The sequence below is a fragment of the Schistocerca gregaria genome, chromosome 2 (assembly GCF_023897955.1).
Source record: "Schistocerca gregaria isolate iqSchGreg1 chromosome 2, iqSchGreg1.2, whole genome shotgun sequence".
In the NCBI taxonomy this organism is placed as follows: domain Eukaryota; kingdom Metazoa; phylum Arthropoda; class Insecta; order Orthoptera; family Acrididae; genus Schistocerca; species Schistocerca gregaria.
The window spans coordinates 709,990,741-710,126,053 of NC_064921.1; the positions used below are offsets into that span (position 1 = coordinate 709,990,741).

Below are 135,313 nucleotides of genomic sequence, written 5' to 3' on the forward strand. Positions count from 1 at the left end.
TGGTCCGCCTCTACCAATCCTTCAGTCACCGAATCTGTTGTTGAGAAGCGTACGAACACTTCGACTGAAATGTGCAGGAGCTCCATCGTGCATGAACCACAGGTTGTGTCGTACTTGTAAAGGCACATGTTCTAGCAGCACAGGTAGAGTATCCCGTATGAAATCATGATAACGTGCTCCATTGAGCGTAGGTGGAAGAACATGGGGCCCAATCAAGACATCACCAACAATGCCTGCCCAAACATTCACAGAAAATCTGTGTTGATGACGTGATTGCACAACTGCGTGCAGATTCTCGTTAGCCCACACATGTTGATTGTGAAAATTTACAATTTGATCACTATATAATGAAGCTTCATCCGTAAAGAGAACATTTGCACTGAAATGAGGATTGACACATTGTTCGATGAACCACTCGCAGAAGTGTACCCTTGGAGGCCAATCAGCTGCAGTTTGTGCCTGCACACGCTGTACATGGCACGGAAACAACTGGTTCTCCCGTAGTACTCTCCATACAGTGACGTGGTCAACGTCACCTTGTACAGCAGCAACTTCTCTGACGCTGACATTAAGGTTATCGTCAACTGCACGAAGAATTGCCTCGTCCGTTGCAGGTGTCCTCGTCGTTCTAGTTCTTCCCCAGTCGCGAGTCATAGGCTGGAAAGTTCCGTGCTCCCTAAGACGCCGATCAATTGCTTCGAACGTCTTCCTGTTGAGACTCCTTCGTTCTGGAAATCTGTCTCGATACTAACGTACCGCGGGGACGGTATTGCCCCGTGCTAATCCATACATCAAATGGGCATCTGCCAACTCCGCATTTGTAAAGATTGCACTGACTGCAAAACCACGTTCGTGATGAACACTAACCTGTTGATGCTACGTACTTATGTGCTTGATGCTAGTACTGTGGAGCAATGAGTCACATGTCAACAGAAGCACCGAAGTCAACATTACCTTCCTTCAATTGGGCCAACTGGCGGTGAATCGAGTACATACTGACGAAACTAAAATGAGCTCTAACATGGAAATTAAGCTTTTACGGACACATGTCCGCATAACATCTTTTCTTTATTTTTGTGTGAGGAATGTTTCCTGAAAGTTTGGCAGTAACTTTTTGTAACATACTGTATATACAGGGTGTCCCAGCTATCTTGTCCACCATAAAAAATATCTCTGGAACAATAACAGCTATTGCAAAACGACTTTCACCGGTATCAATGTAGGGCTGGGGCCCATGAATGTAAATATTTGGAAACATTCTAAAACGAAAGCATATGTGTCTTTTAACACAAACTTATGTTTTTTAAATGGACCTCCTATATGTTTTCTTCAGCAATCCATAGCATAACAAAGCACATACACAATGGCGTTGATTGAATCGCAATATTCCCATTACATCCCGAGATATTGAGACGCGAAGTTGACGCTTGAAACACCCGACATGCGCCGCTAGCGCACGTCCTGAGGCTCAGGCGTGAACGCCATGCTGCCCGTAATCGCGATGCGATTGACATGTGCAATCACACCTCCATACTTATCAAGAGGTCCGAAACGAATAATATGGTCTGTTTCCATCAACTCTCATTAGCACATAATGGTTTTTCCCTCTTGCACGTTTTACGTATCTAAGTACACAATATGAACCATTACCGATCGGTGTACACCCGCCAGGTTGTCTTATTTATCCTGCACATCCAAAATAAGGTTTATCTAATGCGTTATATGACCCATTGTGCCTGTCGCGCAGGGCCTGGCTCTACCTAGTCAAGTGTCGCCGTAGTTCCCACTACTGCCACAGTTACCACTTCGCCTTGTTTATGATTTGCGACCCATGCAAACTACTGTATTTCACCACCCTCCGAGCATCCCATTTGTTGTTGCTTTGGCGTGCAGTACACCGCTTGCCAGTGTAGTCGTGCATCAGAGTAATCTAGTGACGGCACGGAGGTAGTACACATTGTGAATAAACGTTGTGGTGTGGAACTTATACTATACAGTATAATGTACACACATGAAGATATGGTAGAAATGCTGCTGATCTATGGAGAATGTACGTTGACGGGAAATACGTTATGAGATTGCTTGTTTGTTTATAGTACTGTAGCGAACATTATGATTATTAAGTTAATATGTCTGTTTTCTACCCTACTCTACATACCTGTACTGTACCCTGTTGTAGGTGAACGAAATACTGTTCAGGCAGAACGACTGTACAGAAGACGATTCCCTGACAAGCCATCGCCTTCGCGCCGGATGTTTGGTCGTCTCACATCTCGTCTACGTGAAACGGGAAGCTTAAATCCAAGACCTCGACATCTTCCTAGAACACGCACAGATGAACGTGCTGAAGTTGCTGTGCTCGCTACCATAGCACACTTCAAATTGAACATGAAGTTGGTGTTTCGAAATCAAGTGCACAGCTTATTATTAAACGTCATAAATTTCATCCTTACCATGTTCATTTACACCAAGATCTTCATGGAAATGACTTCCGCAATAGGGTAACATTTTGTCGGTAGGCCCAGCAAAAACTTCTGACTAATCCAAATTTTTTTGCAGATGTTCTCTTTACCGACGAGGCATCATTCTCCAACAAAGGAATTGTCAATATGAGGAATATGCATTATTGGTCCGCAGACAATCCAAAATGGCCCCGACAGGTAGAGCATCAACGTCCGTGGAAAGGTAATGTTTGGTGTGGGATCATTGGAGATACCATTATCGGACCTTTCTTTATAAATGGCATCCAAAATGGCAGACAATACTCCAGATTTATACGACACAATCTTCCTGTTCTCTTGGACACCGTACCTCTGAACCGGAGAATGGTCATGTGGTATCAGCATGACGGATGCCCTGCACATAACGCCTTACGAGCACGACGACTTCTGAACCGTAAGTTCCCTGGTAGGTGAATTGGACGAGGTGGCCCAGTTAGGTGGCCTGCCCGATCTCCGGAACTTACGCCGCTGGATTATTTTCTTTGGGGAGCAGTGAAGAATGCTGTTTACCAACATGAAGCAAAAACACCATAGGACATGAAGCAACGCATTATTGATGCTTGTACAGCCATCAAAGAGGAAACAGTAACACGAAGTAGAGCATCTTTCATCCGCAGAGTGACCCTATGTATGCAAGCCAATGGGCATCACTTTGAGCATGAGATGTGAACGCTATGTTTAGTATGTAGTGCTGGTATCACAGTGGAAGTTTCTACAAGGGGCCATTTTACTCTGTGATGTTAAGAAACATTTGTTTGCAACAATTTGTCATTTAATGCATTAGATAAACGTAACATTGATAATTATGTGATAATAAAACTAATTGGTTAAATATGTTTTCATTCATCTTCTATGTCCTACCTGAACTTCCAAAATCAAAACATTTTTACCTAAACAACGGTAAAACTTTTAGTCCACTTGCTCGTTTCACTAAAACCATCAACATGAATTTTACTATTACCTGTGAATGATTAAATGTCACTTGCGCTAGATCTACAGTAAAGTAAAGTTTTAACGTTGAACGGCATTACCTTTATAGTAACGGATTAACGATAATCGAAGTTAACTTTGTGACTAACGTTGCGGTGCACAGATATGATACAGAACCGCATCACCCCTAGCCTATGGGATAAATACCTGCTGGAATGTACGACGTTAACGCGGGATGGCAGCAGACCGTATTATTCGTTTCGGAGCTCTCGATAAGTATCGAAGTGTGATTACGCATGTCAATCACGTCACGATTACGGGCAGCATGGGGTTCACGCCTGAGCCTCAGGACGTGCGCTATCAGCGCATGTCCGGGTGTTTCAAGCGTCAGCATCGCGTCTTAATATCTCGGGATGTAATGGGAATATTGCGATACAATCAACGCTATTGTGTATGTGCTTTGTCATGCTATGGATTGCTGAAGAAAACATATAGGAGGTCCATTTAAAAAAAACATAAGTTTGTGTTAAAAGACACATATGCTTTCGTTTTAGAATGTTTCCAAATATTTACATTCATGGGCCCCAGCCCTAGATTGATACCGGTGAAAGTCGTTTTGCAATAGCTGTTATTGTTCCAGAGATATTTTGGGTGGACAAGATACACTCCTGGAAATTGAAATAAGAACACCGTGAATTCATTGTCCCAGGAAGGGGAAACTTTATTGACACATTCCTGGGGTCAGATACATCACATGATCACACTGACAGAACCACAGGCACATAGACACAGGCAACAGAGCATGCACAATGTCGGCACTAGTACAGTGTATATCCACCTTTCGCAGCAATGCAGGCTGCTATTCTCCCATGGAGACGATCGTAGAGATGCTGGATGTAGTCCTGTGGAACGGCTTGCCATGCCATTTCCACCTGGCGCCTCAGTTGGACCAGCGTTCGTGCTGGACGTGCAGACCGCGTGAGACGACGCTTCATCCAGTCCCAAACATGCTCAATGGGGGACAGATCCGGAGATCTTGCTGGTAGTTGACTTACACCTTCTAGAGCACGTTGGGTGGCACGGGATACATGTGGACGTGCATTGTCCTGTTGGAACAGCAAGTTCCCTCGCCGGTCTAGGAATGGTAGAACGATTGGTTCGATGACGGTTTGGATGTACCGTGCACTATTCAGTGTCCCATCGACGATCACCAGGGGTGTACGGCCAGTGTAGGAGATCGCTCCCTACACCATGATGCCGGGTGTTAGCCCTGTGTGCCTCGGTCGTATGCAGTCCTGATTGTGGTGCTCACCTGCACGGCGCCAAACACGCATACGACCATCATTGGCACCAAGGCAGAAGCGACTCTCATCGCTGAAGACGACACGTCTCCATTCGTCCCTCCATTCACGCCTGTCGCGACACTACTCGAGGCGGGCTGCACGATGTTGGGGCGTGAGCGGAAGACGGCCTAACGGTGTGCGGGACCGTAGCCCAGCTTCATGCAGACGGTTGCGAATGGTCCTCGGCGATACCCCAGGAGCAACAATGTCCCTAATTTGCTGGGAAGTGGCGGTGCGGTCCCCTACGGCACTGCGTAGGATCCTACGGTCTTGGCGTGCATCCGTGCGTTGCTGCGGTCCGGTCCCAGGTCGAAGGGCACGTGCACCTTCCGCCGACCACTGGCGACAACATCGATGTACTGTGGAGACCTCACGCCCCACGTGTTGAGCAATTCGGCGGTACGTCCACCCGGCCTCCCGCATGCCCACTATACGCCCTCGCTCAAAGTCCGTCAACTGCACATACGGTTCACGTCCACGCTGTCGCGGCATGCTACCAGTGTTAAAGACTGCGATGGAGCTCCGTATGCCACGGCAAACTGGCTGACACTGACGGCGGCGGTGCACAAATGCTGCGCAGCTAGCGCCATTCGACGGCCAACACCGCGGTTCCTGGTATGTCCGCTGTGCCGTGCGTGTGATCATTGCTTGTACAGCCCTCTCGCAGTGTCCGGAGCAAGTATGGTGGGTCTGACACACCGGTGTCAATGTGATCTTTTTTCCATTTCCAGTGTAGCTGGAACACCCTGTATATATTGCTGGGGTACATCTCTTATCATGGGTAAAACTACTTACTTCATACGATCCTCCATTTCTAAGAGATTTTTGTACGTCAAGCAGATTGCAGGCTATTCGTTCCTCTGTAGAGACAATACATACAGCTTATCTCTAAACCGACACTCGCCAGGAAGATCAACACCTGGAAGAGTGTCACCCAAATGAGATCTGCCTAGAGCAAACTAGGTGCTGTACGAACGTTAGGCAGTGCTAAACAACAAGACGGCTTCCAGCAGATAGCGAGAAACTTGCCGAAAACAGTTCATTGCATCAGTGTCACGTCCTTGCTGAAACTGTCCGGTTTGCCAAGAGAGCTGCCTTCTCTACCGTATATCAGTAAATGTTAATCGACAATTAGAGACAAGTGTGTGATACTCCAAGACCAACTCAGTGGCAAAGTTTATACCATTTTCTATTATTATAGAACAGTGAAATGACCTAGACAATTGTAAACTTCACTATTACACTGCTGGCCATTAAAATCGCAGCCCCATAAAGACAGCACGCAACAAAGGTCAAACTGACATGAATAGTACGGCAGGCTTGGATATGTAAATTACTAGCATTTAAGCAGACATGTCCAAAGTAGAAGTAACGACCTCTACATTTTCTATCTAAGAAAATATTACAGCGTGGGTATATAACGCACAAATTGTATCTGAATGTTGGCTGTGTGTGAGAGGACCGTGTTACGCATCCTGTAAGAGGAAGAAACGTTTAGCTGCAAGTGTTGGAATTCAACAGTGGCCGAATCTGTGCCTATGGAGACTGCAGATTAGCTTTCCACAATATCATAGTTTGTATTGGTCGGGATTCCACGACTTTCATGCAACTGTGGGATCGATGGTTTCAGAATGGCCATACTCAACGAAATGCGGAATCTCAATGTCCCTGTACACCTCATGTCTGAGAGGACAGACAAGTTGCTCTCTTGATTATGCATGGTTGTACATGCGGGTATTGTCCTCGAATGAGGAAACAGGCTTGTGTGCAGCAAGACAAGTATCCACGAGGAAAGTGCGACGATGACCAGACCAGCACGGACTGTCAACATGGCGGCGATTGTTGCAGCTTCCCTGGGTGCGACAGCAGAGAGAAGGGCGCTGAAAGTGGCATGTCCGGCAACAACACTGAAGTGGCCCACGCCGCGTTCGTCTTAGATAAGCCGAAGTCCTGATCGACAGTGAAAAGTAAGTCTATTTAAATGAACATGAAACTTCAATTCTCCATTTTCAGAGCGAAATTACACAAGAAATAGTTCACGGTTCGCTCTCGGTCCCTGATATGGGTGAGATGCATATCGATTGACAGCCACTGAAAACTGAATCACTGTTACCAAAGTGCTGCTTCCAGTGGCGTAGCTATGTAACCAGGGACACCAGACCAAAAATGAAATTGGGCCCTATTTAACCTAAGCTAAGTACTTTACAGATGCAAAACTACTTCATTATCAGCTCCTTACCACCCACTGTATCGCATAAGATGGCAAACCTACGTACTACAAAGTTAATTATTATGTGTAATGTAGCACATAATATTTAATCGTACTTCCTAATAATACCATAAATGTGAAAGTTTGTTTGTTACACTTTCACGCAAAACTGCTGACTGGATTTGGATGAAATACTGCACATGGATAGTGTTCGGCCGGCCGGGCTGACCGAGCGGTTCTAGGCGCTTCAGTCCGGAACCGCGCGACTGCTTATATCGCAGGTTTGAATCCTGTCTCGGGCGTGGATGTGTGTGATGTCCTTAGGTTGGTTAGGTTTAAGTAGTTCTAAGGTCTAGTGGACTGATGACCTCAGATGTTAAGCCCCATAGTGCTCAGAGCAATTTTCGATAGTGTTCGACATGGATAGAACATGGGGTACTTTCGTACCGATAAAATGATCCCGTGGGATAATTTTCAATGTTGGTCCATACTAGGTGAATGAAGTTGCGGGCAGAGGCTGGTAAAAAATAAACCATGAAGAAGTATTCAAAATGGCTCTGAGCACTATGGGACTCAACTGCTGTGGTCATTAGTCCCCTAGAACTTAGAACTACTTAAACCTAACTAACCTAAGGACATCACACACATCCATGCCCGAGGCAGGATTCGAACCTGCGACCGTAGCAGTCGCACGGTTCCGGACTGCGCGCCTAGTGAAGAAGTATTGCTCAGCTACGAAAACGTGGCGCCTTGACGCGAAGCGCACTGGGAACAGCGAAGTCAGGACTTGAGCGTCCGCCAGGGCTCAGTGGTGCTGCGAGGTGGGCTAACGTCAGTGCCGGAAACTCACTCTCGCTAACTAGTGCGCTGAGAGCTCATTGCGCCCTACCGGTCAGACTGATTTCGTTTAGAGCTACGATATCCGATCAGAAATTTTCGGTAAGTGTCGGAGGGTGGGGCCATGTTTTCGTGGCTATAGTAGATTACAGTTAATAATATAGGAAAACAATAAAACGACGTAGACAATTTCATTTTAACAACTTATTTTACAATCTTTTCCTGTCTTTAGTTTTGCAAAATCATCAATAAGTACCGTTAACTCTGGACTTGATGTAGCCTTGTTTTGGATTGCCATGAGTGCCAATTGCCGGAATCGACCTTGTCCCATGCTGTTCCTTAAGTAAGTTATGATTATTTTTAATTTGCTGAATGAACTTTCGGCTGTTGCAGAAGTGACAGGTATTGTATAAAATAATAGAATTGCTGTAAGCTTTATAGCTTTGCATACTTAGTTATAATTTCCTTACCTAACTGGTAAACAGTCCATGTCAGTTAATATAGGTTGAACAGGGTGATAAGTATTAATAAAATGAAGTGAAAAAATAGGGCCCATTATATCAAAATATTTACTTTGGAACTGATTACATTTTTGTAATAAAGTTGCTTCATCTACAATGAGCAAAAATGGTGATGTTAGAAAACTAAATATTTGACAGACCGCAAAAAAATGTTCAAATGGGTGTGAATTCCTAAGGGACCAAACTGCTGAGGTCATCGGTCCCTAGACTTACACACTACTTAAACTAACTTAAACTGAACAACACACGCATCCTTGCCCAAGGGAGGACTCGAACCTCTGGCGGGAGGGGCAACGCAATCCGTGACATGGCGCCTCAAACCGTGCGGCTCAGACTGCACTCATATCAGTAATACATGTATTTAACTGAGCTATTATTGTGTCTAGTACATTTCTGAAAATAGTAACTTTAAATATTTCTTCCCTATTTCGAAATTTGTGCTCACAACCAAGTTCATTAAAATGTTCTTTAACTTTGTTTTCCCATTTTTCGTGGATATTGGGATCTATGTCATAACTTTCTCCAGTTTCACTGGCTTTGTACTTGAATGATTCGAAATCATTTCTATAGAATATCAGTTTTGTTTTAACATCTAAAGCTCTACTTGCCTTGTCCAAATCGAGATCGCGTTTTTGTAAAATTTTGGATGCTAAATGGATGTCATTTAATACTTGTTTCATGAATGCACAAAGGAATACGAAGTCGAAATTAAGCATTTTTATTTTAATACATGCTGCTTCGCTATGTTCATCTTAAGGTGGAATTCTTCAGTACTACTCGTATTTCTGATAATGCTTGGACTATATAAGGAAGTTTTATTGATGATATCGTATTAACTCTACTAAACCATCTAGTTGAATTGGCGGCCGCGGTGGTCTAGCGGTTCTAGGCGCTCAGTCCGGAACCGAGCGACTGCTACGGTCGCAGGTTCGAATCCTGCCTCAGGCATGGATGTGTGTGATGTCCTTAGGTTAGCCAGGTTTAAGTAGTTCTAGGTGACTGATGACCACAGATGTTAAGTCCCATAGTGCTCAGAGCCATTTGAACCATCTAGTTGAATTCAATTTTTTTTTAGAGTATTACCGATTCGCCAGTGAATTTCGACAGTAGATTCCAACGCTTAATGCTATTTCGGGAGAAATTATATGTCTTGTATTGCTGTCAAAAATAACTGCACTTCCACACAACTGCTAACGGCATAATTTATCACTAAATTCAAATTATGACTGTCGCAATGTACATACTCCGCATTTGGCTGAACATTCTTAATCTGTTTTTGTACACCATTATAAACACCACTCATCGCACCAACCCCATCATAACTCTGACCCACACACCTTTTTAAATCAATATTTCTGTTAAAAAATAATTTAGTCACCTGATTGACTAAATCTGCTGCGCCATGTTTGGTGACTGCATAAAAGCCGAGGAATAATTCTTTTACTTCTATATCGATTGGCTGTCCATTTTCCGATCAGGTTATTACAGCATAGCTCAAAACAATGCTAAGCTGCTCTACCTTCGATATATCCGGCGCAGTATCCATTACGATATCGAAAAACGGTTCCTTTAATTTATTCCAGAAGCTGAATTTCAAGTTTTTTTCCTAAGCATTCAATCAGCTTTAATTGAAGTGATGGACTCAGATACCTTCTAGATCCTAAAAACAAACGGCGTGATTTTAAAAATTGTTTTGGAATGTAAGCAATTGAAAAAATGAACAAAAAATAAAATACTGAAATAATTTCTGAGAAGTGAAAATGATTACCTTTGAGCATATCCAGAACTCCCCGCAAAATGTGATAATACTGGGCGCCAAGCTCTATAATGGACAGAAAGTTGCCGTGGCGTTCTTTCTTCTGACTTAAGGTCTCTAGATGTCCTCTGAAAGACAATGAAATTTTTGTTAGTGTAAGTACGAAATGGAATAACCTTGTAAAAACCATTTTCCGAAATTATACTTCTTTACGAATTTCATTTTCAGCTTCCTTGTCGATAGTATAATTCTTTTTCCAAAGTTTGTACAAAACACATGCATCCGTATGGTCATTAGAGAAACGGTGTTCTTTCATTGTTTCTGATAAGTGCTTCCAGTCCCAGTTACCCTTACGCTATACGTCAGTCCTTTGCGAAGCGAACAACCAGCAAGGTGGACAATAGGCACCACCTAGAAGTTTGGGTTACCACAACCAAAAAAGATTAACTAGTGTATACTTAGATACTGAAAAACGGTACGATGTTGAAAAACAACTGTTCTTATGGCGAGGATATTCAGGAAATGGCCCTGAAGGCTTAGCCGCCACAACTCAAGATTTAGACGTTTTTCCTTATCACTCACTGTCTTGTTCGTGAAGTTTCCCAAGTCATAGGAAGTTTTATTTACCTTGTCGAAGAGGATGTAGGCCAATTGTTATTTGCCTGTTTCTTATGTCATGCAGATATCGTGGTCATGATCGGTGGAGTCGTCGTGGCCGGCGAAGCGTCTTCTGTAGGCTTTCCAACAGAGACCGCATTATCTGAGCCATAATCAACAAAAATGTTTGGGCCCGAAGTACTTGCAGAAAGCTGAGTAAATAGGCTATCAATTTTTGTCAGTTTCTGGTTGAGCTCTTGTTTTTCCTGACGTTGTTTTCGCGTAAACGCACCACTGGGTTTCTTTTTTTATATCCAGGATTTTAGTTCACTTCAACAAAAACTTTGTGAACTAAAAAGACAGTCCTAATGTTTGGTTACCCGTATGTTCCCCAAGTTCAAGGGCCCCTTCGGCCTTCACGACTTCACTGACTTTATATTGTATGTTGTTAAGAATAAATCTGATGTAAACATTGCGCTGCATATACTTCCGCGTTTGCTGTTACCTCGTTGGCCTGTAGTTAAAGTGGAGCTCGAAGCACTCCCTCTCGAGTGCACTCAAGTTCAAAATGGTTCAAATGGCTCTGAGTACTATGGGACTCAACAGCTGTGGTCATCAGTCCCCTAGAACTTAGAACTACTTAAACCTGACTAACCTAAGGACATCACACACTTCCATGCCCGAGGCAGGATTCGAACCTGCGACCGTAGCAGTCGCACGGTTCCGGACTGCGCGCCTAGAACCGCGAGACCACCGCGGCCGGCCACACTCAAGTAATCATAAGACAAATTGTGCTGTAATGTCGCCGATTAGACCGAAAAAATCTCACAACCGCACAAATATAACCGGCACATTGCGCTGACTGGCCAGCCGTTCCAGCTAACTCATAGTTATGTGAACACCTGCAGATAATTTGTAGAAACGACGACCAACAGAGAAAGAACAAAGCAGCATAATCTTTTTTAACTTCCCCGATGGAGAATTCTGGGACCGTGCAGATAAAGGCCTTGACAGACGCGAGGAGGAAAGGTGGGTGCTTTGAAGGCCATGCAAGTTGGCGCGCAATACGTATCGTTTTCGACGTTAGAAATGACGCGTGGCACCAACAATGTTCCGTAATAATACATTATATATACTTCATATTCAAATGTGATCATGCACTGTATATTCAAACACACTGCTAGTAATTCAGCGCCACTCACTGTTAGTTCGCAAAGACTGGCAGCCATGGCAACTTAGACCGACAACACCCGCACGGTGACAGGGTCCACGTCTTAGCGGACCCTGTTATGTTTATGTTCTGGCGGTGGGGGAAATTTTTGTGATTTCAGTTCACGTCGTTCGAGGTTTTTGGTCAGGGTCCAAAAATTGAAAAGTCGAAAGTTCTTGATTCAGCTAAGATATAATTTTGTCAAACGTTGTTCATGGAAGCAGAGGGGCCTCTTGAGCTTGGGGCCCCGAGGCACAGACTAGCTAAGCCCTCTGGTAGCTATGCTCCTCGCCGCTTCACAAGGAAATGACTGTCTCTAGTTACACAAACACTGCGTTGACACAAAATATCAAAGTCATGGAGGTGTGTGCTACGGAGTCCAAGTTTTGGCGAAGCCTAAGGATGACTCCTGGCAACTGCAGGAAGTGTCGGAAATGAAGAATCCAAGCAGAGAGATTGGTGTCGGACGACAGGTTACCTAAGGATTCCAGGAATGCTTCTCATTCAGGAACCGTGGCAACAGTCGGCATAAAGCCCAGAGAGCTTGTCCATGGGGAACTGACTATTTGTAGCTATGCACAAGCCTAAATACTGTTCAGGTGCTAGAATATGGTGGGACCTATTTTAGAGCACATGATCCTGAGGAAGTTAGTAGGTGTGTACTGACTGAGCCCTGTTGGAACGATGCCGTTGCCACCTGTCGGCGAGGCATGAATTCGAAACTGCAGTGGCAATGTTCGCCGTTGTAGCCGCTGCGGCTTTTGGCATAGGCTACCCGTCGTGCAGCAGAGTTATACAGGATGGCTATGAGTTCTGACTAGCATGACGACACGGTGTCCCAGGATATACTACTGCCAGTGTCCTGGGGAAGTGGAGAACACGGGGATTGCTGTCAACACTCATGAGATTGGGCGCCTGGTTGATAGACTTTCTGCAGTGGGAGCCATCAGGCAGTTTTACTTCGATCATCATCCTGCCCAAAAGGTGTGAGATGTGAGCGGTACCTAATGTTAGCGACCCTGGTAAAAACTAATGTTCAAAATGCATCCCGAAGAATATAGTGGTGATGGCAAAGACATCAGGTGGGGAGTGGGAGGGTGGTAAGGTGGATGGGAGACAAATAATCGATGCATGACCATGGAGTTTTTCATCCAGTCTTGATCAGTCCTGTGGAGAGGAGCAGTAACAGTCAAGAAACAAACTGAACACTCTATTGAGATCATGATGTCAGTGCAGTTTTGTCAATTGACTTTTAGAAATGTGGATGACCCTCTCCGCCAATCCATAGGAAGCAGGGTGAAATGGTGCCCTATGTGCCAAATCTATGTTATTCTTCACAAAACAACTGCAAAATTCTGCTGATGTGAACTGAGGGCCATTATCTGCCACAATGATTTCTGAGAACCCTTTGTTTGAGGAGACATGAGATACGGGCCTGGATGGTTTTTGTTCATGATACTGAGTGCATCCATGAAAAGTATGGAAACTGCTCCCGGTATCTATCACAACTAACCAAGACTAGCCCAGAAATGGTCCTGTAAAGTCTACATGATTACGAGACCACAGGGACGTTGTGTCAGTCCAAGGAAAATACTGAGAGGCTGGTGCCAACTGCTTGTTTGAACCTGTTATGCACATCGCAACCATGTATTCTGTCTCTTTATCGCTGTCTCTCCAGGAGACATGTTGACAGACCAACGTTTTGGTGAGGACCAGATCTGGGTTCTCCATCAACCAATGAGCAGTGATTGCAGCATGAGTGAGTAAGCTTCCCACCACTGTCTCAACTTCTGCATCAATATGAAAGCAGACTTAGGAGGTGCAACAAATTCAGTGTCTTGTCCCACTAGGAGATGTGATAGGATGTCCGAGGTGGCACAGCGGACTGATAACGAATGTAATAGTGACATCACAAGAGGAGCAGTGTCCACCTATGCAGGCAACAGATGGCCCTGGAGCAGTGGTAACAGAAGCTTACGATCCATGAATTGTATAAATCGCTGCCCGTATATGTAATCAGGGAATTTCTTCAATGCAAAAATTATACGAGTAGCTACGGCCTTCTTTCGATTTGACTGATATTTCGCTGTGCTTCCATTAATATTCAACTCGTCGAGTTTGCGAGAAAAAGGGCGCCAAACCATAATCGGATGCATCTGCCATCACTACTGGGGACTTGGAAAGGTCGTATGTCATGAGGGACACCGGACAGAGTAGAGCCTACCCAGTCTCAAAAAACCTTATTGTATGTGGAGAACCATTGCCACTTAAAATTCTTGTGGAGGAGCTTATGTAGCGGTTTAGCACTAGCTACTGTATGACGAATAAGTTTTACGTAGTAGTTCTGTTGACCTAACATGGATTTGGGTTGTTTGGCATATCTCTGAGCTGGTAGGTTTTGTATAGCCTCAGTTTGATGTGTAGTGTGGTGTACCCTGATGTGGTGAAAACATGTCTCAGGTATTCCGCTTGTGGCACGAAGAACAGCGTTATTTCCATTTTAAATTCACCTATTGGAACCAGCCGAACAAGGAGTCTACATTAATTTCTAGATCCTGTATATTTTTCCTAGTAACAATGATAGCGTTTAAATAATTCGAAATCCCCAGTACGTATGACATGAGGTCTATGAAATAGCTTTGGAATGTGGCTATTTCTGGTGCGCTGACGATGCTGAAGGCCAGGCAATTACACCGAAAAGACCAAATGATGTATTGAGGCTTCGTCTAAGGAGAGTTGCAAGTAAGTATCCTCCAGGAGAATTTTTGAAAAAAACTTTGCATCCGACAAGGCGCTCCATGATATCCTCCATTACAGGACTATGGTATGCATAAACGACGGCCTGGGAATTGATAGTTCACTTAATATAATCACAAATCCTCAACGATCCATTCGGATTTTCACTTCTTCTTGTAGGCGTTGCAGCTTGTGACGAAGCTTGTCGTGCAGACCAAAAGGGACTTTCGTGTCTTAAACAACCTGGACGTCATCGAAGGCAGGAAAGAGAAGTGTGGTTCAAAGTTGGTGTATGTGAGAGAACAGAGGCATATTTTGAAGAATAGTTGGAAGCAAGTCATTGAATCGTGAACTTTTAATAAAGGACACTGAACATATTACGACTCAAAATTTCGTGACCTCCGTCACGCTGACGACGAGAATGCAGGCTGATAGGGACGCTGATTGGTACTGAACCCAAGCACTGAAATGTCTCTTTACCTCAATGGTGATGTTACTGCAGCTTTTCAACTTCTTAGAAGAAGGTTGTACTGTGGTTGAAGTACCAGTAATAATATTAAAAATAACTGGATGGCATTGATGGCCACTTCCATTACTAACCTATCGGAGATGCACTATGTGATAAAAAAAATCCGGACACCTAGCTGAAAATGACTTACAAGTTCGTGGCGCCCTCCATTGGTAAAGCTGGAATTCAATATGGTGTTGGCCCACCCTTAGCCTTGAAGTCAGCTTCCACTCTTGCAGGCATACGTTCAGTCAAGTGGTGGAAGGTTTCTTGGGGAATGGCAGCTCATTCTTCACGCAGTGCAGCGCTAAGGAGAGGTATCGATGTCGGTCTTTGAGAACTGGCACGAAGTCGGCGTTCCAGAACAGGTCAGGACTCTGTGCAGGCCAGTCCATTACAGGGATGTTATTGACATGTAACCATTCCGCCACAGGCCGTGCTTTATGAACAGATGCTCGACAGTGTTGAAAGATGAAGATGCAATCGCCATCCCCGAATTGCATTTCAACAGTGGGAAGCAAGAAGGTGCTTAAAACATCAGTGGAGGCCTGTGCTGTGATAGTGCCACGCAAAACAACAAGGTGTGCAAGACCCTTCCATGAAACACGATGACACAATAACACCACCACCTCTGAATTTCACTGCTGGCGATACACACGCTGGCAGATAATGTTCACCCGGAATTAGCCGTACCCACACCCTGCCATCGGATCGCCATATTGTGTACCGTGTACTCCACACAACGTTTTTCCACCGTTCAATCGTCCAATGTTTATGCTCCTTACACTATGCGAGGCGTCGTTTGGCATTTACAAGCGTGATGTGTGTTTTATGAGCAGCCGCTCGAACATGAAATTCAAGTTTTATCACTTCCAGCCTAACTGTCGTAGTACTTGCAATATATCCTGATCCAGTTTGGAATTCCTGTGTGGTGGTCTGGATAGGTGTCTGCCTATTACACATTACGACTCTCTTCAACTGTCGGCTGTCGGCAGTCTCTGTGAGTCAACAGACGTGGTCGGACTGTACGCTTTTGTGCTGTACGTGTCCTTCACGTTTCCACTTCACTATCACATAGGAAACAGTGGACCTAGGGATGTTTAGGTATGTGGAAATCTTGCATACAGACGTATGACGCAAGTGACACTCAATCACCCGACCACGTTGGACGTCCGTGAGTTCCGCTGAGCGCCGCATGCTACTCTCTTACGATGACTGATGACTACTGAGGTTGCTGATATGAAGTACCTGGCAGTAGGTGGCAGCACAATGCACCTAATATGAGAAACATATGTTTTTGGAGGTGTCCAGATATTTTTGATCACATAGTGTAGAAAGGATGGACTGAACGTGGAGGAAGCAGGTACCATTAATGAAAACGTCATCCAAACCAGAATCCAGAGAGCCCAGTCGGGCACAATCAACTTTCACTTCATGGACGACCGGCATACTTCAGCTTCGTGTTTTTTCCAAAGGCTGTGGATTTGGCCCTACGAAAGTAGCACTGCTGGAGCCGATATGCTAGAAAACGATTACCGTATGAAGGTAATTGATGGGGGCACCATATGACCACAGAATCTCTGCAAGAGAAGGGCTTTCCATCAAAGCAGGCTGGCTTGGAGGACGGAGCTCAGTATTGGTCCAGCGAGTTGGCTGGGCAGCAAAGAGCTGCGAGGGGTTCCACAGAACTCCTTAGGACCTGGTAGATTGTTCAGAATCCCAGATGAGGGGAAGGTGTGTACGTAAAGATGGAACATCCAGCTTGAAGAGGTCATTCTAGAGTCCTTCGTCTGGATCATATCTCTAACTAGCGATTCCAGCAAGAATGTTTGCGTGGAGGATTAGAATACAGAAAACGAAAAAACGTAGAAAGGGCCTTCCACTCCGTGTACAACGGTCGCCTTTTTATGGTAGCTAAAAACCTGAAGGCAGGAGGCTGCCGTGTGCACTTGGGCATCAAAATACTCCAATAAACAGGAATTTAACAATTCATAAAGCAAAGCATGAGGTTCGACCTCAGGACCGAGATACTGCGAGAGGTGGTCGATTTCTGCTCCTTCGAAGGCAAAAAAAGAAAATAGATGCTGCTGGTCATCACCTGACATACAATGGGTGATGAAGTGCTGCACAAAGCGCGCAACATAGCTGTTCCATGGCTCTGACTTTTTGTCATACTCTTGGAACTGTGCGGGCTCCATCTGGGACCCCTTTACTAACGAGTCGATGTGAGACAACGGCTTGGAGATTTCTGGTGGTATGGTGGTGATGGCAGCTAACTTCTCTAACATCAGCTCCTGAGACTTTTGGCGTAGACCACTTGTGGTGCAGCACTGTTGAGCTGGAGGACTAACAGTCCCCATATAACAAACAATGTACAGCATCAAGAAGGACGCCCCTGTATGTGTAGTTCGTTAACGTTCATAAATTGTAAAAAATGGTTCAAATGGCTCTGAGCACTATGGGACTCAACATCTGAGGTCATAAGTCCCCTAGAACTTAGAACTACTTAAACCTAACTAACCTAAGGACATCACACACATCCATGCCCGAGGCAGGATTCGAACCTGCGACCGTAGCAGTCGCGCGGTTCCAGACTGAAGCGCCTAGAACCACTCGGCCACACCGGCCGGTTCATAAATTGTACTCATCATCGTCATATCAGCCCAGTACCTGGGGTGCCATTAGATACACAACATAGTTACCTCTGGTTGACATAGCCAATAATTTTGAAATAGGGCGTTACTTTTCCGACGTGTTAAGGCCAGTGATTGTGCCTTGTTTTAAAGATCTCTGTTACATTATATTTCAACAAGACAACAGAATACCACACGTTGTCCTCGTTGTCATTACCCACGTACCTCAATAAAGAGGGTGTATCACTGTTGGCGTGACCAACAGGTTTTGTAGGCCTCTTATCCCTTGAAAACAGTTGGTCGTGGTTTGTCAGGAGACTGGAATGCCACTACTCGTCAGTCGCTACAATTCATGAACTTTGCATATAGTAGCATGGAAGGACATATCCATAACTGAAATCAAAGCTCAGTTGGACAAGATGCTCAACTGGGTTAGAGCCATTGTCGGCGTCAGAGGTGGCAGATCTGTCTACTAGATTTCGCATATTGTGTATCACCAAACCACCAACAAACTAACTACGTACTCTCTCTGTTATACTGCTTAGGAACCGTAAGTAAAATTCGTTTTATGATACGTCTCATGGTGATGCAATTTTAATGATTAGCAGTGTATTATCAAAGTTCTTTGGAACCTTATTGGCCACTCAGATCAGATCTCAGTTGCGATTTAAAAATCGAACCACCCTGTTCTTTGGCTTCAGAATACCCTTTCTCGATGAAAAATATTATTAATATAATTATTTTGTAGATCTGATAAGAAATACAGAATAATGAATTTATGTTTTCTGTTGTTGTTGATAGGGTTGAACAAAGCATCACACAGAATGTAATTGCACTTCGGTCACTAAGCTTAAGAAAACATAACGTTTTTTTCATTTATCGAGACTTGCTCTTCTAGGCGAAGACATATTGTCAATGTCTATTAAGTGTGCAGCGCAGGATTAGCAGAGCGGTCTCAGGCGCTGCAGTCATGGGCTGGGCGGCTGATCCCGGCGGAGGTTCGAGTGCTCCCTCGGGCATGGGTGTGTGTGTTTGTCCTTAGGGTAATTTAGCTTCAGTAATGTGTAAGCTTAAGGACTGATGACCTTAGCAGTTAAGTCCCATAAGATTTCACACACATTTGAACATTTTGAACATCTGTTAAGTGTCTAGGGTAATAATAAACTGAAATTAAATCATTTCTTGACTAAAAAGATCAGCTCAGGGAACAAGTCCCGCGAAGTGACGACCATTGTGTTTTCCTCAACTTGTAACGGAAGCGTTATTCAATCCGCTGAAGAACAACAGAAAATGTAAATATTTATACATTTTAATTTTGTGCTTCTTAGAAAACTTACAAAATGATTATACCAATGATGTATCACGAAGCACCAGTCCGATATTCACCGAACATTTTTAATGTGTTCATCAAATAACATGTATCAAATGATTAAACTTCTCATTCTGTTCGGAACTAGTGTCCATTATTAACATCAACGTGCAGTGTGGCCCCGAGATCGCGAATAAATTCTTGTAGTCGTTTTCCTGTGTAAGCAAACAGCCTCCGATGTAATCTTGTGGAATTTCTTAACGAAAGTGAAACACAGTATGATGTTTTAGTTCATGAAAACTGGTGGCTGCAGGCTCGCATAAAACTATGCGTTTACCCGCCACATCTACAACTACATCTGTACTCTAGAAACCACTATGAAGTGCATGGTAAAGGTTATGTCCCATAGTATCAGTTATTAGAGTTACTTCACGGTCCATTTACGCATGGAGCCCGCTGTAATTAATCTAATGTTGTTCTCACGATCCCTAAGAGAGCGGTACATTGGGACATAGTACATTCTTAGAGTCATTATTTACAGCCGGTGCTAGGAACATTGTATCTGCCAGTTTAGTTTATTGAGCAACTCCATGACACTCTCCAACGGGTCAAACAAACCCGTGACAATTAGTGCTGCCATTCTCTGTATATGTTAAATGTCTCCTGTTAGTCCTATTTTGTACAGGTCCCGCACACTTGAGCAATATTGTAGAATGGGCCCCACGAGTGATTTGTAAACAGTCTCCTTTGTAGCCTGATGGCATTTTCCCAGTATTCTGTCAATAAAACCGAAATCTACCACCTGCTTTACCCACGACTGAGTCTATGTGATCATTCCATTACCCACCACTACGAAGTGTTAACTCCCAGATATTTGTTTGAATCGGTCGATTCCAAACTCTGACTCCTTAATATAGTCTTAGGTAATATATTTTTTAGTTTTGTGGAGTGCACAATTTTACATTTCCGAATATTTTAATGTAAGACGCCAGTCTTTGCACCACTTCGAAGTCTTATCAAGATCTGAGTGAGCTTTTATGTAGCTCCTTTCAAACAGTACTTCATTACAGATAACTGCAAAAAGACTGAAACTACTATTAGTATTGTCTACAATGTCATTAATATACACTATGCCACACTTCTCTGGGACATAACCGAAGTTATTTCTACATCTGTCGATCACTCTCCATCCAAGATGACAAGCTGCGTCCTCCCTACCAAATAAATCCTCAGTCCACTCCAAAATTTATCTTCATACCCGATATTATAGTACTTTTGACAATAAACGTGTATGTGGTACTGAGACAACGCTTTCCGAACTTCAAGAACTACTGCTTGTACCTACCTGTCTTGAGCCAATGCTTTCAGTATGTCACGTGAGAGAACTGAGAGTTGGGTTTGGCATGATCGATGTTTTCGGAATGGATGCTTGTTAACGCTTGCGCTCAGAAATGTTCTAAGATTGCAAAACAAATTTACGTCAAGGATATAGGATGGTAGTTTAGTGAATCACTTCTGCCATCCTTCTTGTAAACGGGAGTGACCTGTTCTTTCTTTCAAACACTGGACAAGATTCTCTGTTCGAAGGATCTACAGCAGATTAAAGTTAGAAGAGGGCATAACTCAGCTGCCAATTCAGTACAGAATCTGACAGGAATTTACAACGAACTCTGAATCTTTGTCCGATATTAACGATTTCAACTGTTTCTCAACACCACTGACACTAACACATATTTCTCTCATCTTTTCAGTGATACGAGCATTAAATTTTCTTCGTAGGTGAACGTTTGAAAATGGAGTTAAGCATTTCTTCTTTTACCTTGCTACCCTGTTTCAGATCCAGTCTCATCCATGAGTGACTAGACACCAACCTTGGCAGCCTTTACATACAACCAAAATTTCTGTTGTTCTATCAACAATCAAACACGTTTCATTCAGTATATCTCTGTCTATTGCTCTACGCTTTGTTTTTAACTTGTTTTGCAGTACTCTCTATTTCTTTAGCAATTTATTTACAGTGACTGCTTACCATCGAGGTTCCCTCCAGTTATGAGCTGTTCTTCTGAGTACACATCTATCCAGTGTGAGGTCAACTATTCTTTTAAGATTGAGCCATAATTCCTCTACATATTCCTGCTCTGTGCTGGAAGTCTCAAGTTGCTCATTGAGACATGACACCATTGCATTTTTTAGTTGTCCTTTGAACTTTGATAATCATTGTTGCCAAAACCGCGTCGTGGTCACTAATACTTAAACCTAACTAACCTAAGGACATAACACACATCCATGCCCGAGGCAGGATTCGAACCTGCGACCGTAGCGGTCGCGCAGTAACAGACTGTAGCACCTAGAACCGCTCGGCTACCCCGTCGGCATCATGAATGGGATTCTGAATTATGTGTTCTACGTAGTTTTCAGAGAAGGCATTTGAGAATGTTTCACAAGATGCCTTGCCATGGCCACGACTAACAAAACTGTAATTTTCCCAATGGCTTGATAGATGGTTAAAGACTACACATCTCAAAAATCCTTGTGTGTATTCCAGGGTAGCAGCCTCTGATGTGTACTGCACACATGACTCGTTTAGGGGGACCATATACTTCTGGCCTCTGTGGCCTAGCTTGTCTCATGTTCAGTCATTCCACTCGACTCAGATCCAAGGGCCACGATCAGTTCTGGGCTAGCTAAGAAATCTGGCAACCATAGATGTCAGTCAAGTATCCGTTCCGTACATGCCTTGAGGCACTCTTGGTGTGAACTGCAGTATGAATATCACATTACTACAGGAATATGACATTTAGTATCCTGGTTTGCCATTTTGTCCCAAACTGGTGAACTTTCAGCCTTCTTTCAGCAATCACCGAATCAGTCTCGCTGCCATATCAAATTGTTCTCAACACCAGGAGTTGGACAGGTATGAGACTTTAGAATCACTGTTTGCTATGATCTTTCGCCAGACTGTCTGTGAACACGCTGGCGTGGATCAGACCGCCAGAAACAGAAGCGAGACACTCTCTCAGTGGCTCTACAACTTGCAAGAATCTGAGGTCCATGGTATGATGTGAACTGAAAACGAAGCGTGGCAACTCGAGATCTCGACTCAACTTCAAGTAATCTGCTTCTGACAGTTTGTGGTGACTCCCTGTCTGTAACCTCTGCCTAGATTTCGACTGTTGCCATACACGTATTCGTCAAAGACAATCAAACAATCTGTTCATTACGTAGTCCTTCTGAGAGGACTAGTGTCACGCAGATATCCCGAGCCTATCTCGTCACCATTCGTTCTGCACTTACTGCTCTGCGGCCAACCGCAGTAGCAACAATATAGTAACAGGAGACAAACGCTCGGAAGAAATCCGCGATTCCAACGAAGTGGACAATTGCTGTCACATTCCCAAGGAGTGTGCAGGTGTAAGTCGCCTTTAATCCGACTCTGGTCACTACTAAATCTCACTGAAGACATTATAAGTCCCAGAAAGGCTGGGTAGATTTCACCTTAGGTGGTTCGACATTAAACTGGGTTTCATGAAGCACTTGCTTAATATGCCCAATTGCTATGCAAATAAAGATAGAGAAGTGTCCAATTAATGAAAAATGCAAGTGAACTTCAAATGAGAAAAAAAGCATAACCTAAAAGACGGGACAATCCTGCAACTCTAGTCAAGAGTCCGAAGGGAACGCGATTGTAATCAAATAGGTTCCAGTCAGTTACAAAGGTGGCTATTGGTTTTGACTCTTCTACTGACGGTATTTGGTAACAACCCTAGTTAAAATCAGAAGTGGTGAACATCTTAGCCCTTTGAAAGCACGAAGATCAGAACTGAAAATCTGTTAATGGTATAGACTGCAAGACTATTTTTTGTTGACTGTGTGTCAATCTGCCTCAGTCCAAGCCTCACTCTGAGGTCGCAGAACCAGAAAAGTGGGAGACGAGTATGGAGACTTTGATAGTCTAATTACTCTTTTCTTCGGCAGTTCATCCATAGCGACCTTTCATTGGTTCATGCGCGGTGGAGATAGACGATACGGGATGTCTAACTGGAACAGTTCTATTTTATACTCCCTGCACTTTACCAGCCCTAGCCGTTTGGTGAGAATATCCTTAAATTCTTCGGACAAGGCCTCCAACTGTTACCGCTGTTCGGGGCTCAAGCCACTCACTTCGTAATCATATAGGGTTCTAGCATCACTGCAACTAAGCACCTCGTGCACACCGACTTGTGCAACGTGCTTACAAAATTCAGTGCCGGCATGAGGCTTTATAGCTTTGTGAAAGAGGAGTATATTAGCTGAAGGTTTATTCTTCAGTGATGAGAAAAGCTTTTGTAAGAAAAATCAATAACAACAATTTTGCTACACAGGATATAAGTACTGGTTCTTGTGTTTACCACTGCCTCTGTGTCCGACACGTACCTCGTGAGAGCATTTTAATTATTTATGTCTCAGGAAGAGAAAGCTGTACAGAAATCCATCAAACAACAACTGTTCTCTCCCTGTGTCCCCGATTAGATTTCTCCAACGACTGCAGAGCACACTTCCAGGAAGGTGCAGCAGTAGCGCTACTCACCCGTGCGACCACAGTATTTAACATCCTGACATTTATTTTGCGGAAACTAATCAAGAATGCTAAATGAATCGGTTCCCTTTCTCACAGCAACCGAACTTATTGAACTAATGTGTTTGTACTGAACTTATATCCAGAATACCTAGAGAGGCGACATAAGAAGGAACAGATTACCGTTTCGATATCTCGTAAATTGCCTGTGTACTTCCGACCAGTACTTTCAATGAAGAAGTGATTACAGGTGCTTGTTTACGGCTATTCAGTAAGGAATCAACGGACTTAATTATTCTATAGATTATTCTATAGTGTTCTTGAATGATAGTATAGTATTCAAATGTGTCGATGATCTTAAAATTTCCTTGAAGTTGATAACTCAACATCGTACCATCAACTAACACATCTCTCGTCACGGATATGTATTACCACGAATACTAAAGAATGTTACTAATCACGCAGGAAGATTGCTTTGATACACATTCATCAAAAGAAATTTCGAATCTCCCGTTTCCCAGAACTCCTGAAGATGGACGTTGACTGTGGGTATTGTATCACAGAAACAGTTCCTTTGTTCAGAGATGTCACTAAACCCGTCCAAAGATGTAAATAACTACGCATGAGCAGCGCCTATTAGACGGAGAAGGTCCGACAGCCGATTAGCTCAGTCATTCCAGGAGGAAGGAGGTACACGGCTCGTGTTGTCTATAGTTCAACTATGCCTAGACGGTCAAACGGCGGTTCGATCGCGACCGCATTGTTACTTTGTGCCAGGAAGGGCTCTCAACAAGGGAAGTGTCCAGGCGTCTCAAGTGAACCAAAGCAATGTTGTTCGGACATGGAGGAGATACAGAGAAACAGGAACTATGACATGCCTCGCTCAGGCCGCCCAAGGGCTACTACTGCAGTGGATGACCACTATCTACGGATTAGGGCTCGGAGGAACCCTGACAGCAGCGCCACCATGTTGAATAACGTTTTTCGTGCAGCCACAGGACGTCGTGTTACGTCTCAAACTGTGCTTAATAGGCTGCATGATGTGCAACTTCACTCCCGACGTCCACGGCGAGGTCCATATTTTCAACCACGAGACCATGCAGCGCGGTACAGAATGGCCCAACAACTTGCCGAATGGACAGCTCACGATTCGCATCACGTTATCTTCACCGAATAGTGTTGCATATGCCTTCAACCAGACATTCGTCGGAGACATGTTTGGAGGCAACGTGGTCAGTTTGAACGCCTTAGACGCACTGTCCACCGAGTGCAGCGAGGTGGAGGTTCCCTGATGTTTTGGGGTGGCATTATGTGGGGCCGACGTATGTCGCTGGTAGTCATGGGAGGCTCCATAACGGCTGTGCGATACGTGAATGCCATCCTCTGACCGATAGTGCAACCATATCGGTAGCATATTGGCGAGGCATTCTTCTTCATGGACGACAATTCACGCCCCCATCGTGTACATCTTGTGAATGACTTTCTTCTGGATAACGACATTGCTCGCCTTAAGTGGCCAGCATGTTCTCCAGACATGAACCCTATCGAACATGCCTGGTATAGACTGAAAAGGGCTGTTTATTGACGACGTGACTCACCAACCACTCTGAGGAATCTACGCCGAATTGCCGTTGAGGAATGGGACACTCGGGATCAACAGTGCCTTTGCGGATAGTATGCCACGACGAATACAGGCATGCATCAATGCAAGAGGACGTGATACTGGGTATTAGAGGTACCGGTGCGCCGGCCGCTGTGACCGAGCGGTTCTAGGCGCTTCAGTCCGGAACCACGTGGCTACTACGGTCGCAGGTTCGAATCCTGCCTCGGGCATGGATGAGTGTGATGTCCTTAGGTTAGTTAGGTTTAAGTAGTTCTTAGTCTAGGAGTCTGATGACCTCAGATGTTAAGTCCCATAGTGCTTAGAGGCATTTGAACCAGTTTTTGAGGTACCGGTGTGTACAGCAATCTAGGCCACCATCTCTGAAGGTCTCGCTGTATGGTGGTATAACATGCAACGCGTGGTTTTCATGAGCAATAAAAAGAGCGGAAATGTTGCTTATGTTGATCTCTATTCCAATTTTCTGTACAGGTTCCGAACTCTCGGAACCGAAGTGATGCAAAACTTTTTTCGATATGTGTAGTAGTGCCAGGAATTCTGTGGGAGCTCCGCCTTTTTGTACTGACAAGCAGATAAGTGCATTTTCCGATGATAAAGTACAGTACGTAGATCCAAGTATTACGACAAACTTTTGCAAAATTCCACAGCAAACCGCTGGTTACGTCGAGGACTTCTGGTAACTGCAGCTCATTAGAAACAATAACAATGACTGCCTACGAATTAATCTGAATGTTTCTGTTATCGATACAGTTAAACTGGAAACGCGAGTAGCCCAAGATAATATCCTTGGCTACACAAAAACATATGATAACTATAACGGAGGCTATCATGTAAGATAGTGGGACTGGGATTCGTCGAACGAATCGTCAGTGATAAGTGTCAATGCTGTTTACAGTGATTATGAAAATACCGCGAAACATATGTACTGTGAGTCATCATGCAGCAGGCATAAGGAAGTCTGTGGTGTGAGGAAAAGCAACAATGAAGAAAAAGACGAGTTCAACCTTACAGTTTACGGTTATTTTATTCTAGGATAGAATTATATCTTTTGTGTGTGTGTTTCGCTTACAATCCTTTCTGTTCACTTTATGATCTTTGAGATGAACAAACCGTCCGTCAATGAAGTCTTCGCCAGACACGTTGTGAGAATACAACACTGCTACTATGCACGACGATGACGCGAATATGGAGAGCGATGCCAGCGGTTACGTCGGTGTATCCTTTACAATGACTCTGAAAGTTCTTGTTGGTTTTGGTTTAGATACATTTAGGCCAGCTGTATGCTCAACTTTGTTTGAACTGCTCCGTGTATTTGTGTTCTCAGTAATAAATTTATTTGTTTCTTAGAAATTAACAATTCATAACAACTGCATTCAACAACAATGACCTCGCACTCAGCAACTCATTTTTTACGTGTGCTGAAGGATACTTACTTACATTCAATTGCACGTACGAAATGTGAAGTGGTTCAACTTCATTACTTACGTAAGGAACTTTTTTCACTGCAGCTGTATCCATCCAGGAACGATTCCCTGTGCTTAATGACATTTCAGTGTACTCTTTTAAATTCGCTCAGTTGATAATCGCTGGATATGCAGTTCCAAAGCCAGGAAGCTCTGTTAATGGGAAACCAATACCAAGGAACCAAATGTTTGGGGATAGCTAAATAAGTGAATAAAAGATATTCCTTCAGTAATCCATCTCTTTATTATTCATTACAACAGTCAGTTTGTCCAATATCCAATGTAATGCTCTACTATTTACCTGGCTGCTGAAGTATAGTCTCAGCAGAAATGAAAGGCTGCAACATAATCTTGAGCGACACTGGGCAAATTGATAGTGAAAATGAGGTACAACTCGTCATTACACAGCAGCACCACTAATAAATAGCATCAACTTAACCGAAATTCCCGGAATGTAAGATGTGTCCTACATTTTTTTTTATGTTGTTCCATAATTTGTCGTACATCACACAGTGTACGCAGCTCAACAATCCATTTGCGCACTGCTTCTTGGAATTTACGTTATGTGAAAAAGTAATGAACGCATGAGTACAGAACTCGACAGCGAGAGTTGATAAATTTAACAAGTGAGTAAAAACTGTGGGAACAGTTACTCTCGACACGCCATAGCATAGATACTTCCTTAAAATATTTTAGTTGTAATGAGGTCCACAGCCAACACAGATTTTCTGAATTAGAAAAACCTGTTGCACTGGCGGTTATAAGCTGAATTAAAATATCCTCTTCTTTTTAATTCACTTCTATTGCGCAGTTTCGTCTTTGTAGCTTATTTCAAAAGGTTGTATTGTATGAACCACAAAGTGGATGTACTTATTTCAGAGTAAAAGTGTTCGTTAAGTCATAAAATGGTAAAAACGTAGAGGGTTTGTCAGAATTTACAATGATAGAGGTGACACCAAATTGATCAGCTGTAACACAGTATACAATTTAGAAGCGTAAGAGAGTATTAGAATATATACATGGATTGTACTGTACTACTACTTGAAAATGAGTACATATCCAAAACTGCTCAATAGCGGTGAATACAAAATAAAACGATGTATTAATCCACTTAACTATAGCCAGTGGGACGGACTGCTGTCATGTGGGGAAAAACAACTTTTATTCTGTGACACGCCGAACCGAGCTTATTACGCTCGCAGTTTAAGGTTATATTAAGAATTACTTCATTCTGAATGAGTGCAGTCGCTATAGTACCGTGCCAAATTTTGGTGCATTAAGTATAAAAGCTATTGTGCTATATCAATCGTACTGTGGTATCGCGCCATATAGTCGCCATTACTCACAGGAGCCCCTTACTCTCGAAGTGGCGGATGATGTACTGTATGTAGGCCCGGCAGTGTTCGTTGTCATAGATACCGTACAATGTGTCCGGTTGGAAATTGAATTCCCGCAAAGCTCGCTGGTATTTCTCTCCGATGTGCTCGGAGGAGACAACGACACCGCAGAATGTGGAAGTGTACAGGGCAAAGGGATTCAGGTCCTCCATGTCCTTGAGCAGTTCGTCCAGTGGGTAAGCGTCCGCCGCAGCTGCCATCCCAAGCGCGCGCAGCGACGACTGCAGCTGTGAGTGGTAGGTCTCCAGCAGCGAAGGCAGGCGCTCGTGCACGTCCACACCAGCGTTTGCGGACAGGAAGTACACCAGGTCGCGTGCAGGGCTGGACACGTGCACCAGCTGTGGATGTCGAAGAGCAACACAACAAAGTGAATCCCACTACATAGTGGAGTGATGGCTTAAAACGCCCTAGCTGCTACTCAGCTGTATAGCTGACTAAAATAAGACACCAGCTCACCAGAAAGAGTACACAGGTCGTTTTGGGTAGTTGTAGATAGTGCAGAACCGGTACCTTTTAACGTCGGAAGTGCATATCCTATTTCCATCTATTTTACTATAATTTTTTTCCTTATTTTGTTACCTGAAGATATGACATTTCTGTGTCTTTATGTATTGTAATTGTTTTACAATATTTATGTCGATGTATAATTGGTTTGTTTTGTAAATATTATTTGCATTTTTACGCTGGGTCTTGCCTAGGGAAAACTATGCCATCGAACGATTACATCAATAGATCGTGTGGAGAACCAAAGTGTTTAGGATCTTTGGGAGTGTTAACTCTGCCGCGTGGAGCGCGGGCAGAGCAGAGGCTGGCTGGAGTAGGTGTGTTGAGTGACGCTCCCGCGAGTTGCTGCGCTTTCGGGGGTTTGGCAGCATGTCATTGCGCTCGACTTGCTATGATAATTTCTGGCACGGTGTTGCGGACGGGAAACATTAGCTGGTACACATCAAGAGCCCGTTTCACCTGGTGACCGTGTCGAGAAGAAGGCGCGCCAACATCCAGCTTCTGCAACAGCGACGGCCGGCAATAAGTGATTGTCGCCACCTCCTCGATCGATGACTTCTAGCCTTCAATCAACCAACAAGGAAGACTGAAAGTACGTAAAGTTTTAGAACTGTATGGCAGACCTCAGCTTTTCAAACTGTTCCATTTGCATCACTAAAATATAGAAACTTAGCATGAGCCTTTGCTACTCATTGTTCCAATTGCATTACCAAGCAGGATCCCTTCCTTTTCCGAAATGAACCCGAGTGTCGTTGAAATTCAAACGCCAGCATTAAAGTAATATCATTCCATTTCACTGCTTTAATTTCAAAGTTCAGTTAAAGTATTCATAGCTGGCTACAATAAACAAACAGAACTGTATTTAGATTACACAAGCACAAATTAAGAGTGCGAGTTTTATTACCATATTTTAGCTTACCTGTGACTGCAGCTCAGCTTGGTACGTACTAAATTTTACTATTGTTAATTGTTCAAAATCATTTAATTCAAGTTCAAATTAAATCTCTTAGTTCTAAATTGCGTATATTCAAGTTGCTTTTGAGATGATTGTTGAGGTAGCCCAAGACTAACCTTATTTTATTTAATTCCGTAGTGCTTCAGAAACAAAGTTCACTATTAATTTCAGTCACTAAATTGACTTTCAGTTTTCTGGTTTTATTAATTCTTTTGCTTAATTAAGTCAGAGTGTAGCGAAATTTATTATTTCTGACAAACATTCAGTTTTCACACAAGACGTGTCAACCTTCAGTTGCCACGCTTTTAGTGCTAATTATATGTCCATTAAACTTTCTTTTTCAGTTATTATAATAGTTGTCCATAGAACTGGCGACCGTAATTTTTCCCATATCTCAAATATCTAATTAACGCCAGTTTAATGTTAACGTAACGACCGCACATATACTTTCTTTATTAACTTTACCCTTTTTCAAAATTAATTTCCACCAATTTCATTTGCATTTTGCTTTCATTTAGATGTAACCCTTCCTCCCTCTTTACCGACAGATTAACTTAGGTGACAATTGCTTTTCCCAAATTTCCATTAGGTACATGCGGTTTAATTTTTCACTGTCATTAAGGTCGATAACTGATCGGTAGCTTACAACCTGCACGTCTAACGCCAGTCATGGCACTGAAGCGCTGCACATGTTTAATCTGTTGGATGGTATCAGTGAAGTAAGATGAAAGGATGTGGAAACGTGACAGAATGGTAGAAAGAAGCTTACGTTTTTGGATGTGCCGATGATCACAGTGTGAATCAAATGTCCCAATTTATTGCTGTATTTATTGTATGTCCAATTTGGCTATAAGGAATCGTATGTCATTTATGGTGATGCCAAATGGTGGATGAACAGTGGTCGTAAAATAGATCCTGACAGTCAGGAACCAGAGGGTGTTGTAACGCCTTGTCGTTTGTTGTCAGTTTCGTACCTGACAGGAATTACTGCCGCGAATGACTGCAGGTTGATCCCTGCCAGTTTCTGAACGAACGTTGTGAAGGTAACTCCATTCAATGGACATCTAAAGTCAGGAACCTCGCAAAAGCCCATTGCTCACATCACCACATAAAGCTGCACGAGTTCAGTTGGTCAAACAACACAGAAACTGGACAGTATTGGACTGGAAATGTGTATGTGGACCGACGAACCTCGATTTTGTCTCTTTTCAAATGATGCGAGGCGTTAGTGAACTAACGAGCCAGTAAAGGGCTTAAGCTCGAGTGTGTGGAACGTTCTATTCAGGCTGGAGGTGGTTCTATGATCTTTCGAGGGTGGTTTAAGAACAGTGACTTGGCTAGTCCACTCAGGTTATCTGAATTTTAGCCAGGATCTTTATTCTAACACTCTTAGAGAAGAAGTGTCCCTCTGCCTTCGACAGATTCATGATGAGTTTGCTGTGTACACTTCCGTCCTCCAAGATTAGAACAACTATGTTCACTGGGCTACAGACATACGATTTTGGCTCAATAAACTCTCCAGCATCCTATCAAATCTCGGCTGGAACGCTAACTCACCCGGTGTTAATCCCATTCATATTACTGAGATTATCTGGATCAGCAGATGAAATATAGCAATCAACGCCCCCACAGCTTAGCAGGTATATGGGATTAAATCACCAATGAGTGGCCTCAGCTGGATATGGCATACATGAAGAACCTTGTGGACTCTCTTACTGCCAAACCATGACCGTCATCAAACCTAGAAGCCTTGTTACACAACATGTGCGTGCTATCTCCTCGGGGGGTGCAACCTGATGTCGGGTATATTTACTTGTTTCACAGGAAGTTCATAGCAAATCACTCATTTCATATCTTGCTGATCCTGAAAGCTCCATTTGACTGTTATACTCCATCTTTGGGAATTTAATTTGAGCTTTTAAAACTTCACCTTCCTCCAGCAAAAACTTACAAGAGAGGAGAATTCCTACACTCTGAACTACTAAACAAGGAAAGGAAGTTAGCAGAAATACATAACGCTACGTAATAAAAAACTCTCTGCAATGCTTAATTAATTATACAAAGGCACTTCCTCAAAGAAAACAGGTATTGCCATCCACAAACCTTGCTTCTCAGCTCCCGCCCCTCTTTCCGTCACACACACACACACACACACAAACACACACAAACACACACACAACACAGTAATCAAATAACGGCGACACTAACATTGCATTTTTCAGTGAGTGATTTTTCTAAATCTCTTTTCTGTGTGTGACAGCGTTTGATACCAAGTCAGAGTGAATCGAAAAAGGTAGGAAAAACAATGTGTATAATTATAAAAAACAAAGAAAACGCCATGATTTCCGTTTTCCATCGTTCCCTAGATCTTTCAAAATTCATTAAGGTAGGTAGTATCTTTGCAACTAAATGTAAAGCAGCTTGTTTTTTGGCAATCGCATTTCGATTCTTGTATTTATGATGTATCTTGAGTAGCCTGAAAATATATAAATGGCTTATATAGTGCAGGGTGTCCCACGAAAAACGCCCGGGAGGGTTGAGGGGTCATGTGGGGCGCTTGCCGGCTGTTTCCGCTGCCTCTGTCGGTTGTCGCTATGCGTAGTTCTCCAACACCAATAATTGGCGCATGCTCCCTAAACTTTGCGACTGAGAGTACCACTTTTTGCTTTTGAGTTTTTTGGCAGGTTTAGTCGCTTCAGATATTGTTGCTAGACGTCATTATCGTAACTGCACCCAGGGCTTTCACTGCCCTTATGTCGCTGCGCCTGGTCCTTAGACAGAAACACCGTGCACATGTGTTCTACACTGTACGACTGAGTGTTCGGGTGTTTTGTTTTGAGCTTCCTGTCGAGTTTCCTTTCAGTATGGTATACACGAAGGATCAACGAGTGTTTCTTGTGGTGAACTATACAAAAACAGAATCTATATCTACATCTACATCCATACTCCGCAAGCCACCTGACGGCGTGTGGCGGAGGGTAGCCTGAGTACCTCTATCGGTTCTACCTTCTATTCCAGTCTCGTAATGTACGTGGAAAGAAGGATTGTCGGTATGCTTCTGTGTGGGCTCTAATCTCTCTGATTTTATCCTCATGGTCTCTTCGCGAGATATACGTAGGAGGGAGCAACATACTGCTTGACTCTTCGGTGAAGGTATGTTCTCGAAACTTTAACAAAAGCCCGTACCGGGCTACTGAGCGTCTCTCCTGCAGAGTCTTCCACTGGAGTTTATCTATCATCTCCGTAACGCTTTCGCGATTACTAAATGATCCTGTAACGAAGCGCGGTGCTCTCCATTGTATCTTCTCTATCTCTTCTATCAACCCTATCTGGTGCGGATCCCACACTGCTGAGCAATATTCAAGCAGTGGGCGAACAAGCGTACTGTAACCTACTTCCTTTGTTGTCGGATTGCATTTTCTTAGGATTCTTCCAATGAATCTCAGTCTGGCATGTGCTTTACCGACGATCAACTTTATATGATCATTCCATTTTAAATCACTCCTAATGCCTACTCCCAGATAATTTATGGAATTAACTGCTTCCAGTTGCTGACCTGCTATTTTGTAGCTAAATGATAAGGGACCTATCTTTCTATGCATTCGCATCACATTACACTTGTCTACATTGAGATTCAATTGCCATTCCGTGCACCATGCGTCAATTCGCTGCAGATCCTCCTGCATTTCAGTACAATTTTCCATTGTTGCAACCTCTCGATACACCACAGCATCATCTGCAAAAAGCCTCAGTGAACCTCCGATGTCATCCACCAGGTCATTTATATATATTGTGAATAGCAACGGTCCTATGACACTCCCCTGCGGCACACCTGAAATCACTCTTACTTCAGAAGACTTCTCTCCATTGAGAATGACATGCTGCGTTCTGTTATCTAGGAACTCCTCCATCCAATCACACAATTGACCTGATAGTCCGTATGCTCTTACTTTGTTCATTAAACGACTGTGGGGAACTGTGTCAAACGCCTTGCGGAAGTCAAGAAACACGGCATCTACCTGTGAACCCGTGTCTAAGGCCCTCTGAGTCTCGTGGACGAATATTGCGAGCTGGGTTTCACACGACCGTCTTTTTCGAAACCCATGCTGATTCCTACAGAGTAGATTTATAGTCTCCAGAAAAGACATTATACTCGAACATAATACGTGTTCCAAAATTCTACAACTTATCGACGTTAGAGATATAGGTCTATTGTTCTGCACATCTGTTCGACGTCCCTTCTTGAAAACGTGGATGACCTGTGCCCTTTTCCAATCCTTTGGAACGCTTCGCTCTTCTAGAGACCTACGGTACACCGCTGCAAGAGGGGTGGCAAGTTCCTTCGCGTACTCTGTGTAAAATCGAAGTGGTATCCCATCAGGACCAACGGCCTTTCCTCTTTTGAGCGATTTTAATTGTTTCTCTATCTCTCTGTCGTCTATTTCGATATTTACCATTTTGTCAACTGTCCGACAATCTAGAGAAGGAAGCACAGTGCAGTCTTCCTCTGTGAAACAGCTCTGGAAGAAGACATTTAGTATTTCGGCCTTTAGTCTGTCATCCTCTGTTTCAGTACCATTTTGGCCACAGAGTGTCTGGACATTTTGTTTTGATCCACCTAACGCTTTGACATAGGACCAAACTTTCTTAGTATTTTCTGCCAAGTCACTATATAGAACTTTACTTTCGAATTCATTGAAAGCCTCTCGCATAGCCCTCCTCACACTACATTTCGCTTCGCGTAATTTTTGTTTCTCTGGAAGGCTTTGGCGATGTTTATGTTTGCTGTGAAGTTCCCTTTGCTTCCGCAGCAGTTTTCTAACTCGGTTGTTGTACCATGGTGGCTCTTTCCCATCTCTTACGATCTTGCTTGGCACATACTCATCTAACGCATAATGTACGGTGGTTTTGAACTTTGTCCACTGATCCTCAACACTATCTGTACTTGAGACAAAACTTTTATGTTGAGCCGTCAGGTACTCTGTAATCTGCTTTTTGTCACTTTTGCTAAACAGAAAAATCTTCCTACCTTTTTTAATGTTTCTATTTACGGCTGAAATCATCGATGCAGTAACCGCTTTATGATAGCTGATTCCCTGTTCTGCATTAACTAATTCAAATAGTTCGGGACTGTTTGTCACCAGAAGGTCTAATATGTTATCGCCACGAGTCGGTTCTCTTTTTAACTGCTCAAGGTAGTTTTCAGATAAAGCACTTAAAAATATTTCACTGGATTCTTTGTCCCTGCCACCCGTTATGAACGTTTGAGTCTGCCAGTCTACATCCGGCAAATTAAAATCTCCACGCAGAACTATAACATGGTGGGGAAATCTACTCCAAATATTTTCCAAATTATTCTTCAAGTGCTGAGCCACAACAGCTGCTGAGCCCGGGGGCCTATAGAGACATCCAATTACCATGTCTGAGCCTGCTTTAACCGTGACCTTCACCCAAATCATTTCACAATTCGAATCTCCGTCAATTCCCTTCGATACTATTGCACTTATTATCGCTACAAACACGCCTCCCCCTTCATTGTCCAGCCTGTCTCTGCGGTATACATTCCAATCTGAGTTTAGGATTTCATTACTGTTTACATGTGGTTTCAGCCAACTTTATGTCCCTAGTACTATATGGGCGTTGTGACCGTTTATTAATGAGAGCAGTTCTGGCACCTTTCTATAGACGCTTCTGCAGTTTACTATTAGCACATTAATATTGTTATTCCCTGTTGCATTTTGCCTACCTCTGCCTTGCCGCGTCTCAGGATGCGTCTTGTCGGGCCTAGGGAGGGAATTCTCTAACCTAAAAAAACCCCATGTGCACTCCACACGTACTCCGCTACCCTCGTAGCCGCTTCCGGCGTGTAGTGCACGCCTGACCTATTCAGGGGGATCCTACATTTCTCCACTCGATAGCGGAGGTCGAGAAATTTGCACCCCAGCTCTCTTCAGAATCGTCTGAGCCTCTGGTTTAAGCCTTCCACTCGGCTCCAAACCAGAGGACCGCGATCGCTTCTGGGAACGATACTACAAATAGTTAGCTCTGATTCCACCCCGCGAGCGAGGCTTTCCGCCTTCACCAACTCCGCCAACCGCCTGTACGAACTGAGAATGACCTCTGAACCCAGACGGCAGGAGTCATTGGTGCCGACATGAGCAACAATTTGCAGCCGGGTGCACCCAGTGCTCTCTATCGCCGCCGGTAGGGCCTCCTCCACATCTCGGATGAGACCCTCCGGCAAGCAGACAGAGTGAACACTGGCCTTCTTCCCCAACCTTTCCGCTATTTCCCTAAGGGGATCCATCACCCGCCTAACGTTGGAGCTCCCAATAACTAATATCGAAGAAAACACACCAATTATATACAGTATGTGTGCTGCATCACCTCCCTTATTTTTAATACGTTATTTTACAAATGAAACTAAAGAAAAAAGATCAAATAAACATAGGTCCGCAAGTGTTTAGTTATGGAGTTATGGCTAATAAAAGATTTTACCTGAAATTTAGCAACTTCGCTAATACGAAGCCATCGCAAAAGTGTACGAGGTTGCAGTAAACCACAATTACTATTTATTTTGTTGTTCTTGATGTGGTGACTCTAATAAAACATGTCTCAGTTGTGTATCTGAAATAGTTTTCCAGAACATCCAGATAAACAGAGACTTAATTTGGTAAAATTTTTAATTTATTTTTAAATTCCAGACAACTGCACAAAGTTTTCAACAGAAGTTGTAGAGAATTTAATTTTAAAAAAAGATGGTAATAACGTTAACTGAAACTGTATGAGTGTGTCAGATAATCTGCTTTTATTAATATCATAGCACACGTGAATTCATGTTAAACTGTAAAAAATAAAGCTTAATGTTAAAGAAGATGTACCGTGTACATACAATTTCACAATACATTCACAATAAATGTTCAAAAATGTATCCATCGAGTTTAATGCATTTAGCTACAAGTGTATGGACAGATTTTGTTGCTCGTTTCAGTTTCACAAGGTTGTTCTTAATTTCGTCTGTTGAACTCATAATGCGAGAAAGTAATGCCTCACGTGTATTGACTTTGTTCTCATAAACTACGTTTTTATCCATCCCCGTACACAAAAATGCATTGGTGTTAAATCTGGCGATCTGGGTGGCCACAGACATGTACTGCCGGACCAATCAATTTCTACCTAAAGTGTTCACTTAATCGTGTAGTAACGGCGTTGGTGAATTGTGGAGGCGCACCGTCATGTTGAAAATACATTTGCAATCGCATAGCAAATGGAACATCTTCGAGCAAGCGGTGCATTTCTTCTTGAAGGAATTGTAAGAACGTCTCTCCAGTTAGACATCCTGGGAAAATGAATGGTCCAGTAAAGTGTCTGTTGATTATACCACACCACACGTTTATGCTAAATCGTTGCTGGAAATTGCGTTGCACTGTTGAATGTGGATTTGCTTCAGACCATAAGTGCTCGTTATGTAAACTGTTTATACCATCTCGAGTAAACCGTGCCTCATCAGTAAATAAAATGTACTGCCTAATAGTATTTAACCAGTGGCACAACTCCAAGCGAAGGGCAGGATCTCCTGCATGTAAATGATGCACTTTTTGTTTGTGGTAAGGATACAGCTTACTGTACTTCAGTGTACGCCATACCTTAGATTGTGAAAGCCTAATCGCTGACAGGTACGTCGTGTACTGGTACCCTGGCTACGTTGAACAGCATCCATAGTATTCTCATCATAGTCTTCACGTATCGAGCGCTTGTGCTGATTATGAACGCCAGGGAAGAACCTGTACCCCATAACACTAGAAATACTCCGCTAATGGTTCGTGCACTCGGAATTCTCCGAGTTGGGTAACGTTTGCGATGTTCTTTAGCTGCAGCCATAGCATTACCATCACATTTGCCCTAAATAAACACCATGTCGGCGTATTCCTCTGTCTTGAATTTGAAAGGCATCTGTATTTAATACATAATCTACTAGCTACAACAGTTACTATGCGGTTTCACTTAAATACACTTTTGTTATTATGTTCGTTCACTGAATGATGCAGAAAACTAACTCGTTTCAAGGTTAGGAAACGACTGAAACAACTCACTAACGGTTGATAGCAATGACATAAACATTTCTACATTCTTAATGGAAAGTAAACAAATTTACCTGTATAATAATCTTTGCTTCTCTGGATGTTCTGGAAAACTACTGCAGATATTAGATTCACCAGACCAATAATAACAAAATAAATGGAAATCGTGTTTTACTTTAACCCCATACAGTTTTGCGAAGGCTTCATATTAACGAAGTTGCTAAATTTCAGGCAAAATCTTTTATTAGCCGTAGCTCAGTAAGTAAACATTTGCACACCTATGTTTATACGAACTTCTTTCTTTAGTTTTACTTGTAGAACAACATATTAAAATATTTGCATATCTTCATGGACCACCCTGATTATATTTTTTAAAATTTTGTACTTATTACACTTTTGCAACGCTGTTTCTATCAGATGTTGCATATGACATGTTGCGGCCTGCTATATATATATGATGGCATTATATAGTAAAAGATGTCCCACGAAAGACGCCCGGGAGGGGTCTGCAGGTCGTGTGGCGCGTTTGCCGGCTGTTGCCGCTGTCCGCCAGTTGTCGTTATGCATAGTTCTCCTACACTAGTACTTTCGCATGCCCCCTAAGCTGTGCGACTCAGGGTACTGTTGCTTTCTTTTGAGTTTTTTTGTCAAGTTTAATAGCTTCTAATATTGCTGTTAGACGTCATTATTGTAATTGCGCCCAGTCCAGAGCTTTCCCTGCCCGTATATCGCTAGGCCGGTGATCAGACAGAAATACAATGCACGTTCTTCTATACTGTGCGACTGAGTGTTCGGGTGTTTTGTTTTGAGCTTCCTGTCGAATTTCCATTCAGTATGGTGCACACGAAGGCTCAACGAGTGTCTCTTGTGCTGAACTATGCAAAAACAGACTCGTATATCGAATGTCGACTTGAATTCCCCGGTGTGCATGTCCCCAATGATTCGACGATACGCAGATTAGTGAAGAAGTTTCAAGAGTCTGGATATGTGTTATACAAACGAAGGCCTAGAGAACCTAGTGTTTTAACCGAAAATAAATTAGACGAGAAAGGGGAGGCCTTGGAAAGAATTCCGAGAAAATATCGGCACCGTTTGGCACTTCAGATTGATGAGTCAATAGCATCTGCTCACCGAGCTGTCCACAAAATGAAATTGAAACGTTATAAAATAACGGTAGTGCGTCAACTGAGGAACTCGCATAGTGTTGCTCGATGTCGTTATTTCAACCGGCTGTTACAGTCTGTGCACGTTGGGGAAATTGATCTGAGATGCTTTTTTTCTGATGAAGCACGGCTGCATTTGTCATGATACGTAAATTCTAAGAACAATCTACGTTAGAGCTCTGAAAATCCTCATGAATTACATCAACAACCTCTGCATGATGTGAAAACAAGAGTGTGGTTTGCAATTAGAGCAAGACGAATAATTGGACCTATCTTTTTCCATGAATCACAACGCTAGCCCGACTGAGCTGCCACCACCTGGGAAAGACAATCCTGTATTTCTGATTAATAAATGTTTCATTGTGAATAATGTTTTCTTGATGCTCTCGAGCGTGGACATATCTTCCCCATCACACCCTGTTCAGCAAAATCCTACGACTACTGGGGTCTTGGACTGGACGCCTCTATCTTTCATTTCTCGTTGTGTAAGTTATGTCAAAACTATATTCTTCGTAACTGCTCAGAAATAAGGGAGGAGATGCACCACACATTTTGTGACTTCTTGTAAGTGGACCATGGCAGATAAATATTTTTCTAAATTTTATTTACATATATATTTTTTTAAATTGTACTTATAACACTTTTGCAAAACTGTTTCTATCAGGTGTTGCAATTGATTTGTTGCCCCTTAAAGGACATAAAGGAGCATAGAAATACAGGACCAGCCACTTAACATTTGCATCACAACGCTGACAACAATACCAACCGCAATAAGAACAGATTAATGAGACTGAACAACAAAAAACATCTTCTAACACTGCAAGGAAATGAAAGCTTTCATGACCGGATGAGATAGCTGCTGGTAAACCTTTCGGGATGTAAAGTCGCGGTCCAAGACACTCTTCTGCTCCTGACGTTTCGTCCACGTCTGCCCCTGACATCCTCAGAGACGCTTCACCACTGACCGGTCGGACGTCCGAGAGCCACATAAATACTGTAGGAAAAGGGGTGCGGTCAAAGTAACACGTGATGAGCGGAGACAATCCTTGTCAAAGATAAAACTTTACTATTAATTGTCGTCTTATCAAAAAATAAAAACTGTCTAGCGATTCTGCAGAGCTACTGTCCATATGTCGCTAAGTTTTATTGTCTCCTCTTTCCTATTAAAAATATCCTGATTCTTATAAATTTCAGTGGTTTCTCTACATAGTCGTGGATAATAAGTTGACGTAGATGAAATTTCTGTTTCAGAGAACTTCACTTCGTGGTTTCCTGACTGAAGAGCATACTCTGCTACAGCTGATTTCTCTATCTTTCCTAGTCGGCAAAGACTAGCCGTGTATTTACGGTCCTCTTGGTAGTTCCAATATAAAATTTACCACACGTACACGGAATAGCTTTGTTGAAGAGTGAAGCTATGTGTCCTAGACTGTATGGTGCACCCAAAATTCATAAAACAGATTTTCCTTTGAGACCGATAGTTAATGCCATCAATGCTCCTAGGAGTGAAATAGTAAGATATCTGGCAACTAGTTTAAAACCATGTACTGGAAAAACTGACTCATATATAAAAGACTCGCGTCATTTTATTGAGAAACCTGAAGAGTTAATTCTGGATCATGAAAATATTATTGTAATTTAGACGTAGTGCCCTTATTCGCTATGATTCCAGGTAACGAAGTTGATTTGACTACTCTTTTTAGACATTGCCTTACTTCGAGTCAGTTCCAGTGGGACAGTGAATTTTATGAGCTGCTTTATGCTGTAGCAATGGGTAACCCATTAGGTCTTGCGATCGCTGATTTCTTTGTGGAGAAATTCGAACAGTCGGCTCTGGGTAAAGCAAATAATAAACCATCACGCTGGTACCGATTTGTAGATGACACAATTATGGTTTGGTCCCATGGCAGAAAGGCTTTTGTCGAATTCTTTGATCATAAATAAAATCAATCAAAAAATACAGTTCACCATGGAAACAAAAAATGATAACAGAATATCTTTCTTGAATGTTTTAGTAATGAGACTGTCCGATGGAAGTTTGGAACATTAAGTTATTTGGGATGTAACACATGCGGACAGATATTTACACAAAAACTCCAATCACCATCCACAACAAGAGAGGTGTCATTAAAAGTCTTGTCGATAGAGCCGAACGGATATGCACGTCGAAACACCTGGACGCTGAAATAAAACATCTAAAGCAGGATTTCGAGAAAAATGGTTACTGAGGGAAAAGAGAATCTTGGGACCAAGCAACAGACAAGACGACAATAGATAGTTAAGTTTTATCTCTGACCAGGATTATCTTTGCTCATCAAGTGTTATTTTAACCACGCCCCGTTTCCTATAGTATTTATGTCGCTTTCGGACGTCCGACCTGACAATCGGAAAGACTCAGTGGAGAAGCGTCTCTGAGGACGTCCAGCGCAAACGCGGAACAGAAGAGTTTCTTGGACCGTGACTTTACATCCCGAAAGGTTTACCAGCAACTAGTGCAACGAAACTTCAAAATTCAGCTGGCAGTCACAGAAAAGAAAGACAGAATAAAAAAACCAAACGAACCACAGCAACCAAACTTTATTTAAATTATTAAAACATATAGTAGCTACATGCCCAGTCACCAGAAAAGTTGTATCATAAAAGACTGCCACGGCAGTGACATGGTATGTTTAGAGTGATATATTGTGGACATTATGGGAGCACAATATGATGTAATTAATCTGTTTACATCAATTGAAATACTCTACGTGAAGCACGGGATTGCATATACATCTTAGTTTGTAGCATCTCATGCATCGAATGTTGGCTGAGGATCATGCCTGAAGGCCTTTGGGACGACTTGAACTCTGCCGGGGCATTTTCAGCGAGATGTCTGAATGTCTATGGAGGAATAGCAACCACACTCAAAGAAAATTTGTAGCGTGTGTCGTCACTCCTGTTCTAAAACTTAGTATGCTCTGATTCACTGTTGAGACCCAGTGTCACGTTTGTGTCTGTCTGGGTCATGGAAAGCAGAAAGTTGAATCTTGAATCATCTGATCTTCAGAAAAAAATTCTGTATGTAAACGAAGCAAAGCTGAATCTCATGCTGAAGTGTTCTTTTGTCTGTGCAGCAGATGTGTTTTCCTCTACAGGCTATGTGCTTCCGTTTTCCCTTTAGTTTTCTGCTTATTTTTATCACTAACTACGTCGTTGTGGTTATTTTTGGTTTGGGATGGACACGCTTCTGTTTACGCACAAGCACTGGTTTCTTTGTTTTGTTTATAGAGAGTTAGTAATATAGAGAGTTAGTACTCGAAACTGTATTTGCTCTGTTTTGGCTATTTCCTGTGGCACATGGAGTGTCAAATTGGCCTTTGCCTGCTGTAGTTCAAGAGCTGCCTCTACATTGGTCGGTGCGATGTCCTGCGCTGCTAACGTGACTGTTTCTGCTGATTATGTTTAAGGTGTCGAGTGAGTATTCATACTGCATTGCAGTGGTACTTTGTACTGTATCAAAATACATACTTAGAAATTACTGCCTATTAGATGTACCAAAGCTAAGAGGTTAAGTGTCAGTATTTAACCGAGAAACTCACTTCCTGACCTCAAAAAGATGGTGTCCCTGACTTCAATCGATGGCTGTGCTCGACATAAGAAGTGAAATATCTACCTTCTCTAACCTCCTTGGGCAGTACAGTGTGCATGAATTATATCTGTGGCTTCTCAGTCGATCCGCGCTGGGATGTCGATGTATCCACTCTGAACGGCACTGTCGCGGCGTCTTTGTAAGTTTATTACAGAGAGCGTCGGATTCCATGTGCAGCTCAGAATAATACATCGACATCCCAGTATTCAGTCTCTGGCGTCTCTACAGCTCTGGCCGCAAATGCAGTGACGCGATCCGCTGAGTTTAAAACGGTGGAGCGAGCGCTGCAGCGTCAGTCTTTGGGCAGCGTTATTAGAAGAAGAAACTCAACTTACGCGACTTCACACCCGAATTTCTGACTTCTTATTAGTCAGCTGATCAAAAGGAATGGTAGCTTCCTAAACTTACTTGTGTATGAAGTGGTGCATAACTTTTCTATCATTTGTGAGCATTGTCTCTAACACATCTCGAGTTTCAGAGCACAGACTACACTAAAATCATAAAGTTAAAATTAGAGCAATTTGAAATTTTTACCTACAATCGTCTTCTATGCACAGCATCTCTGAATGGAGTCGAGAAGACATAACAAAATGATCAGCTTACATGAAGATGTACACTGAAGCGCCAAAGAAACTGCTATAGACATGCGTATTGAAGCACAGAGAAATGTAAACGGGCAGAATATGGCCCTGCGGTCGGCAACGTCTACATAAGACAACAAGTGTCTGGTGCAGTTGTTAGGTCGGCTACTACTGCTAAAATGGCAGGTTATTAAGATTTAAATGAGTTTGAGCGGTGTGTTCTGGTCGGCGCATGAGCTATGGGACACAGAATCTCCGAGGTAGCAATGAAGTGGAGATTTTCCCCTACAACCATTTCACGAGTGTACCTTGAATATCAGGAATCCTGTAAAATGTCAAATCCCCGACACCGCTGCGGCCGGAAGAAGATCCTGCAAGAACGGCACAACAACGACAGAAGAGAATCGTTCAACGTGACAGAAGTGCAACCCTTCCGAAAATTGCTGCAGATTTCAATGCTGGGCCATCAACAATTATCAGTGTGTGAACCGTTCAACGAAACATCATCGATATGGACTTTCGAAAATGAAGGCCATTCGTATACCCTTGATGACTGCACGACATGAAGCTTTACGCCTCGCGTGGGCCCATCAACACCGACAATGGACTGCTGATGACTGGAAACATGTCGCCTGGTCGAACGACCCTCGTTTCAAATTGTATCGAGTGGATGGACGTGTACGAGTATGGAGACAACCTCATGCTTTCATGGACCCTGCATGTCAGCACGGGAATGTTCAAGCTGGTGGAGGCTCTGTAATGGTGTGCGGCGTGTGCCATTGGAGTGATATGGGACCTCTGATACGTCTAGATACGACTCTGACAGGCGACACGTACGTGAGCATCCTGTCTGATCACCTGCATCCGTTCATGTCCATAGTGTACTCCGACGGACTTGGGCAGGACAATGCGACACCCTACACGTCCAGAATTGCTGCAGAGTGACTCCAGGAACACACTTCTGAGTTTTAAACACTTCCTCTGGCCACCAAACTTCCTACACATGAACAGTATTGAGCTTATCTGAGATGCCTTGGAAAGTGCTGTTCAGAAGAGACCTACATCTACATCTACATTTATACTCCGCAAGCCACCCAACGGTGTGTGGCGGAGGGCACTTAACGTGCCACTGTCATTACCTGCTATTCATGTTCCAGTCGCGTATGGTTCGCGGGAAGAACGACTGCCGGAAAGCCTCCGTGCGCGCTCGAATCTCTCTAATTTTACATTCGTGACCTCCTCGGGAGGTATAAGTAGGGGGAAGCAATATATTCGATACCTCATCCAGAAACGCACCCTCTCGAAACTTGTACAGCAAACTACACCGCGATGCAGATCGCCTCTCTTGCAGAGTCTGCCACTTGAGTTTGCTAAACATCTCTGTAGCGCTATCACGCTTACCAAATAACCCTGTGACGAAACGCGCCGCTCTTCTTTAGATCTTCTCTATCTCCTCTGTCAACCCGACCTGGTACGGATCACACACTGAGGAGCAATACTCAAATATAGGTCGAACGAGTGTTTTGTAAGATACCTCCTTTGTTGAAGGACTACATTTTCTAAGGACTCTCTCAATGAATCTCAACCTGGCACCCGCCTTACCAACAATTAATTTTATGTGATCATTCCACTTCAAATCGTTCCGTACACTTACTCCCAGATATTAAACAGAAGTAACTGCTACCAGTCTTTGTTCCTCTATCATATAATCATACAATAAAGCACCCTTATTTCTATGTATTCGCAATACATTAGATTTGTCTATGCTAAGGGTCAGTTGCCACTCCCTGCACCAAGTGCCGACCCGCTGCAGATCTTCCTGCATTTCACTGCAATTTTCTAATGCTGCAACTTCTCTGTATGCTACAGAATCATCCGCGAAAAGCCACATGGAACTTCCGACACTATCTACTAGGTCATTTATATATATTGTGAAAAGCAGTGGTCCCGTAACACTCCCCAGTGGTACGCCAGAGGTTAATTTAACGTCTGTAGGCGTCTCTCCATTGAGAACAACATGCTGCGTTCTGTTTGCTAAAAACTCTTCAATTCAGCCACACGGGTGGTCTGATACTCTGTAGGGTCTTACTTTGTTTATCAGGCGACAGTGCGGAACTGCATCGAACGCCTTCCGGAAGTCAAAGAAAATGGCATCTACCTGGGAGCCTGTATCTAATATTTTCTGGATCTCATGAACAAATAAAGCGAGTTGGGTCCCCCACTATCGCTGTTTCCGGAATCCATGTTGATTCCTACAGAGTAGATTCTGGGTTTCCAGAAATGACATGATACGCGAGCAAAAAACATGTTCTAAAATTCTACAACAGATCGACCTTCACTCCATCGTACTCTTTCGGATTTATGGACAGCCCTGCAGGATCCATGGTGTCAGTTCCCTCCAGAACTATTGCAGACATCTGTCATGTCCATCTCACATCGAGTTGCGGGGACCCTAAACGATATTAGGCAGGTGTACCAGTTTCTTTGGCTCTTGAGTGTAAATTCCATATGAAACATACCTATGTCACATGAGTTATTGTTAAATGCAGTAAGGAAAATTGCTTTTATATCTGGTAATTTAACATCTGCATAGGTGAAGAACATATAAAGTAGGCAAGAAGACACATAGAACAAACATGTTACTGAATAGTCAACACACATACCTGAAAATCTACTAACCGTACATCAGCAGCCTCCCCTGCTGAGTACTTGAACATCATGTTGTTCTTCCAGCAGTCACCATGAACGAGCACCTTAAGCTTAGTATCTTGCACTTTTTTCTTCAACGCCTCGGCCATCAAAGGCAACAATTTATCTGCGAGTCCCGCAAACTTGTCCGCGTAGTGCTCATAGCCGGGAACCCTTTTCACGAAATCGGCGACAGCAGAAAAATTACATTGCATCATTGGCCGCAATACAATCTGCATGTCGTCGCTAGAAAAGAAATCTATATCGAGTTGAGCGCCGTAGTCGGGGCGCTTGCTGAGCACGTGGGCCGTGCCGGCGTGGAGGCGCGCGTAGGCTCGCATCGCTATCTCGCAGTGCTGGTAGTCGAGAAGTCGACCATCGTCCGCCAGTCGATAGCCGGCCGCCACCAGGTCGTCGAGCACGAGGAAACCCCTGGGTTTGGCTCCGTGGTGCAGACACGTGGCCGCCAGCGGCCGGAAAGACGCGCCCTCCACCCGTCGCAGAGCCTCGTGCGCTGTGGGTATCACCTCCGCCAGCACCAGCGCCTCCAACTTGAATATATCCCACTGTGCAAAAGATAGAGTAGGCCTTACCTAATGTTTTTCTACACTTAGTCTGGACAGTACGAGGTGTCATACGCAAAGCATATTGAATTTGAGAAGAGTCTGCAAAGTACTGTAGTAATTACATTATAGCTACCTCCTAGGCTATGATAAGGTTTCACAGGGGCCGATAACACTGACTGACTGTGGAGATCCTGCTCAGCGCTACGTACTCATTTTTTAAATCTATTATTTTACAGGCCGTATAGTATAAGTGTTCTTTCATTTTTTTATTTTAGTTCCAGTTTTTCACTTGTGTGTTGTGCAATATACAAGTAAAATTAATTGTGGCGTACGTGTCAGGTAGAATTATCCCTTCAACAAAGGTGATTTGTTCATGTGAAACCTGCTGACAAACAAGCCAGTATGCAACGCTGCGACTAGCCAGAAGAGAGAGCGAGGGGGAACTCACATGTTGGCTGCTGGCTGTCGCCTACAGCCAAGAGTATTTCTGGCGCCGACTTTCAGCTGTCAATGATGTGAAATCTCTCATGTTCTCTTTCTTTGTCGTACTTTGGTTGGTTGGTTGTTTTGGGGAAGGAGACCAGGCAGCGAGGTCATCTGTCTCATCGGATTAGGGAAGGACAGGGAAGGAAGTAGCGATTTAGGGAAATCACGGAAAACCTAAATCAGGATGGCCGGACGCGGGATTGAACCGTCGTCCTCCGGAATGCGAGTCCAGTGTCTAACTGTCGTACTTTGTTCCAATACTAAAAGTAACATTTCTTCATCACCATGTTGACTGGCTAATGGCCTCACAGGTTGACCTGGGTGCACTGAAATGTATTCCATGAAAAGAATATTCTGAGTTGAATTTTAATTAACTCTTTTGCTCAGGCAATTCCCTTCAGATACTCACATCCTTGGCTATCCTGGCCAGAAGTCACATAGCTCTTATACTTCATTTCACTCCCTTGTAAGATATGAAGGTATTATAATAACATTTTATTTCACCGGTTTAAGCACTAACAGAGCCTACATATCTTCAGTTTTGAGCTTTTACGTGAGCAACATATTGAACATTAATCAAAGCACTAAAACTAATTGCCAAAGTTGATTTCTCGTTAGCTCCACTGACATAACAAAGGAAACCACGATAGGAAACTGACATAACAAAGGAAACCACTGTTTATGAATAATAAGACACTCAGTCACAAAAGTAAAATAAAATTTTGGTTTCAGCAACTGCTTTGGTCTGTGTATACATTGGAATTGACCAACTACCCAGGGTCTTTTACTCTTCTTTGCACTAAGTGGGAAAAGAAAGATATTCACTGTTACAGATTTTTACTATCGCAAGCGCATTGCTTTACTGGTGCTAAAATAGCTGCCATGTCTGTTTTCCCGCCCCACCTACACTACTGGCCATTAAAATTGCTACACCAAGAAGAAATGCAGATGATAAACTGATATTCATTGGACAAATATATTATACTAGAACTGACATTTTCACGCAATTTGGGTGAAGATCATGAGAAATCAGTACCCAGAACAACCACCTCTGGACGTAATAACGGCCTTGATACGCCTGGCCATTGAGTCAAACAGAACTTGGATGGCGTGAGTAGTGACTGGCGTATTGTTACGAGTCAGTTGCTCGGCCACCATTGACCAGACGTTTTGAATTGGTGAGAGATCTGGAGAATGTGCTGGCCATGGCAGCAGTCGAACATTTTCTGTATCCAGAAAGCCCCGTTCAGGACCTGCAACATGTGGTCGTGCATTATCCTGCTGAAATGTAGGGTGTCGCAGGGATCAAATAAAGAGTAGAGCCACGGGTCGTAACACATCTGAAATGTAACGTCCACTATTCAAAGTGCTGTCCATGCGAACAAGAAGTGACGGAGACGTGTAACTATACCATCACGTAGGGTGATACGTCAGTATGGCGATGACGAATACACGCTTCCAATGTGCGTTCACCGCGATGTCGCCAAACACGGATGCGACGATCATGATGCTGTAAACAGAACCTGGATTCATCCGAAAAAATGACGTTTTGCCATTCGTGCACCCAGGTTCGTCGTTGAGTACACCATCGCAGGCGCTCCTGTCTGTGATGCAGCGTCAAGGGTAACCGCAGCCATGGTCTCCGAGCTGATTGTCCATGCTATTGCAAACATCGTCGAACTGTTATTGTCTTGCAAACGTCCCCATCTGTTGACTCAAGGATCGAGACGTGGCTGCACGATCCGTTACAGCCACGCGGATAAGATGCCTGTCATCTCGACTGCTAGTGATACGAGGCCTTTGGGATCCAGCACGGCGTTCCATATTACCCTCCTGATCCCACCGATTCCATATTCTGCTAACAGTCATTGGATCTCGACCAACGCGAGCAGCAATGTCGTGATACGATAAACCGCAATCGCGATAGGCTACAATCCGACATTTATCAAAGTCGGAAACGTGATGGGACGCATTTCTCCTCCTTACACGAGGCATCAGAACAACGTTTAACCAGGCTACGCCTGTCAACTGCTGCTTGTGTATGAGAAATCGGTTGGAAACTTTCCTCATGTCAGCACGTTTTAGGTGTCGCCACCGGCGGCAACCTTGTGTGAATGCTCTGAAAAGCTAATCATTTGCATATCACAGCATCTTCTTCCTGTCTGTTAAATTTAGCGTTTGTAGCACGTCATCTTCGTGGTGCAGGAATTTTAATGGCAAGTAGAGTAGCTATCAGTATGGGCCGCCTCTCGCGTTTTTGGCCATAGCTTTTCGTTGTTGTATCACTGAGGCGTGAAGTCATGCATTCAAAGGTTGTTGTAACAGGCTTTCCGTCGTGTTGTCATGGGCAGTATATACTGCTTCAGGTTTTTACTATCGCCAGAATTACTGGTAACAAGAATTGACAGTTACCCGCAGTTGCAGGTCCTGACTTGCTCAAATTGTAGTGATATTAATTATTACCGAGTTTTGGAAATTTCTGGTTGTCGATCTGTTTTCTTAAGCGTTGCGAGAGAATATCAGAGTTATACACTGTTTAGCATTCTTCTATGTAACTGAAGTGCTTCAAGTTTTTGGTCCAGTTGTTTGATCGTTGTTACTCATTCTCATGAAATTGTTTTGATCGTTTTACGAGGTTTCCAGAGTGAGATGCCGTTCCAATTGGGATTTTGATGTTTGACATACGAGGGTTGCTCAGAAAGTAAAGCACCGCATTTTTTCTTCAACAATTCTTGATTGAACATGATGAGAATTACACACACGAAAGAATAGTGTTTTATCTACACAGCCTATTTTTCCACGCAATATCCATCCCGTTCCATGGCCTTCTTCCAGCGCGAAACAAGGGCGTGTATGCCCTGTGGATATCAATTCTTTTTCTCATGAAGGAGCCAGTGCTTTACTACGTGAATCATCTCCTCGTCGTCCTCAAAATGTCTTCCAAGACTGGCATCCTTTAATGGCCCAAACAAGTGGAAGTCCGAGGGGACCAGGTCAGAGCTGTGGGGTGGATGGGGTAACACTGTCCAACCCTGTTTTGCGATTTGTTGAGCAGTTCTCAGACTTGTCTGCGGCCGAGCGTTATTGTGTTGCAGCAAAACATCTCGTGGGTTGCTGTGGCGCCGAAGTCGGCAGAAGCGCTTCTTGAGTTTTGTTAATGTGGTGACATATGCTTCTGGATTAATGGTACCGGCTCTTGGCATCAAATCAATGAGAACCACACCTTCGCAATGCCAGAACACAGTGATCATGACCTTACCGGCGGATGCAGTTGCTTTGAATTTTTTCTCTTGTAAGGAGTGGGGATGGCGCCATTCAATCGACTGTCGTTTTGTTTCGCGCTCATAATGGTGAACCCAGCTTTCATCACCTATCACAATCCGCGACAAGAAGGCCACCCCCCCCCCCCCCCCCCCCCCCCCGCCCCGGCTTCAAAACGTTGCAGCAAATCAAGACAAATGTTCTTACTGTACGGTTTGTGATCCACCGTTAGACTCCGCAGGACCCATCTTGCACACACTTTTGAATATCCAAGAGGCTGCATAATAGAATCCACACTTCCTTTGCTAATTGACAGATGCCGCGCCAACTGCTGAGTCGCAATGCGTCTGTTCAGGCGAACAACATCAGATCGCTGCAACATGTCAGGTGTGACAGCCGTGGATGGTCTCCCCGCTGCAAATCGTGGAGCTCCGCCGAACTGTCTTCTGATGACCTCACCCTCCGTGCCCAGCGACTAACTGTACTTCTGTCGACAGCAGATGCACCATAAACTTTGCACATGCGTTTGTCAATATACCCCGCAGTTTCTTTCTCTCCAGTGAGAAATTCAATTACGGCACGTTGCTTGTAACGTACATCACCTACAGACGCCATTTTGGAACTATCTTGCAGCCACGCTATCTGTCGGAAGGGGCGGAAACTTGGCGCGCTCATTCAGGAGACGTCAAATAATGTATACGTAACGTTTCGCATTCGTCCTCGACTGAGAAAAAAATGCAGTGCTTTCTGGACAACCCTCGTACATGCGACACTTTTAGAAGCTTACCTCAAGGAAGTTTAATCTCAGTGATTAGTACTGTCATCAGGTGTTCCCTGAGACAGTCTCAGGGAACACCTGATGAAGACGCCGAGTTACGACGTCGAAATATCGTGTTGCGAAGACGCGGAACACCGGCAGTAAATCCGATTTTACAAGATGTCCACAAATCGCCGGGAAAGTCTTAGAAATTACATTGAGATCTGAGTTGCGGAAAGCAATTTGAAATCTTGTATTCGATTTCCGTAATTGCGGTTTCAGCATTTGCGTAGAGCATTCGGTCACGTGCAACGAAATCTTCACGGTTTTAGATCCTACGTAGTAAGCGCCTGGAAGTGTACGTGGTTTAGAATTGTTTCTCTCCACTGTCACAATGATTGGTAATTTATTTTGAAACACGAACGTACATTCTAGCCCCGGACGTGTTCTCTTAGCTCCAGATCAGAGTTTGTTTTCTACGGCAGGCACCGACAAGCTGTTGTCAGTGTGGACTTGAAGTGAGCTTGTTTGGAGTATGTGTTCGTGGCATTTTGTGTATCGCGTGTTCGCGAGTTTGTTCTAGCTCCTTTGTGAGAGATTGCAGTGTATAGTGTGATCAGTGATATGCACATGAAAGATAAGTTTGTCTGTCTGGTGTCTTGTATTAGCTGATGTGTTTTGAGATCCTTGTGGCATCTCATTCTGAATCTCAGTGGAATGATATCAGTAATAAATTTATTGGCGGAGAAAAAGTTTAGCATGTCATCTGAGAGGAACGACCAGACAGCCTCGCGTATTTACTGCGTGGAATCTTGAACAACTAAATTGAGACTTTTTGGTAGTACTGGTCGTCAGGGGGTTAGGAAATTTGTGGTAAGGTCTTATGGGACCGAATTGCTGAGGCCATCGGTCCCTAAGCGCACATACTACTTAATCTAACTCAAACCAACTTACGCTAAGGACAAGATACACACTCATGCCCTGGGAAAGACTCGAACTTCCGACGGGGGTAGCCGCTCGGACCGTGACAAGGCGCCTGAGGCAGCTCGGCTACTTCAGGGGGTTACTCTGTGGTGTTGTTAGACGATATGTTATTTGTGAGAGACGTTTCACACACGCTAATAAATTTAACTGGTTACGTTTTATTAATTAGTCTAGATCTTGTTAATCGATCGGTTGTTCAATGAACGTGGGTATTCTTAGTCACGTCGTTGCCTTAAGTAGCTCTATATTTGCTTTGAGTGTTGTCGTGATTTTGATTTTAGATATGTGTTGAACACACTTCCGCGCATTCATGACGTGTGATGATCAGCGTGTGGATTGAGGATTGACGTTGTGTGTTTTGGCTTGTTCTAAGGAACGGGGTCCTTGTTGGCTTTGTTATGTTAACATTTGGTATGCTTGTCCGTGCTGCTTAATTTATAGACGTGTCCATATTTTTTTTAGTGGTGCCCTTGTGTTAGGTAAGGAACAACGGACGTGTCTTCGTTCTCGTGGTGATTCACTTTCTACACTGGCTCTCTTGAGCTCTCATCTGCAAAGTCCTACGCCGGCTGGGTGGCCGAGCGGTTCTAGGCTCTACAGTCTGGAACCGCGAGACCGCTACGGTCGCAGGTTCGAATCCTGCCTCGGGCGTGGATGTGTGTGATGCCCTTAGGTTAGTTAGGTTTAAGCAGTTCTAAGCTCTAGGGGACCGGTGATCTCAGAAGTTAAGTCCCATAGTGCTCAGAGCTATTTGAACCATTTTTTTGTTTACTGAATGCCATTCTGATTAAGCTTTAGGACAATGCTCATCTGAATGTTTCGGCGTGAATTTAAGTGTCGTCAGGCAGTGACGTAGTTGCATGAAGTGAGATGAGATTGCTTCACAGTAAGAGTACTTCCAGTTATCTTACACTCTCAGCAGCCGAGTGGTGCGCGCCAGTGTTGCTACCGGCACGTACTGGTCCAGATGGTTGGGTTCTCACATCTGGCGCCACCCCACTCCAGTTTGACACTGGATTTGAAGATTCTGTTTTTAATTAAATCTCAGTTGGAAAAATTAAATATAAGATGGCAAAATCAACGTGTATCAGCCCAATCAGACTTAGACCGTGTCCTGCGTGAGCGACAGAAGCGAATGACTTCTGGATACGCGACACTCCAGCGACAAGCAGCAACATCGGGCGACAAACCTCGGGTGTCCTGCGTGCGAGCGACCATGACGCGCTACAAGATGGCTGCTTAGAACCAACCAGCTGTTTCTATAAAACGGCGTCCCTAACCTATAGAATACTGTAGCTGGAGAGTAGGGCTGCAGAATTAGGTTCACTTGAGAAAACAAAGCGAAAGGGAATGCTGTGCTTGAAATTTACAAAGGGAGGAGTCTCCATGGAGAATTTCGTATCGTTAACTACGAAGATCACCAGACAAGTTCTTCGAATACACGCGAATGGGCAGAGGAGCATTCGACTATCTCATCAATAAATTAAATACGAATTTTTTTTACATGATCAAGAACTTTTAACAGCCAATAAATGCAGAGGAATGACTATTACATGACTAACTACGCTAAATACAAACATAAGCACACAGAATGATAGGTGTGAACAGTAGGGATCTGTAGTGAAGAGACGTATGGAATCTCTTCAGGTAAAAAATAGCACATGTTCTCCGCACGTCACCTAACACGCTTACACCAACACACGTCCTTCTGCCTGATGACGTGCCATATCCTAACTCTAAAAGAGGGTCAGCCAACTGGCTCAAAGGGCTGACAGTCCATTACATCTCAACGGCCACGTTAAAGAGTAAAACAGATTATTTTATGTACCTGATGACAGAACATCAAAAGCTCGAACGACAAAAGAAATATAAAGAAAATTACGCAAATTTCTTGAAACGAACATTGTCATAGCGACTGAGCTGAAGAACGATCGAACTATTTTTGTTCAATCCAAGGATTACTTGTTTTCTTTATGAAATTTTTTATTAAGTTTCTCATTCATTTTACGCCAACAAGGTGGCTATTTCGTTTCCCTTTTCCCCTATGTAGAAGCACAATTAGGTTGCTGACGCAAACATGAAACGCCAGCAGGCTGAAGTACGCCTGGCTCTCCTATAAGAATCGCTGCCGCACAATGACGGAAGAATGTAGTGGATCTATTTTCTTTCCACCACCCCAAAAGAAGGGATTTTGTTTACTTTTATACATTTACTTCGTCAGTCAACTATTTCTTATCGACCAAACATAGCACAGAAGCTAGCCGAAGAAGGCACAGTTGGCCAGCGGGAGGACGGGCTGTAGGGGAGGAAGGAGGCCCCAAAAAAAAAGTTGTGTAGGGGTAGCGTTTACAGTACATAATTATGTGTGAGGGAAAGTGCCTGGGTTCGATTGCCCACCATTCTTACATTTACACTGAGTCAGTTACGATTCTGTATACAAGTTTTATGCATACTGTGTACACTGCATCGCTAAGTATCTTTTTAAGGTCTTGCCAAGGAACTTGATCTTCACACCTATCCCAGTATATTACACACATTTAATTCCTAATAAATTACAATGAACCGTGAAATTTTACAGATATTTCATGTTGCGAACGTAAATGTCAAGGCCAAGCGTTTCCATTCCTCTAAATAGTCTGTAAAGTAAAGCTTACAAAATTTTTGAAAAGAAAGTCAAACTTTTGTGTAATGATTTGTCTAAAAGTATGAAATAAAAAATATTAAGGAAACGTTTGGTGCAGCTCATTTTCTGCTCATGATTTAGAGTATCCTTCAAAGGCACGTAGAACGTTTCACTGATCTGCTTATTTCTTTTACACAAATCATTTAATAAAATATTTGACTGATTTATTCCATTTTTTAATTTCAACTTTTATTCAGAAAGCATGATCTTACTGACTCCTCGTTTGCCTTCCTGACGAACTAGATTTGAAGGACGCCTTTTTGACATTTAAATAACGCACCAATGTATATTTTTATGTGCAAAATAGCTAGGTCTTGAACAGATGACATTTTTGACACTTCATTTACAGCAGCTCTTCGTGAAATATTTCAGTTTTTCTTCAGCTTATTAATTAAGTTTTCGTTCATTACCCTGATTACTTTCAAGCAGTCAATTATTTTCATGCCAAACTAGACCTCGTGCTGGTCACTTTGAAACCCCTTTTGCCTGTTTCTCTCCCTTTGTTTGGCTATGAAAATTTGGTCAAAACTTCATAGTGTAAGTTATAGGGAGTCTTGTTTTCGCTCTGCTTACCCGTTTACAAAAACGGATCGAGTGTTAATCATATAATAAAATAGTCCTGTCTGCGTGCTCTCATTTCCAAAATACGTCGTTTCGATATTTTGAACCTTTTATGAGATACGACGATTTTTAAGACCACTTGATTCCTGAAGCGCACGAAAGGTTCGGACTCGCAGCGAGCGACCCGTCCGCGGATATAACAAACAATACCTCAAGAATGGAGAGAGATACCATTGCGGTCTCAACTTTAAATATAGTTTAAATATATTGGTTATATTTCATACGCAATAATGTATGGCCTTAAATGAACTATACGGAAAGCCTACACAATGTGATTTTACCTCTGCAAATTCTTAAAAATTTCGTGGAGCCACGTACTCAATTTCGTGTAGCACAGTAACTATGACGAATAACGAAAATAAATTCTGACCTTTATCGTTTAAGCATATCAAGCTATAGGTTGCGGAAGAATCAATTTTTTTTTACCGAATAGTTTTCTTAAAATCGAATGTTAAATAATTCAAGGCTGCCGTCGCGTCCGCTCCATTGCTTTGCCAAGAAAACACGTGGCTGTCGCTGTGTGTCACACGTGCTGCAGCGACAAGATTCAAACACGTTTGAATTCAAACGTCGCCAGTTGCAGCGGGAGACAGGCAGCAACACCGATGTCGCTCACGATGGACACTTCCGTATCTACACCTGCGGTTGTGTTTTGTCGCCTGAAGCTATCGCGCGCTGTCGCTCGCTTCTGTCGGTCACGTAGGACGGAGCCTTAGTCGCGGACAACCCAGTGCTCCACTCCCCAACCACATTTCTGGCCAAATGTCAAGAAAGACTGTAAATATTGGACGCATGATATCTGCTGGCGTTCCAAAATAGGATGGCATGCACTACCGCAACTCATCCGTTATTTTTTTCCCTAAGGGCCGTTTTCAGCACGTCCATTTAGATCCCAATGGGCCCTTTTCCCGATTCAAATGGATATCGACATATCCTTTTTGTTATTGACAGAGTAACACAGCTGGTCGAGATCACACCAATTCTGTCAATGGATTTCTCGTTTCCGTTGCCCTGTCCCAACAATAACAAGGCAGGCAATTCAAATCAGCACTTTTTTACTGAACTCTGTCACGTGTGCGGTGATCAGCACTTTCGAACGATAACTTACCATGAACAAAGTAATGGTCTCTTTGAACGCTGTCACTACACTCTAAAAAGTGTTCTCATGGCGGGGAATGAACAGCCGCCGTTTCATGTCTTCTTCTAGATCGTGTATGGCTTCTGAACATCTCCGTGCATCTCTCGCTGAACACCTTTACAGACAAACTTTCTCTCTTCCGGCGGCTTTCAAGAACCAATCACAATTACCTAAAGACAAAGAACTGCCTCAGCTTGTCTGCTAAATCACACAGCATAACATACTATCACCGCAAGCGCATGGACAGCAGGAAACCTTCGTTTATAAAGATCTGGGGGCCTCAGACCACGCAATATTGCGCGTGATACTGTTCGACCGGCATTATACCCGTCTTACTCAGGACCTCACAGAGTAATTAGATGGGGCGACAATACCTTTGACATTTTGATGCTCCCCCAGCCTCAGGTTCCGTCATCAGAACAAGACACATCCACTGCATCGTATCCACCGCGCCCCTTCTTTCAACCTCCATTAGTTGCCACTGTTGTTTACGACGACCTCATCGGCTATCAGATAATGTCTCACAGTAGCACCTCTTTTGACTGATACCGGCCACCTCCACTCCACCCACTTATTACAGCAGGAAAATATCTGTGAAGTGTTTACAAGAATCTGTGTGCAAATGTGCCTCCTGAGAGATGTCATATACATGAACAGGATGGAGAAATTTCGTAAATAGATCTCGCCGCGACGAAAAACGTCTTTGCTTTAACGACTTCCATCCCAACTCGCGTATCATATCTGCCACACTCTCTCCCATATTACATGATAATACAAAACGAGCTGCCCTTCTTTGCACCCTTTCGATGTCCTCTTTCAATCCCACCTGGTAAGGATCCCACAGCGCGCAGCAATATTCTAACAGAGGACGAACGAGTGTAGTGTAAGCTGTCTCTTTAGTGTACTTGTTGCATCTTCTAAGTGTCCTGCCAATGAAACGCAACCTTTGGCTCGCCTTCCCCACAATATTATCTATGTGGTCTTTCCAACTGAAGTTGTTCGTAATTTTAACACCCAGGTACTTAGTTGAATTGACAGCCTTGAGAATTGTACTATTTATCGAGTAATCGAATTCCAACGGATTTCTTTTGGAACTCATGTGGATCACCTCACGCTTTTCGTTATTTAGCGTCAACTTAAACCTGCCACACTATACAGCAGTGTTTTCTAAATCGCTTTGCAACTGATACTGTTTGTTCTTCGGATGACCTTACTAGGCGGTAAATTACAGCGTCATCTGCGAACAACCTAAGAGAACTGCTCAGATTTTCTGTGGACGGCGCTCCAACTCCGCTGTAGCAACAGTAACTAGCTCAGTCAGCTCGAGACTTGTGTTTTGTATGTGCCTACATCTGTTAATAAAGTGCAGATATTTGATATTTACGGTCTCCTTCACTCCATCTGCAGTATCCCTACCCACGTCTACTCTAAAAATTAAAAGAAAATGTGATTGGTAAAAGTAAGCTTTGAGTTTCAGTTTGTAGAAGAAAGGTGCAAAGTGTTTCGAAACTGGTTACGTGTGATGATGAATAACTCAACTGGTAAGAGATATCCAGTGAAATCCATAGCTCTGAATTAGAGTCTTGGTTCAGGATACTTTGTTTATCTGGCAGGAATTTTCATTTAAATTTACCTGTTCTTATGCTACTTGATTGCAAGAACAAAGACTGTCTGCTACGTATGTCACACTTGTTTACATACAGTGAGACTTCCGAATACTCTGCTCAGGCACAATGAGCTCGTTTGCGTTACTTTCTTCAGAAGAGGTATGAAATACGTGTCTGAGGAAGCCTAAAAATTAGTCGCTCTTAAGGTGTACACGGTGTTTCCACAATGATGACTCTAATTCTGTAGAATGATGAAGAAGGGCAAATGCGCCAGTCTGACTTGGGAGCTCTCAACCGAAGACGACTGGGGCGAAATTCATCAGGAACAACAAGAACATTTCACATTTACCGTGGGTGTACATTATTTTATCTAAGGTAATGGTGGGTGAATTGCGTGTTCCTAGATTAAATTGGCTGAAGAAATGCAACAGGCAGCCAACTTTTTTGTTGTCTCTGTATTTCCTCAAGTAAAGACTACGATAAAAATCAAAGGGGTCACCGTCGTCGTCGTCTTACGTGCAGGAATTAGACATGAGCATTTTCTTTTTTCACAGAGTTAACGTTAACTGTAGCCTTGGTCGACCAATGTGTTTTCTTATTTCGGGTTGCAGTTCCGAAATATATTTGGTAGTATTTCAGCTCTTATTCTACTCATATGTTGTTTCCATCCAGCTCTGTGTGTTCAGTTATTTCCTCATTGATGATATGTGCATTGCCCAGCTTTATTAAATCTCTGTTGGCCTTTCGCCCTCCTCAAGAATCTCATCTCGGCTGCTTGTATTTTGCTGCCATCTCTCTTTTCATTTATCCAACTCTCGCTTACGGAACATAGTAATGGAGTCGCCATAGTTTAATACATTTTAATTTTTGTGTGTTGTCGGTGTCTGTAGTTATGTGTTGTATATATTACTCCACATGCTCCATGAAACATAGATACAGCATTTCATCTATGTTATTATCGTAACCCTAAATCCTTTTGCAGCCCAGATATTTAAAATGTGACAGCTGCTTACTTACTTAGTAGTTAATTATTATTTTCGACTTTATTACCTTACGTTTTATGTAGTGAACATTTAAGATTGTATTTTATACACATTTGAAACAGTCGATGTACTCCTAATTGGAAGTCGTCTTTTCTTTCTTGGGTTATTACTTTATCATCTACAAATATTAATATACTTATATTAGATTATTTATCTAATTTAAACACTAGATAATTATCTTATCTACAGGTTTTAAGGACATTGTCAACACAAAAGTTAAAAAGTCTATCTGAAACAGGACACTGCTGTCTCAGTCTTTACTAATTTTTATCTCATTTGTCCTTTTCTCTTCTTCGTTTGTTACTATTTATGTATTAAGTCATATTTTTAATATACAGTATTTTATGAATTTAGGTAGGTGGCCACTGTTATTAATTGATGTACATAATTACCAGATGGATCTATATATTTCTGTAACCATTCTATTTATCTCTGCAATACGTAAAAGGTAGTTCAAAGTGGCATCCTACAGCTTCTATGACATCATGACATTGTCACTTGCATTTCTGTTGCATCTGTTAGTGGAATTCCCTATCCCCATACTTAAAACTGTTCACTGATACTACATGCACCATGCATGTGTCTGACCAGCGGTTATTCCTCGCCAGGTGATGCTGATATCGCCTGGAAGGCTTTATATCGATAGTATGTCGGTGGTGATAATGTTCTGTCTGATCAGAGTAGTTCCTGCCGTACAGCAATTGAAAGGATGTTCTGCCCGACTAACATATATCTTAATTTTACTCAGCCGTCAATTGGTGCTATCATATTTCTATAGGCTAGCTGTTTACTCAAAATATAAAACAATATATTTACATTTAGAAGTTTATATTGTTTAGTTATAAATTTTTAGCTGTCACCTAGAAGAAATTACGATACGTAATTAATTTGTCAATTATTTGCAGGTACCTGACTGCAGTCTGAAACGTTCTTACTCGTCCGTCGTCTCGGAACTTTCGTAGCGTCTGGTAAAGTCCTGTCACGGCGGCGGCCAGAGTTGACGAACTACACTCATGCTCATAAATTTAGGATAATTGAAGGATGTGGTGTCACACAAGGTGGCACTACACAAAACTGGCGCTAATAGCATAGGCACATAGGGGACACACACGACACAGACATGTAAGTCCATAGTATTGGTGATAAGTTTAGAAAACCGTGCCGAAACACACGTGCTACAAAACGCCACTGTTTTCTGCGCATGTACCCCGATATCAATATGGGATATGATCACCATGCACACGTACACAGGCCGCACAACGGGTTGGCATACTCTGGATCAGGTGGTCGAGCTGCTGCTGGGGTATAGCCTCCCATTCTTGCACCAGTGCCTGTCGGAGCTCCTGAAGTGTCGTAGGGGTTTGAAGACGTGCAGCGATACGTCGACCGAGAGCATCCCAGACGTGCTCGATGGGGTTTAGGTCTGGAGAACAGGCAGGACGCTCCATTCGCCTGATATTTTGTGTTTCAAGGTACATCTCCACGATGACAGTTCATTGGAGACGTGCGTTATCATCCGTCAGGAGAAAGGTGGGACCCACTGCACCCCTGAAAAGGCGGACATGCTGGTGCAAAATGACGTCCCGATACACCTGACCTGTTACAGTTCCTCTGTCAAAGACATGCAGGGGTGTACGTGCACCAATCATAATCCCACCTGACACCATCAAACCAAGACCCCCATACAGGTCCCTTTCAAGAACATTCAGGGCTTGGCATCTGTTTCCTGGTTCACACCAGATGAAAACCTGGCGAGAATCACTGTTCAGACTATACCTGGACTCGTCCGTGAACATAAGTGGGCCAGGCTTTACGGGCTCTCCTGTTACCAGGGGTCAGTAGAATGCACCTTGCAGGTCTCCGGGAGAATAAATCATGTCTGTACAATTGTCTATAGACTGTGTGTCTGGAGACAACTGTTCCAGTGGCTGTGGCAAGGTCCCGAGCAAGGCTACCTGCAGTACTCCGTGGCCGTCTGCGGGCACTGGTGGTGAGATATCGTCTTTTTGTGGTGTTTTACACTGTGGACGTCCCGTAGTGTATCGCCTGGACACGTTTCCTGTCTGCTGGGATCGTTGCCATAATCTTGAGATCACACTTTGTGGGACACGGAGGGCCCGTGCTATGACCTGCTGTGTTTGACCAGTCTCCAGTCGCCCTTGTATTCTACCCCTCATAACGTCATCAATATGTGTTATTGGAGCCATTTTCAACACACAGTCACCATTATCACGTCTGAAAACATCTGCCCACTTACTCGCCGCACCGTACTCTGACATGCACTGACACACATATGCGTATGTGGACTGCTGCCAGCGCCACCATGCGACGACCGCAGGTCAAATGCACCGCACGGTCATACCCTGAGGTGATTTAAACCCGCAAACCGGCCACCTGAGCGTTGTTTCACCATGTATCAGCATTACCCTTAATTTAAGAGCAAGAGTGCAGTAGCGCCATTCGGAGCGAGAGCCAACTCTCGCAATGTATAACTCCGTAGACTTCCTCTCAAACGTTTGTTGGTGGAGCTGGATAATTCTAGATACTGATACATCCACGCTATAAAGCCAAATAATGGCCGCCAGCCTGCTTCGACACGCGAGTCATTTCCACTATACCACTATTCAGTGTCCTGACGCCATCTCATTACCTTCAAAAGCTCCCAAGTCCGCCCACTAGATTAGGCAACAAGCACCGCAATCAGTCACTACGCCATTACCAGCCGGTATCTCCCATCTCTTGTGTAAACATCGTAAGAAAAGTCTGAAGTCGAACAGGCTAAGGACATAGATGAGAATTCCGCACTTCAAGTCTCTATTGAAGCAAAACTCAGTTTGTTATCTTCTAATAACACTCTCCAAGTCCCCTTCATCCATTAGATAACACCACCATCTAGCCAGTTGCTCCATGCTCTGTCAGGTAACCTCTCCTTAAACAGTCAGTGTACGCTAAACAGCAGTATCCATCGCGACGACAGGCAACAGACTGAGACGTTCCCAAGCGCGTGAAAGAGAACGCACATCCAATAACTTTCCAAATCCAAATCTTCTATACACGTAAAAACGTTTCTGGCCGCTCCCTACGAACTTCCGAAATACGCCTCCTCATCACCTCCGCCCACTCGGCCAAAATCGTTTCCTGCACTCTACCCGGACAACCGCCGGACTCCTCGATTTCGCTGGCTGTCCACTGTTCCACAGCATTCTTTTCACATGCACACGTTTTTGGAAAATAAGCCTCCAGAACAGGAAGTGGACACTACGGTTAACCATTCCTTGCTAACGTTCTAATCCTCTTTTAAGGTGCTGTTGCCTGCTGACACTCTCAAGAGTTCGTTTCTCATAAGGTACCAGGAAATACCAGCCATTCTGTGGGAAACACATTCGCCACTGAGGACCACCCAGCCGGCACTGAACATCACCCGTTAGCTAGATTAGAAAAACCCATGGCCTTTATCTCCAAGCAGGAGAATAGAGCTGCAGTACGGCAGACACTCGGAAGCCGGCACTGCCGTTCACAATAGCGACCACCACTCGCCGACAATCGTAGAACGATCCGTTACTAGTTCTCGCACAGATTGGAGCGTCTTAATACGTCGCTACACATCGCGCAGCCCCTTGATAAATTGGAGTTGTGGTCTTCAATCCAGAGACTGGTTTGATGTAGCTCTCCATGCTACTCTATCCTGTGCAAGCTTCTTCATCTCCTAGTACCTACTGCACCCTACAACCTTCTGAATCTGTTTAGTGTATTCATCTCTTGGTCTCCCTCTACGACTTCTACCCTCCACGCTGTCCTCCAATACTAAATTGGTGATCCGTTGATGCCTCAGAATATGTCCAACCAAGCGATCCCTTCTTCTAGTCAAGTTGTGCCACAAATTTCTCTTCTCCCCAATTCTATTCAATACGTTCTCATTAGTTATGTGATGTACCCATCTAATCTTCAACATTCTTCTGAAGCAGATAAACTGGAGTATTATGCACTAACTCGTTTACTACGTTTGAAGAGGATCAACGTATAACAATCCACGTTAGTGTACGGCAAGAGTACAGCATCATATGACACAGTGGTTAGGTGGCTTACAGGCTTACAGTGTGGTTAAACAAATCTGTATGACGAAGAACAAAATAATAAGCCATCTCTCTGCGAAGAAACGGGAATCGTAAGAGTAGTGGCGGCCATGGTCATCCCAACATCGGCGTATCACAATCGAAGAGATGTGGAGACCGCTAAAATCAGTCGTAGATCAGTTTTCAACATCTTGCACGTTAGGTTGGAAATGATAAGGTCGCTGCCTGCTGGGTTCCGAGACCGTTCACACCCATGGGAAAAGTCTCCAAACCGAGGCAGCAGCAAAAATGTTACAGACATGTTTGGTCAGTCCAGATGACCTCTTTGACCACCTGGTCACCATGGACGAGGCCCCCAAATAAAGGCGTAAAGTAAACAGTGGAAACATGTTGAGTCACCAAAACCAAAAAAGACAGAGCGACAACCATCATCAGGCAATGTGCTTCTGAATTTATTTAGGACTGCTGTGGTGTGGCGCTAACAGGTTATTCTCGTAAAGGGAAAACCGTCACTGGAGAATTCTATCAAAATACACTGCTGGCCATTAAAATTGCTGTACCACGAAGATGACGTGCTACCGACGCGAAATTTAACCGACAGGAAGAAGATGATTAGCTTTTCAGAGCATTCACACAAGGTTGCCGCCGGTGGTGACACCTACAACGTGCTCACATGAGGAAAGTTTCCAACCGGTTTCTCATACACAAACAGCAGTTGACCGGCGTTGCCTGGGGAAACGTTGTTCTGATGCCTCGTGTAAGGAGGAGAAATGCGTCCCATCACGTTTCCGACTTTGATAAATGTCGGATTGTAGCCTATCGCGATTGCGGTTTATCGTATCACGACATTGCTGCTCGCGTTGGTCGAGATCCAATGACTGTTAGCAGAATATGGAATCGGTGGGTTCAGGAGGGTAATATGGAACGCCGTGCTGGATCCCAACAGCCTCGTATCACTAGCAGTCAAGATGACAGGCATCTTATCCGCATGACTGTAACGGATCGTGCAGCCACGTCTCGATCCCTGAGCCAACAGATGGGGACGTTTGTAAGACAACAAACATCTGCACGAACAGTTCGACGACGTTTGTAGCAGCATGGACTATCAACTCGGAGACCATGGCTGCGGTTACCTTTGACGCTGCATCACAGACAGGAGCGCTTGCGATGGTGTACTCAACGACGAACCTGGGTGCACGAATAGCAAAACATCGTTTTTTCGGATGCATCCACGTTTTGTTTACAGAATCATTATGGTCGCATCCGTGTTTGGCGACATCGCGGTGAACGCACGTTGGAAGCGTGTATTCGTCATTGCGATACTGGCGCATCAGCCGGCGTGATGGTATGGTTACACGTCTCTGTCACCTCTTGTTCGTATTGACAGCACTTTGAATAGTGGACGTTACATTTCAGATGTGTTACGACCCGTGGCTCTATTCTTCATTCGATCCCTGCGAAACCCTACATTTCAGCAGAATAATGCACGACCGCATGTTGCAGGTCCTGTACGGACCTTTCTGGATACAGAAAATGTTCGACTGCTGCCCTGACCAGCACTTTCTCCAGATCTCTCACCAATTGGAAACGTCTGGTCAATGGTGGCTGAGCAACTGGCTCGTCACAATACACCAGTCACTACTCTTGATGAACTGTGGTATCGTGTCGGAGTTGCATGGACAGCTGTACCTGTACACGCCATCCAAGCTCTGTTTGACTCAATGGCCAGGCGTATCAAGGCCGTTATTACGGACAGAGGTGGTTGTTGTGGGTACTGATTTCTCAGGATGTATGCACCCAAATTGCGTGAGAATGTAATCACATGTCAGTTCTAGTATAATATATTTGTCCAATGAATACCCGTTTATCATCTGCACTTCTTCTTGGTGTAGCAATTTTAATGGCCAGTAGTGTACGTTGGTGAGATAATTGGAGACTGACAAAATGAAAATCGTCGGAGGGAGTGTTTAAGGTGCATAAAAAGTCACAGCTCATTTTGCACAGGACATATTGCTTCTTTGGGCTGTCCGATTTTGCCTCACCCCCCCCCCCCCCCTCTCCCAATATTCTCCAGACATGGCACCCAGTGACTTTTTCTTCTTTTCTGAGATGAAGAAACTGTTGCTTGTGAGGCTTTTGCAGGAGGACAGCCAGGTGAATATCCTGAACTGCCAAAACGTAGACTTCAAGAAAAATGTCGCTACTACATCATTCATAGTAGGTAAAAATATGTCAAGCTGTAGGTAGAATATGTTGAAAAAGACTAACATCATCGCAAAATTTTAAGGTCGTGGCTGGTATCATTCAAGGTGATAAATGAAACTTTATGTGTAGCCTTCCAAGAAGATTTAGTCATTGACCACCACCAGCTTGGCGCTGCATCTCACCTTCACCTGCCCCTTCTGCCTCTCCTCCGCCGTGATAACGTCGGCCTTCACGACCAACGGCAGCTGCTGAGTCGCCTCTTCCTCGCCCTTCCTGAAGGCGACCCTCACCCTCGACATCTGGCTGCCGTAGCCGGCGCCAGCCTTGTTCGCCGGCTCCACCGCGATGGACTCCACGGTGACGGTTCCACAGGACAAATGTCTCTTCAGGGCCGCCTCCATCATGGCGTGGTCGATATAATCTGTCACTTCCGGACCATTGCTTCCTGGCGCATCCATAGTCCTGTTAACAAATGAAGAAGTTCTGTTTGTGGGAGGGTCACTATGTCTAGAAACACAGAAAGGAAAGGGTATAATAGATTTGTATCTCTACAGTTTCTCAGAGCACACGGCATGGAACTCTATTCAGCTTTTCTCTCTTGAAAACCATTTTAAAGAAAGTTTTTACACACGTTTGCTTCACATGTGATTACGTTACTTACGTGGGCATTAAGATATTCGTCACACTTAGTGAATGCCCTTTGAGAGAAGCGAGTTTTAGTTGCAGACAATAATAAATAACAACAGGCGGCCTCGTCAGGACTGTGAGCTGGATGAGTTTCAAGTTTGACTTATATGGAGGCTGACTTTCTGTCTGTATGCACTACGACAGTACAAGACGATCTCCAGTGCTTCTTCCTGTGTGCGTCTTTCTAGAAATTACCTTTAAGTTTTTGGCAGGACTATCATTGTGCACCACAAATCTGTGAATGTCATTTGTTGGTCCATACACACAGGTTCATTATGAAAAATTTTTGAGGAGAAAGTTGCCACCAACTTATTTTCCGATTTTCATGAAGCATTTCATTTTTGTTCGTGTATATTCATTGGGAGACAGCCACATGGTCAACTAACACTTTTTCTAGATCTAACCCGTCATTTCAAAAAAATTAAAAAAATTGCGCATTAAAAACTTAAAAAAGAGCGGGGTTTTTGTGAATTTTTAATTTACAAAGTAAAACGTTATCTTGCCTAAGTATGACAATAACAATATTAATGAAATTATGCTCGATATTGAGTTGGTAATTTACGAGAATCATTTTAACTTAGAACTTAATCTGATTTCAACTAAATGTTACCTAACACACTGAGCATATTTCTTGCAAAGGACTGTACTCTAATAGGAGCATGAGTTTACTGACTGAAGATTTGAAAGATAATTATACGCAGCAGATATTTTATGCATCTGTCGCCTATCTTGTGGACTTCTACAGTCACAAACTTTGCGCTGAAAGAAAATATATTTCAATTGCTGATTGCAGTTCAAAATGGTTCAAATGGCTCTGAGCACTATCCGACTTAACTTCTGAGATCATCAGTCGCCTAGAACTTAGAACTAATTAAACCTAAGGACATCACACACATCCATGCCCGAGACAGGATTCGAACCTGCGACCGGAGCGGTTGCTCGGCTCCAGACTGTAGCGCCTAGAACCGCACGGCCACTCTGGCCAGCGCTGAGTGCGGAATATCTGTCCCAAACATGTAATTTGGTGATCTATGGACGCAACGATGAGGAAAATTATTGGTTGGGGTTGAAGAAATCGCTAAACAATCTCGAATGAAATACTATATTGAAAGTAATGTTACCAAAATCAGTGGGATCTCCAGTTATAAATATTAATGTAAATGCATATGGCCAATGGTTGAAGGGATGCTATGTGTGAGTACATATTACCGCAGTACAAAAACATAAGATAATACATCAGCCGTAGCTACAAAACGCTGTGAGAAGTCACATGGAAGGAAACTATAAGATGTTATAAAGACAGAACACGAGAAACAACGTTGTCCACACGGGTTTCAAGAAACATTGAATTATTAGCCGATTGTGAAACCAGCTACAATTCAAATATAGGACTTGCAAACGCCGAGTAATTGCATTTTCGCAGCCACAATATGGCAAAATTGTATCTTTAGCTTTAACCAGTAACTTGCACAAGGAATATAAGTGGCTAAGAAAGATCACAGGCTCACGAAACGAACGTTGGCTCAAAAATGATTCAAATGGCTCTGAGCACTTTGGGACTTAACATCTATGGTCATCAGTTCCCTAGAGCTTAGAACTACTTAAACCTAACTAACCTAAAGACATCACACAACACCCAGTCATCACGAGGCACAGAAAACCCCTGACCGGCCGGGAATCGAACCCGGGAACCCGGGCGTGGGAAGCGAGAACGCTACCGCACGACCACGAGCTGCGGACAAACAACCGTTGGGTCCGCGATATAGCCTCACGTCGTTTCCGTGAGGCCACTAGTGTGTCTTTAGCAACGGCGTATACGTATCGTAAGAACATACAACATTTACTTCCTTCTCTTAAACGAGAGGGGGGAGGAAGGGGGAGGATTGAAGGCCATACGTGAAATACTCCAGAGCTCGCATCGCAGCCTATCTAACGCACTCCAATCGTTCTCTCTAGCGCGGCCACCAAAAGAGTGAGTGCCTGTTCACACAAAGCGTTTACCTGAACAAATTCACGGAGTAAGCTTCAAGTTCAAACGCCAATTCACACTAGACGTCAAGGCAACATTACCGTCTAACGGTGGTTTCACACTAGACGTCAGTTCGCTTAGTCCAGTACTGAACGGTGAAAGTGAGATACGACACATCATTTGTGACACAAAACGTCGGAGTACAAAACCACAGCTAAGTAACTGCCGATAACGAAGTTTATTTATGGTCAAAGAAAACTTCATAGCGGAGGTCCTCGATCAATTACTTGTGTGGTAAATTGCTGAGAAGTGAAACATCATTTCGAAACATCGATATTTATTTGGTATAATGTACTCATAAATAGGAATAAACAATTTTTATAAGGGAAAACGTAGACTGCTATCTTATTCACTACATGATTTTTTTCCTACGTAGCGGATAATGTATTTTTCTCCTTCAACAGAGTTGACTTTTCCATTTAATAAACGTTTATTTTATTAACTTGTTTATGCACAGCGATGACAGCAGGCAACAGCACAGTCCAGAAATTTGGACGAGTTGAAGAATGCAATCATTCAAGAAATTACTGCCATCCCTGCAGAGATTTTAGTCCATGTGATGGAGGATTTTGAGAAGAGACTTGAGTCCTGCATTCGAAATGATGGACATCACATTGACGACATTATTTCTCACAAATAACTTTGTTAACTAAAATGGCAAATAATCAGCTTTGATTTTGTGTAAATAAACATGCATTAATTTTAAAGTTGGCTAAGTATTATTTCATTAAAAACCGTCCGCCTCCCGTGTGTCACACTGTATTTAAACTTCTTGACTCTTTGTATTACAGACCCTTGAAATCGTAGATTTGTATCTTTAAATGAGTCGGACTCTCTTGTGACAGTCATGAAATTAGTCTTTTTGATGTTAATATTCAGACCTAGAGTATTACTGTAATCCCCTAATACCTTGACGAGTTGTTGAAGGTCGTCTAAATTATCAGCTGTCAATACCGTGTCATCAGCATAGTGAATGTTGTTGGTATACACTCTGTTAACGTTTATGCCTTTTACTACATCATCAAGTGTCTCCTGAAAAATACTCTCAGAGTATAAGTTAAATAACAGGGGTGACAGTATGCATCCTTGTCGGACTCCTCTCCATGTATTGGCCAAAGCTGTGACCTCATTATCAAATTTAACCTGCGCTGTCTGATTCCATTATAAATTGTCTATACAGCGGATATCTTTCTCATCTATATCAATTCTTTTGAGAATTTCCATCAGTTTATGATGTTGTACTCTATCGAATGCTTTTTCATAGTCAGTAAAACAGAGGCCTACAGTTTTACCCTGATCATAGCAGTTTTGTACTAGAACTTGTAGGTAGTGCGACTATCGCTTCTCTTGAAGCTAAACCTTTCCTAAATCCAAACTGTGTCTCACTTATGAATTTCTCACATTTTTCGTATAGCCTTTGACAGATGACTCTCAGAAATATTTTCAGAGAATGGCTCATAAGACTAATGAGTTAACACTAAAGCTGCAAAATCATCTCAATTGTGCTATTTCATCACATAATAGTTGATTTGTACCATATTTCATTAATTCGCTCTGTGTCGTAGACAGCTAAACATAAATGTCACGACGACATGTCCCAATCGAGTACCGTTCCAATGATATAAAAAAAATTCGTTGCCAGCTCTGGCCCAACAAAGAAGCAACTGTGGCAAGGTTCAGATCCTCGTCGCAGAACAGATTCCTGCTTGACATCCCAAGTGTCTAAGGAATGGAGAGCATGAGATCCTCTTGCCTGATGGCGTCGTCAGAACCGCTAGTTCACTCCGTGCTATTTGAGAAACCTTTGCTTATGCACAATCATGTCCAAGGTCGCACCGAAAAAGATAAACACTAACTTACATTCTAAAAACTTTCGGCATCCCACTGAACACTTCCGCTACGTCACACTCATCAAAGTTAGGCAATGGAACGTCAGGTTTGTCGAAGGAATGTCTGGTAGTCTACGTTTCATATTGTGTCGTCACAACATAATAATCGCATAATTGTGTATCGATTTTCATTCACCGGGTCGATGAATATAGTTGAACTATAATCAATATCACATCAGGTTTGTAGAGACTGGACTGGAAATCAATCACAATCAAATCAAAAATCCAAATTCGCCATAAGCTGTTCACTGTCACTAGGATTACAACCTAAAAAATACCAACGAGCACAGCAGAGTCGTAATCGTAGAGAACTGGATGGTGCGTTGCAAATTGCGCCATAGATGCTACATACTGTGAAGGGGTGGTGCATATCGCAACAGAGGGACCGTGCAGTTGGACCACTGTTCCGTCTTGTGGAAGCCTCTGCAAGCCCGGCTGCCAGATAGCATAATAATCCCCGCACAAGGAGCAGTCGCAGCAGATTGTGAACACGTCAGCAGGACCGGTACAAGAAGATTTTTCCTCACAAGCAACGTATCATCTGAGTCTCCTTTCTCCTTTCCCTCAGACATTAGTTGCGTTTTCTTGGGCTTCTGGTGATACCTTTAAAAATAAATCTAAAATTTAGTGGTTTTTATAATTTTTTGTTTTGTTTTATAAGAGGCAGTCAAATGGAAACGAGAGAGATGGAAAAAATAAGTAAACTGTTTATTGTTTTGAAAGTAGCCGCCGTATCTGTTAATACATTTACCCCACTGTGAGAGAAGGCATTCAGTGCTTTCGTGGAAAAATGTTTGCGGCTGCCTATGGAACCATCATTATACCCAGGCGTGCTCATCTTCGTCCAAGGCAATCACCGGCCACGAATGTCTTCCGGCTGGACTGCAAAAATATGGAAATCGCAGGGGGAGAGATCCGGACGATGTGGAGGATGAGTAACCGCTTTCCACCGAAACTTCTGCAACGTACTCGAAACAACCTTGGCAACATCTGGGCAAGTATATTCTTGCAGCTGAATGATGCCGTTTCGACTAAATCGCGGAAGTTTCGTTGAGTAGCCCTTACACATACTCTACTCAGTCCCGATCTCTCCCTCCGCGATTTCAATACGTTGGAGCTCTCCAGAAAGTCGTTCGTCGCCATCGATTTGCTTCGGTGCAGAGGAGCACGTCTGGGTACAAACGTGGTTCCGCCAAACGTGGGTATAAGCGTATACACTTCTCCAGTCAAGAGAGCATCACAAAATATCAATAGTATGGGCAGTACCCCAAGACGGCATCAGGGCTTAGCCATCGCCAAGAAGAGCTAGAATTTTCTACAAGTGATCGATGCTTTCATTTACTGGATTCAGGAACGGACCAGAGTTACAAGGCAGATTTGTGCAAGTTAATACTTAACTGTTGCCATGCGTTATCCTCAGACTACGGTTAAAAATTATGAGGTAACCTCCGCAGATAGTTGTACATGTTAAGGTGCCTCTTCCAGGACCGAGTTGTGCGCCGGTCCTAGATCGAATCCGCCTGGAGACTGACGACGAGAGTCGGTGTGCCTGCCAGCCTTGTTATGATTTTTAGGCGGTTTCCCACATCTCACTGTGTAAGTAGCCTGTTTAGGTTCTTATATTGGTAACGCCACCGCCACGTAGCGCTCTGTATGAAAATCACTGGCTGTGCTGTGTGCAGTCTGTGGCTGGGTGGCATTGTTGGAATTTGCTATTGTAGTGTTGGGCAGTTGGCTGTTAGCAGCGCGTAGCGTTGCGCCGTTAGAGGTGAGCCGTCAGCAGTGGTGGATGTGGGGGAGTGAGGTGGCGGAGTTTTGAGAGCGGATGATCTGGACGTGTGTCCGCCAGGAAGAGTTAATTTGTAAGACTGGATGTCATGAACTTATATGTATAATTACTTTTGAACACTATTAAGGTAAATACATTGTTCTCTTTCAAAATCTTTCATTTGCTAACTATGCCTATCAGTAGTTAGTAGCTTGAATCTTTTATTTAGCTAGCAGTAGTGGCGCTCGCTGTATTGCAGATTTTTGTGAGGTAAGTGATTTGTGAAAGGTATAGGTTAATGTTAGTCAGGGCCATTCTTTTGTAGGGATTATTGAAAGTCAGATTGCGTTGCGCTAAAAAAAATATTGTGTGTCAGTTTAAGCACAGTCATGTACAATTTTTCTAAGGGAGCGTTTCAACTGGTGAATACCAAGCACGTACCCCAGTTCCGCCTCAGTTTCACGTTTCGCAAACATTTAGAAAATCTTTCGATCATTTTCACGCGCATAAGATCACACACAGACAGATGGGGTACACATATTACATCCTGGGGAGCAATTTGGAGACGACAGGAAGGGCATCTAGCAACTCCTTAAATAACCATGCCAAATCCTTAAATAACCGCACCGGCCTTCCACCTATGTGGGACGAACGAGCAAGAAAATGAAATAGACATTTAAGTATTATGAAGTTACTGTTAATAAAATATTGTCTATCGTTGCCAAATTATGTTGTTTTCAGAGTATCTGTAGTTTCCCTAGCCCTGTTTGGCCCTGTGTACACATGCTACATGCAAGGAAGTCACTTAATGGCAACAACTAATTTTGGTGGTAGGGGGTTCTCTTCCTGCCACCTATTGATGTTTCGCGCCAAGTATATTTGATTAACAGAACAAGACCACATTTTCATTCCGCTGTAACAGTTGCGGTGCGTCCATAGTCACCGCCAGCACGACCGTAGTATCTGTATTCGGCGCCACCAGAACGGTGGCGAAATGAGGGCGCCATCTTCGATCGCTGCCAGCAACACATCTGAACGACTGCTCTCAGCTGCACGCAGACAGTGTGGTCACACCTTGTCTCGCTTCAACCGTGCTCAGCGAAGGTTCCGCTTACAGCAGGGGTCGCCTACAGCTCGACTCGCGTGCCTTGCCATGGCCTTCAGTTTGGTCGCACATTTTCCTCACCGCCACGACACGATGTCTGGGTGTGAGGAGAGGTAAGAGGTGGAACGCGCCGCATTTAAATATCAGTCGTATTGCATGCTGCTTGGTTTCATATTCAGCATTTTTCAATAACATAAATCACAAACAAAAGAAATTTTCAGAATGATTTAATTATTTCTGGTGCACTGAAGACGTAATATAATTTTTATCTCATACAAAGTGTCAAAAATGGCTCTGAGAACTATGGGACTTAACATCTGAGGTCGTCAGTCCCCTAGAACGTAGAACTACTTGAACCTAACTAACCTAAGGACATCACACACATCCATGCCCGAGGCAAGATTCGAACCTGCGACCGTATCAGTATCGTTGTTCCGGACTGAAGCGCCTAGAACCGCTCGGCCACACTGGCCGGCATACAAAGTGTCAGCATACGGATAGTCACAGACATTTTCACAGATTTTCGAACTCAGGTTGCGACGTAATTACGATTTATTTAGTTTCACAATCGAAGAAAGGTCTTTCAGGCACATTTGTTGATCGGAATATTGTAGCACTTTTGCAACCTTATTATGGAGATGTGGAAACTCTACCTGCCAGCCGCGGTGGTCTAGCGGTTCTAGGTGCTCAGTCCGGAACCGTGCGACTGCTACTGTCGCAGGTTCGAATTCTGCATCGGGCATGGATGCGTGTGACGTCCTTAGGTTAAAGTAGTTCTAATTTCTAGGGGACTGATGACCTCAGATGTTAAGTCCCATAGTGCTCAGAGCCATTTTTGAAACTCTACCCCAGGAAAACAATGTAGATATCCTGCACTATTTTAACATAAAAAGATTTGTGTTTTAAATGGAATTTACACTGCAGATCAGTCAGTTCACTATATACATGCACAGGGCGCTTTCACCTCAAATGGCAAATTGTCTCGTAAACGGTTCGAAGACAGACGAAACAATACGTTTTCTTTAACGCCAATGAGCTCAGGGAACTAGACTGTGATTTTCAGAATATGTCCCTTCTACGACGCATTTTTTTTAAAATGTATCCCCATGACATCAGGAATAAGTTGCTTTCCACCTTGCAATGTCTTATTGTGTGGAGTCTGCAGTCGAGTCTACTTACAATTCGAGGTATGCAATCCATTCTGTACCATCTAATTCCCATGCCTAAATATTTTTCTCCTTTATAAGTTCAACAATAGGGCGTTCAAAATCGAAAAATTGTTCCAAGAATGCCCCCTTGACTTAACCAATCACCTTTGCAATAATCTATAAGGTCTCCATTTCCTCGAACAGTTCCGTCGAAAATTGTTGCAACTTACTGTCGAGTAATGCATGCGGCTTCAGAAATTGAATACTGCTCAGCAGTGTGGGATCCGTACCAGATAGGGTTGATAGAAGAGATAGAGAAGATCCAACGGAGAGCAGCGCGCTTCGTTTTAGGATCATTTAGTAATCGCGAAAGCGTTAAGGAGATAATAGATAAGCTCCAGTGGAAGAGTCTGCAGGAGAGACGCTCAGTAGCTCGGTACGAGCTTTTGTTGAAATTTCGAGAACATACCTTCACCGAAGAGTCAAGCAGTATATTTCTCCCTCCTACGTATATCTCGCGTAGAGACCATGAGGATAAAATCAGAGAGATTAGAGCCCACTCGGAAGCATACCGACAATCCTTCTTTCCACGAACAATACGAGACTGGAATAGAAGGGAGAACCGATAGAGGTACTCAGGGTACCCTCCGCCACACACCGTCAGGTGGCTTGCGGAGTATGGATGTAGATGTAGATGTAGACGTATTTGTACCATCAGTTGCTTGATGTGCTCAGTCCTTCTTTATGTACAGAGCAATGAATCCCATGTGTCGATCGCTGTAATTTTTTGTTCTTTCTTTCCCAACGAAATCTTTAAATTTAGCTCTGTATGGCATTGAATTGTTGTTTCATATCAAACATGCAGTACTAGTTGATCATGTGTCTGCGTTATAGATAATGAGAACTCTCATCACTCTCTTCTGTCATTCCCGTTCAGTTTAAAAGCATATGACGGGAGATCGCTGTACAGTTTCTTTCTGTGCCGATGGCCGCTGGATCTGTGAACGTCTTCATACTATAAACAAGTAACAACAATGTGTAAGCAGCGCTGTCACCACGATTCCGAAGAAGAGAATTGTACGTACCTAGAAATGCTATGCCGTAATATTGAATGAAATGTCTCACTGCACCAAGCACTTTCGAGAAGTATCGAGAAAAGCAGAGACAGGCTGAGCCTCAGCCCACAGGTGGACCGCAAGAGCAGCTCGTGAGCCATTTGGTATTCCGTAGCTGCAGCTGGCTTACTGTTTTACGACTCGGCTTGGGTTATGTGATAAACCTTTTGTATTTCTTACTTTTATGTTTTCGTCTTATTTAAATGCAAAGAGAAAAGATGAAGCGGTAGCCTACCGTCATGTATATTTTTTTTAATTTCAAATAGTACGATAATTACAAGAACTAAAGCCCACGTGTGTGCTTTGGAAAATTACGAAGATCCGATAAGCTCAGTAGGAACACGGTCAAGACTTCGGAGGTGAACGCGGCGACCAGACGTAGCATTATAAAGAAGGCTAAGCACAAATCTACAGGGGAGAAAGAAACTACTTTCCCCGTGCAAAATAATATGAACTAATACGAAGTTATTTCCAGGCATAGCTCAGCTTATTGTGCTTGTCATTCATGCCGAAAAATTAATCTCATTAATTCAATACATTTTAAAAAAGCCACACATTTCAATACTTCATTATCATTTATTCCATTATTTTATTATGTTATAGTTACTATTCTTCTGTAAATGTTCTTAAAGTGGATGTGTAATTGAGTGGTCTGCACCGCTGTTGTATTTGTTGTGTGTTGTTGTTATAAACAAAGAACTGTAGATACTAAACTAATAGAAAAATTTCGGGATCTTATTCCAGTGCTAAATATTAAAATAAGAAACAGTTAATTTCCGTTTAAAGTAACTCCTGAGTTAAAAAATGGAAAAACAGATAATTTCCGTTTAAAGTAATTACTGGAATTTTTAAAAACTTTTAGTCAAAGTCGAAAGAAATAGCTCTGTTATACTGTTATAACCTCAGTAATAACGTACAATCTATTCAACTGGACGGCATGAATGAAAATATAAAATACGTGTATTTTTTTAAGTCTAATAACCATAACTTTTAATTCTACATTTTATAAATTATTTTACTTTCCATTGAACAATGTGGGACAGAAATACAAAGAAAATGTAATGTAGTTGTATATTGATGTATTAAACGTAAGGGACAGTTACACTTCTTGAGTTGAATTTTACATCGTGGGAAACTCAGCAGACAGTAGTTATATTTTGGAAAATTTTCAAGGAAAGTAGTTGAATATTGATAAACAAAGTCAAACAATTTATGTGTGCAACTGAAAAGATATGGAAGAGAAATCATGCGGTGGTAGTGGATTTGATTATTAGCGGCAGCATCAAATTAAACTGATAAACCTGTCACAGGAATGTTGTTAGATGAAAATATTTCCACCAAGCTGTGAGTCACATGAGATTTAGTGTTTTTTACTATTATGTATACAGCGAAGGTTACAATTTATAGCTCAAACTGGCCAGTTCACACCCGTGGGATTTTTGCTCCAAATATGAATCAGATTTTTCAAGTCCCTCTACCGGCATCACATGATTTGAAGTACATGTCGTACTCATCCTCTCAGAAATGCCCCTCTTCTTTAAATAGCACACTATTTTCCTTTCACACTCAGGGATAAACTTCAGAGCAACCTCCAATGCCTTCAGAATGAGGGCATCATGACCCCAGTTCTCAACTGTCAGAGGGCCACTTCCATCGCCATTGTAAAGAAATCAGATGGTTTGATAAGAATTTGTGGAGACTTCAAAACGACAATTAACGCCCAGTCCGTCACTGATGCCTACCCTAGACCTAAAGTAGAGGACATCATTGTACAACTCTCTGACGGCAAAATTTCGCAACGATTGATTTGTGTGACACATTTCTCCAACTACCTCTATACCCAGCATCAGAAATATCTTCGTCGTCAACACTCCATTTCGATTTTTTCTGGTATAATTGGCCCCGCTTTGGCGTTGACAGCGCACCGACTATCTTTGAACTCTACTTAAAGCGTCTTACATGACAGATGCCTGGGCCAGCCAACTAGTTAGACGGCATTACTGTTGTTGGTGAAAATACTCGAGATTTAGCTACCAATGTCGATTCCTTATTTGACATGCTCTAGCGGGCTAATCTCAAGTGTAGCAAGGACATATTTTTTTGCATCATCATCATCATCATCATCATCATCATTTAAGACTGATTAGCTGGCCGTGGTGGTCTAGTGGTTCTAGGCGCGCAGTCCGGACCCGTGGGACTGCTAAGGTCGCAGGTTCGAATCCTGCCTCGGGCATGGATGTGTGTGAAGTCCTTAGGTTAGTTAGGTTTAAGTAGTTCTAAGTTCTAGGGGACTGATGACTACAGACGTTAAGTGCCATAGTGCTCAGAGCCATTTGAACCATTTGAACCATAAGACTGATTATACCTTTCAGCGTTCAGTCTGGAGCATAGCCCCCCTTATAAAATTCCTCCACGATCCCCTATACAGTGCTAATATTGGTGCCTCTTCTGATGTTAAACCTATTACTTCAAAATCATTTTTAACCGAATCCAGTACCTTCTCCTGGGTCTGCCCCGACTCCTCCTACCCTTTACTGCTGAACCCATGAGTCTCTTCGGGAACCTTTCTTCTCCCATGCGTGTAACATGACCCCACCATCTAAGCCTGTTCACCCTGACTGCTACATCTATACAGTTCATTCCCAGTTCTTCTTTGATTTCCTCATTGTGGACACCCTCCTGCCATTGTTCCCATCTACTAGTACCTGCAATCATCCTAGCTACTTTCATATCCGTAACCTCAACCTTGTTGATAAGGTAACCTGAATCCACCCAGCTTTCGCTCCCATTCAACAAAGTTGGTCGAAAGATTAAATGATGCACAGATAACTTAGTCTTGGTACTGACTTCCTTCTTGCAGAAGAGAGTAGATCATAGTTGATCGCTCACTGCATTAGCTTTGCTACACCTCGCTTCCAGTTCTTTTACTATGTTGCCATCCTGTGAGAATATGCATCCTAAGTACTTGAAACCGTCCACATGTTCTAACTTTGTTCCTCCTATTTAGCACTAAATCCGATTATATTTCTTTCCCACTGACATTACTTTCGTTTTGGAGATGCTAATCTTCATACCATAGTCCTTACATTTCTGATCTAGCTCTGAAATATTACTTTGCAAACTTTCAATCGAATCTGCCATCACAACTAAGTCATCAGCATATGCAAGAACGCTCATTTTGTGTCCACATATCTTAATCTCACCCAGCCAGTCTATTGTTTCAACATATGATCCATAAATAATATTAACAACAGTGGAGACAGGTTGCAGCCTTGTCTTACTCCTGAAACTACTCTGAACCATGAACTCAATTTACCGTCAACTCTAACTGCTGCCTGACTATCCATGTAAAGACCTTTAATTGCTTGCGAAAGTTTGCCTCCTATTCCACAATCTCGTAGAACAGACAATAACTTCCTCATAGGAACGCGGTCATGTGCCTTTTCTAGATCTATAAAGCATAGGTACAATTTCATGTTCCACTCATAACACTTCTCCATTATTTGCCATAAGCTAAAGCACTGGTCCTGACAACCTCTTAGAGACCTAAACCCACACTGATTTTCATCTAATTGGTCCTCAACTACACTCCTGGAAATTGAAATAAGAACACCGTGAATTCATTGTCCCAGGAAGTGGAAATTTTATTGACACATTCCTGGGGTCAGATACATCACATGATCACACTGACAGAACCACAGGCACATAGACACAGGCAACAGAGCATGCACAATGTCGGCACTAGTACAGTGTATATCCACCTTTTCGCAGCAATGCAGGCTGCTATTCTCCCATGGAGACGATCGTAGAGATGCTGGATGTACTCCTGTGGAACGGCTTGCCATGCCATTTCCACCTGCCGCCTCAGTTGGACCAGCGTTCGTGCTGGACGTGCAGACCGCGTGAGACGACGCTTCATCCAATCCCAAACATGCTCAATGGGGGACAGATCCGGAGATCTTGCTGGCCAGGGTAGTTGACTTACACCTTCTAGAGCACGTTGGGTGGCACGGGATACATGCGGACGTGCATTGTCCTGTTGGAACAGCAAAGTTCCCTTGCCGGTCTAGGAATGGTAGAACGATGGGTTCGATGACGGTTTGGATGTACCGTGCACTATTCAGTGTCCCCTCGACATTGACCAGAGGTGTACGGCCAGTGTAGGAGATCGCTCCCCACACCATGATGCCGGGTGTTGGCCCTGTGTGCCCCGGTCGTATGCAGTCCTGATTGTGGCGCTCACCTGCACGGCGCCAAACACGCATACGACCATCATTGGCACCAAGGCAGAAGCGACTCTCATCGCTGAAGACGACACGTCTCCATTCGTCCCTCCATTCACGCCTGTCGCGACACCACTGGAGGCGGGCTGCACGATGTTGGGGCGTGAGCGGAAGACGGCTTAACGGTGTGCGGGACCGTAGCCCAGTTTCATGGAGACGGTTGCGAATGGTCCTCGCCGATACCCCAGGAGCAACAGTGTCCCTAATTTGCTGGGAAGTGGCGGTGCGGTCCCCTACGGCACTGCGTAGAATCCTACGGTCTTGGCGTGCATCCGTGCGTCGCTGCGGTCCGGTCCCAGGTCGATGGGCACGTGCACCTTCCGCCGACCACTGGCGACAACATCGATGTACTATGGAGACCTCACGCCCCACGTGTTGAGCAATTCGGCGGTACGTCCACCCGGCCTCCAGCATGCCCACTATACGCCCTCGCTCAGAAAGTCCGTCAACTGCACATACGGTTCACGTCCACGCTGTCGCGGCATGCTACCAGTGTTAAAGACTGCGATGGAGCTCCGTATGCCACGGCAAACTGGCTGACACTGATGGCGGCGATGCACAAGTGGTGCGCAGCTAGCGCCATTCGACGGCCAACACCGCGGTTCCTGGTGTGTCCGCTGTGCCGTGCGTGTGATCATTGCTTGTACAGCCCTCCTGCAATGTCCGGAGCAAGTATGGTGGGTCTGACACACCGGTGTCAATGTGTTCTTTTTTCCATTTCCAGGAGTGTAATACTCGTACTTTCCTTTCAACAATACCTGAGAAGATTTTACCCACAACGCTGATTAAGAGATACCTCTGTAGTTGTTACAATCTTTACTGTTTCCGTGTTTAAAGATTGTCGTGATTACTGCTTTCGTCGAGTCTGATGGAACCTGCCCCGACTCCTAGGCCAATTCAGTTATCCTGTGTAGCCACTTAAGACCTGACATTCCACTATATTTTATGAGTTCCGACTTAATTTCATCCACACCAGCTGCTTTATTGCACTGCAATCTATTGAGCATTTTCTCCACTTCCTCAAATGTGATCCTATTTCCATCATCATTCCTATCTCATTCTACCTCGAAATGTGAAACATTACCGATCGTATTTTCACCTACATTGAGCAACTCTTCAAAATATTCCCTCCATCTGCCCAAGGCATCCACCGGATTCACCAGCAGTTTTCTTGACCTGTTCAAAAATACTTGTCATTTCCTTCTTATCTCCCGTACGAAGACTGCTAATTACACTCCAGAATGGCTTTCCAGCAGCTTGACCCATAGTCTCCAACCGGTTTCCAAAGTCTTCCCAAGATTTCTTCTTGGATGCTGCAATTATCTGTTTGGCTTTGTTTCTTTCTTCAACATAACTTTCTCTGTCTACCTGAGTTCTAGCATGTAGCTATTTTTGATACGCCTTCTTGTTCCTTTTACAGGCTGCCTTGACTGTGACATTCCAGCAAGCTGTTTGCTTCATCCTACTTTTACACACCTCTGTTCCAAGACATTTTTTAGCCAGTCATTTCCAATGACTGTAATTGACTACATTCAACTAACTGGTACCTTTCTGAGATCGCTGTTATGTACTTGTGCCTGATTACCTTATCCTGAAGTTTCTCCACTCTTATCCTCCTACATATGGACCTGACCTCCTGCACTTTCAGCATCACAATCCAAATTTCACTGCAGATTAAATAATGATCAGCGTCATCAAAGAATCCCCTGAATACATGTGTGTCCCTCACAGCCTTCCTGAATTCCTGATCTGTTATTATATAATCAATGCAGATCTGGTTCCTCTGCCTTTCCAAGTATACTGGTGAATGTTCTTACGTTTAAAAAATGAGTTTGTGATTACTAATCCCATACTGGCACAGAAATCCAAGAGTTGTTTCCCGTTCCTGTTGGCCTCCATATCCTCTCCAAATTTACCCATAACCTTTTTATACACTTCTATTCGATTTCCAATCCTGGCGTTAAAATCACCCATGAGCAGAACACTGTCCTTGTCCTTTACTCTAACAACTACATCACTGAGTGCCTCATAAGAACTATCCATCTTATCTTGATCTGTCCCTTCACAATGCGAATATACTGACACAATCTTAATTTTCTTGCTAGACACTGTCAAATCTATCCACATCAGTCGTTCGGTTACATACCTTATTGCAACTACGCTAGGTTCCATTTCTTTCCTGATGTAAAGCCCTACACCCCATTGTGCTATTCCTGCTTTGACTCCTGACAGGTAGAACTTGTATTCTCCCACTTCCTCTTCTTTCCCACCCCTTACCCGAATGTCACTAACAGCTAAAACGTCCAGCCCCATCTTACTTGCAGCCTCTGCCAGCTCTACCTTCTTCCCAGAGTAGCCCCTATTGATATTAATAGCTCCCCATCTTGTTACCATTCGTTTACCAAGTCGTATCTTAGGAGTCCCTGGTTTGTCAGTTAGAGGTGGGACTCTGTCACCTCCAAAGGTCTGAATCATTTTGCTCTGATTGTTGCCAGCATCATATTTAAAGTACCAGGGAAGCAGGTTGCTAGCCTTACTTGCCCCGAGTCCCATTGGGTTTTACCCCTAACAGCCGAGGGACTAACCGGTGGATTTGGTAGTCTTTGCTGTATGAGCACAAAGGTGACCACGACTCAGAATATGTCCGAGATGCCCAGCCTTATCACAAAGTAGCTGGTATCCCGACTGTCAGGACCACTTACTTGGCCACTCATACGTTGCCCGTGGTTCATGAACTAGGACATGACTTCAGGAACCCACACCATGAACCACTATTTTTTATGCAACACAAGTAAAATATTTGAGACATGTGTTCAGTGCATCACGGGTACAGCCTGCACTGCTCTACAACCAGGCTGTCCAAAAACTCCCTGGCTCCAGTAATACCAGACTATTGAAATACGTGCTTCAACAACTCAACTACTACAGAAAATTAATCCCATATACGGCAGCCACCACTGAATCATTCCATCAGCTGCTGTGCAAAAATGTAGAACTGGACTCCCACATGTGATAAGACTTACCAGGATTTCAAAGAAGCTCGTCTTCATCCGACATGTCTCGTGGTCTATGATCTTTCAATGTCCTTAATTGTAACAGAAACTGCATAGGACTATGGTTTGGGAATGGGCCTATCCCTTGAGGTTGGGCAGGTGTACTATCCTACTGCATTTATCTCGAAGACATTAACAGAATCGGAATGTAACTGCAAACAGAAAAGGAAGCGCTGACTATTATTTTTGTCGAACAGAGATGGACGATTATGTATACAGCAGACATCATCATAAACTTCTTTCCCTACTGTTAGAAGCCAACTCCGACATTCCAACAACAATGGTGCATCGTCCCTGTGATGGGCATTGTTCCTAGTGGGATACACCTATGACTTAGAGTATAGGGCCATGTTGTAATTCGCCAATGGCAGTACCCTCTCATGACTTATCTTTGGACAAAACCTGGAGCCAATTCTGCTTCGACATGGATACTGGAGCAGAATAAGTAGTTGCAAACTTTCCCTTGGATTAAGCAGACGTCGCTCGCCGAACTTTAGACGACCTAGTGATCTGGAAACTAATTAGGTTATAGAAAAATGGTTAGCCAGCAGACCACAAACAACTAGACCACCAGCAAGTGCAAGCCTATTCGTATCACCAAAATGAACTATCAACTCTCAATGGTGAGCTATTGCTTCATGAGGACAATAATCGCACCAAGTGGTGGTTCCACAAGACCTCAGACAAAGCATCTTGACGCTCTTCCACACAGGTCATCGGAGAATAGTCCTGACCAAACAACTGGCTCATCAAAATGTATATTGTAGACGTACTGACGACGATATGGCCAAAATATTTACAGTATGCACCACCTGTTAGAGTGAACAGACAATTGTTTCCCTGGCCAGATACACTGTTACCATGGTGTCACCTCCACTTAGACTCTGTGGACCCTTTCTTTGGATACCCTTAGTTGATAGTCATTGAGGGAGGCAGTGGTTTACCATATGTCTCTTGAATGTCACCGGCCACTGTGGCCGAGCGGTTCTAGGTGCTTCATTCCGGAAACGCACTGCTGCTACAGTCATAAGTTCGCATCCTGCCTCGGGCATGGATGTGTGTGATATCCTTAGATTAGTTAGGTTTAAGCAGTTCTAAGTCTTGGGGGCTGATGAATTCAGATGTTAAGTTCCATAGTGCTTAGAGCCATTTGGACCATCTTGAATGTCTCCAAAATCCTCAGTGAAAACAATCCAAGCACTGGCTTGCATTTTTTCCACGAAGCAGCTCTCAGAATCCATAGTGGCAGATAATGGGTCCCAGTTTAATCCGCTGAATTTGGCACTTTTTCTTCAGAAAATACATTGTTCTTAGCCTCTTTTACCCACTAGCCCAGTCTAAAAACTGGATGGTAGGCTGCATCGTCTCCAAATCTCTATTATTCATCCAACATTCCTTTGCTCCAAGACCTGGCACTGAGCCATCAGTGATACTTGCTACAGGATGAGGTAAGGATGTTCAGCCTCTCCACCGGCAGCCAATACTGGGTGCTGGTGGTTGTAACATGTCTTTAAGTTCAGGCAATGGTCAAAGTGCAAATCGAAGATGGTTTTAGATGCTGCAAACACATCAACTAGATGCGCTGTTGGAGTGCCACTACCCCTCCGGTCGGAAATGTTTCGTAGATTTTTGTTCCAGAGTCAGACACTTCGATACATAAGACCATGAACAGCAACTTTCACCACCACTGCAACAGATGGCGTCTCTGGACGCCAACGAAGGAAGTCCTCCAGTGACCCTGTGCCCACACTCATGGACATTGACAGCAGCTCTCTGAGATCTCCGTCTTTGCAGGTCGCCAGCAAGGACACCATCACTCCCTGGGACTTTGAGATGTGCCACACCTTCTCGTCCATAAAAGGGAGGGGGAGGGTGCAATGCCAGGGCAGGTCAGCCTTTCACACAGAAACTATACACATATCAGCATCAAGCAGGTAGCATACACAGCAAATGCGCAGGTGCTACTCTAGCAGATGACAGCCAGAAGGTCTCACATGGTCACTGAACCAGCAGGCGGCAGCATAATCGCCACAAGAAGTCGCTGGCCCCACAGACCAACTTGCCTATGGCAGGTGGCCGCAATTTGACCCAGCGGAATTCTGTGGCCTTCATGATAGTGAGCTCAGTGCTGAGCTGTGCCAAGCCACTCCATTCCTATCGAGCTGTCTAGGACACCTGCCGACCATAACAGTGGTTCAGCATTCAGAATCTCGCAAAGGAACCACCAGGATCCAGTAACCTCCTGTGTGTGAAGCAGTCAGTGCCGCCAACAGGCTTCGTTGAGACGTGACTTCTGCATCAGGGCCATGTGAGGACTTTGCTATTGGCCATCGTAGTGCTTCGTGTTATAAACGTCTTCATTCCGAAGTGAATTCAGACATTAGCTTCGATATTTCTCGAGGTGTGTCAGCCCAACAAATAGTTATTGTGCCTTTTATGTGAAACTCTAAGTTAACCATGTACCGTCCATGTAAAAACTTACTTCAAGGAGAAGACGTGAGTCCATGTGTTTACTAAGTTTGCGTCAGTAGCAAGGTGTCCCAATTTTCAGCCGTTCTGTGCATCCTCCTCCATTAACTGCAAGCAACCAATAAGATTCACTCTCTTTCTCTCCGAGCGGCTGACCGCAACTAACAAACTAGACTGTGAGAATCTCCATTCGTCACGCTTTGCGATATCTACATCTACATTTATACTCCGCAAGCCACCCAACGTTGTGTGGCGGAGGGCACTTTACGTGCCACTGTCAACACCTCCCTTTACTGTTCCAGTCGCGTATGGTTCGCGGGAAGAACGACTGCCGGAAAGCCTCCGTGCGCACTCGAATCTCTCTAATTTTACATTCGTGATCTCCTCGGGAGGTATAAGTAGGGGGAAGCAATATATTCGATACCTCATTCAGAAATGCACCCTCTCGGATCTTGGACAGCAAGCTACACCGCGATGCAGAGCGCCTCTCTTGCAAAGTCTGCCACTTGAGTTTGCTAAACATGTCCGTAACGCTATCACGCTTACCAAATAACCCTGTGACGAAACGCGCCGCTCTTCTTTGGATTTTCTCTATCTCCTCTGTCCCGACCTGGTTCGGGTCCCACACTGATGAGCAGTACTCAAGTATAGGTCGAAAGAGTGTTTTGTAAGCCACCTCTTTTGTTGATGGACTACATTTTCTAAGGACCCTCCCAATGAATCTCAACCTGGCACCCGCCTTACGAACAATTAATTTTATATGATGATTCCACTTCAAATCGTTCCGTACGCATACTCCCAGATATTTTACAGAAGTAACTGCTACCAGTGTTTGTTCCGCTATCATATAATCATACAATAAAGTATTCTTCTTTCTATGTATTCGCAACACATTACATTTGTCTAGTTAAGGGTCAGTTGCCACTCCCTGCACCAAGTGCCTATACGCTGCAGATCTTCCTGCGTTTCGCTGCGATTTTATAATGGTGCAACTTCTCTGTATACTACAGCATCATGCGCGAAAAGCCGCATGGAACTTCCGACACTATCTACTAGGTCATTTATATATATATTGTGAAAAGCAATGGTCCCATAATACTCCCCTGTGGCACGCCAGAGGTTACCTTAACGCCTGTAGACGTCTCTCCATTGAGAACAACATGCTGAGTTCTGTTTGCTAATAACTCTTCAAACCAGCTACACAGCTGCTCTGATGTTCCGTAGCCTTTTACTTTGTTTATCAAGCGACAGTGCGGAACTTTATCGAACGCCTTCCGGAAGTCAAGGAAAATGACATCTACCTGGGAGCCTGTATCTAATATTTTCTGGGTCTCATGAACAAATAAAGCGAGTTAGGTCTCCGGAATCCATGTTGATTCCAACGGAGTAGATTCTGCGTTTCCAGAAATGACATGATACGCGAGCAAATTACATGTTCTAAAATTCTACAACAGATCAATATCAGAGATATAGGCCTATAGTTTTGCGAATCTGCTCGGCGGCCCTTCTTGAATGCTGGAACTACCTGTGCTCTTTTCCAATCGTTTGGAACCTTCCATTCCTCTAGCAACTTTCGGTACACGGCTGTTAGAAGGGGAGCAAGTTCTTTCGTGTACTCTGTGTAGAATGGGATTGGTATCCCGTCAGTTTCAGTGGACTTTTTTCTGTTGAGTGATTTCAGTTGCTTTTCTATTCCTTGGACACTTATTTCGATGTCAGCCATGCAGCTTCATTCACAGAGCTACCGAATTTTTCGTTCAGACGAAGGTATTCTTTCTTGTAGCAGTATAGCTGTAAACGTTTTAGTACGATTTTGAAATAAATACGTCACGTAGTGGCATTAAAAGTGCAGTTCCTTCTAATAAAATTGTGTGCCTTTGGAGTGTCGTCTCAATTGTGCAACTGGATTAATGATTTCCTGTCAGGAAAGTCACACAGTACGTAATAATCGACGGAAAATCATCGAGTAAAGCAGTAGTGATATCTGGCGTTCGCGGAGGAAGTGTTGTAGGACCTCTGCTGTTCCTGATGTGAAGAAACGTGACTTTGGAGACAACCTGAACAGCCCTCCTAGACTGTTGCAGATGACGATGTGATTTACTGTCTTAGTCATGTGACAATCATAATAAACAGCAAAGGATTCAGACAAGATATCTGTATGGTATGGAAAGGGGCAATTGACTCTAAATAATGAAAAGTATGAAGTCAACCATTATCGCGAAATAGGGGAGAAAGATAAACGGATATGATAGGCGAATTAGGGTGGCAATGATAATAAAAAGGCGGGTTTCGCTGTGGCAGGCTCTTCTCATGAAATTTCAATCAACTTTCTCCTCAGAGTGTGAAAATATTTTATTGGCGGCCACCTAAATAGGGAAGAATGATCATAATAAAAAATAAGGAAAATCAGAGCTCGCACAAAAAGACTTAAGTGTATGTTTTTCCCACGCGTTGTTTGAGAGTGGAACGATAGCTTGAAAGTGGTTCCATAAGCCATCTGCCAGGCACTCAATTGTGAATTGCAGATAATGTAGGTGCTTCACAAGGAGGCGAGCAGGATTATGTACCGCATTTATAACTTTTTCAAATGTGGATCTGAAAGGGAAACTCCCATTCCTGACAGTTTGAAGACTCAAGAGCGAACTGCAGAAGCACTTGTCGGCAAGAGAACTGTACAAAGATTAGTAAACAAAAGTGTCAGAGCTGTAAGACTCAGGAAAATTTCATTTCTTGTCGCCTGAAAAAGCTTCGAAATCGCAAGAAACTTGTAACATCAATGGATGGTTTTGATAAAGATATTTTAAAGCTCTCTATGTTTGAAACGTATATAATTAGGGGATAACGGACATCAGAAAAACTTGTTACCATTATACATGAGGAAATTGGCTTCAAAGGTAGCCCTTCGTAAGTGTAAACATTGGTTTCAAATATGTTAAGAAGAGAATTTTTAATTGAAAAAAGGTGCAGCACGAACGACATTCCTTATGAAGATGCACGATACAAGAAAAGGATGTAGTTCTACAGTGGATTGCCTTGATGAAACATGGGTGAATCAGAACCATTTCATGACTACCTGCGGGGAAATGAGTGATGGTACTACATCTACATGAACGTGATTACTCTGCTATTCACAATAAAGTGCCTGGCACAGTGTTCAATGAACCATTTTCAAGCTGTCTTTCTACCGTTCCACTCTCGAACGGCACGGGGGAAAACGAGCACTTAAATATTTCAGTGCGAGCCCTTATCTCTCTTATTTTATCGCGATGATCGTTTCTCCCTATGTAGGTGGGTGCCAACAGGATGTTTCGGAGAAGAAAACTGGTGACTGAAATTTCATGAGAAGATCCCGTCGCAACGAAAAACACCTTTGTTTTAATGATGGCCACTCTAATTCACGTAATATGTCTGTGACACTATCTCCCCTATTTCGCGATCATACAAAACGAGCTGCCCTTCTTTGCACTTTTCCGATATCATCCGTCAGTCCAGAATAGGGCGGACAAGCGTGGTGTAAGCAGTCCCTTTAGTAAGACTTTTATCCGTTGTGGATGTGGAACACTACGACTGTGGTGTGAAAAGGTTTTCAGAAATTACTGCAACCAGTCGCCTTTTATGTAGATGTATTTTATTTAACCATGACCGGTTTCGAGCTGCCTAGCAACTCATCATCAGATGGTATATACATTCAGTGCTTTTTTTGTACCCATTGTGTGGGTGGTTGAGTATCTGTGGCTAGACAGAAACGAGAACAAATAATCGCTACATGTGGTACAATAACACGAAATATTTACAGCATAATTTATGTTTAACGTATAAGAGCAAATAATCACTACATGTGGTACAGTTACACGAAAAATTTACAGTTTAATTTACGTTTTGAGGTGTTACTTACAGATAAATCTTTCTGCAGGTTTATATATTAAAACTTTCTCTAGATGTATATTACTTTTATGAGGCACTGTTGGAAACATATATCTTGTTTTTCGTAATCATCGCTGGACACACTTAGCCACAGATACGAATACAGGATTTACACATTATAAACAAGCCAAAGATTGCAATATAACTACAGTATCAAAGATTTCAAGTTGACCAGAGACATTATTGGTCATCACTCACACTGACAAGAGATTTGTCTTTATTACATAGAAAATAAATGTAAATTAGCTTAAACTAGTAAAATGTTTATTTATAAATTAACTGTGCGATTTTAACAGGTATATAAAACTAGATTTTTTACATTATATTTTAGTTACATTTAAGATTATTGGTATTGAGAGTATTATGACAGCTAATTTCTTGCTCCTTCCATTGGCTGATCTTAGCATATGATGTCTGGGATGAGAGGTTGATGGTTAACTTAAAATAATAAGTAATGCTGGTATTTGATAGGGTGTGGAAAAGGAGTTGGCGGTGGGGGGGGGGGGGTGGGGTTGGGGGGGTATAGGAATATAGAGAGGGGGGGTTGAGAGGGTGATGTGGAGAGAGAAGAGAGCTGAAGGGGGGGGGGGCAGAAGTGGTAGAAGCTTATTATGTGTGTGTGTGTGTGTGTGTGTGTGTGTGTGTGTGTGTGTGTGTGTGTGTGTGTGTGTGTGTGTGTGTGTGTGTGTGTGTGGCCATTTTGTTTCTGAATGACTGTTTAGTTTTTTAAGTTCAAAGAATCTTTAAAATTCTGAAAGAAGGAGTTATTCGCCAATTCTGTCTGCTCATTTAAAATGGTATGTGGGGAATTATGTTTGTGGGTAAAAATCTCTAATTGTTCGAGAAGATCCATCTTGATTCCCTTGTCTACAGTGTGTAGGATTTGAAGGTTAGTTTTAATGTCTGTTATGGAATGTTTATTATCTGCTAGATGGGTAGCAAAAGTGGATCTATTTAAGTTGTTTAGGCGAAGTGCATCAGTGTGCTCTTTGTATCGGATCTCAAAATTTCTACCTGTTTGCCCTATGTAGTAGCAGGAGCAGCTGTCACATCTTAATTTATATATACCAGATTTTTGGTAGGGTGTGCTGGCTCTTTTGGTGTTGTGGACTATTTTGTTCTGTATTTTGTTGTTAGTGTGAAAACTTATTTTGACATTATGTGGTTTGAATAGCTTAGCAAGTTTGTATGAGATATTGCCGAGAAAAGGCATAAAAACGAATTTGGTTTCTTCTGCTATTGAGGTCTGGTTTGCTGGTTTTGCTTTGTTAGATATAATGTTTTTATCTAATTTTTCAATTATGCTTGGGTCATAGGCATTGTTTGATGCTATTGTTTTTAATATATTGATTTCATTAATTTTTGCAGTAGGATCAGCTTGAATCTTATTGATACGGTTAAGTGCTGATTTGAAAAAAGCTAGTTTATGCTGATTTGGGTGGCATGATGTATTGTTTATTATTACATCTGAAGTGGTGGGTTTCCTATATATCTGAAATTTATGTTTGTTGTTGTGATTTGTTATGTTTAGGTCAAGAAAATAGATTCCTTTTTGGGTTTGGTGTTCTACTGTGAACTGTATTTTGGGGTGAACATTATTAAGTTTACCAGCTAAGGCCTCAATTTCAGTGGCTGTCCCATCATATAACAACAGGGTGTCATCAACATATCGTTTATAATAAATGATTTTGTCTGTTTCTATTGTGTTTGCTTTAAAGAATTTAATTTCGAGATCATTAATGTAGATGTCAGCAAGGAGGCCAGCTAGACTACTGCCCATTGCTAGACCATCATGTTGAATATATATTTTGTTGTTGAAGGTGAAGTAATTGTGGGACAGCACTAATTCAAGTAAATCCATCAGCTCATAGATTTCCATGTCACTTAGCTTTTTATGTTGTAATAAGTTATTTTTATTATTCGAAGTGTGTCTATTATAGGTATGTTTGTGTACAGGTTGACAATATCAAGGGATGCAAAGTTAGCTGCATTGGGAATGGAAATTTCTCTGATACTGTCAATCAAATCATAGGTGTTTTTTATGGAATAATTGGTTGGGAATGTATAATATTTCTTGAGTATTTCATGCAGTTTTTTAGTCACTTTGTACCCTGGGCTATTTATGGAATTCACAATCGGGCGTATCGGGTGTCCATCTTTATGAATTTTAGGTTGTGATCTAAGCTTTGGTGCTGTAGGGTTCATTATAACACATTGTTTGGCTTCAATGGGTGTCAGCAGAAAGTTACAATTTTTTAACATGTCTTTTATTTTAGCTTGGTATTTGGGAGTGGGGTCAGATTTCAACTCAGTTATGTTGTTATTCTTGAAAAATTCTAGGGTTTTCTTAATGTAATCAGACTCGTACATTATCACGGCTGTGCTGCCTTTGTCAGATTTAACAACAAGGGCACTACTGTTTGTTAGCTTTTTGTTAATTTGTTTCAGTGTTGCAGATTCATCATGTTTATTACTATGGAGCCTTTGTGCATCTATGTTTTTCTTTATTATTTTGTTTGCATCATGGGCTAGAGCATTTTGATCATTCTGATCTAGTTTTGATGCTATACAGGCTATTTTGGTGTTAGTTATTAGGTCTTTAACACTGTTGTAATCAAGTTTTGTGGCAATATTATGTTTAAGTCCCTTATTTAACAAATTTAATTCTGTGCTATTGAAATTAATGCTTGTTGTGTTAACTACTCTCTCAAAGAATTTATGTTGCACGGGAGGGCATTCATTTGGTGGAATGGGGGATTTTTTGGCAATCAGGAGTGAGAGCTTTTCTTTTTGTTTATGTGCAATTTTCAACATCTCTTTATCCACATTTAGTTGGGTTAGATGTAAGAAATTCGTGATTTGGCTTAGAGTGAGATAGTTGCTTAACTCTAAGTGCAGCATGTAGATGTCCCTGTTTAACAAGTCTTTTCGTTTGTAATGTGATCTAATTTCATTTTTGATCCATACAATTTCACATTTTCTCTTGGATGCTTGTGCAGATTCACTCTGATCTTTAACTACAACTCTTATGTAATTAGGTGTTACATTCTCTAAGATACATTGCTTATTAAATTTGATGGCAAGAATAGTTTTCATTAGTTTCACTTTGCACTTCCTGTATTTGTTCATTGTTCTTTTTACCTGGCTAGGTAGCAAAATAAGACTTTTATCCATTGTGGATGTGGAACACTGAGACTGTAGTGTGAAAAGGTTTTCAGAAATTACTGCAACCAGTCGCCTTTTATGTAGATGTATTTTATTTAACCATGACCGGTTTCGAGCTGCCTAGCAACTCATCATCAGATGGTATATACATTCAGTGCTTTTTTTGTACCCATTGTGTGGGTGGTTGAGTATCTGTGGCTAGACAGAAACGAGAACAAATAATCGCTACATGTGGTACAATAACACGAAATATTTACAGCATAATTTATGTTTAATGTATAAGAGCAAATAATCACTACATGTGGTACAGTTACACGAAAAATTTACAGTTTAATTTACGTTTTGAGGTGTTACTTACAGATAAATCTTTCTGCAGGTTTATATATTAAAACTTTCTCTAGATGTATATTACTTTTATGAGGCACTGTTGGAAACATATATCTTGTTTTTCGTAATCATCGCTGGACACACTTAGCCACAGATACGAATACAGGATTTACACATTATAAACAAGCCAAAGATTGCAATATAACTACAGTATCAAAGATTTCAAGTTGACCAGAGACATTATTGGTCATCACTCACACTGACAAGAGATTTGTCTTTATTACATAGAAAATAAATGTAAATTAGCTTAAACTAGTAAAATGTTTATTTATAAATTAACTGTGCGATTTTAACAGGTATATAAAACTAGATTTTTTACATTATATTTTAGTTACATTTAAGATTATTGGTATTGAGAGTATTATGACAGCTAATTTCTTGCTCCTTCCATTGGCTGATCTTAGCATATGATGTCTGGGATGAGAGGTTGATGGTTAACTTAAAATAATAAGTAATGCTGGTATTTGATAGGGTGTGGAAAAGGAGTTGGCGGTGGGGGGGGGGGGTGGGGTTGGGGGGGTATAGGAATATAGAGAGGGGGGGTTGAGAGGGTGATGTGGAGAGAGAAGAGAGCTGAAGGGGGGGGGGGGCAGAAGTGGTAGAAGCTTATTATATATGTGTGTGTGTGTGTGTGTGTGTGTGTGTGTGTGTGTGTGTGTGTGTGTGTGTGTGTGTGTGTGTGTGTGTGGGCCATTTTGTTTCTGAATGACTGTTTAGTTTTTTAAGTTCAAAGAATCTTTAAAATTCTGAAAGAAGGAGTTATTCGCCAATTCTGTCTGCTCATTTAAAATGGTATGTGGGGAATTATGTTTGTGGGTAAAAATCTCTAATTGTTCGAGAAGATCCATCTTGATTCCCTTGTCTACAGTGTGTAGGATTTGAAGGTTAGTTTTAATGTCTGTTATGGAATGTTTATTATCTGCTAGATGGGTAGCAAAAGTGGATCTATTTAAGTTGTTTAGGCGAAGTGCATCAGTGTGCTCTTTGTATCGGATCTCAAAATTTCTACCTGTTTGCCCTATGTAGTAGCAGGAGCAGCTGTCACATCTTAATTTATATATACCAGATTTTTGGTAGGGTGTGCTGGCTCTTTTGGTGTTGTGGACTATTTTGTTCTGTATTTTGTTGTTAGTGTGAAAACTTATTTTGACATTATGTGGTTTGAATAGCTTAGCAAGTTTGTATGAGATATTGCCGAGAAAAGGCATAAAAACGAATTTGGTTTCTTCTGCTATTGAGGTCTGGTTTGCTGGTTTTGCTTTGTTAGATATAATGTTTTTATCTAATTTTTCAATTATGCTTGGGTCATAGGCATTGTTTGATGCTATTGTTTTTAATATATTGATTTCATTAATTTTTGCAGTAGGATCAGCTTGAATCTTATTGATACGGTTAAGTGCTGATTTGAAAAAAGCTAGTTTATGCTGATTTGGGTGGCATGATGTATTGTTTATTATTACATCTGAAGTGGTGGGTTTCCTATATATCTGAAATTTATGTTTGTTGTTGTGATTTGTTATGTTTAGGTCAAGAAAATAGATTCCTTTTTGGGTTTGGTGTTCTACTGTGAACTGTATTTTGGGGTGAACATTATTAAGTTTACCAGCTAAGGCCTCAATTTCAGTGGCTGTCCCATCATATAACAACAGGGTGTCATCAACATATCGTTTATAATAAATGATTTTGTCTGTTTCTATTGTGTTTGCTTTAAAGAATTTAATTTCGAGATCATTAATGTAGATGTCAGCAAGGAGGCCAGCTAGACTACTGCCCATTGCTAGACCATCATGTTGAATATATATTTTGTTGTTGAAGGTGAAGTAATTGTGGGACAGCACTAATTCAAGTAAATCCATCAGCTCATAGATTTCCATGTCACTTAGCTTTTTATGTTGTAATAAGTTATTTTTATTATTCGAAGTGTGTCTATTATAGGTATGTTTGTGTACAGGTTGACAATATCAAGGGATGCAAAGTTAGCTGCATTGGGAATGGAAATTTCTCTGATACTGTCAATCAAATCATAGGTGTTTTTTATGGAATAATTGGTTGGGAATGTATAATATTTCTTGAGTATTTCATGCAGTTTTTTAGTCACTTTGTACCCTGGGCTATTTATGGAATTCACAATCGGGCGTATCGGGTGTCCATCTTTATGAATTTTAGGTTGTGATCTAAGCTTTGGTGCTGTAGGGTTCATTATAACACATTGTTTGGCTTCAATGGGTGTCAGCAGAAAGTTACAATTTTTTAACATGTCTTTTATTTTAGCTTGGTATTTGGGAGTGGGGTCAGATTTCAACTCAGTTATGTTGTTATTCTTGAAAAATTCTAGGGTTTTCTTAATGTAATCAGACTCGTACATTATCACGGCTGTGCTGCCTTTGTCAGATTTAACAACAAGGGCACTACTGTTTGTTAGCTTTTTGTTAATTTGTTTCAGTGTTGCAGATTCATCATGTTTATTACTATGGAGCCTTTGTGCATCTATGTTTTTCTTTATTATTTTGTTTGCATCATGGGCTAGAGCATTTTGATCATTCTGATCTAGTTTTGATGCTATACAGGCTATTTTGGTGTTAGTTATTAGGTCTTTAACACTGTTGTAATCAAGTTTTGTGGCAATATTATGTTTAAGTCCCTTATTTAACAAATTTAATTCTGTGCTATTGAAATTAATGCTTGTTGTGTTAACTACTCTCTCAAAGAATTTATGTTGCACGGGAGGGCATTCATTTGGTGGAATGGGGGATTTTTTGGCAATCAGGAGTGAGAGCTTTTCTTTTTGTTTATGTGCAATTTTCAACATCTCTTTATCCACATTTAGTTGGGTTAGATGTAAGAAATTCGTGATTTGGCTTAGAGTGAGATAGTTGCTTAACTCTAAGTGCAGCATGTAGATGTCCCTGTTTAACAAGTCTTTTCGTTTGTAATGTGATCTAATTTCATTTTTGATCCATACAATTTCACATTTTCTCTTGGATGCTTGTGCAGATTCACTCTGATCTTTAACTACAACTCTTATGTAATTAGGTGTTACATTCTCTAAGATACATTGCTTATTAAATTTGATGGCAAGAATAGTTTTCATTAGTTTCACTTTGCACTTCCTGTATTTGTTCATTGTTCTTTTTACCTGGCTAGGTAGCAAAATAAGACTTTTATCCATTGTGGATGTGGAACACTGAGACTGTAGTGTGAAAAGGTTTTCAGAAATTACTGCAACCAGTCGCCTTTTATGTAGATGTATTTTATTTAACCATGACCGGTTTCGAGCTGCCTAGCAACTCATCATCAGATGGTATATACATTCAGTGCTTTTTTTGTACCCATTGTGTGGGTGGTTGAGTATCTGTGGCTAGACAGAAACGAGAACAAATAATCGCTACATGTGGTACAATAACACGAAATATTTACAGCATAATTTATGTTTAATGTATAAGAGCAAATAATCACTACATGTGGTACAGTTACACGAAAAATTTACAGTTTAATTTACGTTTTGAGGTGTTACTTACAGATAAATCTTTCTGCAGGTTTATATATTAAAACTTTCTCTAGATGTATATTACTTTTATGAGGCACTGTTGGAAACATATATCTTGTTTTTCGTAATCATCGCTGGACACACTTAGCCACAGATACGAATACAGGATTTACACATTATAAACAAGCCAAAGATTGCAATATAACTACAGTATCAAAGATTTCAAGTTGACCAGAGACATTATTGGTCATCACTCACACTGACAAGAGATTTGTCTTTATTACATAGAAAATAAATGTAAATTAGCTTAAACTAGTAAAATGTTTATTTATAAATTAACTGTGCGATTTTAACAGGTATATAAAACTAGATTTTTTACATTATATTTTAGTTACATTTAAGATTATTGGTATTGAGAGTATTATGACAGCTAATTTCTTGCTCCTTCCATTGGCTGATCTTAGCATATGATGTCTGGGATGAGAGGTTGATGGTTAACTTAAAATAATAAGTAATGCTGGTATTTGATAGGGTGTGGAAAAGGAGTTGGCGGTGGGGGGGGTGGGGTTGGGGGGTATAGGAATATAGAGAGGGGGGGTTGAGAGGGTGATGTGGAGAGAGAAGAGAGCTGAAGGGGGGGGGGGGGCAGAAGTGGTAGAAGCTTATTATGTGTGTGTGTGTGTGTGTGTGTGTGTGTGTGTGTGTGTGTGTGTGTGTGTGTGTGTGTGTGTGGGCCATTTTGTTTCTGAATGACTGTTTAGTTTTTTAAGTTCAAAGAATCTTTAAAATTCTGAAAGAAGGAGTTATTCGCCAATTCTGTCTGCTCATTTAAAATGGTATGTGGGGAATTATGTTTGTGGGTAAAAATCTCTAATTGTTCGAGAAGATCCATCTTGATTCCCTTGTCTACAGTGTGTAGGATTTGAAGGTTAGTTTTAATGTCTGTTATGGAATGTTTATTATCTGCTAGATGGGTAGCAAAAGTGGATCTATTTAAGTTCTTTAGGCGAAGTGCATCAGTGTGCTCTTTGTATCGGATCTCAAAATTTCTACCTGTTTGCCCTATGTAGTAGCAGGAGCAGCTGTCACATCTTAATTTATATATACCAGATTTTTGGTAGGGTGTGCTGGCTCTTTTGGTGTTGTGGACTATTTTGTTCTGTATTTTGTTGTTAGTGTGAAAACTTATTTTGACATTATGTGGTTTGAAGAGCTTAGCAAGTTTGTATGAGATATTGCCGAGAAAAGGCATAAAAACGAATTTGGTTTCTTCTGCTATTGAGGTCTGGTTTGCTGGTTTTGCTTTGTTAGATATAATGTTTTTATCTAATTTTTCAATTATGCTTGGGTCATAGGCATTGTTTGATGCTATTGTTTTTAATATATTGATTTCATTAATTTTTGCAGTAGGATCAGCTTGAATCTTATTGATACGGTTAAGTGCTGATTTGAAAAAAGCTAGTTTATGCTGATTTGGGTGGCATGATGTATTGTTTATTATTACATCTGAAGTGGTGGGTTTCCTATATATCTGAAATTTATGTTTGTTGTTGTGATTTGTTATGTTTAGGTCAAGAAAATAGATTCCTTTTTGGGTTTGGTGTTCTACTGTGAACTGTATTTTGGGGTGAACATTATTAAGTTTACCAGCTAAGGCCTCAATTTCAGTGGCTGTCCCATCATATAACAACAGGGTGTCATCAACATATCGTTTATAATAAATGATTTTGTCTGTTTCTATTGTGTTTGCTTTAAAGAATTTAATTTCGAGATCATTAATGTAGATGTCAGCAAGGAGGCCAGCTAGACTACTGCCCATTGCTAGACCATCATGTTGAATATATATTTTGTTGTTGAAGGTGAAGTAATTGTGGGACAGCACTAATTCAAGTAAATCCATCAGCTCATAGATTTCCATGTCACTTAGCTTTTTATGTTGTAATAAGTTATTTTTATTATTCGAAGTGTGTCTATTATAGGTATGTTTGTGTACAGGTTGACAATATCAAGGGATGCAAAGTTAGCTGCATTGGGAATGGAAATTTCTCTGATACTGTCAATCAAATCATAGGTGTTTTTTATGGAATAATTGGTTGGGAATGTATAATATTTCTTGAGTATTTCATGCAGTTTTTTAGTCACTTTGTACCCTGGGCTATTTATGGAATTCACAATCGGGCGTATCGGGTGTCCATCTTTATGAATTTTAGGTTGTGATCTAAGCTTTGGTGCTGTAGGGTTCATTATAACACATTGTTTGGCTTCAATGGGTGTCAGCAGAAAGTTACAATTTTTTAACATGTCTTTTATTTTAGCTTGGTATTTGGGAGTGGGGTCAGATTTCAACTCAGTTATGTTGTTATTCTTGAAAAATTCTAGGGTTTTCTTAATGTAATCAGACTCGTACATTATCACGGCTGTGCTGCCTTTGTCAGATTTAACAACAAGGGCACTACTGTTTGTTAGCTTTTTGTTAATTTGTTTCAGTGTTGCAGATTCATCATGTTTATTACTATGGAGCCTTTGTGCATCTATGTTTTTCTTTATTATTTTGTTTGCATCATGGGCTAGAGCATTTTGATCATTCTGATCTAGTTTTGATGCTATACAGGCTATTTTGGTGTTAGTTATTAGGTCTTTAACACTGTTGTAATCAAGTTTTGTGGCAATATTATGTTTAAGTCCCTTATTTAACAAATTTAATTCTGTGCTATTGAAATTAATGCTTGTTGTGTTAACTACTCTCTCAAAGAATTTATGTTGCACGGGAGGGCATTCATTTGGTGGAATGGGGGATTTTTTGGCAATCAGGAGTGAGAGCTTTTCTTTTTGTTTATGTGCAATTTTCAACATCTCTTTATCCACATTTAGTTGGGTTAGATGTAAGAAATTCGTGATTTGGCTTAGAGTGAGATAGTTGCTTAACTCTAAGTGCAGCATGTAGATGTCCCTGTTTAACAAGTCTTTTCGTTTGTAATGTGATCTAATTTCATTTTTGATCCATACAATTTCACATTTTCTCTTGGATGCTTGTGCAGATTCACTCTGATCTTTAACTACAACTCTTATGTAATTAGGTGTTACATTCTCTAAGATACATTGCTTATTAAATTTGATGGCAAGAATAGTTTTCATTAGTTTCACTTTGCACTTCCTGTATTTGTTCATTGTTCTTTTTACCTGGCTAGGTAGCAAAATAAGACTTTTATCCATTGTGGATGTGGAACACTGCGACTGTAGTGTGAAAAGGTTTTCAGAAATTACTGCAACCAGTCGCCTTTTATGTAGATGTATTTTATTTAACCATGACCGGTTTCGAGCTGCCTAGCAACTCATCATCAGATGGTATATACATTCAGTGCTTTTTTTGTACCCATTGTGTGGGTGGTTGAGTATCTGTGGCTAGACAGAAACGAGAACAAATAATCGCTACATGTGGTACAATAACACGAAATATTTACAGCATAATTTATGTTTAACGTATAAGAGCAAATAATCACTACATGTGGTACAGTTACACGAAAAATTTACAGTTTAATTTACGTTTTGAGGTGTTACTTACAGATAAATCTTTCTGCAGGTTTATATATTAAAACTTTCTCTAGATGTATATTACTTTTATGAGGCACTGTTGGAAACATATATCTTGTTTTTCGTAATCATCGCTGGACACACTTAGCCACAGATACGAATACAGGATTTACACATTATAAACAAGCCAAAGATTGCAATATAACTACAGTATCAAAGATTTCAAGTTGACCAGAGACATTATTGGTCATCACTCACACTGACAAGAGATTTGTCTTTATTACATAGAAAATAAATGTAAATTAGCTTAAACTAGTAAAATGTTTATTTATAAATTAACTGTGCGATTTTAACAGGTATATAAAACTAGATTTTTTACATTATATTTTAGTTACATTTAAGATTATTGGTATTGAGAGTATTATGACAGCTAATTTCTTGCTCCTTCCATTGGCTGATCTTAGCATATGATGTCTGGGATGAGAGGTTGATGGTTAACTTAAAATAATAAGTAATGCTGGTATTTGATAGGGTGTGGAAAAGGAGTTGGCGGTGGGGGGGGGGGGGGTGGGGTTGGGGGGGTATAGGAATATAGAGAGGGGGGGTTGAGAGGGTGATGTGGAGAGAGAAGAGAGCTGAAGGGGGGGGGGGCAGAAGTGGTAGAAGCTTATTATGTGTGTGTGTGTGTGTGTGTGTGTGTGTGTGTGTGTGTGTGTGTGTGTGGGCCATTTTGTTTCTGAATGACTGTTTAGTTTTTTAAGTTCAAAGAATCTTTAAAATTCTGAAAGAAGGAGTTATTCGCCAATTCTGTCTGCTCATTTAAAATGGTATGTGGGGAATTATGTTTGTGGGTAAAAATCTCTAATTGTTCGAGAAGATCCATCTTGATTCCCTTGTCTACAGTGTGTAGGATTTGAAGGTTAGTTTTAATGTCTGTTATGGAATGTTTATTATCTGCTAGATGGGTAGCAAAAGTGGATCTATTTAAGTTGTTTAGGCGAAGTGCATCAGTGTGCTCTTTGTATCGGATCTCAAAATTTCTACCTGTTTGCCCTATGTAGTAGCAGGAGCAGCTGTCACATCTTAATTTATATATACCAGATTTTTGGTAGGGTGTGCTGGCTCTTTTGGTGTTGTGGACTATTTTGTTCTGTATTTTGTTGTTAGTGTGAAAACTTATTTTGACATTATGTGGTTTGAATAGCTTAGCAAGTTTGTATGAGATATTGCCGAGAAAAGGCATAAAAACGAATTTGGTTTCTTCTGCTATTGAGGTCTGGTTTGCTGGTTTTGCTTTGTTAGATATAATGTTTTTATCTAATTTTTCAATTATGCTTGGGTCATAGGCATTGTTTGATGCTATTGTTTTTAATATATTGATTTCATTAATTTTTGCAGTAGGATCAGCTTGAATCTTATTGATACGGTTAAGTGCTGATTTGAAAAAAGCTAGTTTATGCTGATTTGGGTGGCATGATGTATTGTTTATTATTACATCTGAAGTGGTGGGTTTCCTATATATCTGAAATTTATGTTTGTTGTTGTGATTTGTTATGTTTAGGTCAAGAAAATAGATTCCTTTTTGGGTTTGGTGTTCTACTGTGAACTGTATTTTGGGGTGAACATTATTAAGTTTACCAGCTAAGGCCTCAATTTCAGTGGCTGTCCCATCATATAACAACAGGGTGTCATCAACATATCGTTTATAATAAATGATTTTGTCTGTTTCTATTGTGTTTGCTTTAAAGAATTTAATTTCGAGATCATTAATGTAGATGTCAGCAAGGAGGCCAGCTAGACTACTGCCCATTGCTAGACCATCATGTTGAATATATATTTTGTTGTTGAAGGTGAAGTAATTGTGGGACAGCACTAATTCAAGTAAATCCATCAGCTCATAGATTTCCATGTCACTTAGCTTTTTATGTTGTAATAAGTTATTTTTATTATTCGAAGTGTGTCTATTATAGGTATGTTTGTGTACAGGTTGACAATATCAAGGGATGCAAAGTTAGCTGCATTGGGAATGGAAATTTCTCTGATACTGTCAATCAAATCATAGGTGTTTTTTATGGAATAATTGGTTGGGAATGTATAATATTTCTTGAGTATTTCATGCAGTTTTTTAGTCACTTTGTACCCTGGGCTATTTATGGAATTCACAATCGGGCGTATCGGGTGTCCATCTTTATGAATTTTAGGTTGTGATCTAAGCTTTGGTGCTGTAGGGTTCATTATAACACATTGTTTGGCTTCAATGGGTGTCAGCAGAAAGTTACAATTTTTTAACATGTCTTTTATTTTAGCTTGGTATTTGGGAGTGGGGTCAGATTTCAACTCAGTTATGTTGTTATTCTTGAAAAATTCTAGGGTTTTCTTAATGTAATCAGACTCGTACATTATCACGGCTGTGCTGCCTTTGTCAGATTTAACAACAAGGGCACTACTGTTTGTTAGCTTTTTGTTAATTTGTTTCAGTGTTGCAGATTCATCATGTTTATTACTATGGAGCCTTTGTGCATCTATGTTTTTCTTTATTATTTTGTTTGCATCATGGGCTAGAGCATTTTGATCATTCTGATCTAGTTTTGATGCTATACAGGCTATTTTGGTGTTAGTTATTAGGTCTTTAACACTGTTGTAATCAAGTTTTGTGGCAATATTATGTTTAAGTCCCTTATTTAACAAATTTAATTCTGTGCTATTGAAATTAATGCTTGTTGTGTTAACTACTCTCTCAAAGAATTTATGTTGCACGGGAGGGCATTCATTTGGTGGAATGGGGGATTTTTTGGCAATCAGGAGTGAGAGCTTTTCTTTTTGTTTATGTGCAATTTTCAACATCTCTTTATCCACATTTAGTTGGGTTAGATGTAAGAAATTCGTGATTTGGCTTAGAGTGAGATAGTTGCTTAACTCTAAGTGCAGCATGTAGATGTCCCTGTTTAACAAGTCTTTTCGTTTGTAATGTGATCTAATTTCATTTTTGATCCATACAATTTCACATTTTCTCTTGGGTGCTTGTGCAGATTCACTCTGATCTTTAACTACAACTCTTATGTAATTAGGTGTTACATTCTCTAAGATACATTGCTTATTAAATTTGATGGCAAGAATAGTTTTCATTAGTTTCACTTTGCACTTCCTGTATTTGTTCATTGTTCTTTTTACCTGGCTAGGTAGCAAAATAAGACTTTTATCCATTGTGGATGTGGAACACTGCGACTGTGGTGTGAAAAGGTTTTCAGAAATTACTGCAACCAGTCGCCTTTTATGTAGATGTATTTTATTTAACCATGACCGGTTTCGAGCTGCCTAGCAACTCATCATCAGATGGTATATACATTCAGTGCATTCAGTGCAGCTCGAAACCGGTCATGGTTAAATAAAATACATCTACATAAAAGGCGACTGGTTGCAGTAATTTCTGAAAACCTTAGTCTCTTTAGTAGACCTGTTGCACCTTCTAAGCGTTCTGCTAGTGAATCGTAGTCTTTGGTTTCCTCTACCCACAATATTATCTATGTGATCGTTTCAATTTAGGTTATTTGTGATTGTAATCCCTAAGTATTTACTTCAATTTACAGCCTTCAGGTTAGTGTCTCTTATCGCGTAATCGAAATTTAGCTGATTTCTTTTAGTACTCATGTGAATAACTTCACACTTTTCCTTATTCAGGGTCAACTGCCGCTTTTCGCACCATACAGATATCTTATCTAAATCATTTTGCAAGTCGTATTGATCATCTGACGACTTCACAAGACGGTAAATGACAGCATCATCTGCAAACAATCTAAGATGACTACTCTCCTATGCCATTAATAGGGATCAGGAACAATTGGTAGTTTTAAAAGGGTTTCTGGGATAATTATTTTGGATGCAGACTCTTCTGGTTTCACTCCTGAGAGTAACCTTGTATTTAGGTGTAAGAAAAACAGCCGTGTCTACCATTCGGAAATGAACGCTATCACATTCAAGAAGTGGTTCATTGAATAATTCTTGCCATATCTTGCTTCTAAGTCGGTCATTGCAATTACCATGCCAGTTTCCATACTTCTTGGTTATAAGACTCGGTTTTAAAAATGTGTTTTTCAACATATCAGTTGGATACATTGTATATGAGAACTTCATAGCCGTTACTGATTAGAAGTTTCTGACCTATGAAGTGTCCAGACTATAATGTTCAACTCAGTGCCAAGGAGAAGTTAAGCTTTCTCCAGCTTGTTGTATGTTCTAATTAATCTCGAAAATGCTGCAGGATAAATTCGTCAAAAACTCCAGTATTTCGAAAAGTAAACCGAAGTTGTTTTCAAGGCACGAATTGGAAAATGCGTTAAAATGAAAGGCAGGGTTACCTGTCGAGATATGGGTGGTTTTAGACGTTATCTGTCAGCATTCTCTCGAGTTATTCGCAGAAGATTGTTACTTGTTTGCTTGCTCAGTCGATTATAGATGCGGTCTCTCACTGAATGTCTAATAAGTTAGTTTACACTTATAATGCCTTTTGGCATCGAAAAATATGATATCATACAGAAAATTTTCACGCTAATCTTTTTCATTATACTTTGCTACGAGTAATTCTTCTTTAGGTACAGTGATTTACATTGAAATACAGTAAACACGCATTATACACATTTAAAAAAAAAAAAAACAAGTGGGGTAGAAACAACTGTCAAGCAAACATCATGATCTCGGTTTGAGCTTGAAGACAATTTTATGTATTACGTTTTTACTTATAATACAGTACAAAACGCAATAAGTACCAGTTATTGGAAACACTCTCGATGATCTTGTCGTTAGGACAGTCGTCATTTTGAGGAAAATTATACTTGATGTCTTCACAAAGCTGCGTCAGCTGTTCTTCGCTTCTGACGCTTCATAGACAATAGCTGTGGAACGTGGCGCAACGTCAAGACGTGATGCAAGATTCCTCTTATGAAGACCATTGATCAAATCGGTTTTAAAATGTGTTATTCTCATTATAATGAATGTAAAATACGATCTACCAAAGGCAAATGAACCTGACTGTTGTCCTCAACAACAGCCAACTCAGCGACATTAAACTTCGAAAAGACTCACTATATGCAATTCAGAACCTGTAAGAGGTTTCCACCCAGCATATGCATAAAGTATGAAGAAGAGCATATAGAAGAGGCTGACAGTCTTAAATTCCTGGGATTACAACTTGATAGTAAATTCAGTTGGGAGGAGCACACCACAGAACTGCAGAAACGCCTTAACAAATCTGTATTTGCAATTCTAGTGTTAGCAGACATAGGCGAAATAAAAATGAAAAAGCTTGCATACTTTGCCTACTTTCATTTCATAATGTCATATGGTATAATATTTTGGGGTAACTCTTCAAGTCAAACAAAAGTTTTCAGAGTCCAAAAGTGTGTAATACGTATTATTTGTGGGGTAAATTCACGGACGTCCTGTAGAAACCTCTTCAAAGAACTGGTTATACTAACTACTGTCTCTCAGTATATTTTTCCTTAATGAAATTTGTCCTAAATAATATCTCTTTTTCCAATAAACAGCTCAGTTCATACAAATAAAGATTAGTTTAAAAGGAGCCTGAAAGGCTTACTAGTTGCCAACTCCTTCTACTCCATTCATGAATTTTTTAATAGAAACAAATGATTTATTGTATATACTTATACTATTAGTATTGTTATTTCAGGTTAAAAAATGATGTATTGTATATACACTCATACTGTTAGTATTGTTATTTCAGCTTAAAAAAATCGACATGTTCCACATCCACGAGGATCTCCTCAGCACGGATCTATGGAACGAAAAACTAATCTAATCTAAACAGTTTGCCAACACGGACATTGTCTGCCCGCTTTGCCGCCACGAATGAGCAGACTTCATCACCTCCGCGCGTCCCTATAGCTCCGCCTCCATACGCGGAAGCGCCGTCCTATGTGACGCCGACCGTAGTAAACTCGTTCTACTTGTTTACCGGAGCTATTTCGTTATTGCGCATCCAGTTGCGAGGCTCCTATCAGAGTATGTACTGAGTGTCAGTGTTAAGGAGATGATAGAAAAAATATTTCAAATAGTTAAAGTTTTCTTCAGTTTGCCGTCACAGATCGGGGACTTTTTTATACGTGTTTACTAATTGCGTCCATTACACCCACATAAGCATCCATTGAAAACATTTCATTGCAGGTAACATAATTAAAACCCATGTAAAGATGATTACGATGGTTCATGGTCATCGCTTAGCCTACATGAGAAGCAGAGTACAACTCATCTTATATTCATGCAGCTCACATGGATTCAATAAGCTTGTGGAAACAGCCCACAACCAGCGAAAAAATGGATGTACAAGATTGTACTCTGTCTTGGATACTATTCACAGTAGAGCACAAGTTGGTAACATTTTTTCTTCGAATAGCCATTCCTTTCACTCCAGGAATTCTTACATTTCCTTTGACAACTCGCACTGACAGCTGCGAGTGAGACCGTCCCAAGAACAGTTTACTCTGTCCTAAGAATCTTACACAGCAGATACGTCTTCTAAAAGTTAAATAATGTCATTATTTTAATTCTGTAGATGAAGAAAACTGGAAGCAAAGACAAGGAAACCGTACTTTGTAACAGCGAAAAAAATTGACTTCAGTCAATTGTGATTGTTAGGCGAAAACGTTTTCAGAGTAAGGTAGAAAGGAACTACACCGAGCATTATGTTTCGCACATCAATCAAGTGTATTTAAAATGTCATGACTAAAGCAAAGGCTTCATGCAATATCATGCAATATTAAATCGTTCTCATCTAAAATGCACGGCCACTTTATGGTGCACTCCTATCATCGAGAAATAGGATAATTCGGATAGGCGTTTGGAAGTCGTAACTAAGGATCTGCGTGTATGTTTCTCTCATCGAAACCATTGCTTTTTTCCCGCTCTCTTCACAGTTTAGTTTTGGAGGACATTTAGGATGACGATTTCACGCTACAAAATACAAAAACTGGTTCTTAAGTTGTATATACGTACGATCTGCAACGGTACCAATGCAAAAATCCGCTCCTTCAAGGCGATTAAAGCAAAAACCTGTCGCTAGACATAAACCAAGCTTCATAGCCTGTGCAAGTTATCTAATCACACCAAATGATTCAGCTTTATTTTCTCACTACATTATAAATACCCACTTCGAATTTATTACTTAAAAGAAGTCACGAGAAAAGAAAATAAGGAAGAAAAAATTCATTGCCTGGTGCTTTCAGGGTATTCTGAGCATAAATTTTGCCGTAATTACAACATGTCTCATGTCACTCATTTAAAATTACGCAAGATACAAAAACGTGAATCGTGCACAAATAAATATAAAATCCAGATGAAACCGTAGAACGAAGCGAATGGGCTTAATGGAAACCAAAAGGGAGTTCAGGGCTTTAATGAGTTTTCACGAGGCCTGCTTATCAGATGCTCATGCACGTTTGCCGGAAATCATTATTTTGCTCTGAGCGTATTGTCTAGATGTGAACTGTGAGAAAACATAGTGCTAGGGACAGATTGAGTCTAGCCAGTCACACAGACACTTAGTCGAATTGCATGGCTGATTATATAATTGCTCTACCTGTGATTGTCGACAGATAACTACTGTTGGTGGTAGACATTTTGGTTACACATCTATACTGGATTTGACTTTGTTTCATATCCAACTTACACTCTAGATAACCAGCCACAATCTGCAGAATTTTTTTATATATTATTTTTATATTATATTTTTTTTGTAAAAGAAAGCTATACGACGGATATTGGTAATCCTATGAGACACTCTGGCAGTCAGCGACTGTTGGAATACAGCTCCCTAATCTAAAACAGGGCTATCCTCATTCGAAGCACAGCTTTGTAAATACGTAATAAAAACTGATATATGGCCTTTGTACTTATTGCATTAGAGTGACCGTTAAAGGGAAAATGTTAAACATCTTCGAGACGTCCGTTTCTTCCTTTTGTGTACTATACACATTACAGGCTCCTTTCGCAAAGCAAATACAGACATTTGAAAAGAATGGAAAGTGTAATTGTGATTGTATACTCCCGTCATGTTTCTGCATAGCCGTTATTTCCTCTTAAATACGTTTAAATTCATGAAAACAATTTCTTGGACCTCCGGCGACAACAGAGTCATTTGCAAACAGATAGATTTGTACACGTTGTACAAAGTGTTTCCGTAAGAGCATGAAAAAATGTAACAGCACATTGAGAATGCTACACTGAACAATTTGGGTTAGGGAACGCGGGGTCGTGGATCAACGACAGACCCGTTCATTACTCCGTGCTATTCAGTGAGGCACAGTACAATACCGTAGATCAGTGACGGTACAGTTTCGCAGAATTTGCTGACATGCACCATGTTTATGGGGAAGTACGTTGCAATGCTCTCGGTTCAGAAATGTCTCTGAACACTATGGGACTTAACATCGGAGGTCATCAGTTCACTAGAACTTAGAACTACTTAAACCTAACTAACCTAAGGACATCACACACATCCATGCCCGAGGCAGGATTCGAACCTGCGACCGTAGCGGTCGCGCGGTTCCAGACTGAAGCGCCTAGAACCGCACGGCCACAATGCTCTCGGTGCTGAAAGGTTGTATAGGAAACGATTTCCTAACAGGCACCATCCCTCACGACGAGTGTTTACTTTTCTCGACCGACTAATACAGGAGACTGGTTCATTAAATGTAAATGTCGTGTGACTAGGGCCTCCCGTCGGGTAGACCGTTCGCCATCTGCAAGTCTTTCCATTTGACGCCACTTCGGCGACTTGGGCGTCGAAGGGGATGAAATTTTGATGATGATTTGGATAACACAACACCCAGTCCCTGAGTAGAGAAAATCTCCGATCCAGACGGGAATCGAACTCGAGCCCTTAGGATTGAAATTCTGTCTCGCTGGTCGTTCAGCTATCGGAGGCGGACACTGGTTCATTGGAAAGGAGAAACGAGGAACCTGGCAACGTGACGAACACTCGCACATTCGATTTTGAAGAGGACGCTATGGAACGTGTGTCAGCGGACCTCATTACAAGTACGAGTTATATTGTACGTGAAATGGGCGCTGCACATACTAGCGTGTGGCGAATACTCCACGACAAAAATTAAACCCATATCATCCACAACGAACACATGCAACGCTTGTGACAGACTTTACACCAGAGATCGCATTATGTCAATGGATGGTCGAACAGTGGATTGATCGACCAGTTTTCCTCGAAATCGCGCTGTTTACTAACAGGCCTTATTTGATCGTGATGGTGTTTCGAACAGCAGGAATAGCCATGTTAGGGATGAGGAAAACTCTCACACTGTAGTAGAGTCACACATCAAGTACGTTTTGCTGTGAATATTTGGGCCGGCATTGTAGGCTACAATCTCATTGAGCCCTATCTTCTACCTGGGCGTCTAACTGGCCACCTGTTCTTGAGGTCCATGCAAAAAGCTCTAACTGATGCTAAGTTGTTGGAGAGCGTACCCTTAGCTGTTCGCGAGAGGATGTGGATATAACATGGTGTACCGCATCACTTCAGTGTTGATGTCCGCAACCATCTCAGTGCTGTATTTCCTGGTCGCTGGATTGGGAGGGGGGTTCGCAGATGTCATGCTTGCATTGAGGTTGATGGCCGTCAGTTTCAGCATAGGTATATATTTTGTAAGGTACAAATCATGGTATTTGCAGATAACTATAAGTAACGTCGCTAAAAAAAGTACACAATAAAGTGATTTTATTCCTATTATTTCCTTAAGCTGCCTTCTCCGACCCCAGGTTCCCTGCCTCAAATTGTTCAGCCCTGTTAAACTTTTGCACACTCTTACGGAGACACGCTGTATTTATGTAACACACAATATATAATACAGCAACGTTTACACACAGCTACTCGCTTCCAGAGCTATACTCTCATCATCTGGCTGTCTGTGTTTGTATCATATTTGTCTCGCCTGCAGAATTGCAAACCCGTTAGTAAAGTATTGGGATAGGAACAGATTATTGTCTTTGATGACGAATACAGAATCAAAGAATAAAAATTTGTTTCATAATTTTGCAGTGGCAAGACTGTGTCGGCAACATATGAACGAGGTGCGTTTTTGTAACAAGAATACTGTTTCTCACCACAAAAATCACTTTCGATGCTTCCCAATGCCACATCAGATTTCTAGTATTGATCCACAACGAACATGATGCTCGGTGATTCTTTCTGGTTCAAAGAAAGATGCGAAAACTATACTTCCCTTGGTACCAAGACATGGCTTTACACCACTTAGACGACACACAAGGGGGTATCAAAGAATCCAGATATGTTTCGAGAATAGTGTTGTAAGCACCTGACACCACTTAGCGCATGGCACATCTGAAAGGCGTCCTCTCAGCAGTGTATTCCACTCTGCAAAACTCACTGACTGACTCCTTGGTAGGGTGACGGTGACAAAGCGCTAGAGTTACATATTTTCAAGTAACATCAAAATCAGCTGTTGGTGACTTAATAACGATGCAGGAAACTAGCATCCCTAACCTATGACGAAAGTAACGGAGCCGAAACTGCATTCTAATTTCCAGATGTACCATCGCATTCACTGTGGAGAACGCTAGTCGCTGTGTGATTACGTCTAATACAACCACGATGAGAGGAACTTAGAGGAAGGGAGGATGTGGTATAGCAGGAAGAGGAATGCCCTTAGGCATCACATAAACTATCCCAAAAAGTTAACAATGAACGTCCCAAAGTTCAACAAAGTTGATATTAAAATCATCGAAAACAGCTTTAGCCATAACATTTGCGGGTAGGATACATTTCACAGCATTAATTGTGACTGCTGTTCAGTAACACTGCAGTAACGGGATTAATCACAGCTGCCTTACCTTAGTTCACTTCGAGCGTAAACACCTCTAATCAGCAGCAAGCAGCTGAGCAAACTGACGCGCAGATCGTACTTAATCGGCTGCTGTCTGCCGATGCCCGTTTCAGGGAAAGAGCCTTATCACCTGTTAGAGATCGCAGAGATACCGGAGAACAGTGCACACAGCATAAATTCCCAATGCAGCTACGCAATCTTACATAGCAGTAACATATCTTCCTTACCGACCTACTGAGTCTCGTGGTATTTAGACATGTAAGACGTCCCAGGCCGTGGTAACTGTGAGTAGACTACACCTGCATCTACATTTCGCACCGAACTTAGTAGCGCAATGGAGACAGGACGACGGTTCAAACCAGCGTCCAGTCACCCTGATTTTGGTTTTCCATGAGTTCTCTAAGTCGCATAAGGCAAATACCGGGATGGTTCCTTCGAAAAGACTTGGCTGCTTTCCTTCTAAATTCTTCCCTAATCCGAGCTCGTGCTCCGTCTCTAATGACCGTGATGTCGACGGGACGTTACACACTAATCTCCTTCTCCTCTTCTACATTTCTCAAGTCACATACCCGTATGTATGCTGTAATATCTCTGATTCTGCCGTCGTTCATCTACATCTACATCCATACTCCGCAAGCCACCTGACGGTGTGTGGCGGAGGATACCCTGAGTACCTCTATCGGTTCTCCCTTCTATTCCAGTCTCGTATTGTTCGTGGAAAGAAGGATTGTCGATATGCTTCTGTGTGGGCTCTAATCTCTCTGATTTTCCCTCATGGTCTCTTCGCGAGATATACGTAGGAGGGAGCAATATACTGCTTGACTCTTCGGTGAAGGTATGTTCTCAAAACTTTAACAAAAGCCCGTACCGAGCTACTGAGCGTCTCTCCTGCAGAGTCTTCCACTGGAGTTTATCTAGCATCTTCGTAACGCTTTCGCGATTACTAAATGATCCTGTAACGAAGGGCGCTGCTTTCCGTTGGATCTTCTCTATCTCTTCTATCAACCCTATCTGGTACGGATCCCACACTGTTGAGCAGTATTCAAGCAGTGGGCGAACAAGCGTACTGTAACCTTCTTCCTTTGTTGTCGGATTGCATTTGCTTAGGATTCTTCCAATGAATCTCAGTCTGGCATCTGCTTTACAGACGATCAACTTTATATGATCATTCCATTTTAAATCACTCCTAATGCGTAATCACAGATAATTTATGGAATTAACTGCTTCCAGTTGCTGACCTGCTATTTTGTAGCTAAATGATAGGGGATCTATCTTTCTATGTATTCGCAGCACATTACACTTGTCTACATTGAGATTCAATTGCCATTCCCTGCACCATGCGTCAATTCGCTGCAGATCCTCCTTCATTTCAGTACAATTTTCCATTGTTGCAACCTCTCGATACACCACAGCATCATCTGCAAAGAGCCTCAGTGAACTTCCGATGTCATCCACCAGGTCATTTATGTATATTGTGACTAGCAACGGTCCTATGACACTCCCCTGCGGCACACCTGAAATCACTCTTACTTCGGAAGACTTCTCTCCATTGAGAATGAAATGCTGCGTTCTGTTATCTAGGAACTCCTCAATCCAATCACACAATTGATCTGATAGTCGGTATGCTCTTACTTTGGTCATTAAACGGCCGTGGGGAACTGTGTCAAACGCCTTGCGGAAGTCAAGAAACACGGCATCTACCTGTGAACCCGTGTCTAAGGCCCTCTGAGTCTCGTGGACGAATAGCGCGAGCTTGGTTTCACACGACCGTCTTTTTCGAAACCCATGCTGATTCCTACAGAGTAGATTTATGGTCTCCAGAAAAGACATTATACTCGAACATAATACGTGTTCCAAAATTCTACAACTGATCGACGTTAGAGATATAGGTCTATAGTTCTGCACATCTGTTCGACGTCCCTTCTTGAAAACGGGGTTGACCTGTGCCCTTTTCCAATCCTTTGGAACGCTTCGCTCTTCTAGAGACCTACGGTACACCGCTGCAAGAAGGGGGGAAAGTTCCTTCGTGTACTCTGTGTAAAATCGAACTGGTATCCCATCAGGTCCAGCGGCCTTTCCTCTTATGAGCGATTTTAATTGTTTCCCTCTCCCTCTGTCATCTATTTCGATATCTATCATTTTGTCATCTGTGCAACAATCTAGAGAAGGAACTGAAGTGCTGTCTTCCTCTGTGAAAGAGCTTTGGAAGAAGACATTTAGTATTTTGGCCTTTAGTCTGTCATCCTCTGTTTCAGTACCATTTTGGTCACAGAGTGTCTGGACATTTTGTTTTGATCCACCTACCGCTTTGACATAGGACCAAAATTTCTTCGGATTTTCTGCTAAGTCAGTACATAGAACTTTACTTTCGAATTCATTGAACGCCTCTCGCATAGCCCTCCTCACACTACATTTCACTTCGCGTAATTTTTGTTTGTCTGCAAGGCTTTGGCTATGTTTATGTTTGCTGTGAAGTTCGTGTGCTGTGAAGTCGTTGTCGTTTCAAGAGACGTACGTGAGAGGAAGTAATTAAAATGTCGTCTGAGTAATCTTAGAAAGTATGTCTCGGTAACACACAGCGCCTTATAACACAAGAAAACAGTGCTTCATAATTCTTCAATTAATTAATTCTGTAATTGTAAAGTAATTTCATATATATGTATGTACTTTATTAAATTTGTCAGTATTCACTTCACAAAAACTGTAATATAATTATGAAAAAACTATTGAAAATAATAATGTAAAAATTGAAGTAGAAACTCTGGCAAAGTCAGGGAAGTTCGTATTGTATAGAATACAGAGAATCTGTTCCACATTTCAGAATAATATCGTTAGGGAAACGCTTGCACAGAGTCAATAGCAGAGAGAGGGAGTTGCTATTCTACATCTACATCATACTCCGCAAGCCACCTAATGGTGTGTGGCGGAGGGTACTTCCGGACCACTATCTGATCCCTCCAACCCTGTTCCACTCGCGAATAGTGCATGGGAAGAATCATTGTCGGTAGGCCTCTGTATTGGCTCTAATTTCTCGAATTTTCTCTTCGTAGCCAATACGCGACGTTTATGAGGGGAGGAAGTAATATGTTATCCGACTCCTTCTGAAAAGTGCTGTCCCGAAATTTCAACAGTAAATCTTTCCGTGATGCACAACGCCTTTCTTGTAACGTCTGCCAGTGGAGTTTGTTTAGCATCTCCGTAACGCTTTCTCGCCAGCTAAACCATTCCCTGACTAAAAGCGCCGCTCTTCGTTCAAAATGGTTCAAATGGCTCTGAGCACTATGGGACTTAACTTCTGAGGTCATCAGGCCCCAAGAACTTAGAACTACTTAAACCTAACTAACCTAAGGATATCACACACATCCATGCTTGAGGCAGGACTCGAACCTGCGACCGTAGCGGTCGCTCGATTCCAGACTGTAGCGCCTAGAGCCGCTCTGCCACCCCGGCCGGCTCGCTCTTCGTTGCATCTTATCTCTTCTGTCAGTCCTATCTGATAGGGATCCCAGATAGATGAACGATACTCAAGAATCGGGCGAACAAGCGCCTTATAAGCTACTTCTTTCGTGGATGAGTTCCATTTCCTTAAGATTCTTCCTATGAAACTGAGTCTGTTGTTTGCTTTTCCCACTATCTGTTTTATATGGTCATTCCACGTAAGGTCGCTCTGGATAGTTACACCTAGATATTTTACTGCAGACGCTGTCTCCAGCTGTTTGTCATCAATAGTGTAGCTGTACAGTAGTGGATTTCTTTTCCTATGTACGCGCAGTACACACTGTGGTGAAGTATGGGCGCAAAGTGGCGACGTTCTAGGGCGCAATGGTGTATGTTTTCGAAATGGAGTGTGAAGCACGGCAAGGCGTTGTGAAATGGGAAGCGAGCACATGTATAGGGGCATCACGAAGCATATAATGAGAAATGGTTATGGAATATGAGTAGTGAGTGGCCAAAATTATTGTTAAAGAAGGGTCTTCTACCATTAATAGTCGTTACAAACTATATTACGTCGCACCACAAAGGAGGATTCACCCAGCTGTCTTTCTAGTTACGTACACGCCATTCCGGTATCGTAGTTTCAGTACGTCGAACATTATACCGTTTCTTAGTTGAACAATAAATATTGTGAGCGCTACTGATTATTTAAATTCATTTACCATCAGCATAGTCCAATCCTTAAATCTTTCGTCCGAGAGAACGATAAGTGAATGAGACAAAGTTATCAACTGAAAAGAAAATTAATCATTATACATTTGCAATTAACTGAATCAAAGACGTCATGAAACCAGATGCACTAATATTTAGTGTTCTTTGTGCATTGTAGTAGCCGGCCGGGATGGCGGGGCGGTTCTAGGCGCAACAGTCTGGAACCGCGCGACCGCTACGGTCGCAGGTTCGAATCCTGCCTCGGGCATGGATGTGTGTGATGTCCTTAGGTTAGTTAGGTTTAAGTAGTTATAAGTTCTAGGGGATTGATGACCTCAGCAGTTAAGTCCCATAGTGCTCAGAGCCATTTGAACCATTTTGCATTGTAGTGCTCCTACTGCATCCAATCAATAACTAAGTTAAGACAGCGAAAAGTGAAAGCAACGTCAATACAAGTAAAATAAAGGACATTTGTTACTTTCACTAAAGTGACTTTTATAATTTTTATTGTGCCTTTGCAAGTATTTCGTACGTCATTGACTTTCGTAACATTAACATTGCGAAACTGTTTGTTGTAAATTAATGAAGGCTTTATGAAGTTTGCTGAGGTAACATTTATCGCTATCCAAAGATAGGACGTTTGAGTTATGTACACAGCTTGTCAGCGTCCTAGTTACAGTATTTTGAAAATTATAATGTTTCTTACGGTTGTAGCTTCTCCCGACGTTATTCAGTGTGTATATTGAGCAAGAAGTAAAGGAAACAAAAGAAAAATTCGGAGTAGGTATTAAAATCCATGGAGAAGAAATTAAAACTTTAAGGTTCGCCGACGACTGTAATTCTGTCAGAGACAGCAAAGGACCTGGAAGAGCAGTTGCACGGAATGGACAGTGTCATGAAAGAAGGATATAAGATGAACATCAACAAAAGCAAAACGAGGATAATGGAATGTAGTCGAGTTAACTCGGGTGATGCTGAGGGAATTAATTTAGTAAATGAGACACTTAAAGTAGTAAAGGAGTATTGTTATTTGGGGAACAAAATAACTAATGATGGTCGAAGTAGAGAGGATATAAAATGTAGACTGTCAATGGCAAGGAAAGCGTTTCTGAAGAAGAGAAATTTGTTAACATCGAGTATATATTTAAGGAAGTCGTTTCTGAAAGTATTTTTATAGAGTATAGCCATGTATGGAAGTGAAACGTGGACGATAAATAGTTTGGACAAGAATAGATTAGAATCTTTCGAAATGTGCTACAGAAGAATGCTGAAGATTAGATGGACAGATCACATAACTAATGAGAAGGTATTGGATAGAATTGGGGAGGAGCTTGTGGCACAAGTTGACTAGAAGAAGGGATCGGTTGGTACGACATGTTCGGAGGCATCAAGGGATCACCAATTTAGTATTGGAGGGCAGCGTGGAGGGTAAAAATCGTAGAGGGAGACCAAGAAATGAATACACTAAGGAGACTCATAAGGATGTAGGCTGCAGAACGTACTGGGAGATGAAGTAGCTTGCACGGGATAGAGTAGCATGGAGAGCTGCATCAAACCAGTCTCAGGACTGAAGACCACAACAACAACAGTTAAAATATAAATATTGTGAGTGCCATTGATTATCCCAATTCATTAGCTATAAGTAGGGTCTTATACTTTCATCGTTATCACCGAGAGACTCGTAAGTCAATCAAACATGTTCATAAAACTAGGCAATGCTTACGTTGGCGTCTCGCTAGGCGGAAGCGGACTCGACCTACAAGGCTACAAAGCGTCTTCTGTTGAACGGCTCATCGTCTTATCGCCTCCATGGAATTGTTCAAAAATGGTTCAAATGGCTCAGAGCACTATGGGACTTGACTTCTGAGGTCATCAGTCCCCTAGACTTAGAACTACTTAAATCTAACTAACCTAAGGACATCACAAACATCCGTGCCCGAGGCAGGTTTCGAACCTGCGACCGTAGCCGGTCGCGCGGTTCCAGACTGCAGGGAAGTGTTAATGAGTCTTGTAGGACAGCAGGGGAACTGTTTGCTTGTGGAACTGATGCAGCGTGCTCGACACGCTGAGAGTCGAGTTACATGGACGGAAGCTTGGTGACACCATTTAGAGTATATGTTTGCAGTGTCACCTGAAAGTAAGGTGGAGTTGCAAGATATGTCTTGAGTCTAAACCAAGCCTTGGTGTAAAAGTGTTACCTTTGGTAGGACAGGTAGCTTTCCGTCGAGATCATGAGCTGTTTATGCACTGTTAATTGTGTTGTCAACGGGTGCAGCGAGTAGAACATGTGTCATTTGCTAATTTGCCTCGATTCCGCCGTATTGCTTGTGGATTTTCGTAGTATAAAAGAAGGAAGAGCGCAAACCAGCTGACGGTGAGCCCGGCAATTAAGCACGCGGACAGTTGTGACCTTCTGGTATTAACGTAAGCCACTGATTAGCTTTGTTTAATACTTGGTTGGTGTTTGGGAGCGTATGTGTTCAACTTGTATACTGCGAGCGGCACACTGTCTTGTCAGAATGTTCACCGTTTAATGTGGCTGAATGCCGTTAAGGATTTTGATTACTCATTTCTGTGGTTATTGGTGCGATGTTTTTAAAATTAGTGTTTTTAAAATTATACAGCATATTGTCAGGCCCCTTGTATTCTTGCTGAGTGTTATTAAATATTGTAAATTGCTTTAAAAAGGAAATAATTTTATAGCTTTACTCTTGGTTAAGATTAACAACCAGTTTTTTGAGAAGGATATTGGCTAGCCTGTAATTCCTTTCAGTCTAGGGGCTTCCGAAATCACATTTTGGGATAATTTTTTTAAAATTTTTTAATCCAAGTGTTTTGGTCAAGTATTGGTAAAACTTTGTTCATTTGAGTCACAGTGAAGGCTTAAATTTTTATGGAATGAGTGCTCTCTGACTTCAAATTTGTTCTAGCAGCGTTACTTGGTTTTGAAATTAAATTAGGCCTACCTAGAATGTTTGACTATCCTCTACCACGAGGCTTTTGTGTACAGAGTTCCTTTATTTTAGAGTGTAAAGGATGTTAATTGCGTTTTCTGTTTTAAGGCAGATATTATAATTGTTTTTTTGTGTGGGTGTTTGAAAATGTCAAAGGAATTGCTATATAATTTAATGTGTAAGCTGTATACGTTTTAAAAGAATTAATGTTGTTCATTTTTGGTGGATTTTACTGTTGGCGTTCAAAATTCTAAACTGACTGTACTCCTTGGAGTTACTTGGTACAACAAAATTTTACGTATATATTTTTGAGAACATGCGCTTGCTATCTTCCACTACCGAACTGAGTTTGTTATCTTTTAAGATAGCTCATTTATACACGAGAATTATCTGTATGACTGCGACCAAGCTATAATCTTGATTGCATTCTTTCGGTTAGCATTGTTCTTCGGGACTGAAGCCTCGTAAATAAGGCACATTAGGTAAACAGGTCACTAAAATCAATAATATCCGGAGAGTGTAGGTTATAGCCTCTCTTGTATCGTCTGGCACAGTAGTTTTTTGAGCGTCTTTGTAACGTTCTCGCGCATGCTTAACGATTCTGAGGAGAAACCCGCCACTCTATCTCTTCTATTAATCCAGCCTGGTAAGAGCCCCAGAGGTACGATCAGTAGTGAAGAATCACTGGAATAAACAAATGTTTTGTATGCCTTTTCATTGTTGGATGAATTACATTTCCAGTGCATCACAACCTATGATCTCCTCTTTCTGCACATGTTTTTATGGTGTCATTCCACAATGGATCTCTCTGGCCTTTACTACTAGGTATTTTACTCTTGTTAGCGTTTCCAATGATTTTACACCAACAACGTAATCAAACAGTAATGGATCTCTTCGCATGTTTAGGCACAATGTCTGACAGTTTTTTTGTGTTCAAGGTCAACCGCAAGCAGTGTACCAATAGACGATCCTCTCAAAACAATTCGCGTTTCGCTGCTTCTTTTCTGGCGTTGTTGCTGTAGACAACGGCATAGTCCAGGAACCTCCTCACAGAGCTTCCAGAGTTATCCACCACATCCCTTTATATATGTAGCAAATAGTCTCAGCCCTATTAACTTCCTTGCGATACTGACGAAGTTACTTTCAAGTACATTGATTTCCTCCCATTGAGAGCGACGCGTTCAGTTCCACCTGCGAGGAAGACTTGTACCCGGTCACAAATCTTTTCTCATACTCAGTGATCTCGTATTTTGTTCACTAAATGACAGTGTGGAGCTCTATGCAGTGTCTTCCGGCAGCCAAAGAAGACGGCAGCAACCTAGTTGCTGTTATCTGTTGCTCTGTCCATTTGATGGACGAACGGAGCGACACAAGTTTAATAAGATTTTTGTTTCCGAGATTCATGTTGATTTCTGTTAAGAAAATTTTCATTCTCCAAAAAGGTCGCAATGTGTGAGCGTTTTCCAACTCCACTGACACTAGTAAAACTAGCATCTGTATCATTCATCTTCGCGGTGGTGCGGGAATTAAATTGAGGCCAAAAGCTTGGATTTTCATTTGTAAACGAACATTTGAAATTCCAGTTCAGCTTTTATGCTTTCGCTTTTAAACGCCCACTTTCGGTTCCTCTCTCATCCATGAGTGTCGGGACACTAATTTTCATACCATTAACAGTCTTTACGTATGACCAGAATATCTTCCAGTTTTAAGAGAAATCCTTCGATAATAAACTTCCATGGTAGTTGTGGAAGGCTTCACGCATGGCCCTTTTGACAGCCAAACGCGTTTCATTTGGCATTTCCTTATCTCACGCCGTATGCTTAGTTTTTCACATCTTGTGAAGTATTGTGTGTTTCTTTAGAAATTTCTTTACAGTGGGTGTATACCATGGAGGTTCTGGCCCATGATGAACTATTCTACTAGGCACATATATGTCGAATGCATGTTCAACTATTCTTTCAAACATGAGCCACACTTTTTCTATAATCTCAACACCACAACTAAATACTTGGAGTTACTTCCAGAGATACGACAATACTGATTGTTTATCTTGTTTGCTAAAAATATTAATCCTTCTACTTGTTTTATTTGCCATTTGTACCATGGTACAACTGCTTCATGGTCACTTACATCAATCTCTAGCCGCACCATGTCTCGGATTGCGCAGCCCCTCCCGCCGGAGGTTCGAATCCTCCCTCGGGCATGGTTGTGTGTGTTGTTCTTAGCATAAGTTACTTTAAGTAGTGTGTAAGTCTAGGGACCGATGACCTCAGCGGTTTGGTCCCTTAGGAATTCACACACATTTGAACCAATTTCTCTGTGGACATCAGCAAAGAGATCAGGTGTATATGTATCTGTTGGATTCAATATATAATGTTTCCGCCAGGCGTGGATCGTATAAAGAACGTCGTTAACAGATAAGATTAAGGTTTCCCAAGATACTTTAAACGACAGAGGGATTAGTTCACTTACAATTCATTTTCTGCGACTGAAGGTTTAGATATGGTATCTATCCATATCTTTTAAACGGCAGTTGGATCATTTCCCTACTGACTCATTTCCTGCGACTCCACTTTTAGATATAAGATTTACCGCTATCTATTAAAAGGCAGATGGATAATTTCCCTTATGATTCATTTCCCGTCACGTTTTAGATAGACTATGCGTGACGTAAGACTGTAATGGGACAAAAATGACTCTGTTTACTTCGAAGTAGTATTCCAATTCCTCTCAAGCCACAATGCCTTATTTTTACTTCAGAGCAATATTCCAACTCCTGTCAAACCCAGGCCGGCCTTGTGGCCGAACGGTTCTACGCGCTTCAGTCCGGAACCGCGCTGCTGTTGCGGTCGCAGGCTCGAATACTGCCTCGGGCATGGATGTGGCTGGTGTCCTTAGGTTGGTTAGGTTTAAGTAGTTCTAAGTTCTAGGGGACTGATGATCTCAGATGTTAAGTCCCATAGTGCTTAGAGCCAGTCAAATTCAGAAACTGTACAGATGCAGGACTAATCGACTGAGGTTTCTTACTAAGCAGTTTCTCATATCAGATATCAAGTGATAACTAAGTTCGACACGAAAGTTGAATTCTTTTCCCGTTATCAGTTAAGCATCACAGACGGAACGGATATCAAAATACCAATCACAGTACAACAAAGCCGTGCCGTTGGCTTCTGACGCTAAGTGGCAAAGTGTAGAATGTGTGATTATAAAGTGTTTATGTCTGTGGAATTGCCTGTGAAACGTTTTGACAATATTGACTTTGTGTTGGTGTACGGAAAGCAGGAGAAAGTGAAAAAAGAGAACAGTAAAAAAATAAAGGTAAAGCACGAAATAGCGTATTAGCAGAAATCATACCCCTTACGTAAAACCAAGGAATTCATTAAGCTAAGAACCTATTCGATGGATCGATCATCACAAGACTTTTTGCTCTCTATCCTTTAAGATATTGTACATGTTGCTCCAAAGTGAGGATGAACTTGACAAGGATTGTGCTCTTCTTTAGTACGAATGTGAGATAAATACATGGCACGAATATGAGAAACGTGGTGGAGATGCGCAGATGGTCGATCAATCAACACCACTGCTGACGCTCAACTCCAAGGACTCGTCACATTCTCGAACACCGATTCAAAGATGTTGCTGTGATTTGAATAAAGTCCTTTTAGGTATTAAGGTGAATCATTTTGAAACACGAACTGATCAGCTCGTACAACAGGATACGCAGCATGCTAGCTTGTAAGACAGTGAGGGGAACTAAACCCGGATTCAGTCCGCGTGAAGGATTGACTACAGACTGCGATACGATAAACCGCAATCGCGATGGGCTACAATCCGACCTTTATCAAAGTTGGAAACGTGATGGTACGCATTTCTCCTCCTTACACGAGGCATCACAACAACGTTTCACCAGGCAACGTCGGTCAACTGCTGTTTGTGTATGAGAAATCGGTTGGAAACTTTCCTCAAGTCAGCACGTTGTAGGTGTCGCCACCGGCGCCAACCTTGTGTGAATGCTCAGAAAAGCTGATCGTTTGCATATCACAGCATCTTTTTCCTGTCGGTTACATTTCGCGTCTGTAGCACGTCATCTTCGTGGTGTAGGAATTTTAATGGCCAGTAGTGTAGCTTGCTTTGACTGAAACACACTAGAAGGTGCGTTATGTTTAACTCTTCCATGAGGAGTCATTAGTCTGCTGTCGCTGGCACCTGCTGTGGTATTTGGCAGAATCATTTTAACTAAATACATGTTTATATAATTATGGACATATCATTTGTTGCAAATAGCGTCTTCGTCTTGGTAGAGAGTTGTTCTCCACAAATCACTAAGGACTATTAATGAATCGGTTGTCGCTTGGTACCCGGAATAGTTAGCTGTAAGTGATGTAGTCGGCGTTCTCCGCCACTTCACCGTCAGAAAGCAGTGAGTCAATTCTTTGTAGACGATGAGGTATATTCTCAATCCTCTGCTGTGTGGAGCAAAAATGATGACGGGGATGTTTGTACTACATTCTAAGACAATACCACTACATCTGCCTAATGTCTTCCGTTATGTCGGCTTGGCAAATTGTGATCTAATTAAGTTAAACTGTTTGTATCGTAAGTGTATGTATGTGTGTGTGTGTGTGTGTGTGTGTGTGTGTGTGTGTGTGTGTGTGTTTGCGTGCCTGCTCGCACGCGATGGAAGTGTCTTTGTCTACTAAAATAAATGTGTTCACATAATTTTGTAGAATTTTGTGTATCAGAGACTAGCTAAGTGGATAATGTACGAAGACCAAAATACACAAAAGAAACAAAAAAGTTATCTCACGGTGTTGTGGTCACTACTTATACGGTACGGGCCGTAGAGACTCGTGGCTAAAATTCCGTTCGCCGCTGGTGAAGTTAACCGTGCTGCGGACATACTGCTGTTCTATTAGGAAATGATTTTAGCTAGTTAGCTTGTGACAGGTTGTTTCGATTTGAGAACTGCAGTGGGACTCATGACTCTGTGACAGCAACATGCGTTTTGTGAATTTTTCTCATGTAGTGCTACCTCAATAAAGTCTTTTGTGTTGTTACGGTTTACCTGTCTTTCGTAGTAGGGTAAAGTCAATAACTACAGTTGTGACCCAAAATTACAGAAACATACAAAGCCCGCACGGCAACGCAATGGAAGATCAACAGTCACTTATGGTCAAACAAGAAGATCAGCTGCAATACGATTGCAATTCCCCAGTCTCGCCGACGATTTCATCGCAAATGGGAAATTCAAATACGTCATCAACAACTACAACGAGTGCAATACGGAAACCACCTTTCTGGACAACTCATTTAACAGAATGGTTCGTTCGAGTGGAACGCATTTTTCAGCACTATGGTGTGTGCAACGACACAGAAAAACTGCGCCTTTTCTTCACCCACATGAATCAAAAATTGTTTAAAGTAGTGCAAGACTTAGTATCACAGCTCATCTTCGAGTAATCATGTCAGAACTTTGAAGATATAGTAATAAAGCTCCTATCGGTGTCTGAGGAACAACGTACGCAACGCATCCTGCATAAAGAGGCGATCGAAAATCTAAGCCCGTTAGAATCTTCGAGCATTTTGGCGGGTCAGAACGTTCTTTTAGAAGACGCATTACGTACGATATGGCTCAACCATCTCCCATCAACTGTAAGTGTAGTTCTGGCTGCACAGAACAATGTACCATTACCTACTTTTGCAGAGAAGACGGACGCAGTTTCCCATTTTTCCCCTTCGGCACTTACACAACGTAAGTGTGCTACAACAAATATTGTGGCAGTCGCTCTGGTTCATGGCGACGCTACATAAAGCAACAAACCGGAACATCTGATTGACACCATCCACAAGTCGGGAAAAAGATACATTTTTCTTCGCTTTCAGATATGTAAGGCGCCGTTTCAGTCATCTGGAAAAAGAAATTATTGTCAACCGCCGCACAATTGATGTTCAATCTCCTCAACAGCACATCCACAAGTCAGAGACCAACAAAAGTCAAACTTCCTCGTGGTGCTGGTTATCGCGTTAAATCTGGAGATCGAGCTAAGAAGGTGCGAGCAGACGTGCCCTCACCCAAACACCAAAAGCGACCACTTTTTTTTTTTTTTTGGTCATCAGTCTACTGACTGTGCTAACCTCCTCATCTCAGAGTAGCACTTGCAACCTACGTCCTCAATTATTTGCTTGACGTATTCCAATCTCTGTCTTCCTCTACAGTTTTTGCCCTCTACAGCTCCCTCTAGTACCATGGAAGTCATTCCCTCATGTCTTAGCAGATGTCCTATCATCCTGTCCCTTCTCCTTATCAGTGTTTTCCACATATTCTTTTCCTCTCCGATTCTGCGTAGAACCTCCTCATTCCTTACCTTATCAGTCTACCTAATTTTCAACATTCGTCTATAGCACCACATCTCAAATGCTTCGATTCTCTTCTGTTCCGGTTTTCCCACAGTCCATGTTTCACTACCATACAATGCTGTACTCCAGACGTACATCCTCAGAATATTTGATATTAGAAGACTACTCTTGGCCAGAAATGCTTTTTTTTGCCATAGCGAGTCTGCTTTTGATGTCCTCCTTGCTCCGTCCGTCATTGCTTATTTTGCTGCCTAGGTAGCAGAATTCCTTAACTTCATTGACTTCGTGACCATCAACCCTGATGTTAAGTTTCTCGCTGTTCTCATTTCTACTACTTCTCATTACCTTCGTCTTTCTCCGATTTACTCTCAAACCATACTGTGTACTCATTAGACTGTTCATTCCGTTCAGCAGATCATTTAACTCTTCTTCACTTTCACTCAGGATAGCAATGTCATCAGTGAATCGTATCATTGATATCCTTTCACCTTGTATTTTAATTCCACTCCTGAACCTTTCTTTTATTTCCATCATTGCTTCCTCGATGTACAGATTGAAGAGTAGGGGCGAAAGGCTACAGCCTTGTCTTACTCCCTTCTTAACACGAGCACTTCGTTCTTGATCGTCCACTCTTATTATTCCCTCTTGGTTGTTGTACATATTGTATATGACCCGTCTCTCCCTATAGCTTACCCCAACTTTTTTCAGAATCTCGAACAGCTTGCACCATTTTATATTGTCGAACGCTTCTTCCAGGTCGACAAATCATATGAACGTGTCTTGATTTTTCTTTAGCCTTGCTTCCATTATTAGGCGTAGCGTCAGAATAGCCTCTCTCGTGCCTTTACTTTTCGTAAAGCCAAACTGATCGTAACCTAGCCCATTATCAATTTTCTTTTCCATTCTTCTGTATATTATTCTTGTAAGCAGCTTCGACGCATGAGCTGTTAAGCTGATTGTGCGATAATTCTCGCACTTGTCAGCTCTTGGCGTCTTCGGAATTGTGTGGATGATGCTTTTACGAAAGTCAGATGGTATGTCGCCAGACTCATATATTCTACACACCAATGTGAATACTCGTTTTGTTGCCACTTCCCCTAATGATTTTAGAAATTCTGATGGAATGTTATCTATCCCTTCTGCCTTATTTGACCGTAAGTCCTCCAAAGCTCTTTTAAATTCCGATTCTAATACTGGATCCCCAATCTCTTCTAAATCGACTCCTGTTTCTTCTTCTATCACATCAGACAAATCTTCACCCTCATAGAGGCTTTCAATGTATTCTTTCCACCTATCTGCTCTCTCTTCTGCATTTAACAGTGGAATTCCCGTTGCACTCTTAATATTACCACCGTTGCTTTTAATGTCGCCAAAGGTTATTTTGACTTTCCTGTATGTTGAGTCTGTCCTTCCGACAATCATATCTTTTTCGATGTCTTCACATTTTTCCTCTAGCCATTTCGTCTTAGCTTCCCTGCACTTCCTATTTATTTCATTCCTCAGAGACTTGTATTTCTGTATTCCTGATTTTCCCGGAACATGTTTGTACTTCCTCCTTTCATCAGTCAACTGAAGTATTTCTTCTGTTACCCATGGTTTCTTCGCAGCTACCTTCTTTGTACCTATGTTTTCCATCCCAACTTCTGTGATGGCCCTTTTTAGAGATGTCCATTCCTCTTCAACTGTGCTGCCTACTGCGCTATTCCTTATTGCTGTATCTATAGCGTTAGAGAACTTCAAACGTATCTCGTCATTCCTTAGAACTTCCGTATCCCACTTTCTTTGCGTATTGATTCTTCCTGACTAATGTCTTGAACTTCAGCCTACTCTTCATCACTACTACACTCCTGGAAATTGAAATACGAACACCGTGAATTCATTGTCCCAGGAAGGGGAAACTTTATTGACACATTCCTGGGGTCAGATACATCACATGATCACACTGACAGAACCACAGGCACATAGACACAGGCAACAGAGCATGCACAATGTCGGCACTAGTACAGTGTATATCCACCTTTCGCTGCAATGCAGGCTGCTATTCTCCCATGGAGACGATCGTACAGATGCTGGATGTAGTCCTGTGGAACGGCTTGCCATGCCATTTCCACCTGGCGCCTCAGTTGGACCAGCGTTCGTGCTGGACGTGCAGACCGCGTGAGACGACGCTTCATCCAGTCCCAAACATGCTCAATGGGGGACAGATCCGGAGATCTTGCTGGCCAGGGTAGTTGACTTACACCTTCTAGAGCACGTTGGGTGACAAGGGATACATGCGGACGTGCATTGTCCTGTTGGAACAGCAAGTTCCCTTGCCGGTCTAGGAATGGTAGAACGATGGGTACGATGACGGTTTGGATGTACCGTGCACTATTCAGTGTCCCCTCGACGATCACCAGAGGTGTACGGCCAGTGTAGGAGATCGCTCCCCACACCATGATGTCGGGTGTTGGCCCTGTGTGCCTCGGTCGTATGCAGTCCTGATTGTGGCGCTCACCTGCACGGCGCCAAACACGCATACGACCATCATTGACACCAAGGCAGAAGCGACTCTCATCGCTGAAGACGACACGTCTCCATTCGTCCCTCCATTCACGCCTGTCGAGACACCACTGGAGGCGGGCTGCACGATGTTGGGGCGTGAGCGGAAGACGGCCTAACGGTGTGCGGGACCGTAGCCCAGCTTCATGGAGACGGTTGCGAATGGTCCTCGCCGATACCCCAGGAGCAACAGTGTCCCTAATTTGCTGGGAAGTGGCGGTGCGGTCCCCTATGGCACTGCGTAGGATCCTACGGTCTTGGCGTGCATCCGAGCGTCGCTGCGGTCCGGTCCCAGGTCGACGGGCACGTGCACCTTCCGCCAACCACTGGCGACAACATCGATGTACTGTGGAGACCTCACGCCCCACGTGTTGAGCAATTCGGCGGTACGTCCACCCGGCCTCCCGCATGCCCACTATACGCCCTCGCTCAAAGTCCGTCAACTGCACATACGGTTCACGTCCACGCTGTCGCGGCATGCTACCAGTGTTAAAGACTGCGATGGAGCTGCGTATGCCACGGCAAACTGGCTGACACTGACGGCGGCGGTGCACAAATGCTGCGCAGCTAGCGCCATTCGACGGCCAACACCGCGGTTCCTGGTGTGTCTGCTGTGCCGTGCGTGTGATCATTGCTTGTACAGCCGTCTCGCAGTGTCCGGAGCAAGTATGATGGATCTGACACACCGGTGTTAATGTGTTCTTTTTTCCACTTCCAGGAGTGTATATTGTGATCTGAGTCTATATCTGCTCCTGGGTACGCCTTACAATCCAGTATCTGATTTCGGAATCTCTGTCTGACCATGATGTAATCTAATTGAAATCTTCCCGTATCTCCCGGCCTTTTCCAAGTATACCTCCTCCTCTTGTGATTCTTGAACAGGGTATTCGCTATTACTAGCTGAAACATGTTACAGAACTCAATTAGCCTTTCTCCTCTTTCATTCCTTGTCCCAAGCCCATATTCTCCTGTAACCTTTTCTTCTACTCCTTCCCCTACAACTGCATTCCAGTCGCCCATGACTATTAGATTTCGTCCCCCTTTACATACTGCATTACCCTTTCAATATCCTCATACACTTTCGGCCGATTTCCAAAACAGGAAAGAAGATCTTATTTAATTTATAACTGGAGCTACCACTGTATAATAAAATTTGTAGTTCTGGATCCGTGCACTGTGTGGTTGCAATGACTGGCCGGGATCCTGCACTGAATGCATGCCCGTGAGAGACGATGTTTTTGAAACCGCTTAGGCATGGGTGTCCACGGTAAATTGTCCTATATATTCAAGGTGTTTTCGGTGAGGCGAAATTTGCTAATTAAGGTTCTCGAAGGCAGCCTGCATTGCTGCGAAAGTTGGATATACACTGTACTAGTGCCGACATTGTGCATGCTTTGTTGCCTGTGTCTATGTGCCTGTGGTTCTGTCAGTGTGATCATGTGATGTATCTGACCCCAGGAATGTGTCAATAAAGTTTCCCCTTCCTGGGACAATGAATTCACGGTGTTCGTATTTCAATTTCCAGGAGTGTAGTAGTGATGAAGAGTAGGCTGAAGTTCAAGACATTAGTCAGGAAGAATCAATACGCAAAGAAAGTGGGATACGGAAGTTGACAGCAGACCAACAACGATAGTTCAGGTATACATGCCGACGTCCCAAGCTGAAGATGAACAGATAGAGAAAGTCAATTCTGATTAGAACAACCCGGTCACTGAACTGTTCACAGTAACACACCTTGCCCTACCTTCCTATTCATAACGAATCCTACACCTCTTATACCATACCAGCAGCAACTTCTACGATATTATTTAGCTTTATTCACACCAACCACACCCCGAAAGGAAGCACAGCGTGCAGCAGTGGACTGCATTTGGAAAAATACTTGGACCGCTTCTCTCCGACGGGTACAAAAACTTGTTAACAATACTAGACCGCTCTACCCGTTGGCCAGAGGCCACGCCAAGTACCTATATTTCACCACATACATTGGCTAAAGAACTCGTCCGCAAGTGGATGCCCAGTTTCAGGGTTCCAGCCACAGTGACTACGCATCGCGGTCGACAGTTTGGCTGCACGATTTTTACCGAACTCAAAAAAGTATGTGGCACCTCTCACCTCAAAACTACGAACTACCACCCCGCGACCAATGGAATAGGGTCGAATGACTTTGTAGAACCCTCAATGCAGTTCCCTTGTGTCACAAAGTACCTGGAGCGACGCATTGCGATTCTATTACTGGCTTTAAGAACGACTGTAAAAACAGATATTGTCCTGGCCCCGTGTCAATTAGTCTACAAACGACAAGCACACGTTCCCGCAGATCTCATAGAAAGGCCAGAAGTAACAACACCTCGGCCCACATACTGCAAGAGTTCGTACAAGAACTGCAACACGCCACACAGCGAATTATTTCAGCAGCCTTATCCCGTCATGGCATCAAGTAAACATTTTTAATTTACAAGCATCTCCAGAGCTGTTCCCATGTTTGGTTAGTTGTTGACACAGGCGAGCTGCCGCTGTTTCTCCCTTACGTTGGGCCATATCCGGTATTACATCACGGCTTGCAAAACTTCGTAGGAGTTCAAGATGGCAAACCGACAGTAGTTTCTGCAAAGAGAGTGAATCCCGCTTACGCCACAAACGGAGAGCACTCAGGGACGTCACATGCAGCTTACCCAATGCAAATTTCACTAGATGAGAAACTCTCAGAGAATAACATTCCCATAGTTTCACAGCATCAAGAGGACAATGATCCAGTTACATCAGTAGCACCTGTGGGATGCAACTCATCGTCACCTGAAACTCCACCTCTACAAGGTTTTGTTACTCGGGCTGATCAAAAAATCAAACATTCAAAACCACACACACTGTGCGCGCCGCTCTTTCGCCCAGCAGGAACTCGTTCCCGACTTTACACACCCAGAGGGACCTGTGCCATCGTCACCTTTTCTAGCATCACTGTCGCCACCACTGGGAGCCATCTCACACAACGAAATTCAAACTACAGCATTGGCACCTTCTGGAGATCTGTTCACACGAACATGGCGGCAAGTATGCCCCAAATTCAAATTCCCTTCCACTTCTGGCACTCCCGGATTCCGCAATCAAACCCTTCAGTCAGCACTAACAATCCGGCCCAACTGTTACATTGCTTTCGCAGAGACTCGTAGCATAGTTGGTATACATCATGGGCAAATAAGCGATTTTCAAGCTCTTGATATATAGGCTACATTTCACGCCAGGCATGTTGCGGCTGTAATATCAGTCTGCTTTATGCATATCATTTGTAAGGACTACACTTGCAGTTGGGCATGGCTGGAGGAAGTTCGAGATGGACATAGGGGAGGATGGACAGAGAGAGGGGGCATAATGGGATAGACAGAGAGAGTGGGGGTCAGGAGGGTACGAACAGATAGATGAGGGCAGGAGTGGATGGACAGAGACGCAGTAGAAGGAGGGCAGGGCAGAGGAAGAAGGCAGGAGGGTAGCAGAGAGAGGTGGAGCGGATGGTAAGAGGAGATCTGTGGGGACATGAGGAACGAGGAATTCGCTGGCATGAGCTGGGGAGTTAGAGATGTAGAGAGAAAGGACAGGAGGAGATATATGTAGAGAGGAAGTCAAAAGGATAGCTGCAGGGAGTTTGGGGCAAGTTCAAAAGTATCCTGACACCTGGCTAAAAATGACTTACAAGTTCGTGGCGTCATCCGTCGGAAATGTTGGAATTCATTATGGCATTGGCCCATCCTTAGCCTTGATGATAGCTTCCACTCCCGCAGGCTTACGTTCAGTCAGGTGCTAGAAGGTTTCTTGGGGAATGGCAGCCCATTATTCACGGAGTGCTGCACTGAGGAGAGGTATCGATGTCAGTCGGTGAGGCCTGGCACGAAGTCGGCGTTCAAACATCCCAAAGGCGTTCTATAGGATTCAAGTCAGGACTCTGTGCAGGCCAGTCCATTACAGGGAGGTTATTGTTGTGTAACCACTCCACCACAGGCTGTGCACTACGAACAGTTACTTGATCGTGTTGAGAGATGCATTCGCCTTTTGCGAATTGCTTTTCAACAGGGCGAAGCCAGAAGGTGCTTAAAACATCAATGCAGGAATGTGTTGTGATAGTGCCACGCAAAACAACAAGGGGTGCAAGCCCCCTCCATGAAAAACACGACCACACCAGAACACTAGCGCCTCCGAATTTTACTGTTGGCACTACGCACGCTGGCAGATGACGTCCACCGGGCATTCGCCATACCCACACCATGCAATCGGATTCCCACAAAATGTACCGTGATTCCTCATTCCACACAACGTTTATCCACTGTTCAATCGTCCAATGTTGACGCTCCTTACACCAAGCGAGGCGTCGTTTGCCATTTACAGGTGTGATATGTAGCTTATGAGCAGCTGCTCGACTACGAAATCCAATATTTCTCACCTCCAGCCTACCTGTCATAGTACTTGCAGTGAATGCTGATGCAGTTTGGAATTCCTGTGTGTTGGTCTGGATAGATGTCTGCCTATTACACATTATGACACTCTTCAACTGTCGGCGGTCTCTGTCAGTAAACAGACGAGGTCGGCCTGTATAGTTTTATGCTGTACGTGTCCCTTCACGTTTGCATTTCACTATCACATCGAAAACGGTGGACCTAGTGATATTTAGGAGTGTGGAAATCTCGCGTACAGACGTGTGACTCAAGTGACATCTAATTGCCTGACGACATTCGAAGTCCATCAGTTCCATGGAGCTCCCTATTCTGTTCTCTCATGATGTCTAATGACTTCTGAGGTCGCTGATGAGAAGTAACTGGCAATAGGTGGCAGCACAATGCACCTAGTATGAAAAACATGTGTTTTTGGGGGTGTCCGGATACTTTTGATCACATAGAGTATGTACAGAGGGAGAGAGTTGTGAGAGGAGGAGACATGGCGAGGGGCAGACAACATGGGGAGAGAGAGATGAGGGAAGAAAAAAAGATGGACAGAGAGAGATGAGGAGGGAAGAGGAGCTGGACAGAGAGAGTCGCAGGAGGAGATGGACAAAGAGAAGGGGTCAGAAGAGGGTAGGAAGGAGGAAATGGGCAGAGATGGGTGAGGAGGGCAGTAAGGTATGAAAGAAGGCATTGGCAGAGAGAGGGGTAGCTGGAGATGGACAAGAGAGGGAGGACAGGAGGAGAAAAATCAAGGAGGAGATCGTAAGAGAGGTGGGGAGGAGGAAGTGGACAGAGTGGGGGAGGAGGAAATGAACCAATAGTGTGAGGAAGTGGAAATATATGTAGTACATGCTGTATATGTTCCATATTGTACATGGGAGAATTCATGGGGAGAGGGCTATATATCAACATAAAGCAACAAATACCTCTGTATGTTCAGGATCTCCTATAAAAAACCCTCAACTAATTTGATCAGTTTAATTTGGCACACTAATGGCAAATTATACGAGTATCAGTACTGTGGAGTTTATTACCTTATAGCTCAGTGAAAGGAAGATACAGGCAAAAAACGCGCTTTTTTCAGCCCCTGCATGATAGGGTGTCTTGTGAGGGAGTAGTATCGGCCTGTGTTATTGATCTGCTTTTCAGGGCAGCCTGTATAAGAAAAGAAATGGTTTTAAGACTTTTGACATATAGGCTTTCTTACACAAGTGCCTTGTTGTGGGAATAGTATGAGCCTGCTTTATTGACCTGTTTTGCAGGGGCTATGGGTATGGGTTGGTATAGCCGTGGAGAGGTTCAGATGGATTGAGGAGGAGATAGAAAGGGGTCAGTAAGGGATGCATACAGGGAGAGACGGCAGAAAGGAATAAGCAGAAAGAGGGAGCAGGTGGGGATGGATGGAGAGATGGGGAGGTGGAGATGGGCAGGAACTGGGGGCAGGAGGAATTGATTAGAGGAAGAAATGAAGAAATTGAACAAGAGATATGGGTCTGGAGGTGATGGAGAGAGAGAGAGGGGGTTGGAGGAGATGGGCGCAGAGAGGGGAGGGGAGAAAGAGGTGGACAGGGAGAAAGGTTGAACGAGGGGCAGTCAGAGAGAGGAGGATAGAAGGAGAAGGGCTGAGTGTGGGAGTAGTTGGACAGAGAGAAATCATGGAGGAGGAGATGGACAGAGAGAGGGGGGGCGGAATAATCAGGAATAGAGGGGGGAGATAACATACAGAGAGGGGGGAGGAGTAGATCTGTGCGATATACGCACTGAATGTGTACCTGAGCGAAGTTGCAATGAAAAGGTTAGTTATATATAAAAAGCAGACTTTTTGTTTTTATGTCAGTTATCTTCTCCCAAACCCATGTGTTGATTTCAACCAAATTTGGCACACAAACAGCAAACTGCATGAGTATCAGCAGTTTGGGGTTTATAATACCCTAGCTCCAACAGGAGTGGAGATACATGCGAAACACTGCTGTCTAGCCCCTAACGGGGCTGCCCAGCATAACAGATGTGTTTTTTCAGAACAATTTTGATCTGCCTTATCAGCATGCTTTGGGGGCAGCCTACAAATCACTGGTAAGAAACAGTTTTCTAGCTCCTGTCTTGTAGTCTGTCATACATGATGGACATATTGTTTTAGAGATGTTTGGGGCTGTCTACACATCAGGATGAGAAACGGTTTACAGGACCCTGATTTGAGACTGTCCAGCATGACAGATGTGTCAGGTTGGACTACTATTTGCTCTGTTTTATGAAACTGCTTTGCAAGGTATATATGTTTGGAGGGGCAAAGATTGAGATGGATAAAATAGGGCATGGACAGAGTGAGCGGTAGGAAGGGATGGATGGGATGAGGAAGGGGCAGTATAGTTAGAAATGGTGAAGGAGTGGATGGACAGAGAAAGTGTAGAAGGGGGGGAAGGACAGAGAGAGTAGGGTGGGAGGGGGTAGAAAGAGGAGGAAGAGGAGATGGATATAGAGAGGATGGGTTGGAGGAGCTTGATCGGGAGATGGAAGAATGTGATAGAGTGATGTGAGCACGAGGAGGTGAAGGCAGCGGGCTGCAGAAGGTGATGGGAAGGGAGGGCAAGAGTAGATGGACAGACAGAAAATGGGGAACAAGAAATGAATAAAGACAGAGTGTGAAGTAAGGGAGAGGGGAACGTTGAGATAGAAATGTAGAGGAGGAGAAGATGAACAGAGAGACATGGATAGTAGACGGTTAGAGAAGGAAGGCAAGAGGAGACAGAGAGAGAGAAAGGGGGAACAGGAAGTGGACAGAGTGGCAGAAGGGGACGGGCAGATAGAGGGGGCTCAGGAGGAAATTGAGAGAGATGGGGGGAGGAGGAGATGAGCAGAGCGGTGAAAAGAGGAAATGGACCAAAAGTGTTACAAATACGGAAGCTCAGAATACATGATTTAATTATCGTGGTCAAGAAATGGTAGAAGAAGAGGAGGTAGACAGCCAACTCGCTTTCGTAATAATACACTACTGGCTATTAAAATTGCTACACCACGAAGATAACGTGCTACAGACACGACATGAGGAAAGTTTCCAACCGATTTCTCATACACAGACAGCAGTTGACCGGCGTTGCTTGGTGAAACGTTGTTCTGATGCCTCGTGTAAAGAGGAGAAATGCGCAGAATCACGTTTCCGAATTTGATAAAGGTCGGATTGTAGCCAATCGGGATTGCGGTTTATCGTATCACGACATTGCTGTTCGCGTTGGTCGAGATCCAATGACTGTTAGCAGAATATGGAATCGGTGGGTTCAGGAGGGTAATGCGGAACGCCGTGCTGGATCCCAACGGCCTCGTATCACTAGCAATCGAGATGACAGGCATTTTATCCGCATGGCTATAACGGATCGCGCAGTCACGTCTTGATCGCTGAGTCAATAGATGGGGACGTTTACAAGACAAAAACCATCTGTACGAACTGTTCGACGACGTTTGCAGCAGCATGGGCTATCAGATCGGAGACCATGTCTGCGGTTACCCTTGACGCTGCATCACTGACAGGAGAGCCTGCGATGGTGTACTCAACGACGAACCTGGGTGCACGAATGGCAAAACGTCATTTTTTTCGGATGAATCCAGGTTCTGTTTACAGCATCATGATGGTCGCATCCGTGTTTGGGGACATCGCGGTGAACGCCCATTAGAAGCATGTATTCGTCACACCATACTTGCGTATCACCCGGTGTGATGGTATGGGGTGCCATTGGTTACACGTCTCGGTCACCTCTTATCCGCATTGACGGCACTTTGAACAGTGGACGATACATTTCAGATATGCTACGACCCGTGGCCCCACCCTTCATTCGGTCCCTGCGAAACCCTAGATTTCAGCAGCATAATGACGTCCGTATGTTGCAGGTCCTGTACGGGCCATTCTGGATACAGAAAATGTTCGATTGCTGCCCTGGCCAGCACATTCTCCAGATCTCTCACCAACTGAATCAATGGTGGCCGAGCAACTGGCCCATCACAATACGCTACTCACTACTCTTGATGAACTGTGGTTCCGTATTGAAGGTGCATAGGCAGCTGTACCTGTACACGCCATCCAAGCTCTGTTTGACTCAATGCCCAGGCGTATCAAGGATCTGCATTTCTTCTTGGTGTAGCAATATTAATGACCAGTAGTGTAATTACGACGAAGGAGAAACATAAATAATATACCACTGAGAAACGACAGAGAGTAGAACGCTGCACAGTTTGATTCTGAATCGAATGAACACAATACGCCACGTGTGGGAAACTAATTGCCGTCTATGAGGAAACAGGCGCTCACCAGGCGGAAATATTGACGTTGCAACTAGAGCACACACCACAGTCAGTCAAAACAAGCAAACCGATAGCGGGAGTGATAAAATAGGAACAAACAGTACCACTAATGTGCTAAAACTACTTTCATTGTCTAGCTGACAGCATTTTGCGCACATTAGAAAAATGGGAAAAGAAGGAAAAAGCAAACGCAACATATAATAGAGAAGAAAAAAGTAACTGGTTTGCGTCATGTGAAGTAAAAGCTTACGTCTTCGACGATCACGACAGTCAGAAGCCTAAAGGTTCGGTGGAGAAAGGAGAGTCAGTTTTGCGAGGTTTTGAGGAGGATGAATTGTCAGATGAAGCCTATAATAATGAGGCCAGGGAACCCATTAAATTTGTTTATTTGACACAAACTGTAAAAGCAGACGACACTATTATAGATAGCAATGGTGCGCAGGGTTCAGTTGTTCAGAGGTAGAGAGTAGTTGAGCTGATCTACAGCGGACGACAGTAGAGGAAGTCGCCAAGTGCTTTGATTTAAAACTGGTGGAT

General features: G+C 42.5%; 1 protein-coding gene across 1 annotated transcript; it reads right to left on the bottom strand.

Moving 5' to 3' along the window:
• Positions 1–26,954: 26,954 nt before the first annotated feature.
• LOC126334825 (uncharacterized) lies at positions 26,955–110,115 on the bottom strand. Its single transcript, XM_049997484.1, has 4 exons — positions 110,066–110,115; positions 65,333–65,612; positions 45,702–46,292; positions 26,955–28,464 (listed from the first exon to the last, which is right to left on the bottom strand). The coding sequence occupies exons 2-4, from the start codon at positions 65,606–65,608 to the stop codon at positions 28,072–28,074; spliced, it is 1,260 nt and encodes a 419-aa protein (XP_049853441.1). The 5' UTR covers positions 65,609–65,612; positions 110,066–110,115; the 3' UTR covers positions 26,955–28,071.
• Positions 110,116–135,313: the final 25,198 nt, after the last annotated feature.

What these genes read in the sequence shown, in the direction of transcription:
- LOC126334825 (XM_049997484.1), bottom strand. Translation starts at nt 65,608, where the DNA reads ATGGATGCGCCAGGAAGCAATGGTCCGGAAGTGACAGATTATATCGAC. An exon ending in GGCAGAAGGGGCAGGTGAAG is followed by an intron (nt 46,293 to 65,332) that starts GTGAGATGCAGC and finishes TCTTTTGCACAG; the next exon opens with TGGGATATATTCAAGTTGGA. An exon ending in TACGGTTAGTAGATTTTCAG is followed by an intron (nt 28,465 to 45,701) that starts GTATGTGTGTTG and finishes CGACATCCACAG; the next exon opens with CTGGTGCACGTGTCCAGCCC.